General features: G+C 39.3%; 2 protein-coding genes across 3 annotated transcripts; one reads left to right on the forward strand and one right to left on the reverse strand.

The window, feature by feature from the left end:
* Positions 1 to 2,979: 2,979 nt before the first annotated feature.
* CFAP43 (cilia and flagella associated protein 43) lies at positions 2,980 to 103,352 on the reverse strand. The gene is made up of 38 exons (XM_068961695.1): positions 103,288 to 103,352; positions 101,535 to 101,788; positions 92,308 to 92,404; positions 85,977 to 86,144; positions 83,222 to 83,372; positions 77,833 to 77,992; positions 70,607 to 70,674; positions 68,830 to 68,961; positions 64,029 to 64,145; positions 61,036 to 61,116; positions 56,436 to 56,584; positions 54,774 to 54,877; positions 51,149 to 51,289; positions 48,078 to 48,250; positions 46,783 to 46,932; positions 44,833 to 44,963; positions 43,105 to 43,252; positions 41,001 to 41,093; positions 40,171 to 40,248; positions 32,112 to 32,237; positions 29,662 to 29,766; positions 27,878 to 27,994; positions 26,746 to 26,973; positions 24,734 to 24,940; positions 23,731 to 23,820; positions 23,357 to 23,437; positions 22,384 to 22,509; positions 20,138 to 20,257; positions 17,029 to 17,136; positions 15,810 to 15,896; positions 14,804 to 14,892; positions 12,755 to 12,968; positions 11,509 to 11,621; positions 10,077 to 10,236; positions 7,021 to 7,185; positions 5,169 to 5,249; positions 3,339 to 3,492; positions 2,980 to 3,146 (listed from the first exon to the last, which is right to left on the reverse strand). Exons 1-38 carry the CDS (start codon positions 103,350 to 103,352, stop codon positions 2,980 to 2,982), a joined length of 4,998 nt encoding a protein of 1,665 aa, XP_068817796.1.
* Positions 103,353 to 107,629: 4,277 nt separating this feature from the next.
* Positions 107,630 to 118,546, forward strand: LOC138070182 (glutathione S-transferase omega-1-like). Of its 2 annotated transcripts, XM_068961322.1 has the most exons (6): positions 107,630 to 107,670; positions 107,884 to 107,992; positions 112,167 to 112,389; positions 113,637 to 113,735; positions 116,815 to 116,921; positions 117,670 to 118,546. In XM_068961322.1, the coding sequence occupies exons 1-6, from the start codon at positions 107,637 to 107,639 to the stop codon at positions 117,821 to 117,823; spliced, it is 726 nt and encodes a 241-aa protein (XP_068817423.1). In that variant the 5' UTR covers positions 107,630 to 107,636; the 3' UTR covers positions 117,824 to 118,546. The 2 variants fall into 2 exon arrangements, with proteins under 2 accessions (XP_068817423.1, XP_068817424.1); XM_068961323.1 differs by lacking the exon at positions 113,637 to 113,735.
* Positions 118,547 to 135,354: the final 16,808 nt, after the last annotated feature.

Consider the following 135,354-nt stretch of genomic DNA (forward strand, 5'->3'; position numbering starts at 1 on the left):
CTGGGAAGCTATGTTGACTAGCCTCCCCTGCTTCTTACTGCTCAGTCTGAGGTTCTAAGTGGGGCTGGGGAAGTGGCTTCCCTGGTGGTGCTGGCATTTGACTGCAGCTGCCCCACTGCTGATTAGCACATCTGGAGTCACTCTCAGATGTCCACTTGGAAGAAGTACAGCATCAGTGAGACTCTGGTTTGGGAGAGCTGGGGAGGAGGTGGGGGTACAGTCAGGGGGATTTTTAAGGCCTTGGCTGAGGGCTCCAGCAGCTCAGTGGGCATTTCTACAAGCGGAGGGAGATCATGGAGTATGGATGGGGCTTATGGGAGAGGTTGGGGCCTAGGGATGCCCTTGAAGCAGTCCCCTTTTAAATAACTTGTTAATTTCACCTCCATTTAATAGGATATATATTTTTAAAGAACTAGTGAATAAGAACTATTTTTATCCATTAAGATGAAAACTAACACTTAGCATTTGCTTAGACCATATTTCTAAAAATATGTTAACTCACTTGAGTATTATAATTACCAAACACTCCAGTTTTAAAGATGAGGAAATTTTAAGATCAAGTGGTTATTTATCCCAAGGAACCCAGCAACAGAGCTCATACTCTTAAGTCCTATCCTCAAAACCCTGTTATGTTTGACTCAGTTAATTATATTACTACTTGATAAAATAGATAATATTTTAAAGGGCTATAAAAATATGAATATAACTGCTGTTAGTTCAGCAGAAGCTGAGAAGAATTAGAGAGCGTTGGGTTGCACGACCCATGTGCCTTTCCAAAGCACCTACCAACACCCTCAAACCAGAAGATGCCTCCTGTTGCAAGTGCTGCTATGCTACTAGAATTCATCCTGGGGGCAAGAGACTTTTGCTAATTTCCATTCTATCTATGCCTCAAAGATGAGGCATTTAAGCAAGGAGCATTGCAAGATCACTCAGGGTGGACATTAAGAAACAGAAACCACACAGGTTGTTTTAAGACCCAGCAATCCACAGAGCACTGTCCAGTGATATTTATGGCCTTAACTAGTAACAAATGGAGGCTCCAACAGTTAATTTAGGTGACATGGAAATGTTACTAATGGACACTACCATGCTTAATAAGCCAAACTGACTAGGACTCATTCTAGGTCTAAGAAGGGGAGTTGTCAAAATGATACTGACTCTTATTTTTCTTACTATTCCCACTAAACTGGTGATCACTGAACAGGTGATCAATTATGGTACTATCCTGGCAGTTTTTAAACAGAAGTTTTTAAAACTTCTAGAAAATTTTTTTTCTAAATATAATATTTTATAATTGCTCTCTTGGCTTTACCTACACCAGTGTACACTGTATATGGTATTGCAGATTAAACTTAACAATTAATTCACGAATTGCAGAACAATGAGACATTGATACCATTTGGAGATTGTGGTCAATGATCCTGCTGATTATCACCTTGGAATGCAGTCAGTCCATAGGCTATGGAAAGGCAAAGCAGTTTTCTGAACAGTTAATCTCATTACTTAACATCATCTACATGAATAAAGTGATAAACTATTTCATGGAAGTATAAGAATTCTTATCACCAAATTCCTTCGCTTGTGGCTGTGTTTCTCCACACCAAACAATTCTCAAACACCATGTGGATGTCCTATAATACAATTCAACTCAGTTCTGACATCTATCTGGAAATAGCATCAAATTCCACAAGTTAAGGTCTTAGTCCCATAAGACTGCCCTCCACTTTAGATGTCAACTGAAAGCCTACATTGTCAACTCTGCTTCTGACCCACTGGCAATAAATAGGTTCCCGAGACTCTCCTTTCTTGGGTTCAATTAATCTGCTAGAATGGCTCACAAAACTCAGAGAAACATTTACCAAATTACTGTATAAAAGGATCTGACTCAGGAACCTCCAGATGGAAGAAATGCATAAGGCAAGGTATGGGAAAAGACTCAGAGCTTACTTGCTCTCAGCACTCTCTCCAAACCCTGCCCTTGTGGGGTTTTATGGAGACCTCATTACATAGGCATGATTGATTAAATCACTGGTCATTGGTGATCAGTTCAACTTCCAGTTCCTTTACCTTCCCTGGAGGTGGGGGTGAGTGTGGGAGTGTGGGAAGGGTGGGTAGGTGGATTGGAGGTTGGGACACAGCGTTGGTTCGGGCGACCAGCCCCTATCCTTACGTGTAGTCCAAAAGTCACCTCATTAACAAGATACCTGTACCTCTCTCATCACTTAGGAAATTCCAAGTGTTTTAGGACCTCTGTGCCAGAAATGGGGTCGAAGACCAAATATATATTTCTTCTTATAAATCACAATATCACAAAATGAGAAGACGTGTTTTTTCTGTTTACTAAACTCTGTTGAGTGGGACACAAAGTTAAGTTCTGTTGTAATAAATATAAGATAAAGATGATTATGTCATGTTTATGTAGAATGCTTACGTAGAAAATATCTTGTAATTTACAAACGATTTAGGGCTTTTAAAAAGTAAGCCACTTTGTTCACATTGACAGCAGAGGGAATAATCTTTAACATTCTATGAATTTTTTTCCAATCATAGAGAAGTGCTTACTGAAGAAAATGGGAAATACAGAAAAATATAAAAGAAAAAAATCATAAGCATAATGTTTCTGGTAATTTTATAAAATTAGAAATGGCAGTAGTGGCTAAGAATAATTTTTTGTCTTTAAGACTGTCTATACTACTGTGAAAATATTTTTGATTAAGACAATAAAATAGATCTTGAATATATTCTAAGATAAAATCTTGTTCATTCTTGAATAAAAATAATTCATGTTATTTTAGACATTTATTCATGCAGGACAAACATTTTTATAATGATTAAGACTAAAATCAAAATTTGCTATCAAAAATATGACACTAAGAGAAGATTCTACTTAAATATTCTGATATAAGAGAAATAATTTTAACCAAATGAAATTATTTTTAAAATGATTGATTTGGTCTTACGTTTTCCACAGTATTTTTACATTTGAACAAGAGCAGGAAATGTTTTCATTCGTAATCTTTCAACTTCAGCCTGTAGTATTGAAATCTGCTCAGCTTGTTGTTTTGAAATTTTTGTTAACTTTTGTTGTCGCATCATGTTTTCATATCGTTCTTTGGCAATCTTTTCACAAGTCAGTTTAGACCCTATCCCCAAAATGAAGAAGATGGAATTAGTTGAATTATTATCTACATTTTAAAATACAGAAACAGCACTCTGAAATAGTTAGTTAAACATATGGAACAAATACTGGTAGCTTTATAACCGCTGTACAGATTTTAGGAATTCTGATTACTTTAAAACAAACTGACAGTTAATTAAAGAAAAAAAAATCTTACCCATTGCATTACAGATGTCTTTTCTCTCTGAGACAGCCACCAGCTCTTCTCTTAAGTTGCAACCTAGGGTATAATTTGCTATATCTTTTTGATTGCTGTACCTTCTCAGTTTTTTAAGCAGCTTTTTGCAGTTCTCCACATTCTTTTTGTGTGTCTGAAATTTTTGTTCCCAGGACATCCCACAAAAATAATTTTGAAAGAAAATATTTTATAAAGATATTCTTAAATTTTAAATACATTCTCATCATTAAGATATCTTACCACCATACCCCTAGTGCTTAGCATAATGGCCACACACAGTAGGTACTTAAATTATTTGTTGAAAGATAGAATGGTCTGTTAATATACATTTTAGAAGAAACTTTATATATTCTTAGAAATGAGAGATTTTAAGAACACAGCCTGGAGAGTACTTTGTTTCTATCTTATATATGTTAAACACTCAAAACTGAGTGCTCAGGCAGTTAGGGTAAAACAAAGCCTTTACAATGCCAAGGAAAGACTATCAACACTTCTACTACATAAAATCATAACCGAATGTGAAACAGGAAATTCACCTACACTCCAATAGCCCCAAAGGATGTTGAAGTGCTTCACAACCTAAATGTCCCTTAACAGATGAATGGATGAAGATGTGGTACATATATATAATGGAATATTGCTCAGTCATTAAAAAGAATGAAATAATGACATTTGCAGCAATATGAACAGATCTGGAGATTATCATACTAAGTAAGTCAGACAAAGACATATCATATGATCTTGTTTACACCTGGAATCTAAAGAAAATGATACAAATGAACTTATTTACAAAACAGAAACATACAGATTTAGAGGACAAACTTATGGTTACAGAGCTGGGGAATGATGGGAAAAAACAGAATGGAAGGTTGGGATTGAGATATACACACTCCTGTATTTAAAAATAGATAACCAACAAGTGAAGTCGCTCAGTTGTGTCCAACTCTTTGTGACCCCATGGATTGTAGCCTGCCAGGCTCCTCCGCCCATGGAATTTTCCAGGCTAGAATAATGGAGTGGGCTGCCATTTCCTTCTCCAGGGGATCTTCCCAACCCAGGGATCGAACCCAGGTCTTCTGCATTGCAGGCAGACTCTTTACTATCTGAGCCACCAGGGAAACCAAGAGGATAACCAACAAGGACCTACTGTATAGCACAAGAAACTTCACTTAGTATTCTGTAATAACCTAAATGGGAAAAGAACTTGAAAAAGAATGGATACACATATATGTATAACTGAATCACTTTGTTGTACACCTGAAACTAACACATTATTCATCAACAATACTCCAATATAAAATTAAAATATTTTTTAAAGTCCTTCTGGCTATCACAATGGTTATGGGTGCAAAGATGATATTTAGGGACCTCTAATTATATCCATCCTAAAGGAAATCACTCCTGAATGTTCACTGGAAGAACCGATGTTGAAGCTGAAACTCCAATACTTTGGCCACCTGATTCGATGAACTGACTCATTTGAAAAGACCCTAACGCTGGGAAGGTTTGAAGGCAGGAGAAGGGGACGACAGAGGAAGAGATGGTTGGATGGCATCACCGACTCAGCGGACATGAGTTTGAGTAAACTCTGGGAGTTGGTGATGGATAGTGAGGCCTGGCGTGCTGCAGTCCATGGGGTTGCAAAGAGTCGGACATGAATGAGCAACTGAACCGAATTACATCCTGAATATCATTATAAAAGACCAAGTTTTGGTAGGTTCTATTTGAATTCATGGTTTGAAAACTATTACTTTGTTCATATCATTCACAGATACTGGAAATATAATGATCAATATCTTTGATTCCTACCTTATCTAAAACAGCAATAGTCTGCTCCATTATTCCAATCTGAATGGCAATCAGAGTCTCATAGTTTGGTTCATTTAGGTACTTTGAGAGGAAAAAAGAAACCACAAAGTAAGTATATTTTTCTCTATTTCTTCCAAGAGATAATTTTATAAAGATTATCTTAGTTTTGGAAGTTCCTGTTTCTCATAAAAAATGTCTGTCCAAGTGAGGATTGATTTGACTTTGTGCCATAATATTTACTCATGTTTAGTTATTGATGCACTCACCTATATACTAATAACTACCAATGCCTACTTTATTTTCTCATTCATTCATTTATTCAACTCACCAGATATTTACTGTGTTTTATTTGACAGTGTCTCATGAGTTCCATATTAACAACATCCTACTAATAGTTAAAGATACTGAGGGAGATAACAAAGATAGATAACATGACCTAGACATCATGAAGAAGAGAATAAGTAATATGATTAGTTGCCAGAAGATACATAAGTGACATGCAAATTAAAAGGTGGTTTGAGATGGGCTATGATTTCTCTGAGCTTGGGAAATCAAAAGGCTTTATGGATTAGGTGGCATTTGAACCAGACCTTCAAAAGTAGATAGATTCGAGATGTGAAAAAAATTGAGGAAAAATATTCCAGGTAGAAGAACCAGTATTGCAAAGGCACAGAGAAAGAATCCTAGAAAAGAGAATCAGTTTGGTTTGAAAATATTGATGTGTAAAAGACTAATGGGGGAATGAATTTGAGAAAGATTGAAGGACACTCAGCACCACTTAAGAACTTGAAAATTCATTGGCCAGGTAAGAAGAGGAAGTTTAAAATGGAGCAGAGTAGGAATGTTATTAGAGCTGAAGGTGAATCTATAGATGAGATAGAGAAAAACCCAAAGTCAAGAGACTTGTTAGAAGATTGTTATAAAATACTAGAAACCATTGAAAGGGAAGAACTGAAGCAAGGTAAAGGCTAGGGGCACAAAGAATGAGGGAATAAATGGATACACTAGGCAAGGCTTGGAAGACAAGGGAAGGAGCGGAATCAGAGGACAACGACTTTAATCCCAACAATAAGCAAAATAAGAAGAGGTGCTGTTGGGAGATAACACAGAAATAATGCTGAGAAAGGTCAGGTTCAGAGAAGTGAGATTGGAATTGAATTGGAATCCAGAAAGCTTGGATGAGTCTTAGGAGTGATCATGGAAGTTAGAAAAAGAGAAATCATCAAAGGAGAGGACATGGAAAGAAACACAGAGCTGAGGACAGAATCTTAATCACTATCCTTAAGAGGTGGAAATAAAAGAGAAGTCAGGAAAAGAGGCAGAGTGGTTTGACATGTTGGAAGAAATACAGGAGAAAGGAGGGATGATTAAAACCAAAACAGCAGGCAATATTAAAAATGAAGATGGACCTCCCAGGAGAGGTCCAGTGGTTAAAACTCTGCTTCCACTGTGGGGGGCGGGGGAGTTTGTGGGGAAACGTACGTATGATCCCTGGTTGGGGAATTGAGATCTCACATGCTCCTGGCCAGAAAGAAAAGAAAAAAGAGAGAATGAAGATGGTCAATGGTCAAATACTACAGGGATGGTGATGACTGGGAAAGGGATCACTAGATTTGACAATTAGGAAATTCCTGGTGAATTGCAAGATAGAACTATACTACTGACTGGGTCACAAAGAACCAGAGGCAGCAAATGTAAACTAAAGAAGAAACAGAATCCATAGTCACATTATGAAATACTATGCACAGGATATGCTTGACATCACAGAGCATCTTATTAAATATTGGTTGAATGAGTGAATACATTAATGACTGAAATTAAAATTATATAGTGGGGCACAGGGAGAACTTACCTTTTGACGATCTTTTGAAAAAAACAGCATCTGAATATCCCAAGCCTTCTGATTTAGATCTTCCATTTCCATCTCCATCTTCTTATGTTCCCACTCAATCTGAAATATTCCTTTATGGACTTCTTTACTTTCCATCATGCTAGCAACCTTCTTTTGTCCTTGAGTCTTAAAAAAAGATCACACACACTACTGGCATTCATATAACATTCTGCATTCAGAATAGTTGAAGCCGAATGCTTTTCTTAGAAAACACTTGGAATGCAGAGATAATTCTATCTTCTTTTTAAAATGTAGCAGATATTAGAAATTACTTCATGGGCACAATCTGATCATGATATAAAGCAAGATAGATACCAAACAGAAAGGATTATAAGATAATTTGAATGGCATAGCCAGTTTACTTTTATGTCAATGATTAGGCAGGAATTCCTTCTACCATCATCAATCTGTAAGTGTTTGTACCCCTATTCTCCCCTGCTTCTTGACACTAAAGATAAAGGATTGTAGTTTAACACACTAGGCACAATAGTATCTGGTTGGTAGCTAGTGAGAAAACAAGAAAACTGAATGGGTTAAATGTGATATTTAATAATTTGGATGTTCTATACTTCATTTCAAATGGACTACGTGAAGTTCAGTAATATTTTCATGAAACTGTTCCCCCAGATTGCTAACAGTGAAACTAGTAAGATTCTAAAATAAATTTGTATGTGAGTTTCACCAGTTAATATTTTATATTTTTCCTCTCTTCTCCTTAGAGAACTTAGCTTTTTCAATATCATGCCATTAGACTATGCCAACTGCTACTCTCTTTAAAAATTATTTTTATCTTTTGATCATTGCTTGGCCTCAATTCCTCGAATTTCTCACTTTCAATGATATTTTCTCTGTTTGCTCAGCCACCCAGCTCCCATGATCATACCCTTGATCTTGTCAACATCAGCTCCCAAATCTTAAGGTCAAACATTTCTCTGCAGCAGTATCTCTCAAATGGGCAAAACATTGCCCCACCGGCGGACATTCAACTACATTGGGAGGTATTTTGGCTGACAACCGGAAGGGGAAGCATTGCTAATAGTAGGTAGAGGCCAGGGGTGCTTCTAAACTCCACATAATACATAGCACATGAGCTCTCTCTAACAAATAACCATCCAGCTCAAAAGTCAGTAGTCCTGAGGTTGAGAAACACTTCTGTCAAACTACTACAGCTCCTCTCTGCTTTCCTTTCAGTCAACTTTTTCATAAGATTTATTAATAGTCCCAGTCTCAACTTCCTCACTTCATGTTATTTCTTCAGCCATCGCCATTTGAGCTCCTGAACCAACACTCCGAGTGTTGACAACCATGCTCTTGTCAAGTAATTGATATAGTGCATGGTTCCCTCTTCTGTGGAACTGTTTATTTCATGGTTTTTAAATATATAGAAGATCAATATGGAAATAAAGGATTTGAACAAGACCTAAGAGACATACACAGAATGCCTCACTCAGTACCAGCAGAATACACGCTATTCTGTATTCTCAAATACAGACCATATGTTTGGCCATAAAATGAATCCAAATACATTTTAAAAGATGAAAATCATACAAAGTGTCTGATATGACCACAAGGGAATGAAACTAGAAATCAATAACAGAAAGAAAACTGGAATATGTGGAGATTCAATCATATATTATTAAATAATCAATGGGGCCAAAGAAGAAATCATAAGCAGTATTAGAAAATACTTTGAAATGAATGTAAGTGAAAATAGAACATACCAGAACTTATATAAATCCTTCTCAAACACTTAAGAAAAAAATTGAAAAAAAGGGGATACATCCAAACATTTTATGAGAGCAATATTTCCCTGTTATCAAATCCAGAAAAAGACACCACAATAAGAGAAAATTATAGGTCAATATCCTTGATAAATATGGATGCAAGAATCCTGGACAAAATATATTATCAAGCCAAAGTCAAGAATACATTAAAAGGATCACACACACGCACACACACACACACACACACACACACACACCTAGACATATGTTCAGACTGCTGAAAATCAAAGATAAAGAGAAAATCTCAAAGGCAGACACACTACATTAAGAGGTGCAAAGATTAAAAAGATACAGTAGGCATCTTGTCAGAAGTTCTGTAAGCCGGAATAAGACGAACAACTTTAAAGTGAAAAGACTGAGAGACAGAGACAGAGTCTGTCAATCCAGGGAACCCAGCGAAATATCTTAATAATAGAGGTGAACCAAAGACAATTTCAGACAAAGGAAAACAGATTTCATTACCAGCAAACAATTCAGTTAAGTTAAAAGAAGTTCTTCAAGCAGAAGGTATATAATACAAAACAGAAACTTCAATCCACACAAGGAAGGATCTCTTGAAATTGTGAAATTGAAGGGAAATAGAAAATCATTTCTTCTTTATTTTTAATCACTCTTAAAGACAACCGACTGCCTAAAGGAACAATAGTAATGCAATGTGGGTTACGAGCAAGTAATACGTGTAGCAACATTAGCACATAATTTCCAAATAGCCCCAAATTCCCAAATATTTGGAAATTAAACAACATACTTCTAAATAACCCATAGTAACTTCTGATAGGAAGTTACATGGGGAATTAGATAATATTTTAAATGGAAAGAAAATAAAAATACGAACTATCAAAATTTGTAGAGTGTAGCTAAAACAGTGCTTAGAAGGAAAATTTTAACATTAGATGTTTATATTAAAAAACAAGCAAGATCTGAAATTAATTATCTAAGCTTATCAAACTTATCATTAGGTGAGGAAATTGACTCTAATGAAATGATGGTATATTAGAATGAACATTTAACTCTATGGTCTTGAACTTCTTTTTACCTTAAAATTATCTGGCAAGCTTTTAAAAAATATATCCATGTCTAGAGGTGGGGCCTGGACACATGTGTAAACTTCTTCAGGGTAGGAAACACCTACCCCAACTGAATGAAAATGATTTCCCATAGAAATGGGGGAACATGAAAAATATTTGGCGCAGCAGGTGACATGTTTTTTTCTTTTTAAAAAATGCTAATTACCCGAATCACAGAATTCAAGTCTTCAATTATTATCTTGTTGATGAGGATTGCATCAGAATAATCCAGCATTAACTGGAAATTCTCCAGTTCTACCTGTCCTTGTTTAAGGAGGATTTGGATCGTCAAATTCAACTGGAATTTCACTTTGTCTTCCTGTAATCTAAATTGAAAAAGACTTCAAAATAAGTAATTGTGACATATTTACATTTCAAAGTTCACCTATCATTTGATATATACAATCAATAAAATATGCATGATATAAAAATTGAATATAAAATTCAAAATTAATTTTCCTTAAGCTGAAGGGAAACACACTGGAGATTAATGTGGAAAATATTTTTCCAATGACAAGCTTTCCTAGAGATCTCTGTGATACTTCTTTTCTTGAGGATATGGAATTACACTTGGGCTGCTTACAGAATGGTATGCACAGAAACACATTCATAAAGTTTTACTTCATGATTAAGAAAAGATTAATATGCTTTTGAACATAAGTGGAAAAAAACAGAGACACTACCAAATAACAAATCTTTAGGTAGATTTGTTCTGACTTCATGTATTGATCTCTGATATTATATTAACAATGTTTAATCTTTATGCTACTTATCAAATCTATTTTTAGGTAATCCATATTCTTGCTTATTACCTAGATCTGAAAATGATGTTTAATGATGAATTTGGAGACATCAGAGAAGTATTTATCAATGTGGCTATAATATGGCCAAAAGTGAAGCAAGGACAGAAGACAGTATCTTAGTCACTCAGGAAAATGCAACAAGCTCCCCTGAAGAAAAATATTAGCTTATCAGGCATATAGATGGAAATTTCTTGGATATCTGCTTAAATTTCCACACTGTTTGCTTCTGTGGCTTGAGCCTAAAAGTACTTACTAGCAGAAACATATTCTTTATATTTTTATGTGGAAGGAGATTAAAATAAAAGCCTTTCCCCAAACTTACATGTTTGTTAAGTAAGTCACAGGGATATAAGGTATACCATAGGGAATATAAATATAGTCAATAATATTATCAGAATTTTGTATGATGACAAATGCTAACAAGGCTTATCATGGAGATCACTGAGTAATGTATAGCAATATCAGATCACTATTGGTGCATCTGAAACTAATATAAGTAAATTACACTTCAAATTCTGAAAAGGATTCTAAAAAGGAAAAACATTGAAAAGTAAAAAAAAAGAAAAACTTGATGGTTTGCAGTAAGAACAGGGAGCACGAAGGTAAATTTCATTCTGAAATAAGGTCTTACATAACAAAATGCACTTCTCAAAGAGAAGCTATAAAGCATGAATAGGTAAAGTCAGTGCCAGCTGTAAACAAGTGAGTCAGCACTCTTCCCCCATGATAACACAACTTAATTTAGCCCTAGCTTAGATTTTGAAAACATGAACGTGAATGAAAGGTTCAAATTACAGGATGAGCTCATGGAACACTTTTTCAATTTCATGTTGCACCTTCTCATCATCCTCAGTTCTTCTCCGGAGGAAAGCCACCATTTCTATTAAGCCAGCAGCTTTCTGCTTTACCTGAAGAAATCAAACCACAAACATCTCAGAACATACGGAGCTTTAGAAATAAAAGCAAACTAATTTTAAAGAACTTGAGAAATATACATCTTTTAAGTTTGTTACAAAACCTTAAGTCCAACTTCCTAACAAATTAGCAAAAATTTAAATCCCTGCCATTATGTAATACAAGAAACTTAAAACTTACATGGCACATCCCATGAATAATTAGAAAAGTATCCCCCAAAAGTGTCAAAATTGCTTCTCACTGAAAGACAATATGCATGCAGCTAGGATTTTTCTGATATCTTATCATCTTAGACAACATTTTACAGTCATAGATACTTCAACAAAAATATGACAGCCTCACACATGTGGCACCCAATTTAGGGAATCTGGGGGAGTGGAGGCAGGGTGTGGTCAAGAAGCAACAAGAGGAAGGAGTCTTTTCCCAATTAAACACACTCTCAAATTCCTACTGTGTTTTTACATTAACAAAACATTCTAGCAAAACTATAAAGTTTGTTCTGGTTGGTTCGGGTGAAATATAATTCTAGTCTATGCAAAAGGAGATGAACACTACTCAAGACCAGAGCAGACAGAAAAAGCTGTGTCTACAACAGTGTCATCCAAGAGAAATGTCATGTGAGCCACCCAATGCCAGCTGCATACATAATTTTAAATTTTGTAGGAGCCACATTACAAAAGTGAAATGAAACAGGTGAAATTACTGCTTTATTTAACACAATATATCCAAAACATTATCATTTCAACCTGTAAAGAATATAAAAAATATTGGGACATTTTCCATTCTTTTTTTCATACTAAGTCTTCTAACTCTGCCCATATTTTCCAGTAACAGCATGTCTCAATTAGAACTGCCCACATTTATTTCACACAAAAAAATAACCATGTCTGGCTAATGGCCGTCATTTTGGACAGTGGGTCTACAAGTAGGCCTGTACTTAGCCCTCAATCAGACTAAGGTTAATATTTTATTTCTTTATCACTATTATTAATATTACTAACTGCTAGCCTAGTGGGAAACCTAAATAATTAGATTTTATTAGAAGGACTGACCACCATAAACTATATATTTGACACTAGCATACTAAGTGAAATGAAATAAAATAGAATGATAAAATGTTATATACTTTCTGTTCATTTTCCACTTTTGCTCTTCTGGCCAAGCAGAAATGTTCCCAGACAGAGGTGTCCAAGCCTTCTGGCATATTATTAATACTGTCCAAGTCATCCATGGCTTTCATTAACTGGGCAAAGGCATCCTGATTCAATTTCCCAGATCCTGGTCGTTCTCCGAAAGGCACAAGACTGGTCGTTTCTGTGTGTATTTTGTGTTTGTGAATCCTGGTATTATCAATAAAAGCCCATCAATGTTTCATATTTTCACATACAAAACAATCACTGTTAAATAATATAACCTTTAGCAGAGGTGTGACACTGCATGGCACTTCCCTGTGGTTAGTGGGTGGATTACCCCAAAGAGAAAAGCACCTGCTGGGACCTTTCGACATCTCTGGGATCCTCAGACATGACCTTAAGTGGACTACAGATGTCCCCCAACTGCAATCAGCACTGGGAGCTTTAACTGCATGAGAAAATGTCTCCATTCTGGGCATTTTAAGCAGGCAAGCAAATGCCTGAGAGAAGTACGGGTATTCCCTGGTTCTGACCCACACACCCTCTGCTAATGTCCTTGCTGCAGGTGAGTAGCCTGGAATATGTTCAGCTAAATGTGCACCTGGAGAAGTGCCTCTTTTTTTAATCTACATTATGGATTGATTTTTTTGCCTGGGCTGCAGCTGGGAAGAGAAGGGTACTGAGATTTGTACCAGCACTCACTCTCAAGGTGCCTCACAATATGCTGTGAAGTTACTATGCTAAGTCGCTTCAGTCGTGTCCGACTCTGTGCGACCCCATAGACGGCAGCCCACCAGGCTCCCCAGTCCCTGGGATTGTCCAGGCAAGAACACTGGAGTGGGGTGCCACTTCCTTCTCCAGTGCAGGAAAGTGAGAAGTGAAAGTGAAGTCGCTCAGTCATGTCCAGCTCTTCGCGATCCCATGGACTGCAGCCTACCAGGCTCCTTTGTTCATGGGATTTTCCAGGCAAGAGTACTGCAGTGGGGTGCCATTGCCTTCTCCGTGAAGTTACTATAGTTATCGTCTTTTTCTAGAAGAAAGTGAGTCTCTGAGAGAAGTGACTGACCAAGGCCACAGGTCTGATAGGTGTGGAGTCAGTATTTAAAGCTAATGCTGCTGGACAATACAGCTTGTACTTTTTCCACTACTGCCTTTCGATAGGTCTCACTTCTTTCTTCATAGGCATATATAACTCACTCCTTTAAAAACAGGGAAACCAAGATACAAGATTTGTTCTAGGCTGAATTTCTCAGGTTGCATATAATCTGTCAAAAGTGAGAGAATCAGTTTGTATCTTAGACACAGATAAGCCTACACCTTGGTGACAAACTCCCTGATTCCTACATTATGTTTGATTAAAAATTATGGAAATCTATATAGGTAAAAATTTGGAAATCTGTGAAATTAATTGTTTGGTACTCTCAAGTATCAAAATCAGATGTTTTAGAACTATTTTGATAATGGTTATTGTCAGTCATTCATACTGGCATTTTTCAAACTTTGTCTTGATCACAATCACATGAGATGCTCTGAGGAAAGGGTCTGGAAAACACGCCCTACTCTATTTCTCACATGGGATGCAAAGGCTACAGAAAGTTCTGAAATGTTCTTCAGTAAAGAAAATTATGTATCTTTTTCAACCCTGTATTTCCTTACACTTATTTTGTCCTGGAAGCCTTTTATGTGTAATTCCAATTCACACCGCAAGGGATGCATATGTGTTAGAACACATCTTGGGAAAAACAGTTTATAAATCTGTCTGCCATCTATATCTTGTCAGGAGCTACTTTCATGTATAAAACAGAACCTATAATAGCACTATGATTACCTAGACGCTTAATTTTTAAATAATGAAGTCATCAGTCTTCATTGCCTACTGTTAAGATAAAATAATCTTTAAAAAACTGAGTTAAGATCAAAATACTTGGACATTTTCATGTAAATGATGTTATACTGAATATTGTGAAATAATTGGGAGAAAAAGCTGAAATCTAATAACAATTGTTTTTTCTCAGAAACATGATAGCAAAGGAGAAACAAACCTTGGTCGGCGTTTAAAAAGTTTGTAGAGTATATCCACCTGATGACTGGGAATTTCAGAAAATTCCTTTTTAAAGCTCCGATCCAGAACCTAAAGAAAAACATATCATTCCCAGGATTGCAACTTTGTTCAGAAGGCTTTTATCTGTGACAATACTCTCTAAAATATTAATTGTATCACTTTGATTTTTTAAAAATCCATGAATACTTGGTTTATAACATAGACTTGTTAAAGGGTGACCACTCACTGTGCAAGGATTTCACAAAGATTTACCTTAAAGAAGAAGCACCTCAGTAAACTAAAAATATTATTTCATATAAGAGGTCTTAGAAATCACTTAGAACTGAAGTGAAGGGAAAGTGAAGTGTTCGTCACTCAGTAGTGTCCGACTCTTTGCAGCCGTATAGACTGTAGCCTTCCAGCCTCCTCTGTCCATGGGATTCTAAAGGCAAGAAACTGGTGTGTGTTGCCATTCCCTTCTCTAGGAAATCATCCCGACCCAGGGTTTGAACCCAGGTCTCCTGCATTGCAGGCAGATTTTTTACTGTCTGAGCCACTAGGGTTTTATTTAGAACTGAAGTTTCACAAAATAATATTTATAAAACAGACAAGGTACCTCTATTTTGTTACATTCCATTCTATTCTTCTGTTTGCTTTTCTATCCTAGTCTTTTCCATTTATAAATCTGCTGGTCATAGCCTACTTAATTGATTTCATAACCAGCTAAGGGAGATTGCAACCTGAAGTTTGAAAGGCTCTAAAGTCTAGATGAGCTCTCTCCTTTTTTGTGCGAGAGAAAGCTTAAACCAGAGAACTTTACAAAAATTTATTTTACACAGTGATTTTTAGAAATACACAATGGCATAGAATGGAGTTTACCCATAACTGAGAATTACAGTAGGAGAAAATTCTATGAGAAGATTAGATTGTATTCCTTTTAATCTTCCCCAAATCCAGGCAGCAGCAATGCTATCACACTGGGAAGTGACTGAGGCAACAGCTCTCACTTTGTCTTCCGCCAGTAAGTTGTCATAGTGTTCCTTGTACATATCCAGGTCTTCTCTAGACTTCCGGATGGCCTCTGTGGTCTGGTTCTAGAATAACATCAGGAATAGAAGGTCAGAACAGGATAAATACAAATACTGAGCATACTAAAAAGAACAAGGAATTCCCTAGTACAAGATTAATGTAAATTGAAGTATCAATTACAGATAACATTCATAGAAGAAAGTAAACCGACTGGAGGCTTTGAAAGGACAAACATCCCAATCACCTGTTTCAAAGTGTAGCCAGCTCTGTACATGAGTGTGTAAGTGACCAGGGAGCATACTACACCCTTGGCAGAGCAGTATGGGTGGTGAAATTGTACAGGCTTGGGAGTCATGTGGGCCTGGGTTCTGAGAGACTGGATATATATTAGTAAATGGAGGATGGCCAGGCCACATATAAAAATAGAACTGACTCACAGTCTGCAACCAGCCAGGAATTGAAACCACAACCTCTGCAGTGATTGGCCCCTAAACTGTCAGAACTTGGTCAATAACTTTCAGCTTTCCTAATTTTTGCCACCATTTTCAACTGAGGACCAATCAGGGAACCCCAAATCTGCTTCCCAAACCAAACACATAGGTAGCCCAGCTTCTAAGTAACTTGCCCCAGGCTTCCCCATGCCAACAACTCCTAATCAGGATACAGCTGAAGCCCTTTCTTATTTTCATTAAATGGCTTTCTCATCCCCCTGCTAGCTTTTGAGTGTCTGGCAAACACAAATGAATGTCATATGATACTTTAAATCATTCATTCATAAATGTCACTTATTAATACTATTAATAAAACCTGACATCTTTTGAAAATTATGTGACAAGCATTTTGTATTCATTGTCTCTTTCATGAAACATATCTATTAGCATTTTAAAAAATATTACAGCTTTTCATTCTATAAGCTAACCCATTACTTACATATTTAGTGAAACAGAGTGCCAAATGGTCCAGGGAGAACAATACACCCTAGAGAAGAGCTTGAAAATAGCTCTAATGGTTATGTCTTGTCCAAGGTCCCATAGCCAGTCAGTGGTTAAAAGTCCCAGACAGGGAGCCAAGGAACACACACACATTTGAGAAGGAATGTAGAAAGAAAGAAGGGGCCAGGCAGGAGTGTGGACTCTTGTCAAGTGGGAGCAGTTGGTCAGAAACTGCTGATACTCAGATATCAGACACTGTATTTACCCTCTCCTCCTGCTTCCTTGCAAGGTAGTTGTTCAGGAATGTTTCTCTGGAGCTTATTTCTTCATCCAACAGCAAAGAGAAAATAAGGTTGTTTATTTTCAATTCCTCCTGTAGAAATATTTTAAAAGGGGAAAAACGATCAATGTGCCCACCTGGGAAAGGATTTTCTATTGAGGGTCACAGTCTTGGCACTCACCAAGCAAGTTTATGACACACAAGAAAGAGAAAGTCTTTTCAAGAAAAAGGGAATATAAACTTGCAATAACGACTCAGTTGTTTTTACCTTTTTTCAACTTTCATTGCAAGATACAACATATACATAGGAAAACACATAAAACAAATGTATAGTTTAATGAGTTATTATTAAGGCAAAACACTGTTGTAATCACCACTCAGTTCAAGAACTGGAACTTAACCAGAGCCCTTCCATGTGTCCCCATCCTAATCTCAACTCCAATAATAACCACTGTCTGGACTTTTACAGTAATCACTTCCTTGTGTTTCTTTACAGTATCATTACCCAAATACACATCTTCTGGGCACTACTGTATAACTTGTCTGTTGAAAAAACTGTCACATTTTGAAAGCCTATTATTATCCACAGGTTCTCTTTCAGCCCTTTCTTTCCCTCACATTTATTTGTAGTTATCTGTAGTTTCACCTAGTCTGATTTTTGCTCATTGCTTACTTATGGTGAGTTCAACAGAATCCCTTACCCCATGTGTTTCTTGAAAATTTGCAGCTGGGTCAGGGGACAGATCAGACCTATGTCTGATCCTTTTAAGAGACCATAGGGGACATGGTGTTTTTTGATCAGGAAACAGGTAGTGTCAAATTGTCTTTCTTTCTGAGACGTTAGCAGCTATAGATCTCAGGGCTTAGGTTCATTAATCCTCTGAGAGCTGCAAAACGGTGATACGATATTTCTATCATTCCTTCTTCACTTATTAATTGAAATCCTTTCATAAAGGCATGCTTCTCCCTATCTGCTATATGGTTACCTGGTGGTGTAGTTCATACAGAAAAGCAGAGTAAATTCTTGACACTTTATTAGTTTTTAGATAATAAACTGGTTTTTATCCTTTGAAGACATTTTTATTTTTAAAACATCACAAATTCATTAACCTAATAAATTTGATTGGCTTCAATTAATTGCAATTGTTATCATTGTTGAATCTTAAATTGTCCCATTTAGGGGATCTTTTAAAGTGGACTCCTTTTGATAGTAGTCTTTAATAATTTCCTCATTGTCTTGTATGAAAATCTTCCCTGGTGGCTCAGATGGTAAAGCAACTGCCTACAATGTGAGAGATGCGGGTTCAATCCCTGGGTCTGGAAGATCTCCTGGAGAAGGAAATGGCAACCCACGCCAGTATTCTTGCCTGGAAAAACCCATGGACGGAGGAGCCTGATAGGCTATAGTCCATGGGGTCACAAAGGGTTGGACATGACTGAGTGACTTCACTTGTATGAAAGGATGCTTTAAGTATGTCTTTAAAAAAATAACAGCTTTATTAAGATGTCTTTCACAATCCATACAATTTAGTTCTTTAAAGTCTGTAGTTCAATGGTTTTTTAAAGTTATATTCTCAGTTGTGCAACAACACCACAATTTTAGAATATTTCAGCACTGTTAGCAGTCATTTCCCATTTCTCCCCACACCTTCCAGAGGTCTTCCTGCCTCCACCCCAAGGCAACCACTAATTAACTTTGTCTCTATGGATTTGCCTCTTCTGGACATTTCCTACAAATAGAATCACTCAACATGTGGCCCAGAGTGTCTGGCTTCTTTCACTTAGCATGCTTTCCAGGTTCATCCATGTTGTAGAATGTACTAGTACTTTTTATTGTTGAATAATATGCCATTACATGAATAAACAACATTTTATTTATTCATTCATAGTTGGACATTTGGGTTATTCCACTTTGGGGCCATTATGATTAACGCACTCTTATGACTAATGCTGGAGCACTCATTCTCAATTTCCCTCACCAACTACTCTATGCACACATTCCCTCCCTCCTGGGCCTGTGACCATGTTCTCTTTGTGGCCACAACTCCCGAGGAACAGCCCCTCTCCCATGGCTACAGGTCTTACTGGGTCCTGGGAATAGTGCCCTTCCCTCGCCTCTTTAGCTCTAGCCATGATACTGGCTTCACGTTACCTCTAGTCTCTGGGAGTTTTGCCACTCTTTGCTGTCTCCCTTAACCCTGCCCATACCTCAGTTAGGAGTCCCTGCATCCCCCGCTCTTATATGTAACCTTTTCAGGGTATTTTTCCTGTTGAGACCCTGACAATACAGACACCATCCAGGAGCTTCCTTAACTCCTCTCATCTTTCTTGGTCGATACCCTTTGCTTTGGTGAGATTCATCTTCCATTAACTTGCAGAGAATGGGTGCTCAAAAATTTTTGAGACCTTGCATTTCTCAAAATATCATTACTCTCTTTTTATATTCAGTTAATAGTTTGGTCTGACATAGAATCTGTTAGGAATAATTTTCCCTCAGAATTTAAAGCCTTCATTCTTCGTCTTCTTGTTTTTAAGTTATTGCATACTTCATTTACATTCTTACTGCTGAATCAAAGTAAGTCAGATTTTTCATCTGATTTTTTGGGGCATGTAGACTATTCGGTCATTCCACATATAGGATGAGCCCAACCCTTTACCAGTTGCTGGAAATATAAGGATGAACAAGAGAGACTCAGTCCCTACCCTCATGGAGCTTAGTCTTGGGAACATTAAAAAGTAACTCAATAAATTAAAATTCAGTTGTATTAAGTGATAGAAAGTAAAAGAACAGAGTATATAACAGGAAGATCTAACCTAGTTGGGACCTGACAGATGGGTAAATATAGCACAGGAAGCAAAGAGGTTGGAAGAGAGTATTATTGGCAGAGTTGGGAGCAAGAAGTGTGAACCAGGTGGCAGAGAGTGGAGCATGGCAAGTGAGGGGGAGGGTGGCACAGATGAGGCTGGAACAGGATGCAGGGCCAGCAAGTACAGGGCCTTCCTGCCAGACAGGGTGTTGCTCTTTATCCTGAGAAGAGTGAAAGGCCTTGGAGGCTCCTTAAAAGAATGTCATATAAGTGAAGCTTTTATTTACCTGGTTGACAACCATCTCTGCCTTCACTCTCCTTTCAAAGAGTCTTTTCAAATGTTCGTCAAAATTCTGTGTGCTTTCTTGAATAGAATTTTGAAGTTTCTTCATTTCTGTTTCTAAAGACTAAAAGGAAATCAGCACCAAAGTTAACATGTAGGAACATCAGATGTTCCTAGGGAGTGATTGTTTACATTTTGCCAAAAGGAAGGGGCAGGTGGAGGGCAGGCCTTGTGAAGTATTCTGGGCTTCCCCTTCAGCCACAGATGTTACTCCTGGGTCTGTTATATTGTCTCTCTACTTTTATATATGTTTGACATTTTCCATAATACAAAGGTTGTTTTTTTTTTTTTTTTTACAAACCTTCAAAGGAGTCTTTTTTCTTTTGTAAATATAAGAGATGTATACAACATGCAAGACTACAGCATGCATCTATGGAAAAATCCAGTAGAGAGGGGCAAACTTATGCTGCAGGGAAATGGAGCAGATGGCTGGAGCGACAGCATTAAACAGATGGATGGGACGGGACCCAGTGCATGGAGTGGAACATGAGGTATGGGTGGCTACAAGGCCATTTTACCTGAGAAAGGCAAGAAGGATCTATGGATTCAAGGTGGATGGGTGGGAGATGTGGTGGGAGAAGGGTAAGGAAAAGCTCTTCTAGTTGCTCCTCTTCTCTGAGTGAAACTAAGGGGAGAGTTGAGGGTCAGGTGTCGGAAGTCTGAGGACAGAGGAGAGCACACAGCATGGTCCTCTAGGATCTTGCCACTTAAAGTGTAGACCACCGACCAGCAGCAGCAGCTGAACCATGTGGTTGCTCAATAGAAAAGTAGAAGCTCAGGGGCCTTCTCTATCCTCAGAATGAAAGAATCTGAATCTGCATTTTAAAAAAGATCCACCAGGTTAAACCAGGGGGAAATTGAAACCTGGGGGGAGAGGGGATAGCATCGTTGAGCAGCTTTAAGAACCCAATAAGGACTAATGTCATCAGAGTGAAACCATGGAGCATTTTTTCTTTTCTTTTTTTTTAATGATCTCATGGTGATTTAATTTTTAAATTTTTTTCAATACTATGAGTGTGAACTATTATTTTTATTCTTTAAAAATAGCTAACATGGGGTCATTTCCTGAGTTTGGGGGCAATGCTAAGAAAACTACAGGTATTGCCTTCTTGCATCCCCACAACAGTACAGAAAGAAGGTTCCAGAATGCCCATTTTACAGATGAGGAGACTGAGGTTTTCAGAGATAATAACATTTCCATGAGCCACATTGGACTCAAACTGTCCAACTCCAAAAGCAAAACATATAGTCACTTTATTATATTTCTTCACCCACTGCATGGTGTGAATACAGAGAAAGTTGAGTGCTGGTTTAATCAAGGCTGACTTTTTACCAGGTGAGCATGGTCAAGGGGCAGGGGGTGAAGGTGTAGGCAAGAGAGTATTTTACTGTGCAAGACCATGAAGTAAATGCCACCACTTTAGGCATCTGAATTCTGTTAACTTCTTGACATCTTTACTGCACTCAAAACTACTCATTTTGGATAAAACGCAAGGGCACTGTTAGAGGATGCAGTGAATAAAAACAGGGACAAGTTAACAATAGGTTCAAAGGAGTTGTTCATAAAATACAGCCTCTATAAAGCTGACAAACTGTCCTGCCTTGAATGATGGTATGATTTTACTTTCTTCACAGAAGGATAAATATTAACTTGGTTGTATACCATCAACTTTTACATCTCTATTATAATGGTAAGCAATTCCAATGTTGGAATGTTTCTTTATGATGGAAGGAGAAAAGTAGGAGTTGGGCATTTCAGAAATCTCAAATTAGAATTCTGTTGATTGCGTCATTCTTCTTTCACGTCTTTTCCTTGAAATTGAGAGCAAATACAGCAAGAGCATGCAGCTTAAATTGATGGAGGCAAGAGACAGCAGTACCTTGAACATACTGTCATAGGTGTTCATTAAACATCTGAAGAATGAATGAAGGACCAAATGAATTGTAATGATGTTAACATGGGAAATCATTAAGAACCTTCAATTTTGCTGTGTGTCCTTATTGTTTAAAATTGTTCTAAGTCTTTAAATTTATCTGCACAAACTTCCTCAAATTCTCTTGAGAATTTAAGCTGAAACAACATCCTGAGGTTACTAAAGGCACTTGAGAAAATGCCTTTTGAAATGTCATTTAAAAAGATACGGAAACAAAACCCTTGGTAAGGTAGGCCATAGTCTCTGCTCTTCTGACCTTTCTATACTTATCTCTTTCTTCATTTAACTCCTTGACTTTTTTCTCATACTCTTTGAAGAGTTTCCTTTCCTCTTCAGACCACAAAGCATCAGGTTTTACCATGAACGGAGGTGGAGGAATCACCTGAAGAAATAAAGAAAAGCACCCAGGTTAAATATAAATGTAGCAATAGAGTAAAACTGAGTTACTGATACAGTTTTTAAAAAGAGCCCTTTAAAAGGGTATAGTTCTTCACATTGGCAAGACAACGACCTAACACTTTGACCAAAGGATATGAAAAAATGTTACAACTGTTTTTCTGTGACTTAAGCCAGGATGGATAGTTTGGGATGAACCCTGATTCTGAGCTGACAAGTTCAGACATGCAAGTTGATATCCTCATAGCTAGAACTATGTCAGAGCTCCAGGATACCTATGTCAGGTATCAAAGGGCATATTCCTCGGTGTATCTGGAGAATTACAGGTGAAGTTTTATCCCTGCTTTCTGTAGAGACCAAAACCACTGTAGTTGCTTTTTTAGTTGTTCATTTGTTGGCTTTTTTTCAGGTTGGAGGACAAGCCTGTGGTTTCAAACTTATTTGCCTGATACATGTTTATAAGCTACTGAGTGAAGTCAAAGTGTTAGTCACTCCGTCATGTCCATCTCTATGCTGCCCCATGGACTACAGCCCGCCAGGCTCCTCTGTCCATAGAATTCTCCAGGCAAGATTACTGGAGTGGGTTGCCATTCCCTTCTCCAGGGGATCTTCCTGACTTAGGAATTGAACCCAGGTATCCTGCACTGCAGGCAGATTCTTTACTGTCTGAGCCACCGGGGAAGCCCTTATGAGACACTGGGGGTGGTATATTTATTGCTGTAGAATTTCTAAAATTTAGGTTCACATAGGAAAAAATGTGAATGGTTAAGGTCATGGTTAAGTAGCTTGCTCCATCCCATTCCACATTCCATAAGGATGGCCAGGAATCTCACCATTCTCAAAATGTCTTCCTTCTTGACTTCCAGAACTCCTCCCATCATGTCCATGAGGGCTCGGCGTCTTGAGTCAGGGCCCTTGGGAAAGAGCCAGGGTCAGAGAGGGTCACTGAGACAGAGACCACTCCAGTGGCACCAGGGACAGCCCCACCCCAATATTAGACTGACTGTATTTAGGATTGGGGAGGGCGGGCAGTGGCATGCATGGAGGGGAGAAGAGGCCACTGAGACTCCAGTGACCTCTGACCACGACAAATGCTCTAATGTCTGTCTCTGCTGAAGTACAAGTACAAGACTATTCAGCCAAGTTAGGAACAAGCATACCTAAAAGGAAAAAGGGTCTTAGGCACCACCAGAGGAAAACTGCATACCCGTGTCAGAAGCAATCGCTCCATTTCACGGGTCACAAGCAAGTCTGTTTTGGCTTTTTGCCACGGTTTTATATGTCTTTGAGCTGAAATCTGAAAGAGAAAATGTAGTTTCCTGCTGTTATTCTTACAAACTTTCCTTCTACACACTGGGAGTGGGTTAGACGGAATTAGGGGGATAGAGGGAATACCCAGGTTTTGCTATCAATTTCCTATTTTGGAATGAAGATGAGATCCAAAATGAGAGAGTTAGAAAAATAGATGATTACTTTCAACAGGGACTGTTAGTGTTACTATTACCTCTAAGCAACACTTTTATCTTTTGCCCTGAAGTAATCAAGATTGTTTCATGTGAGCAAGGGTATTCTCTTTGAATCACTTCTTATAAATGAAATATGGTTATATTTGAAATGTTCTCTCTAAGTATTTAATTGTAACTGTCTCAGTGCCAAACAGATTTTAAGAAGGCTGTCCAGTGAGCCCCTTCCTCTGGAACCCATACTGTTGTAATGGCTACATAACTAATGGAGCTCCATCAGTCTCATTCCCATGGTGTGACCCAACCTCTATGGCTATAGGTGCTGGGCCCAAGTTGGCCCAAGGAGCCCCTTTCCAGGCAAATCTGGACCTATGACTAAGAGATTATAGTTTGGACCAGATGCTCCCTAGAATATAGGAGATATAACACAGAAACTACTAAAGGCTGCTGAAATGCAGACAGAAGTGAATCAAAAGATGAAGAAAGGGCACGTCTGGTCTCCTCACAAGGCTCTGGTATATGGTTCCTGCTTCTTTCTAGGCTTGGCGTCCAAATCTTCTCTGGACTCCATGGGATTCATAAAAGAAATCCTCATTATTTCTGGGGCTATGTTATCTGATTTTGTTACTTGTAACCAAGATTTCTACCTTATACAGTTGCTTCTAGCAGCAAAAACAAGAAGAATAAATAAGAGCCTGGAAAATGTCATGAGAAAGAAGGCGAGAGATGATACACAGAGAATCATACCTCACTACTTTCCACAACAAGGGTTCTCTCTGGCTTTTCACAGTCCTCAAATTCTGGTTGCCAGACTGATTCTTCCAACTCCAGATCTAAAATAATTTCTTTAATCCTTACATTTTTTTCCTTCACACGTGCAATTTCAATCTCTTTTTGTTTATATGCAGCATCAAACTCACTATTGAAAACTGTTTTTACCTTGTAAATAATATCCTGAAATATCAATGTTATAAACACATCCTGTATTATACCCTTACTGGCAACATGGGCCCACATTTTTACTTTTTCTCCAAAATCATTTTACAAATTATACACAAGTTAATCTAAAATACTGTTTGCAGTAAGTCATTTCTTGGTTCAGTAATCTATAGCGGCATCTGACCATGAGCAGGATTAAGGCAACAGCATAACTGTTACACCACAGTGTATATCCAGAAATGTACACTGTAATTCAGTGTGCAGGTATATTAACAAATGCTGAAGTGGATAATGGATACGTGGAGGCTCTTTGGACTATTTTATCTCCTTTTGTGTATGCTTTTTTTTAAATCCATCATAAGAACATTTGAAAAGCAACATTCAGTATTTGGGCTTCCCTGGTGGCTCAGATGGTAAAGAATCTGCCTTCAATGCAGGAAACCGGGGTTTGATCTCTGGGTCAGGAAGATCAACTGGAGATGGGAATAGCTACCCACTTCAGTATTCTTGCCTGGAGAATTCCATGGACAGAGGAGCCTGGTGGGCTATGGTCCATGGGGTTGCAAAGAGCCAGACACGATTGAGCAACTGACACTTTCATTCAGTATTTAAGTTGGAAAATGTCTTTTTTTTGGAATCATGTTTGGGTAGATGAGGTGAAGAGAAGATGCACTGTAGAGGTTGTTTGGAGAAGCTCCCATAGAAGCACAACCATGTACAATATTCTTCCTCTGTACAGACAGGTCATTTTTAACTAGAAAGGGAGCCCAACCTAGCTAGTTGGATCAGCCAATTACTAAGGTATCTCTGGTTTGGCAACTGCTTTGCCCCTAGCTCTACTAATGAGTAGAATGATGGGTCAAACTAAAAGTAGACTTTATTTTATCATCAGAGTTCAATCTACATATCTATTCTACTGAAGATGAAACCATTAAAGCAGGGTGGAAAATGGTCTTAACAGCTGGCACCAGAATTCCTCCTAGCCTGAAAATACTTTCTGTAGGGAAAAGGTTTTAATAAAGTGGCAGGAAGGTGGGACACTGAGGGCATAAGTCAGCAGAAGCTAAGCAACCAAAGAGATAACTAAACAGTTCTCAGAATAAATACGTAGGAATTTCAGGTATTGGAGGAGATGAAGAAGAGAAAAAGATAGGAAGAGACAGCAGAATAACATAGTAAGAAGTTAGAACTCAAACTGCAGACAGGGCTGAAAGATTTTCAAGAACAGGGATGACCAAACATTAAATATCAAACCATCTGCATTGGTGCAATCTCAAGTTACTGGGTTTTCAAAAACCTTCAGTTGGCTTGTATAGGTGGTGTGTTCTGAAGCTGACTTGTTGGGTTGAAAGCAAGGAGGACCTTAGAGCCTGAAGGACACCATACCTTATCACTGAGCCCCAGAACTTATAGAAATCTTAGAAAGGAAATTGTATTTCCCCAGGTTAAGGAGATAGATAAGCAATCACATCTTGATCTTACAAGGAGTTCCTAACTGACATCTGGGTTACCTAGAAGGTGGCATTCAAGGATTTCTTTTATCTTTGAGCTTCCCAAAGACCTTTGTAGAAAGATGGTTTGTGATGTTAGCCAGTGGAGGGTGCTCTTTACAAAACCTGGTATCAAAGAACCCACTCCACATTGATGAAAACAACTCTTGTCCATAAGCTCTGTTTAAAGAAAATGGAGCTAGCCATCTGCATGTTTCTCTGTGTACTTTAAAGACATCATTTGATTGGCATTAGATTTCAGTTTGAGCCTTTGCAGGACACTTCACAGAAAGTTTGAGGTTTTCAAAGATAAAGAAAAAATTCACCCACTTTCAGCAATATAATTTGGTTGATTTTCTCCTCTCTGGAATGAAGTTCCAATTGGCTTGACAATAAAGAGGTATGTACCCTAAAATCAGTACTCAGACTGCCAAGCATGTAATTGGGCAAGCTGGTATCTTTCATTGTCCCGTCTTCTTCCTCTTCTTCATCTTCCTCTTCATGATGCTTTTTAACCATGGGAATTGCAGACTGAACCTCTACAATTTCTTTCCGTAGCTAAATATAGAAAAAGATGAGATGAGAGTTATGCAATAAGAAGAATTCTCTAAAGAGCAAGTTAGAGACAACCTAATTATTTCAACAAGTATTTTAAAATGTTAATTGTCTTGCCAGCAACTGAATTTAAAGTGATGGATAGTTCTTGAGCCTACTGAAGAGAAAGCTTCAGAAACTGATAAAGTGTGGATAAATCATGAAACTAAAAAATGTTCTTGATAGTGTATAATATTCATATTCTTCTGTCAGGATGACAGCTGCTTATAAATATTTTGAGTCTTTCTTGGTACTTAAGCATTAAAAAATATACCTTCTCTTCACAGGAACTTATTCCCATAGGACTGTTATGCATAGGCAAGAAGAATTAAGCATGCCTTCAATTTATGTGTCAGAAAAAGAATGAATGCAAAGTTCTGGCCGAAATGAAACTATACCAACTGGACAGTATTTTTAAGTGGTTTGACAGAGATTGTTGGGAGGGAAATGCTAGGATTACTTTAGGAAAACCATAAATCCCATCAAAACAGATTCTACTTCATCCCTGGCCAACTACCTTAAAATATAATCCCCAGCGATAAGAGATGATAAAAATGAGTTATGAGTGGATGAAGAACTCATGACCAGAACAAGAACAAACTCCCAAATATAATTTTTAAAAGTATATCATCATATTTGAGTGATAGTCAAAGTTGTTAGGATATAGGTTCTAGACTTACTATTTAGATACAGGCCTACAAATATAAACAATATATACAAATATAAACAAACATACAAATATATACAAATATAAACACAAACAATACCTAGACTTATCTTAAGTAGTATTCTGACTCAAATCTGTATGAAGGAAATACTGAAACAGAAAACATCATAAATAAACACACATATATATTTAAAATTGTACTTTAAGACACTCTGTTTCAATCTTCTTTTGCTGCACAACTCTCTTCAATTCTTTCAACTCTTCATCTGTGCGTTCTCTCATTGGGAAGTTCTCAACCACATAGGGGATGTGAAAGCACTTGGGGGTAAAAAAAGCAAAATGAAAAAAATACATTGTCAGTACAAATATGTGTATCTGGGGCACTGTGGGAGATGTTTTCTCTGATTAAAACTAATTCATAGGCTACCATCATGCATGAGCAAAATGGCTGATGGAAGTTTTTTAAAAAGAACAATGCATGCCATCAGTATTGGTGTAAACTTTGTAAGAAAATACTGTACCTTTGTGAAAGATCTATTTCTAGAGCAGTGCTTCTCAACTAGAAGTGATTTTGCTTGCCCCTGTCCCCATCTTCTTCAGGCCCCCAGGGATGTTTGGCAAAGTCTGGAGACAGTTTTGACTGTCAATAATAGGCACGGTGGATACTACTGGGGCCTAGTAGACAGAGGCTAGGAATGTTGCAAAAATCCTCCAATCCATAGGACAGCACCCATAACAAAGAATTATCCAGCCCCAAATGTGCTGTTCTCAAGAAATCCTGTTTTAGAGCAATACTCAAGCTCATAGATGTAGGGTGACCAATACTTCATGACCTAAACAGATGGCATATTTGAAAGTGAAAAAGGTGCCGTTAATAGTTACTCCAGAATCACAGGCATAAATTGGGACTTTCGGTTACCCTAGACAAAGAGGGAAACTGCATTGGGAGGAATCTTAATAAAAAGGCACAAAATCAGCCCTTTAGAAAATGTGAAGCTAGATACAGGTAGAAATGTGAACATTACTAGATCTAGTTTTCAATCTGTGTGGAATGTGAGTGAGGTGGCTTTTTTGGAATAGACAGATATTGAGACTTGGATGCAGGTGGTGTCATAGAGGAAAGAGAGAAAGAGGTGTAAGACAAATCTTGAGAGATGCTGGTTTAGAAGCACATGGGCACTGAGCAGAGAGGGAAAAATAAGACCCAGAGAAAGTGACACATGGAGGTGGAATTCAGCAAAGGAAGGGGCAAGGCATGGTTTGCTTTCCTATATATGGACTTTCCTGCACTTCTTCTTTTTTTTAATTTAATTTTTTAATTTTTTAAATATAAATTTATTTATTTTAATTGGAGGTTAATTACTTTACAATATTGTATTGGTTTTGCCATACATCAACATGAATCCGCCGCAGGTATACACGTGTTCCCCATCCTGAACCCCCCTTCCTCCTCCCTCCCTGTACCCTCCCTCTGGGTCATCCCAGTGCACCAGCCCCAAGCATCCAGTATCATGCATCGAACCTGGACTGGTGATTCATTTCATATATGATATTACACATGTTTCAATGCCATTCTCCCAAATCATCCCACCCTCTCCCTCTCCCACAGAGTCCAAAAGACTATTTTATACATCTGTGTCTCTTTTGCTATCTCGCATACAGGGTTATCGTTACCATCTTTCTAAATTCCATATATATGCGTTAGTATACTGTATTGGTATTTTTCTTTCTGGCTTGCTTCACTCTGTATAATAGGCTCCAGTTTCATCCACCTCATTAGAACTGATTCAAATGTATTCTTTTTAATGGCTGAGTAATACTCCATTGTGTATATGTACTACAGCTTTCTTATCCATTCATCTGCTGATGGACATCTAGGTTGCTTCCATGTCCTGGCTGCACTTTTTCTTTTTAAAATTTTCTGCCATGAGACTTTCAATGAAAATTTTCATTGGCTAAGATGTACTTGAAGTTATGTCTGTTACCTTAAGAGCTCGGCCTTTCACAGCCATTGAATTCCAGCATTCTTCTTTGATGATTTCAGCCAAATATCTCTTGGCTAGGTTTTGCATCTCAACATCCTTTCTTATCTTAAAGAACACAGAAGGGAAAAATAATGTTGAAAATGTGGCCTCAAAGAAAATAGCTTGACTGTATAAATTCCTTAACCAGATGCACTTGGAGGGGGTATTCCCCTATTTTTGAGAACCTAAGGTTTAGTCTACAGGCTTAGGATTTCCTTCCTTGAGGACCAGGATGTCAACATGAACACCACTAAGGGCAGGCAGGTCCTACACAGGAGCCAAGGCAGGTGTACGGGCCGTTGCACAGCTGTGTTAGCTAGATAGCCATACACACTTCACAGAGCTGGCTGGCTGGTGCAAGGCGGTGAAGCAAACCCACCGTGCCAAGTATTCTTGTTTTATTAGAAAAGTTTGAAGTAGCTAAAAATGTTGGCTTAATTCTTGTCAATGTATATCCGAAGTGCCAGTTTGTGACCTCTCCCTTGGGGTCTTTACTGTACTAAATTCTTCTTTTTTTTACATCTACCATGAAATGAATGTTCTACTACTCCTGGGGATGTACTTTTTCCCATTTAGAAACATATGTTACCTCAATTAGTTTTTATCTCCTTAACTGATTCTATTACCTAATATTTAAGTGATGAAGTATTCTTATTTCAATAAAATTTACCAAGAGCTAGCCTGAAAGTGACACCCAACAATCTTTAGTTGTTAGGGTCCTCTTCAGAATCTGTTTTCAAAAATTTTTTTTTTTACTGAAGTGTAGTTGATTTACAATGTTGTACAGACCTTATTTTTTTTTTAAATTTCACTTTGTTGGAAGAATTATTAGAAAACTAGCTGAGAATAGTATCTCTCAGATTCATTCATTTACTCATTCATTTATTTCCATTTTATTCATTGTCTGAACAAATATCATGTTTAATTTGCATTTTGTTTTTGATTTTGTTCATTGAGTTAATGGCTAAAACAGTTTAAAATTACTTTTTCTTAAATAAACAGCTCTTTTGGCATATCAGTTGTCGGAATCTGATTTTCTAGGGCCCTTCAGGCTTACCCTTTACTACTTCTGAGGCTACTTGATCAACCCTTTCAGAAAAATATTAATACTGTGGGACAGTATTACTATTACACATTAATTAATATTAATAAAATGTCCAGGTGGTCATTATTGGGCTTTGGTCTCTTCCTTATTGGTGGGATCCTGGCCAGAGCTGGCTAGTAGCGTGGTTTCTTTAGGACAGGGATCCCTTGCTCTCCCCAAGGACAAATATTCTGCTCCCAGGTGGATTTATGGTGCCATCTGCTAATAGCATTCTGTCCTGGACTGTCGGGTTCTACTATCACATCCAGTGTAGGGCTGATATCTCCTCAAAAGCCCAGAGTTCAGGAAAAGTAAACAACATGAGGGAAATGAGCATGTGAAGAGCTTATCTGTGTACCAAAGTCTGAGTCAGGGGATCAAGGAAGCTCCTCGAGGGAGGCACAGGAATTTGATAAGAAACAAGGAGTGGGGCCTCTGGGGCAGAGGCATGGGTTGGAGTCGAGTGAGCACAGTGGCTGCATCAGTGATCGGGTGTCCAGAGGGGCAGGTTCTTGGGGCTGAGCGGTCAGACGTGAGCTTAAAGAAAGAAGCAATGAGACGATGAGGACGGGAGCAGGCATCTAAGCCAACTCATTTTAGGGTGGTCAAGATGAACGGCCTGGGAGAAGCTGGTGGTATCCCAGGCCTGAGCGAGGCCAGGGCCAAGGAGGATGAGCCAGAAGCACAGAGGGCAAGACCAGGACTGCTTCCTGGCTCTGCCTCAAGTTGTGTTCTCTTAACCAAGTGAATACAGTGACTTAACCAAGTGACTGAGGCTCTATGACTTAGTTTCCTTAAGTGAGGAAAACAATGACCTACCTTTTTGGGTTGCTACAACAATCAAATAACATTCGAAAAGGCCCTAGATTGGTTCCTGTCTGTTGTAAAAAGAAAAGGGGATACATTGCTAGTCTTCTCCAACCACGTTCACAATGGCTATCGTGTAGATGGTGCTCAAAGATTAGAAGAATCAGTGAGTACAGCGAGAATGATTTCAGCTCGAATTAAGAAAGGGCTTACTAAACAAAAAATGTTTGAAGTTGGTTTCAGGTGGCTGAGGAGACTTTCAAAAATGTTCAAATATCTGGCAGAAGATGGTTGGCATAATGTCATGGTGAAGAGACAACAGGTGTCTGGCTGGACTAGATGCTCCTCTTCCCCGTAACTTCTCTGACTCATTCCATTTATATGCACTAAGTTTGCTTTATTCACGTTATGGTAGAAAAGTTTTATTTTATTTGCATTATTCTGGAAAAGTTCTCCTTCCCATTTTCTTTTTACTTTCTTTATTGAATCTTTATGGTGCTTAAATAAAGGTTTTCGTTACCTTTTCCACTTCTTGCTCATTTTCATTATGCAGCCTCTCCAGTTCTTCAAGATCCAGGCCAAATTCTTGTTGCTCTAATTTTGCAATATCATCTACTGCTTCATTTTCTTCCATCATGTCAAGAACCTGAATTTTCAAGTAGGAAAGGCTGGGGATGAGTAAACAATTAAACTTTAAAGAGACGTTTCCTTGAGTCTCTTCAGACAGCAACCAATAAAACATAGATATTCTGTTTATCTAAATGTAACTGTCAAGCAAAGAATTAGGTTAGACGGTTAATTCATAAAAGCTTACTTATCTAAAAACAACAAAAATATGTAATGATATTAAGAAATTACAGATATTTAGGTATGCTAATGGTATTCTTAAGTATTTTCAGAGTTCTTATCTTGTAGATACATATACTTAAATAATTAAAGGTGAAATGATATGAAATCCAGGATAATTTTCAAAAAAAATGTCCTGGAGGATATTGTATATGTGCATGGTGAGAGGGGCATGGGAGAGGATGGTGTATATGCATGCTCAGTCACTCAGTCACGTCCAACTCTGTGCAACCCCATCACTCCTCTGTCCATGGGATTCTCCAGGGAAGAATACTGGAGTGGGCCGCCATTCCCTTCTCCAGAGGATCTTCCCGAGTCAGGGATCAAACCCAAGTCTCCTGCGTCTCCAGCACTGGCAGGCGAGCTCTTTACCACTGAGCCACCAGGGAAGCCCTAGTGGACGGGTATAGGAAACACGATTGGTGATCAGATTAGATTATTATTCCCTCTATTTATACACATATTGGAATATTTCTATAATAAAAATATCTTTAGAAGTTTATAGCTTCAAAAGATTCAGAGACAAAGGACACATCAGTTCAGTTCAGTTCAGTTCAGTCGCTCATTCGGGTCCAATTCTTTGCGACCCCATGAACTGCAGCATGCCAGGCCTCCCTGTCCATCACCAACTCCCAGAGTCCACCCATCCCTATGTCCATCAAGTCGGTGATGCCATCCAGCCATCTCATCCTCTGTCTTCCCCTTCTCCTCCTGCCCTCAATCTTTCCCAGCATCAGGGTCTTTTCTAATGAGTCAGCTCTTCTCATCAGGTGGCCAAAGTATTGGAGTTTCAGCTTCAACATCAGTCTTTCCAATGAACACCCGGGACTGATCTCCTTTAGGATGGACTGGTTGGATCTCCTTACAGTTCAAGGGATTCTCAAGAGTCTTCTCCAACACCACATTTCAAAAGCATCAATTCTTTGGCGCTCAGCTTTCTTTATAGTCCAATGCTCACATCCATACATGATCACTGGAAAAACCAATAGCCTTGACTAGACAGACCTTTGTTGGCAAAGTAATGTCTCTGCTTTTGAATATGCTGTCTAGGTTGGTAATAACTTTCCTTCCAAGGTGTAAGCGTCTTAATTTCATGGCTGCAATCACCATCTGCAGTGATTTTGGAGCCCCCCAAAATAAAGTCTGACACTGTTTCCACTGTTTCCCATCTATTTCCCACGGAATGATGGGACTGGATGCCATGATCTTAGTTTTCTGAATGTTGAGCTTTAGCCAACTTTTTCACTCTCTTTCACTTTCATCAAGAGGCTCTTTAGTTCTTCTTCGCTTTCTGCCATAAAGTTGGTGTCATCTGCACATTCGAAGTTATTGATATTTCTCCTGGCAATCTTGATTCCAGCTTGTGATTCCTCCAGCCTAGTGTTTCTCATGATGTACTCTGCATAGAAGTTAAATAAGCAGGGTGACAATATACAGCCTTGATGTACTCCTTTTCCTATTTGGAATCAGTCTGTTGTTCCATGTCCAGTTCTAACTGTTGCTTCCTGACCTACATACAGGTTTCTCAAGAGGCACGTCAGGTGGTCTTGTATGCCCATCTCTTTCAAATTTTCCAGTTTATTGTGATCCACACAGTCAAAGGCTTTGGCATAGTCAATAAAGCAGAAATAGATGTTTTTCTGGAACTCTCTTGCTTTTTCCACAATCCAGCGGATGTTGGCAATTTGATCTCTGGTTCCTCTGCCTTTTCTAAAACCAGCTTGAACATCTGGAAGTTCACGGTTCACGTATTGCTGAAGCCTGGCTTGGAGAATTTTAGGCATCACTTTACTAGCATGTGAGATGAGTGCAATTGTGTGGTAATTTGAGAATTCTTTTGCATTGCCTTTCTTTGGGATTGGAATGAAAACTGACCTTTTCCAGTCCTGTGGCCACTGCTGAGTTTTCCAAATTTGCTGGCATGTTGAGTGCAGCACTTTCACATCATCGTCTTTCAGGATTTGAAATAGCTCAACTGGAATTGCATCACCTCCACTAGCTTTGTTCATGGTGATGCTTCCTAAGGCCCACTTGACTTCACATTCCAGGATGTCTGGCTCTAGATGAGTGATTACACCATCATGATTATCTGGGTCATGAAGATCTTTTTTGTACAGTTCTTCTATGTATTCTTAACCTCTTCTTAATATCTTCTGCTTCTGTTAGGTCCATACCATTTCTGTCCTTTATTGAGACCATCTTTGCATGAAATGGTCCCTTGGTATCTCTGATTTTCTTGAAGAGATCTCTAGTCTTTCCCATTCTATTGTTTTCCTTTATTTCTTTGCATTGATCACTGAGGAAGGCTTTCTTATCTCTCCTTGCTATTCTTTGGAACTCTGCATTCAAATGGGTATATCTTTCCTTTTCTCCTTTGCTTTTCACTTCCCCTCTTTTCACAGCTATTTGTAAGGCCTCCTCAGACAGCCATTTTACTTTTTTGCATTTCTTTTTTTGGGGACACATATTACAACATATATGACAAAGTATTAATATCTTCAAGATGTAAAGAGCCATTACAAATCAACCAAAACAACAAAGACAATATAATAGAAAAAAATGACTTCAGTTTCAAAATGGACTGAGAATGGTCTTTGCAATCTTCCTTTCTTGCCCAATCCATAAAATCAAGAGAAAGAAGTGTGTAATAAATCAATAAATCCAATGCTGCAATCAAAAGAGGAAGAAAGAATCCTTCACTGAATGGAAATTGGTTCTGAAATATGAAAATCAGTTGGATCTGAATGGTGCAGCATAGCCCAAGGGTCCATGAGACAGTATTCCGGAAAAAGGTAGACTGGAATTATCTGCTGAAGTTAGATCTCCTACACATCTTCTTCCCAAGCTTGCTGCACTGTTGTGGTGAAATTATAACAGGGAATTTCAATTATAAAGATGAGCATGCAATAATCAAAAAAATAGATCTCCAAATATTTGGGGTATAACAAAACCACTGAAGAGAGACAATAAATTTAATAAGCAGAAAACTTGTTATGCAAAGAAAAAGAGTTAATCGAGCAAGAAGAGTAGAATTTCACGGTAACTAGGGATGCAAAATATTGCATCATCAAAATAATTAAGAGGTCATGGAATTGAAAAGTTTAATCTTCAAAACAAACAGAAAATTCAATAGATGGGCTGAATAGTGAAATGGACACAGTTGAAGATCGGTAAAAGTCAGCTAAGAATCCTCCCTGTGTATAACAAAGGATAAAAAGATGAAAGTGTAAAAGGAAAATCAATCAATGTGTGTGACATATCTAGAAGTACCTGTTACTAATATGACTTTAAGAAGAAGAGAATAGGAGAACTGGGGCCACAATGTTTAAAGAAACAATACGGAGAATTTTTTTAAGACACAATAAAGCATGAAAACTCAAGATTTAACAAACAACCCAGGACTAGGAACAGATTGTATGGAAACAAGAAACAAATCCTAAACATTTCCAAAGAGGAAAAAGAGTATCACAAAAATTGAAGAATAAGACCAAGAGAAGAACCCATATCAGTGACACTGAATTCAAGAATACAACGGATCAATAGTTTTGGGTCAAAGTTTTAAGTGGAAGAAAAACTTTGAATCTCTAATTTTATAGTCAACAAACCATCATTCAGGTGTGAGGTCAAAACAGAGTCATTTGTAAAAATTCAGGGACCCAGAAAGTTCACTAATACCTACCCCTCTGAAAGGATTATTAAGGATATACTGAACTCAGAGGAAATTCTTACTAAGTCTAAACAAGATTTACACATTTTTAAGAGTTAAAAAAAATACCAATTTAAACTATAATTCTAACTGATACCAGTGAGACAAAGTGGGAGAAGCATAAGGAGTTGAGAAAGTAAAAAGTAAGAACAAAGTAAGCACACTGGACTCTAATCTGGAGGGCAGGTATGATATGACATGGGCTTCCTGGATGGTGCTAGTGGTAAAGGACCTGCCTGCCAATGCAGGAGATGTAAGAGACATGGATTTAATTGGAGGATGGCATGCATGGCAATCCACTCCAGTATTCTTGGATGCAGAATCCCATGGTCCGAGGAGCCTGGCGGGCTACAGTTCATAGGGTCACAAAGAGTTGGACACGACTGCAATGATAGCATGCACACGGTATGACACACACTAAACCAGAGTTTCTCCAACTCAATGTGCCTGTGAATCACCTGGGGATCGTGTCAAAATAGCAGATTCTTATTCAGGATATCTGGGATGGGGTTGAGATTCTAGGCAATGTCAATGCCTCTGTGCTCTATACTATTGAGCAGGAAGGCACCAGGTAATGTTACCAAAAAAAAAAAAAAGTAAGTCAAGCACTTGGGCTAGAACTTGATTTTTTTTTTTTTTTGGCCACATGATGCAGCATGTGGGATCTTAGTTCCCCAACCAAGGATTGAACCCTTGTCCTTTGCATTGGAAGCGAGGAGTCTTTAACCACTAGACACCAGGGAAGTCCCATAGAATTGAAAAAAAATAGAATTATGAAAAAAATAGAAAAGTCCCAAAATGGTAAAAAAAAAAAAAAAGAAGAAGAAGAAGAAAGAAAGAAAAGAACAATAATAACAAAAAATGCACAAGCAATCCAAACAGATAGGGAAGAAGGAAAAAGAAAAAAAACTTGGAAATTAACAGAAAACCCAAAGTAAAATGGCAGGAATTAAGTTAAACATACCAATAATTATAGTAAATGTGGCTAAACTCACCCATTAAAATTCTTAGATAGGATTTAAAGAAAGTAGTCCAACTCTATACTAATTAGGGGACATAATAAAGTTGGAAATAAAGCAGTTGAAAACGATATGTAAATAAGAGCTAACAAAAGGAAACAGAGCAAAAATATTAATATAAAAATCAAAGTGTACAGTTAAAAACATCCAAAGAGGCAAATATAAATATTTCTCAAGGATAAAAGGAGCAATCTATCAAGGCAATCTGTCATGCACGTTTTTTCATCTAAGGTAAATATGATAGAAATACGGGGATAAATTGACAAACTGCTTATCACCTAGAAATCAGTTTAATAGCAAAAACATAAACTTTACTAACACCATTAGATTGATCTAATAGGAATTTAAAGAACATTTTACCCATCTTGCCCCCAAAACCCAGAAAACAAAATATTCTTTACTAACACATGAAACACTCACAAAAAGGGACTAGGTACAAGGTCACAGAGATAATCTCAACAAGCTTTATTTACTGAGCATAGTGAAATAAAGTTCAAAGTTAGCAACAGAAAGATATGCAATACAATCTATAAATAAATAAAAGACAAAACAATCTGGAAATAAAAAACAGGAAAATACATACATTCTTGTAGAAAACCCTTTGGTTGATATGTTCAAAATGGAATTAGAAATATTTACAACTAAGCAATAATGAGAAAGTTGTATATCAAAATCAATGCAATGTAGTCAAAGTGGTACACAGTGGAATATTTATGGTCAAATGCACAGTATAATGGAAAAAACTAGGAAATAAACCACACTTCCAACTAAAAAAAGTAAAAGAGGAAAAATAAAACTGAATGAAGCAAGGAGGAATGACTAAAATTCTAAATTGATCAAATCCTAAATTTATAAAAGGTGTAGGTATAAAATAAAGTATAATGTTATCTCAAAATAACAGAGTCAAATCAATAAAACCATACCTGATTCTTTGGAAATGTTAATAAAATGGAAATTCTGTTGGATAGGGTGATCAAGAAAAAAGATAAAAGTCACAAACATACAGCATTAGGAATAAAACAGGACTATAATGCAAAAATCAGAAGAGACTTAAAAAGTAGACTATTACATAATTTTATGCATTTAGACAGTTTTCTAAGAAAATATAATTTATTAAATCTATACCTGAAAAGAAATAAAAAACCTGGTAAGACTGATAACCATAGAAGAACTTGAAACAATGGGAAAGAATCAACTCTGCAACAGACATCAGACCCAGATAGTTTTACATGTATGTGGGGGAGGGGAGGAGGGGGTTGTTTATCAAATCCTTTTTAGAGAAATGGAGAATCTCCATTTTATACAAACTATTCCAGAGAATGGGAAAAAAAGTAGAAAGCTACTCAAATCACTTGATAATGCTGTTCTAACTCTAATATCATAATTGGACCAAGAAAGTATATGAAAAATAGACCAATATTATTTATGACTAGAAATACAAACATACTAATGAAACATTAGTAGCAAGTTGAATCTGGTGTACTACTTAAAATGACCAAAGTCTACCTGAGGAATACAAAGAATATAAAACATCTGATAAATTTCACAATAAAATTAACAATAAAGACTCCTATAAAACAAGGTATAGGAAGGGATTTCTTTTAATTTGTAAAAGGATATCTAACAGAAAAATAGCAGGCATTGCACTTAAAAGTTAGAAATGTTCCCATTAAGGTTAGTAGACAAGCATGTTCTGATACTATTACATTACAAGCCCTTACCATAAGATAAGAAAAATAAAGTAATATAAAAGTTGATAAGAGACACATGATTTTCAGGAGATATTGATAGTCTACTTACACAATCTAAGAGATTCAATTGACAAAGCAACAGAACTAAAAAGAGAAGTCAGAAAGGTGATCATATACAAAATTAGTAACATTCATATCCAGTAGTATCCAGTCAGAAAATGTAATAGAAAATATTCCACCCACAAAGGATCTAATAAGAAACATACACAAAGTCACTTTCAGACTATGAAACTTGACTAAAGAACTTGTTAAAAATTTGGAAATATATATATATATTTGTTGATATGTTATATATTATATAAAAGATTTACAACATTTATAACATAAATCTTTATAAAAACATATATATAAAATTTCAAAGATGGCAAAGAAATTCTTCTCCAAATCAAACTGTAAGCAGTTATTCTCAGTTAAGATGGGGAACACATGTACACCCGTGGCAGATTCATGCCAATGTATGGCAAAACCAGTACAATACTGTAAAGTAATTAGCCTCCAATTAAAATAAATAAATTTATATTAAAAAATAAAAATAAATGAAAATAAAATAAATCAGAGTTTTTTACAGAGCTTGACAAGGTGTTTTTAAAATTCAAATAAAAAAGTGTGCATAAAGAGGCCAACATTTTCCGAAAATGAAGAGCAAAAAGGGAGAATTACTTTTAAGATATAACCACACTTTATAAATCTATAGCAATCAAAATAGTTTGGAATTGGCTAAGGAAAAGATCAGTGCTCAGTTTCAGAATACAGACTATCTAGAGACAATTCCATATTCGTGGGACTCCGGGGAGGCACTGCAAATCAGCAGGGAAAGGATGGCCACATTCAATAAAATGAATTGGTAAAATGCGGTGTTTATTTTTTTAAAAAGTTAGATCTATGCCTTAGACAAAACAGAAAAATATTTGGAGTATATTTGGCTGAATTTGATTGCTATAAAATAGCAATCTCTGTGGTTCAGTCTAACAATAGTAAGGGCCACCTCTAGATTTGCCCAGTGCATGCCTCCATGCTCTTTCCCTATTCCAGTTGAGTGGGATGAAATCAAGCAAGGCAACCTTAGAAGCCATGTGCTAGAAACAGCAGAGTCTCTGTCAGCCTGGGTTTCTGAATGACTGCATGGAACAGAGTAGCCACCGGCCTGAACACCCACCCAGAACCATTATATAGGGAAAGAAAGAAACACTTCATCCCTATGCCATTCTGTTTTTGGAGTCTGTCATCACAGCTTAGCTGTGATATCACAACACTTACAGTTTTAGCGAGTGCTTTGATTCCTCTTTTTATCTCTTTCCTTTTGTTGGAAAACAATTTAACCTCATTTTTGATGGCCTGGAACGGAACAAGTACATCATTTAGGTAAGTAAGAGATCAGAGATACGTGTGTATGTATATAGATACACAGATAGCACTTCTCTAGAAAAATAGGGAAAAAATTAAAGACTAATAATATAAAGTATACATGGAATAGTAATAATACCACTGCAATACTTATGCTTAAGTCTGAACTGTTGCTATGTAAGCACTTGGAACTGAAGCAAGTTGGAACTGAAGCAACTTGGAACTGAGGTCGATGATAAGGCCAACAGTAAGAAAATAGTGAAAAATTAAACAGAGTAGCTGATAAAGGAAAACCAGTCTGCTATTTCCTTGGGTCTTGCGCGAGAGCAGACTAAATCCAGACATGGCTGCCACCTTTGCCAGCTTTCTGCACGTCCAAAGCCACAGTGTCTCTTCTGTTCCTGATCCACCCCTTTCATGTAAGTCAACCTTGCAGCATCCTCACAACTGTACTGCAACATGAGGTGTCACAGTTCATTCTTTGCTTTGGCACACCTGGACACTTTTCTTTGGTTTCACATTAGCCTAGGTACAGTGCTTAAAGCACATATAACTTAATCTAGAAAGACTGAGCTGTGTTTGGTGTGCTTGCTTATTTTCAGGAAAGTTACACTTATACAATGTAATGCTCTGCCAAGCAGTATCTCTACTTTCTAGCTTTCCAATGGGTTTTCATAGGAAATGGATCTACCTGACACACCTACAAAGCATTATTTCAAACCTCTTTTATGTTTTATGAATACCTCTTGGCTTTTCTGTTGTATCCATGGAATTTCTTCTATCTTATTAACTTTGACTAATTCCTCTTGTGATGAGTCAGTGCTTAACTGCATATTCTCAGTTACCTTAGAAGAAGACAGATATTTCTTAAATTAAAAATTCATCAAGTTCTCCTCCTACCCTACTTCATTTCATTGCTTGAATCTCTCTGCACTTGTTGCATTAAAAAAAAATGTTAATAAGCACTTTGCCTACTCAAGATGTAATGCTTAATTTTATTCCTTCCAATCTGTTCTTATATCAGCCATGCTTCTTACTGAGAAAGCAACAGTGATCACCAAATCACTTTTGGCCTTCTTCCTCTTCCTGTAGACCAGATGCTATGGCCCGTTAAGGCCTGCCCCACCATTTGTGCTTAGGATCTTAATATTTTCTTCCTTTTCGAGGCCTCTGCATCACCCTTCTGTATCATCCATTTCTGCCTTCTACTGAGTCTTTCCCAACAGTATCTAAACATGCTCTGGAACCTCCTGTCCCAGGAAAGCTACTCTTCACTGACCACCAGATTCCCTTTTAGTTGCCACACGATTTTTGTGCTCCCTTTTGTGGCAAAAAGTCTTGAGAGAGTTTGGGATGTCACAGTCTGTTGGTTCTCCTCACTGGCCGCTCCTCACTGGTTCTTCTCAATCTCCTTTGCCTCCTCTTCTCCTGGTCTCTAGAAGTCGCTCTGTCTTAGTCCCCCTTGTATTTCTCACCATCCACTCTTCCATGATGATCTTACCTAGTTACCCTCGACTCTCAGATGAACATCTCGCATCCTGGACTCTCCCAAGAACATCTATACAGTGGCCTACTTGGCATCTCACTTGGCTATGTTCTCATGTGAACAGTGTGCTAACAGTGTCCTCATGCTCAGTCTGGGGAACTTCTTCTTTCTCCCTACAGTGGCTCCCCCACCATAGTCTCTCGCTTCTCCGTGCGTGGTACCCTCAAGCAAAAGATCTAGGCTTCATCCTTGAGTCCTTTCTTTCCCTTTCCCTCTAGGCCCAACTCATCGGAAGTTCTGTTACCTCTAGCTGTGCAACCTGCCTGGAATCTACCCCTTCTCCACAACACTCTTCCCCCTCTGCTGCTGTTACCTGAGCCTTCTAACTCCTTGCTCTGTCTGCTTCCACTCTTAGGCCTATCTGCTGCCTATCAAAGCAGGCAGAATCATATTCCACACAGCAGAAGCCATCATTTAAAAAAGTGTAAATAAGACCCTGTAAATCCTTTTGCTCAGAACACTTTAATAGGTTCTCACTACATGTAAAATTATGTCCAAATGCTACCTGGTTTACAAAGCCCTTCTTGGCCTGTTCTATTTCCCATCTCAAGGACCTCAGCTCCTATCACTCTCCCTTGCTCACTTCAACTGCACAGGTCTTTTTTATTTTTAGGTCTTCAAATGTACTAAGCTCTTTCTCCCTCTGCCCTGAGTACTTGCCCTCCCCCACCCATCTGTACATTTTTTTAAGTCAAGTCACAGACCTTCTCCTTGGAGGGGCTATTCCAGCCAGTACTATCACACCAACCCCTTTTTATTCAGTAAATAGATCTTGTTACTATCTAGTTTTTCTTATGTATTTGATTATTCATTTATCTTTCTCTGCTCACCCCCAAACCCTAACTGGAATGTAGGTTCCATGAAAGCAGAAATTTCCCCAACTGTTTATGGCTATATCACCATAGCTTAGCACTCTGTAGGCCCTCAATAAACATTTATTAAATGACTGAGTGAATAAATGTCCTCTGGGTAGACACATTCTAAATAATGCCCATGATGCAAAAAAAAAAAAAAAAAAAAGTACAGAGAGACTAGTTTGAACAAGCACCAGAATTGTAACAGATTTCTTAAATAAGGTCTGAAATGTAATATTTGTGATTTTGCTTTGAGAAAATGTAGAATATTTTTCTCTTAAATGTAGTGCATGCTGTTTTTGAAAATCATGGGATATCTGGATAAAGAGGAATGTTACTAAAATATCTGCTAAAAGAAAACTATAACCTGAAAACATACCAATTTAGGAAGGAAGGAAAGGAAGGAGGGAGGGAGGAAGGAGAAAGAAAATTATATTGAAACTCAACTGCATGTTCAGATTCTGATTCCAAATCCAAGGATTCTCTTCTTGTTATACTTAAATAATCATTCTCTTCATCCATGATGGTCTTTAGGTAAGTTGTAAGTTGCTGGCTATATTCAAGAATATCATTGGCTAAGATTCCTCCAAACTGCCTATATTAATAAAAAGGAAAACACATAGGCTACAACATGACAATTTGAAAAAGACACATTTAGCAGTGTTCCTTACAGGTACCTATCCATTTCTACACAGAGAAATATGCGGTCAATTCTCCACAGTGTCCTGAAGCTATTAGGACTCTGTTTCTTAGAGGACAGCACTCTCATGGGCTGCAGGACACAACAAGCTTCTTGACCTCCCTGGGGTCAGCTCTCCCCAGGCTGACCCCATCCCTTACCCTACAGGTCCTCTCTGCTCACCCAGCCTGGCCACTGCTCTGGCTGAACCTTCGGAATATGCTAGGTGCTGTGCGGCTTCACGCTGTATATAATCACCTTCCCCTGTTCAGGCCTCATAGTCCCTGCCCCACAGTGAAGCATTATTACTTCCACTCAGTACACCAGAGCATCTCAAACTTCAGGCATATCAGCATGGCCTGGAGGGCTTGTTAAAACAGATTCCAGGGCCCCACCCATAAAGATTCTGACTCAAAAAGTTCGATGAGGCCCAAGAATATGCATTTCTAACAAGCTCACAGGTGCTGCAGATCCCACCTTGAATAACATTGTTGTAGATGATTTAGAGGGGTTGTCAGGTGCCTAAGTAAGTTTTATTACTGTCTTGCTTACAGGAAGCACTATGAAATAGTATTTTTGTGGAAACAAATTGCACATTGCTAAGTGGTATCCACTGGCAGACCAAATAAGGTGACATTTCAAGTCCAGGGCATTACCTGCATGATCTCTATGCCCTGGCCATTATCTGTATGCTTGGCGATTATTTGTTTATTTAGAATTTTAGTTTTAGTCTACGCAAAGTCTAAATTAATTTAACATTGTCTGATTAAGAAAGCAAAGTCTAATTAGGAAAGTAAATCTGTATGCATGTACAGAAACGCACATACCTATGTCAGGTTTTTTAGGGATAAATAGGACTTTTAAAAATGATCTACTGTTCAGAGTTGTCCTCATTCCTTGTGTTCTTCCAACAGATGTTATGATAGGGAGGACAGAACTCGTCATAGGTCTTAACTGTGTCTTTTTATCTTTTGTATTTTGATGCTTTGACATCTGGGGTCTTGTCCCTTCCAGGACCACCAAGTCATAGAGATAGTAAACAACCTACCTGGAGCTCACCTTTCAAATGCAGACCCATAAGCCCACAGCCCCAAGCAAATCCTCTATTGGTCTTTCAAACTTGGGGCCATTATTTTCCTTTCCTAGTAATCCCTGGGTCAAGTATTGGACAACTAGCAGCAGCTCCTATGGCCCAGAACCCACTGAAGTTATCCAAACTAGCCAGTCCTAAGCCTGGCTGCTCCTCACCATGGAAACCAAAATGAAGACTCTTGCCCATGTTTTCCCTGCTCCCTCTGTCTCCTAGCCCTCCCTGGTGCCTCCCTATATGGCCCTCGCATAGCATGGCATCTTCCCCTCTCTTGGGATCGTTAGTACAACAGTTATTTCAATGGCAGTTGTCTCCAGTTACGTTGGCCCTGCCATTACCTAAATAATACCATCTACATTTTAAAGCACCATATTATGTGAGGTTGCTTACTGGAACCTGTACTTACCTCCATCGTAGGTTAACCAGTGTGTTGTCATCTCTTCCATTCACCAGAATGCTTTGTCCATCCATTGAAATTCTCACTGATTGAATCCCGTGCCCCTGGTGAGAATGACTCCGACACCGAGTAAATGTTTCCTTAATAGTTTTAGGAAAAAAGTGCAGAAATTACAAGGGCAACTTTACCACAGGGTTTTTTTCTAAGGGGGTTACATGCACTTTTGCTTATGGATGAACCTTTTCCTATTTGTTAACAGCATTTTAGTTGGTATGAAGTAGCCTCTTAGTACTACATAGAACTGAAAATTACTAATACAAAATACATTCAACAGTATTGATTTGTTCCCCTTTCTAGGTAATATGGAAAAAGAGGAATTATTGTCACCGATAGGGAAATCAGATATGGAAAGGAGAGCAGACTTGCTGAGAATGGACAGTGCAGGCAAATTCAGATGTCTTCAAGGGTTAAGCAAATCCCCTTGCTGTGCAGAGGCTGAGTGTCATGAGAGGAGGCGACGGGCACTGAGTGAAGAATGATGGAGGAGGCCAATTAAATCAGTTTAATTAGAACCCATACACATCATTAGCTGGTACACAGTGCAATGGTTTAAATTATTTGACCAAAAATGGATTTCTTTGTCACACTAGTTATCAACCATGATAGTTAAAAAAATTTTTTTTAAATTTTGAATAGGAAATACATTCAAATGTTTCAAAATTTTAAAAAAACTATAAAAGAGTATGCAGTGAAATCTCCTTCCTTCCCCTTCCCCAATACTTCCCAAAGGCAATCAATATAATTATACCTTAAATATCCTTTCAGAGGATTTTAATGTATATAAATAAATTTTTATACAAACAATTTTTAATATGAAGTATAACATGTGTATTACACACTTTCCTTTCTTACTTATTATAATAATATGTCTTGGGGTTCTTTCCATATTGTTGCACAAAGATTTCCTTATGCTGTATTACAGCATAATATTCCATACTTTATTTATGCACTGTTTCTGCATGATTATTTATTTATCCAGTCCTCTGTTAATGGATATTAGGTTGCTTTTACAAGCAGTACTGCCATGAATAACCTCCCATACGAGGCACGTTGCACAGAATCATCCAGAAAAACTCTGACATCTTGCCATTGTGCCACTATCAGTTGTAGCATACATTTACAAATCATTTGAGTAAGAGAAAATGTACCAGTTTTCAAACTGTTCATTTAAAAATGATTCGTAAGACATTTAAGGTCTTTCCCTATATAATATGAAAGAATTAAATTGTACTGATAACCAGTACAACTTGAGCTCAAAACCTAGAAAAGGATCTTTCACTTGGGGAGAAGAAACTATTTTCATTTAAACAGAGATCTGAGAACAATGGAAATCAGAAGTGGTGGTAGGACGGGTGGTCCTGAAGTCTGCAGGGGTGGGGTAGGGCCACACCCTGTGTATTCTTACAGCGTCACAGGAAGACGCAGCCTGGGGGTGGGGGAGGGTGGCAGCAAGCAGGCCAGAGAGGCTCTCTAGGCCGGGGAGCTAGCAGATTTGCACAGCAATGCACTGTTTCCAAAGAAGTTTTGCATATACCCTCTCCTTGGCTCTCACCAGAATCTCACAGGGTGAGAATAAGCAAGGCCTTCCTAATATCGCAGAGGAGCAGTTCAGTGAATTTTCTCGCCACACAGTAAGTGGTGATGGAGATGGACTGGAGCTCACCTACTGCCCCAGGTTCCTTCTTTGCAGATCTCAGTCTAGTGGCCTGCGTTTCCTCCCTTAGAGACTCAAACCTTGGCACATAAATACAGCTAACATTGAAGTCAATAACACCATCAGTGGTAAATAAGTTATGACTCAATTTACTTAACAGTTCCAATTCCTTTCCTAAGAGCTTTTGTTCCTTATATGAGATCAAGATGCAAATCCCATGAATGGAGGAAAAAAAAGGAGTTTACCAAAGTATGAATATCTCGGATATACAGAATTCCACATTTAGCTATTGTTATGAGCCACAATCCATGTGGAGACAGAGAGAGCATTCCAGGTCCATATAGTTTGCTTTGTATTTTTTGGTATGGCTTAAGAATGTGAACACCACTATGTTCCTGCCGATCAAAGAAAATGACCATATTATAGAAAAGATCAGGGGAGTGGCACCTTGCAGTTATGCATATATAGTCAGATGCAAATCCATAAACATTGTCATTGGAAATAAACTGATATATGATAAAGTGGACATCTGTATTTGCACCACATTTTAAAATCTTTGATTGCAAATAAATGTTCGTTTCAGCCAACTAAGAAAAGTCCCCTCTGTATATCAGCTACCATTAAAAATCCTAGCCTACAATTGACTATCTTGATTTTTTACTAATCCTTTCCAAATACTCCTATCCTCAAGTCAACATAAATGAGTCAATTTCCACCACCGCCATCACCGCTCCCCCCTCCCCGCCACACACACACATTTCTCACGTATTCCCACCTTCAAACTTCTGCATGTGTTGTGACTTTTACCTGGAATGCTCTTCCCCATCCCATGCCCACCTATCTGGCTTCCCTCCCTACTTCAGGAACCCCACCTCCCTGCCAAGATTATACGCAATATTTCTCATGTCTAAATCTGAACTATTCTTCAAAGTCCGGTTCAACTATGACTTCTACCAGGAAGCTTTTCTTAAATCCTCCTTACTACAAACCATTCCTTCCTTCTTTGAATGTCTTTGTTTCAGACCTTGCTGATATTGGCTACTCTGAGAGAGAAGGCTTTTGATTGCAGGATTTAGAAAAAGAAGGGTGATATAATCTGGTCAGTGTGTATAGCAGGAAATGATGCAATATGGAAGAAGTCTGAAGAGTATGATGAAAGGATACTAGAAGCATAGAGGCATTTTGTTTGCAACTTTCTTTAAGACTCAAGTATAAAGTTCCACTGAAAATCAACGCTGTAGATCCTGAGCCCTGTAGAATAGACTTTCTAGTGATAGATTTTAAAAAAATAGTCTTGAAAGTCACTAAACTAATATTGTGTCATCTGCATGTTTATCTGACAAGTATTAGGTTGCTCAAAAATATTTTATGATGAATTAACAAATCATGCTAATATATTTAATTCAAAGAAGTTATTTTACTATAATAAAGACATTTTTTAACTGGACTAGATTGTTAAAGCGTGGATCATGTCTAATGAATACAATGTACCAATCTTGAGTGCTGAGAAAAATGACAGAATGCTTAAGTTTCGGCATACTTTTTCAGGAAGAAGATAGCTGCAGATGTATGGCACTTGGTTACAGAAGCCATATACTCGGTTACTATGCAAGTTCAAGACCGCAGAGGACAGAGTGTGCTCTGTCTCATACACAAACTTATGAATGAATTCATCTCTCAGCCTCCCTCGTTCATCAGCAAAGCTTGCAGAAACTGTAATATTTGGGGAAGAAGATAGATAATTTGTACCATTAATTGATTTAATTTTTTTAACTGTTATGACAACTATGAAAAGCCAAATAAAAAATTAAATGCTCAGTTAATGTATAGACTATTATGGGGTAAAAATGATTGGAAAACAACTTGGCTCCATTAGGAATACTTGAGCATTAAATGACTAACAGTAAGTAAATTATATTTTATAAGACTTTTGTTAATTTTATCAGTTAAGTAGAGACATGATGAAACTCATGATGATCTAAACAGTCTTAATTAAGACATAAAAGTACCTTGAGGTTTTTTACTTTCTTATACTCTATAATTAAATATTTGCAAAATAGCTACCCAGATATACTTGTTATTTAAAAGAAAGTGCCTATTTTATCAGACCTTTTTATCCAGAAAGCTTTCTTTATGATTTTATCAATGAAAGTAACTACATAATAACATATATGAATTTGACTCTGTATATTTAAAGCTACAAAAAAGAGTGGAGAAGGAAATAGCAAGCCACTCTAGTATTTTTGTCTGGGAAATCGCATGGACAGAGGAGCCTGGTGGACTCAGTCCATGGGGTCACAAGAGTTGGACACAACAACAACAAAAAGAGACATCACAAACTGACAAATCAACTCACAAAAGTGACAGTTGATCCTTTTTTTCCTCTGATAATAAGATTTGTATGAATGACAGGATCAAGTGACAAATAGATTCAAGGGATTAGATCTGATAGACAGAGTGCCTGAAGAATTATGAATGGAGGTTTGTAACATTGTATCGGAGGCAGTGATCAAGACCATCCCCAAGAAAAAGAAATGCAAAAAGGCAAAATGGTTGTCTCAGGAGGCCTTACAATTAGTTGTGAAAAGAGGAGAAGTGAAAGGCAAAGGAGAAAAGGAAAGATATACCCATTTGAACTCAGAGTTCCAAAAAATAGCAAAGAGAGATAAGAAAGCCTTCCTCAGTGAGCAATGCAAAGAAACAGAGGAAAACAACAGAATAGGAAAGACTAGAGATCTTTTCAAGAAAATTAGAGATACCAGGGGAACAATCATGCAAAGATGGGCATAGTAAAGGACAGAAATGGTATGGACCTAACAGAAGAGAAGATATTAAGAAGAGGTGGCAAGAATACACAGAACTATACAAAAAAGATCTTCATGGCCCAGATAATCACGATGGTGTGATCACTCACCTAGAGCCAGACATCCTGGAATGTGAAGTCAAGTGGGCCTTAGGAAGCATCACTATGAACAAAGCTAGTGGAGGTGATGGAATTCCAGTTGAGCTATTTCAAATCCTGAAAGACGATGCTGTGAAAGTGCTGCACTCAACATGCCAGCAAATTTGGAAAACTCAGCAGTGGCCACAGGACTGGAAAAGGTCAGTTTTCATTCCAATCCCAAAGAAAGGCAATGCTAAAGAATGTTCAAACTACCACACAATTATACTCATCTCACACACTAGTAAAGTAATGCTCAAAATTCTCCAAGCCAGGCCTCAACAGTACGTGAACTGTGAATTTCCAGATGTTCAAGCTGGATTTAGAAAAGGCAGAGGAACCAGAGAACAAATTGTCAACATCCACTGGCTCATCAAAAAAGCAAGAGAGTTCCAGAAAAACATCTACTTTTGCCTTACTGACTATGCCAAAGCCTTTGACGGTATCAATCACCACAAACTGTGGAAAATTCTTCAAGAGATGGGAATACCAGACCACCTTACCTGCCTCCTGAGAAATTTGAATGCAGGTCAAGAAGCAACAGTTAGAACTGGACATGGAACAACAGACTGGTTCCAAATTGGGAAAGGAATATGTCAAGGCTGTACATTGTCACCTTGCTTATTTAACTTATATACAGAGTACATCATGAGAAATGCTGGACTGGATGAAGCACAAGCTGGAATCAAGATTGCCAGGAGAAATATCAATAACCTCATAAATGCAGATGATACCACACTTATGGCAGAAGGGGAAGAACTAAAGAGCCTCTTAATGAAAGTGTAAGAGGAGAGTGAAAAAGTTGGCTTAAAACTCAACATGCAGAAGACTAAGATCATGGCATCCGGTCCCATTACTTTATGGGAAATAGATGGGGAAACAGTGGAAACAGTGACAGACTTTATTTTGGGGGGCTCTGAAATCACTGCAGATGGAGACTCCTTGGAAGAAAAGCTATGACCAACCTAGACAGCATATTAAAAAGCAGAGACATTACTTTGCCAAGGTCCATCTAGTCAAAGCTATGGTTTTTCCAGTAGTCTTGTATGAATGTGAGAGTTGGACTATAAAGAAAGCTGAGCTCCGAAGAACTGATGCTTTTGAACTTCGGTGTTGGAGAAGACTCCTGAGAGTCCCTTGGACTGCAAGGAGATCCAATCAGTCTGTCCTAAAGGAAATCAATCTTAAGTGTTCATTGGAAGGACTGATGCTGAAGCTGAAACTCCAATACTTTGGCCACCTGATGCTAAGAACTGACTCCTTGGAAAAGACCCCAATGGTGGGAAAGATTGAAGGCAGGAGGAGAAGGGGACAACAGAGGATGAGATAGTTGGATAGTATCACCGACTCAATGAACATGAGTTTGAGCAATCTCTGGGAGTTGGTGATGGACAGGGAAACCTGGCATGCTACAGTCCATGGGATCACAAAAAGTCGGACATGACTGAGTGACTGAACTGAACTGAGAGGAAAGTCCACATTTCACATTATTTAGCAGTCACATCAGCTTTACTTTGTAAGACACAGAAAAGGTTTTGGCCATTTTACCTCTTCACGTTAGAATAAAAAAAAAATGCTATCACTGGAAAAGAAAAATAAAAAGAAAAGAAAGCTATAGCAACTATTCAAGTGGGTGCCCAGGACAGAATTGCTTGCTCACTTTTCTTTACCTTCTGGTAGTATTTTAGGCAGAGAAAATATTTCCAGCCTGCCTCTTCTTGTTTCTGGAAGTGAGGAAAGCACCATCACTTCTACTATGTCTGTTTCCAAAGGGGACACAGTGGATATTTGTAAAATGCCATTGCCCATCTCTGAAAGCAAATGGAAATCAACACAAGTCATTATTGATATGCTTATAGAAGCTTTCATATTTCCAGGTAAGATATCACATTATAGACCTGTCTTAACTAAATCTTTTGATCCAAATTTACTTATCGGATATTTAAGTGATCTTTGAACATAAGTGGTAGAAACATTTTTTGATAAACAGATGGGGGATTCTCCCCATGAGACATCTCAGTGGGCAGATTCAATGCAGCTGGGTGGGACTCAGCCAGAGGGGCCTCCAGAGTCTGCTGGCTCTACCCTACCCAGCAGCGCCCACAAGCTCTGGCCTCTTGAATGTCCACTCCAGCCATTTGCCCATTCCCAGTACTGAATAAACATTTTTGCCACAGTCAAGGTATCGCAGGTGTGGTAGGAATACACTTGCTGTTATGAGTTTGTCCTACAGTAAGCCAGCGAATCCCACTTCTGCAAGGGGCCTTGCCTGCAGCCCACCTTGGAATCTCTCCAGCTCCACTACTGCCGCTCCACACAGCTGCTCTGTGTGTGTCCACCGTCCTGGGCCCCATCTCAGCCCCTCCCCTCAGGTGTCTACAGGGTATCCTTTCCTCTCACTGAACAAGGAAGACAGAGAACATCTGACATAAACTTGACTTCACCTTCCTCATCCTGAATCTCACATTTTCTGTTCTTAGCTTCCCTCTTCATTTCTTGACATTTTTAGGAATAAAATGCAACCCTTTCCATCTGTGATTTTGAGCCTACGCCTCCAACATATTATTACACCATGTGCTATTAATTACCTCTTTTCATTTCCTTGGGTCTTTTACGTCTTCTCCTACTGAGGCCTCAAGACTCCCCTATCTTCAGATTAGAATGTTCCTTCAGCCCTATTTCCCCACCAGTTACAAATTCTCTTTTTTCCACTGCAAACATCTGAGAGCAGAAATTGCTGGTTACCAACTTCCTTTTCTGACTGCTGTTCCCACCTGAAACTCTGTCTCTCTGTCCCAAAGAAGTAGCTCTCCCTGGCCTCACACAGTGACTGCCTCATCCTCACCCTCGTGCCACTGACACTTCGGCCACAGTCCACCATTCATACAGCCTTCCTTCTTCAAGCTCTTCCTGGTGCGGGTGACTCCCAGTCCTCTCGCCCATTTTCAGTTTTCTTCACTGCCTTGTCTTCTCTGCCTACAACTTCAGAGTAAGTAGCTTTTCCCATCCTATACTCTGAATGACAAGATATGTTGAAAAATGGAACATTTAGGCAGGACTGGTACCCATTCTGAGGTCAGCCATCAGTCCTATCACACTCCATGCCATCTAATTTACATATATAAGTTACCTGTTTGACCTCATTACACAGTTGGGTTTGCTTCAACTCTGTCTTAAACCGTCTCATGAGCTTCCGTGATTTCAAGATCAGAATTCCATCGTTAAACTTTGAACTACGAATCTTCATTTCTGAATTAATGGTAAATATCTCCAAATGAAGATCATATTGGCTTCAACTCTACAGAGCTTGTCGGCTCACCCTATCCCTCGGCCTCCATAACTTTCTTTTCCCTTGAGTTTTTACTTCAGCTGATGACAGCACACACTTCCACCATCTGGGTTAGAAGCTTCAGAGTCGTTGCTGATCCCCTCCCTTCACATACAATCAATTATCAAGCTCTACCAATCCCATCATTCGTAGCTGTCCACTCCTTCCCCTTTCCATGACTGCTGCGTGGTCTTGTACACTGTGGATAAGAGCACAAGCTCTAAAGCCAGACTTCCTGAGCTTGCGTCCTGGCTACCTGCGTGGCTTTGGACAAATACTTCACCTCATCGTGCCTCAACTGCCTTATCTTTAAACTGGGCATAACAGTGGTCTCTCCCTCACAAAAGTTGCCTATAAGAATTAAATGAATTCACACACGCCAAGTACTTAGAATACTGGATATTACATGATAAGGACTTCTTTAATAAATGTTGGCTTTTGTTATGACTAACAGCATTTCTTGTGTGAGTTACTATAATGTTTTTCTGAATTTTTTTATTCTGTTCTCTTGCCTTTCTTCTCCAGCCTTCACACTGATGCCAGAGTTGTCCTCTAAAAACCAAATCAAATCACACTAGTCCCATCTTGAAAACGTCTGATGATGTGTCATTAACTACAGAACAAAGTCCAGACTCCTTGGGATGATGTTCAAGACCCTCCACTTTGTTTCAAACCTTGTCATCATGGTCATAATCTGGTAAACTCATATACTTGTTATGCCAGACTTCTTACCATTCCAAGCACCATTGCTCAAACTTCTGTCCTGAGCTAGAATGTCGACAAGCCCCATCCTCCACTACTTTAAATCCTTGGAAAATTCTCCTGCTCTGTATTCTCTGTGCCTGCTCTTCACCTCCACTCCTTTCTTCACATCTGAGAATTAATTACTTCTTTTCCTGAGCCTACACAGCATGCTGCTATTCCTCCTCCACTAAATTTCTTCCTTGACATTTTCATGCTTCCACAGGGCCTAGGTTCCACATTTTACACTTAATAAACTCAATTTTTAAAAATCAGTACATAGATTTGAAAATTTACATTCACATTTGGTATATAAAGCCAGACAGAAAAGTGTTGGTTATTATTATTTATCACCAAAGTGCTATCGCGCTTGTCAGTTCTGTGGTTTACATGGGCATTTGGACACACATTACTGAAAAAGCTGAATGTCATTTTTTAAAAAATTTTATTCATTTATTTATTTTTGGCCACACCACATGGTTTGTGGGATCTTAGTTCCTCAACCAGGGATTGAACCTGAGCCCTCGGTTGTGAAAGCACGGAGTAAAGATGCCTGTGACAAAACTTTCTTTAGATATCTTAATTAAATAGAGATCAAATGCTATTTAAAAAGTTATTTCAGGACTTCCCTGGTGGTTCAGTGGCCAAGACTCCACACTCCCAACGCAGGGGGCCTGGTTCAATCTCTGGTTGGGGAGCTGGATTCCACATGCTGCAGCTACAGATCCTGCATGCCACAGCTAAAGATTCTGGCAGCACAGCCAAATACAAAAACAAATAGTTTTTTAAAAAGTATTTCAGGGATAAACCAACTCAACTTCCGTTCGCAGTAACATTAGAAACATTTAGCCATTTCATTAATTCATCAACTGATTCAAGAAGAGTTATTTAATATCAACTGTATACCAAGTAGATGTACCAAAACCTCTAAATATGATACGGGAATTCTCCATAGTAACTTTGAATAGCTATTTAAATGTTTCTGTTTTAGAAAACATGCTACAAGTAATTTCTTCACCATGGCCCCAGTTTCACAACTTTAAATTCTTTAGAATAAATTGACCAGTATCTTAAGTTAATAAGCATCCTATGGCAACTTTCCTGGCGATCCGGTGGTTAAGACTCCGTGTTCCCAGGGTAGGGGGCCTGGGTTTGATCCCTGGTCAAGGAACTAAGATCCCACATGCTGCCCAGATTGGGGAAAAAAAAAAATTCAGTGTAAGTACCTATGAATCCAAAAATCTCAAATAAACTTGAGGGTTTGGCATTGATAACAAAGATGTGTCCTTCTGATGTTCCAACTAATACATACATTCCTCTCTGGTCATACCTAGAAAAAAAGAAATCTGATTATCATATTCTACTTGTTTCACTAATAAGATGGTAAACAAGTTTATTGAAAGACATCATGGATATACATCCCAAACAAATTATTCTTATGGTTTATGATTTTTAATATTATCAGATCTTATAAAAGGTAAGTGATTATACATAAATGTAATCACTACATTTTAGGCTAATATTGTTTCTAAATAGTAATTTATAAGTATATGGTCAAGAAGATTCACTAAAAACAGTCAACTATGTCATCATAAGTGAACAAAATATGACAGTAAAGCTTTCTGATATTTCAGGTGTACATACGCAATTCTCAAATTAGAGATGAGTGGAGCATTCCAATGCCCCTCAGTAAAGTCCTGGCAGAAAGAAGAAGAATGTAGCAAAATGTTTCTATACTTTGATCAAATTAGAAAAAGTGGGAAATGCAAATTAGGATAAGAGACAAACATCTGAGAAAGGAGAGGTGCCAAAAAAAAAAATGATACAGAGGAGTGGAATGTAAACGGAGAGAGATCCTTCCCTACAGAGGCAGCAGAGCTCGTAGGAACAGCACAGATGGTGGAAACCCGGCTCCTTCCAGAGCTAGCTGACTAATCTTGGCCGATGCTTCTTTCTGAACCTAAATTATCTCACTTGTGAAACAGGGACAAGCATAATACTTTTCTGAATGTTTGACAAGCGTCACATTCAGTAAACTACAATGTGTAACAGCACATCAAGCTGTGAAGCAGGGTAAAAATGTCATTTCTTGTTAATATTTAGTATTATGATAAATTAATCAAAGATATAATAATAACAATATAATAAGTTTAAACTCAGTGTCTCTATGCTGTCTTCTAAAAAGTACTGTTTCAAAAACTTTGAAATCATCTAAATGTCTATCAATATACTGTCTTAAAAATTATGAATATATTTCATGTGATGGAATACTATGTAGCTGTAAAAAAGAATGAAGGTCTTCATGTGTGGATAGAAGACTTTCTCTAAGATATACCATTAAGTGAAAAAAATTGTGGTACAGAACATTATATATGGTTTGCTACCCTATAAGGGCAAAAGCAAGGACTCTGGAGCCCAATTGCCTGGGTTCAAATCTCAACATTTGCCATTCACAACATGTGTGATATTGATTGTTATTTAAATTATTTGTGTATCATCTGCCTTATCTTTAAAAGGAAGACAATAAGGATACCTATCTCACGAGGTTAATACAACAGAAGTTCCTGGTACACTCTAAGTGCTTGATACACATTCATGCAATTAAAAGGAAGTACTTATTTTTCTGCTTGTTTGTGAATAAAATATGTTCAGTAAAAAGACACAAGAAACTAGTAACAAGCTGTCTCCAAGGAGGAGAACTGGGTACTTGGGGATAACAGTGGGAAAGTGTATTGAACTATATACATCTCTATTTCTTGAATGTAGAACTGAGCCAATGTACTAATTTTCAAAACAACCCATGTAAAACCTAAAAAAAGTTAAAACTTCAGTGGAATTCTCAACAGACAGGCCTGACAAATTTGCTGCCAGAAACAGGCAGTACTTACAGGAGGTGCTGCACGGGTGATTCGGAGAGAAAGGACTTATGAACCTCATGAGGGGATTCGACATCTCGGACGTCGAGGAAGTAGACATGGCCAGTCTCGGTCCCCACGGCCGCAGACAGGGAGGATGGAGAGCAAGCCAGAACTGTTGCCTGTTTAAGACAGATGCAAAAAGAAATAGACTCACAGATATGGAAAACCAAAGGAGAGAGAGGGGGGCAGGGTGAAATAGGGGCATGGGATTAGCAGACATCAACTACTAGATATAAAACACATCAGCAAAAGGGTACGCTGTATAGCTCAGGGAGTTATACCCACTAATCTTATAAGGAGCTGAACTGAGTACACTCCACAAAAATACTGAATCACTATGCTGTTCACCTGAAAAATTAACGCAATACTGTAAACCAATTGACTTCAATAAAAAATAAAATAAACCCCAGGTTCACTGCACCAGAAAATGAAGCCTGCTTTCCTACACTTAAGAGTTCCACAGTTTATTTGAAAAACCCGCAGAACGAGAAGAGTGGCAAGTGTCGTGTGGTATTACAAATTATACACTCAACATTCTTCAGCTAATCAATCACATAAGAAGTCATAGGAATCTATATATCACACTCTTTTATCCTAAAATTGGAATGATAAAAATATGAGAAAGTTGCTTGAACTTTAAACCATGGCTTCATTTTTATCCTTAATTGATTAGAAAATGATTATACCTGATAATAATGAAAAATAAAATAGGAAATTTAAAACATATTCCTAGCATCTTTTGGACATCTTTATTGAATGTTAGTGATTTTTTAAAATCAGCGTTCATCTGCTGGATAATAGTAGATCCTGGGATGCTGGTATAACTGAGGAAGACTTCAAAAAATAACTGTATCATGGAGCACGTGGCCTGTCACCAAAGAAACGCATCACAGATTCCTGCTTATCCAACAGTCATTTACAGAAGATGATATCTAAGAGAACAAATTTGTGGTCATGATAGTTAAGGAATCGGATTCATTTCTCTATAGTTTTCACTGACAAAGCCCACTGGAGTGCCCCAGAAGAGTCAGATGAAAACTAGGTGATAAGGTCGAAGCTCTTCATTTGTGCTTCAGTCTAATTTCACCTGCTCACAGGGTACATATGCAGCAGTCTTGTACTCAGCACTTCAGACCAGAGTTAGTGTGAGACCACTGCAGCACCTCAACTCTGTGGCCGTGTGGAGACGTGCTACCAGTAACACCTCAGTTCAAGACTTAGGATGGCAGCAGGGGTGGCTGTGCAGAGATGCTGCACCCAGAATTTGGATCTCGAGGGGAGCAGCACGGCTGGACTGGCCCCATGACAACTCTGCCCTCTCCCAAGGAGAACTCTATAGAGCGGCCTCAGCCACTCCCTGTGACAAAAGCATGCGCTCTAGAAGGAGAGCTCCCACCTCTCCACCCTCTGATCAAAAAATAAGATTTTCCTTTGCTGTTGAACCGAACTCAGTATTGCTCTATTGGCACAAGAAACACCAGAGAGGGGGAGCCCCTGTAGGTAACATAATTACATTCTAGAGGTTGTTTTGAATAAAATAACAGAATGTTAGAAATGGAAAAGATCTTGAGGTCATCCTTTTGCAGGTTAGAAAGCAAGGGCAAAGGAAAACATAGCAATTTGCCCCCAGGATCCCAAAGCTGATAACAAAGCTCAGAGGAAAACTCAGGGGTCCTGCCTCATCCAGTTTCTCCATTGAGCAGGTTTTTATTTTTTAAAGTGAATTTTCTGAGGCTTAACCAGGTTGAGTATATTGGTATCTCAGTATGAACTGGGAACAAAATGGTGAGGGTTTGGGTGTTTTTTTAGCTGAAAACCTTTATGGGAGCTCTTAGTGTGTGTGTGTATCTGTGTTTCTTCAACACAATCAGTTGAAATTACCCTCCGTTCCAGGGCAATAGTTGACTAGGCTAAAAATATATAGCAATATTTGGAGAGATCTTAGTTACCCTGGCAGGTAACATCAAATGAAAGTATTAGTGTTTGGGCATCCTGCCATCATGATGCTAAAAGCAAGGTTCTCTGAGGACCACTACCTAAAATGTTCATGGAGAATACAGTCCTGGGCATAGGCAGGGCAGTCTAGCCTCTGTACTGCTGGATCAACCCACTTGTCAGTTCTCCATAGGGTGGCAGTAATCTTCAGTAAGGAAAAATCACTGATTCTCCCCAACAAAGGCTGATCTACATGAATGTACCATGCTTGGTTCTGAGCTCAATGAAGGGATGTCTGCTTAACTGTGACAGTTGCCCAAATCTCTCCCTTCTGGTCAGGGGAAAGGAAGATATCTGAAGCAGAAAGAGGGTCTTTTGATGGTAACTATATCCCTCCCTGGACTTCCTCTGCTCATTTGGTACAGAATCCACCTGCAATGCAGGAGACCCTGGTTTGATTCCTGTGTCGGGAAGATCCGCTGGAGAAGGGATAGTCTACGCAGTCCAGTATTCTTGGGCTTCCCCTGTGGTTCAGTTGGTAAAGAATCTGCCTGCAATGTAGGAGACCTGGGTTTGATCCCTGGGTTGGGAAGATCCCCCGGAGAAGGGAAAGGCTACCCACTCCAGTATTTTGGACTGGAGAATTCCAAGGACTGTATAGCCCAAGGTATTGTATTGGTATATGGCAAAGAACAAACTTTTCCTTGGTGGCAATTATTTCTGAAACCCTAGTGATTTATATCTCACTCATGCTGCAAATTCATTGTGGATTGACAGGATCTCTTTTCCCCCAGGGTCTTTCAGGGAACAAAGCTGACAGAGGCTCCACCGATTAACAGGGGCTCGCAAAGAGTCGGACTCGACTGAGTGACTTTCCTATCCCTCCTTAGCCAGGAAGTGCAAGGTAAGTTCTGATTATACAAACCCTTAGGTTTGTATGTATCTCATCTGTAAAAAGAGGTGTGATCAGGTGAACTTTAAGATTTTTCTAGTTCTAGTAATTCTAACAGAAATGAATACATGTAAACCTTTGCCACACTGATTATGGAGTCTACACATATTCTTTTAGGTAAGAATTTTTATCTTTACTTTTTAGGATGAGTTTACCTATCTCATTGAATTATATATCTTTTGCATCTTGTATCCTCTTATATGAAATATGATGCTTCATCTTGCATTATTAATTGAGATTTTAATTTACAATAGAGAAGGATTGTAACTTTTCTCATCGAGAATTATGAAATATAGAAAAAAATGATAATTTAAGAAAAAATAGCCTTACCATTGTTTTGATCTTTTTATACTTTTAAAATATTATTTTATGTGCACCATGACCATGGTGGAAAGAATGGTATCACCTTATGGTAGGTTATGCTTAGGTTTAAGTGAGCAACTGTAGTTTGCCACCCAGCCTACATGCACCTTCCTTCTGGAAAATTTCTTGAATATCCTTTAAGAAACCATCTCTCTTCTATTTTCAGTTGAGTGGAATAGATCTAAGTCTCATTTCCAAGGCTGATTTTAAGCCAACTAGCATTGCTCATGCCCCTGTCCACAGTGATTAGTTCACGGGTGTTGTTAGGATATTAGGATATATTTATTAAGCCTTCTGAAAAGGAGAAACTTCTTTTCTCCTCCTCCTCCCATTGTAGGCGGTTTTCTTCCCTGATGATCTGATGTGAAGTTGGTATTTGTGCCATTTGGGAATCACACGAAGTCTTAGATGAAATTAAGACGTAGTACACAGACAGCAAGAAAGACAAGATCCTTGGTAATACCATTTGAGTTGCTGGATAAAGCCACAGCTGAGCCCAGAGAAGCTCTATTCTTTATAGTTAATTAAGTCAATAGCCCACACTTTTTCATGTTTGGCTCAAGTTGGTTAGAGTGGCACCTTTCTTTCATTTCTAACTGATCCCCTTGAGGTTAGATGGGGCCATTCACCTAGTCACAGCCAAGGAATGTTTCGTTTTTTATTAAAAACACTTAATCGCTAGTTCAAGACTCTCCAGAACTCTTCCCATCCCATGGTGTGCGTGCATGGTCAGTGGCTCATTCGCTCAGTTGTGTCTGACTTTTCGTGACCCTGTGGACTGTAGCCTGCCAGGCTCCTCTATGCATGGAATTTTTCAGGCAAGAATACTGGAGTGGGTTGCCACTTCCTCCTCCAGGGGATCTTCCCAACCCAGAGATCGAAACTTCCTGCATCTTCTGCGTTGTCAGGCAGATTCTTTACCACTGAGCCACGTGGGAAGCCCATCCCATGGTACTGAGGAGCTATTAATTGGTGGAGCCTCTGTTGGCTTTGTTCCCTGAAAGACCATGGGGGAAAAGAGATCCTGTCAACCCACAATGAATTTGCAGCATGCGTGAGATATAAATCACTAGGTTTTCAGAAATAATTGCCACCAAGGAAAAGTTTGTTCTTTCCTATATACCAATACAATACCTTATGTTCTACACTCTGGGGTGTGGAACATACTTTATACACAAGAATTATTCTAAACATATAAGGTAAAATACATTAACATCTCTGTAACAAGTATTTCCACAGACTGTTGACATGTGAACACAAGAAGGTAGGTTGGATTAGAATTCAATATTTTTTAAAAATCCATTTATAAGGCACACTTACTTGGATATTCAGATAAATCCTGCTAACACAAGCACCATCCTCTATACCCCAAACACAAACTTCCCCTGACTGTGTGAGTGTCTGTAAAAGAAAGAAAAATAAAACTCAAATGGAAAATAAGACTGCTACGGGACCATGTTCTAAATTTCTTTCTAGTATGTCAATCACTGATGATTGAAAATAAAATTTCATTTTATTTATGTGGATTAAAATTACTTTAAAATCTCAATGTTAATACTTCTGAACAAATATTAATTATTACCTTTCAGTTCAGTTCAGTTCAGTTGCTCAGTCATGTCTGACTCTGCAACCCCATGAACTGCAGCACTCCAGGTCTCCCTGTCTATTACCAACTCCCAGAATTTACTCAAACTCATGTCCATTGAGTCGGTGATGCCATCCAACCAGCTCATCCTCTGTCATCCCCTTCTCCTCCCACCTTCAATCTTTCCTAGCATGAGGATCTTTTCAAATGAGTCAGTTCTTCGCATAAGGTGGCCAAAGTGTTGGAGCTTCAGCTTCAGTATCAGACATTCCAATGAATATTCAGGAGTGATTTCCTTCAGGAGTGACTGACTGGATCTCCTTGCAGTCCAAGGAGATCTTCTCAAGAGTCTTCTCCAACACCACAGTTCAAAAGCATCAATTCTTTGGCGCTCAACTTTCTTTATAGTCCAACTCTCACATCCGTAATGACTACTGGAAAAACCATAGCTTTAACTACACGGACCTTTGTTGTAATGTCTCTGCTTTTTAATATGTAAAGTAATATGTAAATATGTATTTAACATGTATTGAATGCATATTAAATAATATTTAATATTTATTAAATGCATATTTAATATGTAAAGTAATGTCTCTGCTTTTTAATATGCTGTCTAGGTTGGTCATAACTTTTCTTCCAAGAAGCAAGTGTCTTTTAATTTCATGGCTGCAGTCACCATCTGCAGTGATTTTGGAGCCCAAGAAAATAAAGTCTGTCACTGTTTCCATTGTTTCCCCATCTACTTGCCATGAAGTGATGGGACCGGATGCCATGATCTTAGTTTTCTGAATGTTGAGTTTTAAGCCAACTTTTTCATTCTCTTCTTCCACTTTCATCAAGAGACTCTTTAGTTCTTCTTATGTTCTTAATATGTGTTGGTATAAATTTTTTTGGTATTTATCCTTCTAGTGTGCTCTCAGCTTCCCAGATCTGTAGTTAGGGGTCTGACATGAATTTTGAAAAATTCTCAGCCATTATTACGTCACACATTTCCTCTGCTCGTTCCTTCCTTTCTTCTCCTTCTGGTGTTCCTATTATGTGTATACTCTACCTTTTAAAATTGTCCCGTGTTCTTGGATATTCTGTTCTTCTTGATTCTTATTTTCTTTCTGAATTTCAGTGTTGAAGGTTCTTCTGACATTTCTTCAAGCTTATTGATTCTCTCTTCTGCAATATCCAGTCTATTGATGAGCCCACCAAAGGCATTCTTCATTTCCGTTACAGTGTTTTATATTTCTAATATTTATTTTCATTCTTCATGTTTCCATATCTCTACTTATATTTTCCAATCATTCTTTCATGTTGCCCACTGTTTTCATAAGACCCCTTAGTATATTAATCATAGTTGTTTTAAATTTTTGGCCTGATAGATTACAATATCTTTGTAATTATTTTCAGATACAACAATATCTGAGTCTGGTTCTGATGGTTTCTCTGTATCTTCTAACTGTTACTGTCTTTTAGTATGCCATATAATTTTTGTTAAAAGTTGGACATAATGTACTGGGTAAAAGGATATGAATTAAGTAGGCTGTAATATGGGGTTTTATGTTTATCTGGCTAGGAGTTAGGCTGTGTTTATTGTCTGCTGCAGCTGAACATGTCAGAAACTAAAACTGCCTCTAGTGTCCTTGTTTTTGGTCTGAGATGTGCAGATTCTGCCATTGTAATTCCCCTGGGTACTGGCTCCAGGCCTGGTTTCTACTTCTGGGTATCTGCTCCAGTAAGCTATGATTCTTTGCATCTGCCTGTCTGTCTCTATAATTTTGGGGGCAGTGGTTTCCCCTATGACCCCAATTCTCTGATGGGTCTGAGAGGAATGGTTGATTTTAAGTTTATTCAGCTTTTCTTTCCCCCTGATGTAAGGTTCTTTACATGCTAGACTGGAAACCCAGAATTCATCTTGTTCATTTTCCTTCTTTCACAGGATCAAGACTGAAAGCATTTTAAAGTAACTGCAACCTGATACAGTTTAAATTCTGTTTCTTGAATAGGAGGGAGTGAGTACATGATGTTGTGGATCAAGTATCTAATTCTAAACGTGAAAATCTTGTATTAAATTTTTAAATTTAATTCTTATCAGAGAATATCTGAAAGAAAAAAGCATATAATCAGAATCTGACAACTGGAAGAACTCTTAAGTGTTACCTATTCCATAGTTTATGTATCTTTTTATTAATATTTGCTAGAACTCCCAAAATCTTAATGGATTTGTTGATGAATCATATGGAAAGTGAATTATATTTCTTGAGATCAACTAAAGGTAAGCAGTTAATCATCAGAAAAAATTTTTCTTTCCTAAATGTAGAGGGTGGTTTTTTTTTTAAAGTAGATTGAATATATGTTTTATGCATGGCAACTATTTCATTTTCATTTTCAGATGGGGCTGGATCACTCTGAAAAAGGGTAAACACTAACAGTTTAATGAGTGTTGACAACTCACTAGCAATGAATGTGTTTAAAGATATGGCTTGGAAAGCTTGGATGGTGAATACAAACAGGATGGCTGTTAAGAGTTTAATTGCTTTGGTCATGTTCAGAGACTTAATGTCATGAAGTCACAATGTGATGATGTCATTTTAACTGGGGAGTAGATCTAACGATGGAACTGGCTGGCATTCCTACTGAATCTTCGAGTACACTCTGCTTCCTATTTGCAACAGGTTGCATGTGAATTTCCAAATCTCATCCTTAAATCCTATTGTGGAACAAAGACAATATTCCTTACCATGCAGTATTCATTTCCAGGTGTGATAAAGTCTGTCGCCTGAAATTTCCCATCACAAGCCTCTAGGACTTTTTCAAAGGTTGGCTCCTCACCAAAAGTATAAATAAAAATAGACCCCTGTAAATATACCAAAAGAGAAAAAAATAATGCAATTGTGTGTTCTGTTGAACAAATAGTTATTAAATGTTCACTGTAAGTAATAAGACACTGTGTGGGAAAATGTGATGGGAAAGTAGAGATAAACTCAGTAAGGCCCTGACTTGAGGAGCTTAAAATCTAAACACTTGTTTTACTGATTCTTGCATTCACTCATCAATTAAAATATTCAATAAATAAGACTTCTTTCCTCCATTTCCAGGCATTTGTTTTTTAGATTATAAAACATAATGAAGCACTTTTTCCTGACTTCAAAAATTATGTTTATTTATGCAGAAACTTTGAAGAATGTGGGAAACCAAAAAAGTTGTTGCTGCTGCTGCTGCTGCTAAGTTGCTTCAGTTGTGTCTGACTCTGTGTGACCCCATGGACAGCAGCCCACCAGGCTCCTCCATCTCTGGGATTCTCCAGGCAAGAATACTCGAGTGGGTTGCCATTTCCTTCTCCAAGGCATGAAAGTGAAAAGTGAAAGTGAAGTCGCTCCATTGTGTCCAACCCTTAGCGACCCCATAGATTGCAGCCCACCAGGCTCCTCTGTCCATGGGATTTTCCAGGCAAGAGTACTGGAGTGGCTTGCCATTGCCTTCTCCAAAAAAGTTGTTAAGATGAACTAAATTCTATCACATACTAGACCGTGATGGGTACTAATGAAACTTTAAAATAAAATTTTGTGAAACTTGTAGAGGTATGTCTGAAGCTGTTACTTTAAAACTTGTTTATCATTCTCAGGTTCCAAATTCACCTCTCCAAAAAAAAAAAAATCTATCCTGTACCTTATGCATCTCTGCCAAGTAACTATACTACGGTATGGTTACTAGCAATAAGAAGTCTGTTTTAAACTGATCACAAGTTCTTCACGTTTACTTGAGTTAAACATGAATGTTTTTATTCTTGTTTATGTAAAAAAATACAACTCTGTAAAGTCTAAACTTTGGTAGGTATTTACTGATTTTATCTTTCATTTATTCCTTCAACAAATATGGAGTGGACACACTGTGCCAGACACAGCTCTGGATGCGGGGGCTACATCAGAGGACAGAACAGACAAAAATTCCCTGCCTTCATGGAGCTTACATTCTACTGGGGGATTCAGTCAATAAATAAGATATCTAAATAATATATATTATAAGTTAAAGAGCAATAATTATAGAAAGAAAAAAAAATAAAGCAGGGAAAGAGCATATGACATGGCAAAATAAGAGGGTAGAATTCAAACCTGTGTGTCCAAGAAACACTTTACTGAGAAGGTGAGTTTAGGGAAAAGACCTGAAGGACATGAAGAAGGTATTCAAGTGGACTCTGTGGGGAATGCATTCCAGACAGAAGGAACAGCCAATGCACTCTGAGGGAGGAGCAAGCCTGGTGAGTACAAAAAGCTTACATGATGGCCAGCATGACTGAAGCAGGGTGAACAGGAAGACCAGTGGGAGATAAGGCCAGGGTGGGGAGTGGAGTCCACATCATGAAGAACCTTGTAAAGCATAGTGAAGATTTTGGCTTTTACTCAGAATAACATAGGCAATCACTCGAGGGCTCTGAGTAGCAGAGATGCTTTTCTCACCTTGGCTACTGTGTTAAATACACACATTTATTCTATTAAGTACTGAGAAAAGTATATTAAAATCTGTTGAGATTATGACTTTGCTTTTCCTTGTCATTTTGTCATGTTTTCCTTTATATATTTTGAAGTTATTTTATTTGGTACATATATATCTTAAAAGTTTATAGACTTCTAGTGAATTTAACCTTTTACTATTCTAAAATATTAATAAACTCATTTATCCTTAGGAATGATTTTTGCCCAAAAGTCTATTTTGTCTAATATTAATATATCTCCCAAGAGTTTCTTTTGGTTAGTGTCTGCATGATATATCTTTTCCTATCTTTTTATTTACTTTCAATCTTTAATTTGCTTTCAATGTTACTATATTTTTAAAAATTTACTTTCAATCTTATGCTTTAGATATGTCACTTGAAAACAGTGCATAGTTAGGTTTGGCTTTTTTTAATCAAATATGCTAATATTTGCCTTTTAACTAGATCAACTATTCTGTTTTGCTTTAATTGTAATTACTAGTATATTTGAGATTAAACATTACACTTTAATTTATGCTTCCTGTTTTCTTCTCAGTTGTTTGTATATCTTTATTTCTCTTTTCTTTTCTTCTTTTGGGTGGCTTTCTTGAATGCTTCCACTTTGCCCCTCTATTATGTGGAAATTTCATCTGATGTTTCAGTTCTTTTATGGTTACCTTACAGGTCAGAACACGTATACTTAATTTATAAACATCAGAAGAACTTAAAACCTTTCCTCTCTCAGCGGGTGAAAGAACCTACCTGCCAGTGCGGGAGACTCAGTTTTGATCCCCGAGTCTGGATGATCCCCTGGAGAAGGAGATGGCAACCTGCTCTAGTATTCTTGTCTGAAAAATCCCATGGACAGAGGAGACTGGCGGGCTGCAGCCAAAGGGTTGCAAAGAGTCAGACACAGCTGAGTGGCTGAGCACACAGCACACGCCTTTCCCTCCAGCTTCACATTATTGTTGTTGTTTTATACAGTCAGTCTTCACTTACATTTCTCCACACATTTACTACTGTTCTTCATTCTTTTTGCATCACAGTCTTTCCTTCTGGGATCATTTTCCTTCTGCCTGAAGAACATTCTTTAGAATTTTCTCTAGTGATGACGTACTAACAAATGCTCATTTCTAAAAATGTCATTTTTCATCCCTATACTGGAAAGTATTTTCCCTGGGTATAAAATTCAGTGATAGCAACCTTATTTCACTAAATCAGGGGTCAGCAAACTTTTTCTATAAAGGGACAACCAATAAACATTTTAGGCTTTGCAGGCCGTGTAGTCTCTCACAACTACTTAATACTATCATTGCAGTGTCAAAGCAGCAGTAGACGATACATAAACAAGTGGGTCTGATTGTGTTCCAGTAAAATTTTATTTACAGAAACAAGCAGGAGGCTGGTTTTGACCCAAGGGTCCACAGTTTGCTGACCCCTGAACTACATGGAAGATATCATTCTATTCTTTCTTTCTTATGTTATTGCCGAAGAAGTCAGCTGTTAGCCTAATTGAAAGTCCCTTGAAATAATCTGGTTTTCTCTCTGACTACTTTTAAGATTTTCTCTTTGTCTTTAGTTTGCAACAATTTCACACTGGTAAGTCTGGGTGTGTATATCTTTTTATGTATCCTGCTTGGGATTCACTGCACCTCCTGAAGCTGTAAATTCATATCTTTAATCAGTTCTGGAAAATATCTCCTTAAATATTGCTTCTGTCTGACTCTCCTCTTTGGAATTCCAATCAAGCACATGTTAGATCTTTTCACTATATCACTCATTTCTCTCACCCTCCCTTCTATATTTCATATACTTTCATCTCTTGGGTACGTTCTGAATAACATCTTCCAATCTATCTTCATCTGTTCTCTCTTTGGCTGTGTCCAGTCTTCTGTCAGACATATTCATTTCATTTTTACTTTGTAAGTATATTTTTCTTTTGTATGATTTCTATTTGTGTCTTTCTCCCTTCTCTTAGGTTACATTTTTTATTGTTTTCTGTCCTCCATAGATACTTCAAGTTTTTCATTTATTAAAACATCATTAACACAGTTGTTTTAACTTCTGGTAATCACAGAAACTTAAGTCTTTCCATATTTTAGTTTCAATTTCTTTTAGGCAAAAAATCATTCAATTTTACTTGTAATTTATCTAAAATCATTGCCCAACAATATAAACTGCTATTCCTGACTTAGGAGTCTTCCTAACAGTATAATTCATGTGGGCATTTGATTTTATCCTGCATTTATTTCCCTCCCTTCTTCTCTTACAGAACCTATACTCTCCTTAGCGAACCACCCATTACCACAATCTCAGTTTATGTTTGAGTAGATGACAAAGGATGAGATCGTTGGATGGCATCACCAACTCAATGGACATGAGAATGAGTAAACTCTGGGAGTTGGTGATGAACAGGGAGGCCTGGTATGCTGCAGTCCATGGGGCACAAAGAGTCGGACACGACTGAGCGACTGAACTGAACTAAACTGAGATGACCCTACCTAGGCTCCAAGGTTAGACGTGTGACCTAAGCCTGGTCAATGAGAGCTTAGAATCCCTCTGGACATAGTAATGGACTCAGGGGTAGAAAGGTGACCCAAGTTAGTATAATAAGTCCAGGTTACAGGACATTTTTTTCCCAACTGGTATCTTTCTACTAAGGTCACCAAGACATTTTTTCCCCAACTGGTATCTTTCTACTAAGGTCACCAAGAGGAAAAAATATAAAACTGAAGTTTCAGGACGTTCTTTTGACACTATCTTCATAGAAAGGGAGGAAGTAGAGAGGAAACAGAGCTAAGATATGGCAGAAAAACAAGGCTAATAGCAACACGGGAGCGCCCAGATTTATATCAATTCCTTGCTTGCTTTCAGTTATATATACACAAAAAGAAGAAACAACACTCAAGTGTTTCCTGGACTTTTAAACTGGCTGATTTTTCATTCACAAGCTAAAGAGTCCTGACTAGTAATGGATCATTATACAGCACATTCTGCCCTTCATTCCTGTCATGCAATGATGATAATAATAATATCTGAAAACTTATCAAGAAATCACCATCTAGCATACCTTGTCTGTCTGAATCAGCAACATGCTGTAACTAGGAGAAAACATCAAATGTTCCACCGGCCTTTCAACCTCAAGAAAATCCTCTACTTTGTAATTTGTATCTTTAATAAGTAAAGAATACACAAAGCCATCCTAGAAACCAAAAACAATGAGATAAGTGAAAATTAGTCTCAGTCCATGCATAGTATACTTTCCTCATCAAATCAGCTAAGATTTATTGATTAGTATCTACTGTTCATTTTTGGAAACATCATCTATGTTTACATTATCTAGAATGTTCTGTCTTCATACCTTTATTTAGCCAATTTTTAACCATGTTTCCTGGTCAGTTTTTAATTTTATCTTTTTTTCTGACTCATTTTCATTTACCTAAAATTTTACTAATCTCCCCTTTCTTTGAACTTCTTTAGTATTTATCACCTTACCACATTCTTCTTGATAAAGGACGTGGGGTAGATGAGGCAGGGTTTACTGTGTGGCTGGTATTCAGCAGTCTCCTTACTTCAAAGGACCTTAGCCTTAATGTATGTTCTTTAATCATTATTGTGTGCATTTCTTAAATCTCTAAATGACTCAAAGGCAGGGAGTGTGCTGTTTATTTCCTTTGTATTCTCCTTTCAAGTTTTTCACACAGTGCTAGAAACAGGGCAAGTATCCAGTGAAAATGGGTTGGTTAAATGTTGATCAGTAAGTTGTAAACAGTTTTAGGTTAATTTAACTACTTTCAAGAACTAAAGTTATTTTTACAGTAATGAAAAGATTTTGGGCAAACTCAGGCATCATTTCTAGGTTAGACCCCCTAATGACTAAGAGGTATTTGTGAGATGGCTTGGTTCAGACTTGGGACCTGGGGAAAAACGTGCAAGGTGCTTTCTCCAAGATCATCATCACTCTCCATCCCTCACCAGAACAGATGCTCCAAGCTTTCCTTTAAACTAGATTAAAAAAAAAAAAAAACAAAAACAAAAATCCCACCAAGGGTGACTTGAAAAGGACAAATGCAGACTAAATGTAGAAGGAGGTAGTCCATTGCAAGGTTGGGGAGTGGAGATTATGAACTAAATGTAGGTTTATGAACTCCAGACTGCTTCCTGTTGGTGGAGCTTTCATTCTGACAGCATTTTGCAGCTGCCCTTAGGTTCCTAGAAGTGTGATTTGTGGCAAAAGAAGAGACGAAGCTAACAGTGGTTTGGGACAGCTACCAGTAGACCAGAGATTTTACTGTAGGTCAAACCTTGATTACAACCACATGGAAAAGTAACATGGTCTGGCCCGTTTTCTTACTTAATGAAGCTGTGTGCCCTAAAAAATGAGAAAGAACTTTGGAGTTTACCATGCTTGGGTTCAATTTCCAGCTTCTCCACTTACTGGTTGGTGAACTCTGGAAGACTTGACTCCTTTGAGTGTGTGCGTGTACGTATGTTTTGGGGTGGTAGATTTTTAAATTTTATTTATTTGCAATAAGACAGACATATGATAGTTCACTATTATGTTTTCTATAATTTTGTATATATATATAATTTGTAATAAAAGGTTTTACAATAGCATCCCCTGAAAAAACAATTTTAATTAATAAACTGACAGAACTTGATATCACATATTATGGTTCATCATAGTAAATGCCAGTAAATAGAAATTTTGTATATTTTATTTTTCCATTTGACATGTTTTTAACCATTTTAAATTGAAGTATAGTTAATTTATAACATTGTGTTAGTTTCATGGGTTTATATATTTTTCTTGAAAGCAATTAATTTTGAAGAAAAAAATACATTACAATTCCAGAAGCAAGCACGCCTCCCTTCTGATATGCCATGGTGACTGGACTGAGGAGATTTCTTTCAACTTTGGGAAAGAAAAACAAAGTGAAACAGGTGACAGATAATTACAAGTGCCATATAGAGTGATTAGTCTCACTTGCTTTCCTAGGGCTATTCATTTCTTTGTAATTCCTTTTTCTACAGATCAACTTCCTATCAGAATACATGCTATGATGCCTCTCAATAAAGAATAAAAGCTACTTTGCAATGGTTATTGATGATAATGATAAATTAATAATTAATGATAAATCACACAAAAAAGACAAAAATGATATTATTATTAAACTGTATACTTAAGATTTGCATATTTTATGGTGTGTAAATTTGTACCTCAATAAATAAAACATGGTGGATTTTTAAAAGTAAAAATAAAAAAAGATTTATAAGATCTTTGTTATTAATAAAATATTGTCCTGGGGGAATGTCATAAAAAGCACACTAGCTTTTATGTAGATAAACTGCAAGAACTACAAGATCAAAGGCTCAGAGACACCTGCCAGACTTTTATTTATCGCATACTACCTGCTCAGCATTTTGCCAGATGCTAAGACACATAGTGCCCTCTCCTCCAAAGACTGTTCACCTCCCAGTAGCTTCTTCTCTTTAATCCACCTGCCACCAGAATCCATTGCTATGAACCTGGCCTAGTCTAGATGCCTGCTGCTTATAGCTACTCCTTTCCTAAACTATGGATAATTTATGTCTGCAAGCACAGTTCCAGTTGGGGGTACATCTCCACTCAGCAGTTGATGTCATTCTACTGTCAGATAGATTAGGTATAAACACCTTAGTCAGATTCAAGGTCAGATGTGGTATCACTTAGATGTCCCTTTATCACCACAATTTCTGCATAACACTTGATGCTCCAGACAAACTGGACAACTTCTTGTTTCTCAACCTTCCCCATGTTTTCTCGTTTACATGGATACCATTGTCCAAAATTTCACCTACCCTCATCTCTGCCTGTGAACCTATCCTTTAAGGGCTATTTCAAATGCCACCTACAACAGGACTTAATTTGGCATTTTTCCCTCATCTGAATTCCCATAGAGCTTTATGACGCTTTCCTCACATCTTGATTTTTCTGGCTGCAATTATCTGTCAACTTGTCTTATTCTCTTTAATAAAATATAAATACCTTGAGGCTATTGATTATGAGATTATATATTTGCCACCTATATCAACTCAAAGGCAGCAGTGTCCTCCACATTGTAGAAGACAGAAAACATTTATTTGGAAGTATTTTAATATATGCATCATGAAAATGATAAGAAACAGTATATAGGATGGAATTAGTGAGCAATAAAAGACTACGTACAGGGACTTCCCTGGAAGCCCAGTAGTTAAGACTCTCAACTTTCACTGCAAGGGGTGCAGGTTTGATCTTTGATTGGGGAACTAACATCCCATATACTGTGCAGTATGGCTAAAAAAAAGACTATATACAACTAAGTCCTAAACTGTATAAAATATCATAAAATAGGAATTTGGAAATGAGAAATACTGTTTATAATTCACTTTACAAACACAAAGAGGTGCCAATTTACCCTCTAGCAATCTCTGGGATTAAACTATAGAGCCAAAGTTGAAGTCACTGTTCCTAACTTCAGAGTTGATGACTAGTGGGAAAGACAGTCTTATTTAACTTATATGCAGAGTATATCATGCAAAATGCTGTGCTGGATGAAGCACAAGCTGGAATCAAGATTGCTGGGAGAAGTATCAGTAACCTCAGATATGCAGATGATACCACCCTTATGGCAGAAAGTGAAGAAGAACTAAAAAGCCTCTTGATGAAAGTGAAAGAGACTGAAAAAGCTGGCTTAAAAATCAATATTCAGAAAACTAAGATCATGGCATCCAGTCCCATCACTTCATGGCAAAGAGATGGGGAAACAATGGAAACAGTGACACACTTTATTTTGAGGGGCTCCAAAATCACTGCAGATGGTGACTGGCAGCCATGAAATTAAAAGATGCTTGCTCCTTGGAAGAAAAGCTATGACCAAACTAGACAGTATATTAAAAGGCAGAGACATTACTTTGCCAACAAAAGTCCATCTAGTCAAAGCTATGGTTTTCCCAATAGTCATGTATGGATGTGAGAGTTGGACTATAAAGAAAGTTGAGCGCCAAAGAACTGATGATTTTGAACTGTGGTGTTGGAGAAGACTCTTGAGAGTCCCTTGGACTGCAAGGAGATCCAACCAGTTCATCCTAAAGGAGATCAGTCCTGAATATTCATTGGAAGGACTGATGCTGAAGCTGAAACTCAAATACTTTGGCAACCTGATGCAAAGGGCTGACTCATTTGAAAAGACCCTGATGCTGGGAAAGATTGAAGGCAGGAGGAGAAGGGGATGACAGAGGATGATATGTTTGGATGGCATCACCAACTTGATGGACATGAGGAGTTTGAGCAAGCTCTGGGAGTTGGTGATGGACAAGGAGGCCTGGCGTGCTGCAGTCCATGGGGTCGTAAAGAGTCAGACACAAATGAGCAAATCAACTGACTGACTGGGAAGGACAGTCAGGCACAGGAGGCATTATATTTTGATAACAGCAGAGGATGAGGCTCTAACAAAGATGTGAGTCTGATGGAACCCCAGATGGGGCACCTGAGTTTGCCTGTAAGTTGGAGTGAGGACACAGAGGCTCCACAATGGATAATTTCACTAGGTAGAGAGGAAGACATGGCATCCTAGACAAAGGTAACTCCCAATGCCTGCAGGCAGAATTTAGAGAGAGTACAGGAATGATGAGAACTTCTATGAGGCTCAAGTGGGAGAGCTGAAACTGGAATGACAGGCCAGAAGAGAGACTTATTCTATAGAGAGCTGAGGGATGGCATTGTGAACATGAGACCAGAGGGTGGCCCAGGCCCGGAGAGTCCAGGTGAGAGTAATGGGAAGAGTGAGGTGGGGGGAGTGTGGCAGGCTGGGGTAGGAAAGCTGAGCCTAATGGCTTTACTTTCACAGTGGAGGGTGAGTCAGGAAACAGGAGAGGGAGTATATGAAGACGTGTAGATGGGGAAGACTTGCTGTAGGATGTGGCGTGTGAGCTGCAAACTGGAGGATTCAGAGTGAAAGGTGACAAGGGAATGAGCTGGCTGTGAAATGTCTGTGAAATGATGGGAAGAAATGACTGGCTAGATCAGAAAACTCATAGTGAGGAGTAGTCAGAAATAATATTAATGGTACAGGTAAGAAAAGATCAGAGAGGGCTTGAAATTAAGCCATAGTCATCCTGGAGTTGTTCCATGCCCAGTTCTAACTGTTGCTTCCTGGCCTGCATACAGATTTCTCAAGAGGCAGGTCAGGTGGTCTGTTATTTCCATCTCTTTCAGAATTTTCCACAGTTTATTGTGATCCACACAGTCAAAGGCTTTGGCATGGTCAGTAAAGCAGAAATAGATGTTTTTCTGGAACTCTCTTGCTTTTTCCATGATCCAGCGGATGTTGGCAATTTGATCTCTGGTTCCTCTGCCTTTTCTAAAACCAGCTTGAACATCAGGAAGTTCATGGTTCACGTATTTGCCGGGAGCCAGTGTGAGGAATTCCACCTGTGACAAGGTCATGTGGCAAGAGCTCTGATGGCAAGGCTAATCAGACCTCAGGTTTTCCCCCTGGAATTTCCCGAGCATCCACCCCCCCAGAAATAAGAATCTGCCAGCTTTTGTGCTCTGCTTCTCCACTTTTCTAATATTCTCTGGAAAAAGTCCACTCAGGGTTTTAGTCTTCTGCATTTGAAAGGGGTGTTTCAGTTAACCCCCCTCTGCTCTCTAGCTTGCCTAACAGGTTCCCTGTACCTCTTACAGCTTGTGAATTGCTTACAGCCCCTCAACCGCGAGAGGCACAAAGCTTGAAAGCATCTGAAAGATACAGAGCCTTTTCTAAAGAGTTAAAAATTATATTGGTAGAGGGTTTTCACTGTTGACTCAATGACTGCTGCCAGGCCTCCATATTCTTTATCTTTTAGGCACCTGGAAGGATGTTACTCAATGTAAGCAGGATGTAGAAAAAGATACATAGTAGTTTTGATGTTAGCAACACTAGACTTTTGAGTTAATTGCTTCTCTTTTGCTGTAAATCACTGTACTCCCTCTACTTGTTACAAGTTGCTATCTTTGCTGTGTAAGAATGTAACTTTACTTAGTGCTTTCTGAGAGTGGCACCAGACCTTGGGAAGATCAACACAAATAAGTCTTCTGGTTGACAAATCCTTATCAGAAAAAAGGCTGTAAAATGTTAATTGGCCCTTTTGGCTGGAAGATGATGTAAATTACCTAAGACTTGTGTATACAATTAGGTATACAGAGAGAAAAGCCTGGTTTTGATAAGAGTTTAGACTGTTAATGCTGCACAGCTTTGTGTTACCCATTGATCTCCATGTTTTATCTAAAGTACAAAAGGCCTTCTGAACAATAGAGGACGGAGCCAGCCGCTGGACTGGTTTCCCCCGTGTCTCTCTCTTTCCTCTCCTCTTCACTCTAATTTCAGGCTGAATTCCCATCTGGGGCGCGGAGGCTCGCCAAGTCTACTTACTTGCCCTGGCTGTTAAGACCCGTGCGAAAGGGAGCCTAAGGCAAGGCACCCTTAGATATTCAAGCGAGTGCCGGTGGCCCAACGTAGATGGTGCAAATTCCTTGTCTGGAATTTTATTGGCCTTCCACGTAATCCAAGTTATTCAGCCCTCTTCCTCCACTTAATTCTCCTACTACACTATTTCTTCCTAATCTAATCTTATATTAATAAATAAGTTTTCCTCGCCAACTCCATCTACCCTTCGAATTCCCTGGATCCACCGGGGCTGGACCCCGGCACGTATTGCTGAAGCCTGGCTTGGAGAATTTTGAGCATTACTTTACTACCGTGTGAGATGAGTGCAATTGTGCAGTAGTTTGAGCATTATTTGGCATTGCCTTTCTTTGGGATTGGAATGAAAACTGACCTTTTCCAGTCCTGTGGCCACTGCTGAGTTTTCCAAATTTGTTGGCATATTGAGGCCATATGCAGGCCAGGAAGCCACAGTTAGAACTGGACATGGAACAACAGACTGGTTCCAAATAGGAAAAAGAGTACATCAAGGCTGTATATTGTTACCCTGCTTATTTAACTTATACGCAGAGTACATCATGAGAAACACTGGGCTGGAAGAAACACAAGCTGGAATCAAGATTGCCGGGAGAAATATCAATAACCTCAGATATGCAGATGATACCACCCTTATGGCAGAAAGTGAAGAGGAACTAAAAAGCCTCTTGATGAAAGTGAAAGAGGAGAGTAAAAAAGTTGGCTTAAAGCTCAACATTCAGAGAACAAAGATCATGGCATCCGGTCCCATCACTTCATGGGAAATAGATGGGGAAACAGTGGAAAGAGTGTCCGACTTTATTTTGGGGGGCTCCAAAATCACTGCAGATGGTGATTGCAGCCATGAAATTAAAAGACTCTTAACTCCTTGGAAGAAAGGTTATGACCAACCTAGATAGCATATTCAAAAGCAGAGACATTACTTTCCTGACTAAGGTCCATCTAGTCAAGGCTATGGTTTTTCCAGTGGTCATGTATGGATGTGAGAGTTGGACTGTGAAGAAGGCTGAGCACCGAAGAATTGATGCTTTTGAACTGTGGTGTTGGAGAAGACTCTTGAGAGTCCCTTGGACTGCAAGGAGATCCAACCAGTCCATTCTGAAGGAGATCAACCCTGTGATTTCTTTGGAAGGAATGATGCTAAAGCTGAAACTCCAGTACTTTGGCCACCTCATGCGAAAAGGTGACTCATTGGAAAAGACTTCGATGTTGGGAGGGATTGGGGGCAGGAGGAGAAGGGAACGACAGAGGATGAGATGGCTGAATGGCATCACTGACTTGATGGACGCGAGTTTGAGTGAACTCCGGGAGTTGGTGATGGACAGGGAGGCCTGGCGTGCTGCAATTCATGGGGTCGCAAAGAGTCAGACATGACTGAGTGACTGAACTGAACTGAACTGAACTGATCCTTGAGTTAAACATGGAAAATGGTCAAGAGGGGCAGTGTTGATGTATGGCAAAACAAATACAATATTGTAAAGTAATTAGCCTCCAATTAAATAAATTTAAATAAAAAATAATAAAAATTAGAAAAAAAAGAAAGAAGGGCAGTTTGGCAGGGATGGGATGCCTCGTTTGGGTCAACTATGGATTAAGCTCAATAAATCAGCTCTACGGTTGCTGCAGAAATCAAGGTGTGAAAGAATAAGAAGCATTAGAGTGGAAAGTGCATTGGTCAGGTTGGAGATCTTGCCCTGGTGAGACTCCCTTCTCAAAGTGTCTACATGTAGCTTCACACAAGGTGATACTGGCTTCTCTGACCCAGGCCAACTCTGATGGGACCAAGAGTGGACACTTGATCTAAGGAGAACAGATCAGATTCTCTCAGAAATGCTAGTGAGGCAATGGAAAGTAATTTTCAAGATGGCGGTTGGTCCTAAAGGAAAGTCTCGTGGAGAAAGAGTTACTGTGGAAGGCAGGGAAGGGCATATTAGCTGATTAAACAGGCAGATTATGAAGAGGGCTTCCCAGGTGGCGCTAGTGGTAAAGAATCTGCCTGCGAATGCAGGAGACGCAAGAGATGCAGGTCTGATCCTTGGGTGGGGAAGACACCCTGAAGTAAGAAATGGCAGCCCACTCCAGTATCCGGGCCTGGAAAATTTCATGGGCTGAGGAGCCTGGTGGACTACAGTCCACGGGGTCACAAAGTGTCGGACAGAACCGAGCAACTGAGCACCTATGTATGCAGAAGGATACAGCATAGTATGAACTTGGACTCTGAGGTCTTATTGTCTGGGTTCAGGTGTCAGCTCTATAGTTTACTAGTTATGTGAATTTGGGCATGTTTCTTAAGTTCTTAATGCCTCCATTTCTTCATCTATATCATGAAGATAAAAATGTATTTCCTTATGAACTTGTTTTAAGGATTATGTGAAATATGTATATAGAGGGTAGAAAGTCTAGAGCATAAAACACTTAATAGCTAAAAGAAACATCCAGAGGACTTGGTAACTAACTAGAGGATAAAGAAGAAGGAGGAATCAAAGATGTCTCTAGAAAGAGAAAAATACGGAACAACACATCCATTGTCAAGTGCAAAACCATCACCAATGGCTACACTTCTGGGAAGATGAAGCAAAGCAGTTTCTTACCCCTTGGTGGTCCGTCTTCTATCTTATTAAGCACAGTTACCTTCAAGTTTTCTCCATTAACCATTAAAAGGTGACCCTCTTCACAGCCAACGTACAGGTCACTTGTTGGAGTCCAGCAGTGCATAGTCGGGTGAAGCAAAGAATACAGATCATCTTTAGGCTTCAAGGAAAGATTTAAAACCTTGTGTTAAGACAACAGTCATGGCTTAAGAGCCAGAGAAATACTCAACAAAAACAATTTCCAAGATGAAAACAAATTAATATGTCTACATGCATTTATTGGTCCTGCCCTTCGCCCAGAGCTAAATGAACTTCTTCCTGCTCCATTTCTCTCTCTGGATTTTAATTCCCTAGGAAAAATATTAGGGGTTTTTGCCAACATATTGAGAGTTCTAGTGTCATAGGTTTTTTGCAAAAGTCTTGAGTAATAATTTGTACGCTGTTTCTTGGTGGACTTTTTGATATCTTGGATCTAAGAAAGCCATTGTTTAGCGAAAATCACATTTGAGGAAGATTTGGGTCAACCTTTTCTTTTCTGGTTCATGGCAGGGGGCATGAATGTGATTTTTCTATGGAGTGGTTGGCCTCAACCCTCTGCTTAGTTCTCTGTAATGGAGAATGAGAAGAGGACCCCCGGTCTGGTTCTCAATGCCTCTCTAGTTCATGAAACATCCTACCTGACTTTGATTCCATGGAAAACTCAGAGAGAAATGCACAAAATCTATGGAATGTACCTAGAAGAAAAACTGGCTTTGGGAACTAAAACTAAGGGTCTGTGGCAAAATTTTCCTGTAAAGGACTAGGTAAAAAATAAGCTTTGTGGACCACATAGGTCTCTGTTATATCCCTTTCTCTTTTTTTTTTAACACTTAAAAAATATGTAAAAGAACAGTCTTAGCTTGCTTGAAGTCACATAAAGGCAGGTGATAGTTTGCTGATCTCTGCCTTAGATGATAATATCTCAGTATTATGTCCCCTATAGCTTTAAACACTCTGTCCACCAGGAGAGAGGCCATTCCCCCTTTCTGTCCACACAGAGGAGGCCTACTTGTAAGTCCTGGACCACCTGGCTATCTTCCCAGAGGTAAAATATTCTGGACACGTGCCCTCACCTCTGCCCCCCAGAGCACTGATTAAGATTCTGAATTCAGGGTCCTATAAAGTAAAATAGCATGGCATTCTTTCCTTTCTATTTAAACAAGTCAAACATACTACACTTTACTTTTATTTATCTATTTACATATTTGTTTATAACAAAACATTTAGTACTATCTTGGGTTTTTTTTTTTAATGCTATACTATATTTAGAATTGCATTAGCTACAACATAACGTCTTTGTTTTTTTTAGGCATCCTTATAGCCAGAAGAACAGAAAACATTTTTAATAAGCTAATGGCCAAATTAATAGAATTGTTATATTCTTTGAGAGATCCATATTTATTTCATTCATTTATTCATTCATCTACCAAATATTTACATATCATGCACTGTTCTAAGCACAGGGATGCAGCAATGAACAAAACAAACAAACAAACAAACAAAATCTACCCTCATGGGACTTAATCCTGGTGAGGGAAAACAGAGCAAAAAGAAATTAAGGAAAAAGAATTATATATACATACATAAATAAAATACGTGTTGAAAGTGCTGTGAGAGAAAAATAAAGCTGGGGAAGTTGGAATAGGTCTCGTGGTGGGGGAATATGGTAAACCCATGTAAATAGCCATTTTTTCCATTCAAAACTTGATCATGCAGGCCACCATTGTAATAAATACTCAATTATTTAAATAGCATATATTGCTCTTTAATTTAGGAACGGTAAAGCAGGTGTAGCCCTGCCAAAGTAATTATTCTACTGGATTCCCAACTGATACAAATTTTTGCATATTAGTATTTCTACAAACATTTACTGGGTGTTGATTATATACCATGTATTGTACCAGAGAGATCACTTGTATTACTAAGATTATCCCTTTTCTCAATAGGACAATCACCTATTGAGCGAGAAGTAGTATCAACATCAGAATCAGAAAACATGGTAGTTTATAGCAGAAGAGTATTTAAATATTACAAGAGAACCTACAGGAAAGCAATTTGTTCTTCCTGATGGAGCGAAGGAAATGGACAGAGAGAGAATTGTCATTTGAGATGGATCATGAAATATGAAAGCATAAGTGATTCATATATAGAAGCACTTCTCATTATAAGTTTTTTAAAGGCTAGGTCATCTTGTCATCTTTAATGTATGGTTGGTCTATTTCATGCCCTCATAGCCTTGAATCCTTAGAAAATAAAACTTGAGTCACAATTTAGCCACCCAGTGGGCATAAAAAAGGGACAAAATCACTCAAAAGAATTAAACTGTTGCTGATCAATGACGTTTTTGTGGTATCTGAGATTTGACTCAGAGGGAAAAGAGTTACTGACTACCATTATTTAACCTTCATAATTTAAAAGTTCCCTGGTTGTCTTGATGACATTTGACTATAAATCACAAAAAGAAAGACTCTTTCCTAGTATGGCAATGAACTTGAAAATTTTTTAAAAACCACACATATCTGGTTCTCATAATTTTAGTGAACATATATGCCTCAGAGGGTGAGGATTAAAACTTGGAATTTTCTTGCCTTAGTATATTAAACTAGTACTGTGTGCAGTTTTATTTAAGATAAACCTGGGCTTGTCTTCCTATTATTTTTTTCATCAATAAATATGTTCTGTGCCATTTAAAAATAAATGTGATATTACATGGTGTAAGCAGAAATAATAATTTTCAATTATGGAAATTGAAAATTTTAAAAGAAAAGGTGCCAACAAGTGTTTAAAAGTATTTGTTGGTAACACCATATCCTTGGTTAGTCCTCTGGAATCAAACATTTTGATCACTTGAAGACCAAACATAAAATACTCGAGCCCAACTTAATATTGCTTTAGAAAATGTAAGCATCTGAATATGTGTCAGAATACTTGAGCTTTAAGAGGAATTTCTATTTAGCAATTTTTTTCAAGGTCGCTGGAAAAAGAAAACTGGACACTTCAGATTAAATTCACCGTCTTGGATACAATTTCTGCCCAGATAACATCTGCCTTTGATTTCCCCCATGCTACTACTGGATACTATTTCTAATGCCCCAAATAAGTTGTATAATGTGATCCTTGCCCATTTAAAGACCTATTATGTGCTTTTCTACTGTTAGCTACAAGAGAGATAAGGGGACTATTTAATATTTGTAATTTTATAAAAATCCACATTTGTCAATTTTTAAGACCTTTAAATAGGTCAAATCCTTACTAATTTCTTTGCCATTGGTACTGGGCCACAAGAAACTTCATTCAAAGGAAGAGAATCAAGACATTTGAGATCGAAGTTTAGTTACACTTTCACGTGTATAGACATTACTCAATATGTTAGCAATGTTTTTCACCTTATTTATCCATAAGATGAAAGAATTAAATAGTGTCAAAATTGACTTCTAATTTAAATGTAAAATAAATGGCTTTAGTAACAGTCCCTGTATAATTTAGAGATGTCAAACTTAAATATTAAATTTCTGTTTTCAGGAAAAAATTGCAATGTACTGAGTTACAAAAGTCCTAGGAAAGCAATATGTCTGTTTATTATGAGCATTTTTTAAAAATGGTAACTCCATATTTAAGTATTTAAAGAAGGCATTTCTGTACTGTTAAAAGTATAGGCATTTCCTGTACTATTAAAGAATTAGCTATTTTCTATAATTTGAAAAAGTGAATAATCGTCATCTTTTAGAGGAAATACTAAGAGCATACAATCTTTTCTCTTACTTGACATTTTTTAAATGATAAGAACAATTGCCTGAGTTTTAAATGCTTTATGTAGGATCCATGAAGTTGGTACACAGGGTGAATGATGCGGTTGAAATAGTTGAAAATGTGGCTTCTTTGGTATCAAAAACTAAACATAGAAACGTATTTTCCAGTTGTAAATCTTGAAGGCTGAGGTGTTTGTTTTTACTCTGCTGCCCCACTGTGGCTGAGTGTGGTTGCATTTCCAAGGTAAAGACTTATACTATTAACAGGAATTAGTTATCTTCTGTAATCAGGAAAAGTGAATAACTGTCATCCTTTAGAAGAAATACTATAAGCATACAAATTTTGCTTGCCAGAGACTTTTTCATAAACCAATTATCACATGGAACTATTTGAAATATCTGTAGCCTAACGCTCTGCAGTGGTCAGAAGCATTTGGGAACCTCTACTTCCGTTCTCCTTGGCTTGGAGCTTTCACACAACGCAGGTTCCAGAGGCGCAGCAGAATCCAGCTCCTTACTTTCACCCCAAAGACCCTGCAGGTGTCACTCTCTGCCCCCGGCCTCCTTCTTGACCATCACTGTGCCTTACTCCCCAGCTCCCTATTCACTGTGCTCCAGCCACAGGATTCTCTTCTCAGCTCAAGAATACTGAATTCTCTTCTCTCCCAGGGCCTTCGCGCATGCAGTGCCCTCTGCCTGAACACTCTTCACCCTGCTTATAGCAGGAGGAATGCCCCCTCGTCCTTCAGAGTCATCCCTCCAGAGGCCTGCCTTGAGCAGCATGTTGATCTCTCCCTCCCCTCCACCCCCATCTCCCATTTATCCTTTTATAACATTTGCCACATTTTGCAACGATTTACTGTATCTCTTTACTTTTGGTACTGACGTCGTTGTCTCTCTCCCTAATAGAATGGATGCTCTGAGAGGTAGGCCTATGCCTGGTTGGTCACCACATAACCCTGTTGTCTAAAACTGTGCCTGTTTTACACAAGGAGCTTGATAAGTATCTGTTGAATGAAAAAAAATGAGTAACTGTTGGCAAACTCCCTTACGAAACTTTCTTCCACTGTTTTCCAGGGCCTCATTCTCTCCTGGATTTTCTCCTATTTCTGTGACTGCGCCTCCTCAGACTCTGCTTCTTCCTCCTGTCTTTTGCAGACATTTTCGTCTCTGGCTGTCTTCCCTGACACCCTCTCTCTCCTTTCCCTCACCCCCTACCCATTCCCCCACCCCATGCTCCATGCTCCCACTATCCTCTCTGCAGTAATGACTCCGACTTATTTCATCTCCAGCACTGCCTTCTCTCCGACGCTAGGTCCACGTTGCCCGTGTCCACCTGGCATCTCCACCTGGATGCCACCCAGCACTCCAAAGTCAGTATGTCCAACTCTGAAATCACAGCTGGGCCTCCTGCTTCAGTTAGCAAGGGCCATCATCTTCCTAGTCACTCAAACTCAAACTCAGAGCTCCGGAGCCTTCATCTCTCATGGTCTCCAGGGTTAGTCTGTAATAAAAACCAGGAAGATCCTCTCTCTCTTGCCTGTCTCATGGGATGGTCATGAAAGCCAACAGGCACACAAGGAGAGGGGCCAGGTCATTACCCTGAAAGTTTCTGCCTCTTCACCCACGAGTCCGGCAATGGCTGACACAGGGAGCACAGGTCCATAGATAGGGTCCTTGGGCAACGACTGGGGAAAAATGACATCTGTCTCATTAAAAAATGATCCATCTTCCAAAGGCAGTTTTACTGACCTGTAGGGGCAAAAAAGAGGTCAGAATAATCAGATTAACAGAAATGAGTCACTGATGGAACTGCTTCATATAAGTGGTAAGCAAAGTGGGAGGTGTCACAACTCATTAAAAAAAAACAACTAACAGAAACCAGATAAAAGAGTAGATTTAAAACTATTTATCGTAAAAGGACAGATAATACACAGTCATGAATCAAGTACACAGGGATTTTTCAAACATTTTAAAAGTTAGTGTCCAAAGCAGCAATTGGAAACTTCAACGCTGCCAGGGGTTAGGCTGGTGCTGTGTGACCGGGTGGGACTGCGGCAGATGGGAAAGTATTTTCCCTCCTGTGAAAGAGTGGAAAAAATATATATAGGGTCTTTACCTAGTTTCCGGGCACAGAGTTCCTGAAACTCTTATAAGTTCCTAAGTGCGTTAGGAGCTTCTTTTGTTCTATTGAGGCGATTCTGGGTGGGCTCCTGAAAGGCTCCTGAATGGGTACTGCTCACCAGAAAGACCAAGCCATGACTAGAGGCTTGGAAGTTTCAGCTTCTACTCCCATCTTCCAGAGAGAGCAGAGGAGCTAGAAATGGAGCAAACTGATCATGTAATGGTAGGGAGTCGGGAGAGCTTGCAGGTTGGTGAACACGTACACTGGGAGGGTGATGCGGTCTAACCAACTCCCAGAAATGGGACAGAAATTCCTTCATTCAAGACCCTCCAAGACCTCACCCCATGTGTCGCCACCTGGCTGCTCGTCTGCAGCCTTCATCATATCCTTCAATAAACTAGTAAACGTCAGTAAGTGCTGTCCTGAGTTCTGGGAGTTGTTCTTGCAGATTAATGTAACCCCAGGGGAGGGTCATTGAAATCTCTAATCTGTAGCTGGTTAGTCGGAAGTACAGGTAACAACCTAGTCTGCAGCTAGCATCTGAAGTGGAAGGGGGAGGGCAGTCTTGTAGGACCGAACCCTTAGCCTGTGGAATCTGGTTCTATCTCTAGGTAGAGTGTCAGAACTGAGTTGAATCATAAACACCCAGCTGGTATCATGGAGAATTGTTTGGTGTCGGGGTTGGGGGGGTGTGGGTGGGGGCGGGTGGGAACTTCCTCCACAAATGTCAGAAATGAAGTGTTCATTGTGATAGTAAACGAGACTCATGAAGAAGAAAAACACAGTAGGGAAGAACTAGGCTTTTTCTGACAAAGAAACAGAAAATCTAAGAATTTTTTCTCTGTACACACCTCCTAAAGCTGGCAGGTGCCACTCAGTTCTAACCAAGAGGGTTTGCTGGATTGTGAGAATTTTGATTTCAAAATTTCAAGAGAATATCAGAATCTAGAATTGATGAGAAATTTCTCAAATTTTAAATATTGGTAACTAACTCAAATAAAAACACATGGAGCAAAATTAACATATACGTAGATTAAACTCAGCTACCTTTACAACCTCTGGTATCAGGAATTTATTTTCAGATTTACCATATATTTACTTTTAAACTATAACATGGTTATAAAGATGAGTTTAGAGAACTCATGGCTTTACATGTTAAGTTCAAAACGTCCTTGGTTCTGTTTTATGAATGATGAATAATTTTGAAAAATCATCACGCAAAAATAGTATTTACCACTCAAATGTAAGGCTTAACTAAGTATTTTCAAATCCTGCTTGTTTTCTGATCCAGAACAATCTACTTACTTTATATTTTCTTATAGAAAAATCACAACATTCAGAACTGGAGAAGAATATTCAAGGGAAACAAAACAAAATGTGGTAAATCACTTGTCTGCCCTGGCAAAGATCTGATAGAGACATTATCCACTTTATGAAAAGGTACAGTGTTGTCAACTCTGCCCTGAGGCTGATTTGGCTATTCAATGGATTCTCTTGAAAATGAAATTGAGACATAAAGGAGGAGAAAGAAGTGCCTCTCTTAGAGTTCTCCAGTTTGAAAACTTTATTAACTAGCTTCACATTTCTCTTTAAAAGGCAGGTTTTCAAAATCTGCAACTTCAAGAATGTGCATGTCCAATGTCCCCTTAGTCTTTGACTTTGGGGAGTGTGCAGAGAATGGTAGGCTCAGGACCACCTTAAGTCTTTGGACTCTTTTCAGCAAAGGTACCGTGATCATCAACTATCACCAGGACATTGGTCTTTTAACTTCTCTTTGACCCAGTCCTATTGAAATAGGCAATTCCATGACTTCACTACATGCGATGACCCTTTTGTTCATAGACAATGTGGCTGAAAATATAATCTATACATTTCCCATATCTAAAATGTTCTTATTTTTGAGACTTCAATTGGGTATCAAAATAATAGGAACAAAAAACACAATCTTTTAGAAATACATGTATATTTAATACAATAGGCATATTTTGAAATGGTGAGAGTAAATACAATTTTGGAAAATTAAACCATGTGTAATAAGGTTGATATTTAAACTCAATGGGAAATCAAGTTAAAGAGAATCCCTTCAAAATGCAACCAACCACTCCAAAGTATGGGAAAAGATGTTTTAACATGTGTGTATAAAGCCATTTAATTCACCAAATCGACCCAATTCCGTTACATGAATGCAAACAAAACTCCCCATTTTGCTAGGTTGTAATGAAGTCTCTTACTTTGCTTTGAGATAATGTTCCTGGTTACTTCTTTCGATGGTCCACACAGTTACTGCACTTGGACTTGACAAGCACAGCTGGTGCCAATTCATGGGGTTAAAAGTCATCTGGCTCACATCTACACCGGGTTGTGACTTCCTGCACAAAATGACGCCTGATTCCCAGTTCCTGAGACAAAATTGTGTTTGGTGAAAAATACTTCATTTGAATTTCATGTCTTGAGAACATATATCTAATTATTGGGTTGGCCATAAAGTTCATTCAGGCTTTTCCATAAGAGAGAATGAAAACCTGAATGAATTTTTGGCTATTCCCAAAACTTGAAAACAACTTACATAACTTGAGAATTTATTATATAATTTATTAATCTCTTATCTTAATATCAAAGTTAAAATAATCATGCTTATAATTATAGTGTACCCTCCTAGGGAAGCAAGACAATTATTTTAAAATATTACTCTGCAATGTGCTAATAAGGCTGTTTCATGCTCCTTATCAAATTTGGATTTGACCCATTTATATCTAGAAAGTGGAAAGTACCATCACATGTGCTGAAAAGTGTAGGTGCCTAAATCGCTTAGTACTACAGATAAGTACTCCTTATAAGTTGAGATGCCCTGTATGCACTGATACCAGCTGATCATTTACGGAGTTTTAAAAATCACAGTAGGCTTCCCAGGTGGCTCAGCACTAAAGAATCCACTTGCCAATGCAGGAGACGTGGGTTCAGTCCCTGGGTGGGGAAGATCCCCTGGAGAAGGAAATGGCAACCTACTCCAGTATTCTTGCCTGGGAAATCCCATGGACGGAGCAGCCTGGCGGGCTACAGTCCACGGGGTCTCAAAGAGTGAGACATGACTTAGGTACTAAACCACTACCACCTGTCCCAGGAAGAGCCCATAGGGTTATGCTCGGTTACATTGTTTGGGTTTTGCTCCTTTAACAACTAACAAAAATCATATTACTAGTAGTTTGCTGCTACTGCTACTGTTAAGTCGCTTCAGTCGTGTCCGACTCTGTGCGACCCCGTGGACTGCAGCCTACCAGGCTCCTGCATCCATGGGATTTTCCAGGCAAGAGTACTGGAGTGGGGTGCCATGCCTTCTCCTGTTTAAACTAGTAGTTTAAAACAGATTAATTCATTTACCCACTTGAGAGAATATCTTGAATGCCTATCATGAGCAAGGTCCTTTGCTAGATAAAATAAACAGAAGAAAAATTCACGTGAGCTGTCTCCTCATAAGGAGCCAGAACTCCACTCAGGGTTGTGAATTGCAAACTAGAACTAAATTGTGTGGAGTTCACCCTGTTTCTTGGCTCCCTCCTGCTTCCACCTCCTTCCATCCCCATCACACAGGTCCCATCCATCACATTAACTAATCTCTTGCTGGTATCACTGATTCCCTGGATTGTTTTTACTTTCTGCCTCAGATGCCTGGGAAAACACATCAACCCTGGATGGATATGGCTGAAAACCTGAGCTGCTGAAACAAAAGAACAAATATCACAGGACTATGTTTGTCGGTGATATTATAAATCCATGTTTACCACCAACGAGGACCCTCATATCCTCCTTTGTTTCTCTGGTTGGTTCTCTTTCCTACTCTCTAAAAGTGCTGATTTTTAATATTCTCCATTTTCCTGAAGGCTCTAACTCCTCCAGCTCCTTCTTACTCTCAGTAAATGGCCTTGACTTCAATGAAGAAAACAGAGGTTATCAGCTGAAAATTCCTCCAAATTTCTGAGATCGAGTGTGACAACCTGCCAAGTTCTGTATCATTCTTTCCTTATCCTCTTCTGTTACAATGGAAGACATATCCTCCCTTCTGCTTAAGGCCAGTTTTACCACCTGTGCTTTGGACCCTATAGGTCTTGACTTCTTAAGAACATTAGTTTACCCATTATTCCTTCTCTTTTGCACCTTTGGGCTCTCCCTCTGTCCTGACTCCTCTCTGTCAACCCTGAAGTGCTCACCTGTACCATCTTTTAAAAAATCCCTCCCCTAATCTCACACTTTCATGTCTCTCTTCCCTTGGAGCCAACCTTCCTGAGTGAGTTGTTTAAACTCACTGTGTCCTCTTCCTCACTCCTATTCTCCCCTCATCCCAGGATATCTGCACCGCATCGCCACCATTCCACTGACACAGATATCTGTCTCTCATCTGTCTGTCTCCAAGACCCACTGACATCCACCTTCATCCCAAACCTGGCAGGCTCTTTTCAGTCCTTGTCTAACTTAACTTCTGCAGGACTGGACTCAGCTCACCACAACTACCTTCTGGGATGACTCTTGGACTCTCTGTCAACAAAGCTCTTATGTGAAACCGCTGTCAGCCGCATGCTGTTTCTGGGCCCTGGATCACCTGTTCTGCCTAGCTGACTTGGTGGCTGTCTAACTGCATAGGTTTCAACTAACTTCATGGGCCCACTTTGCTTGCACCTCATCTCATGCCTGCTCTACACACCCAGAGCCTCAGGTTGCACTAAGTCTGAAAGTGGGGCGGAGTTAATACCCTGTGCAGGGGACTTTTGATTGATGGGGTAACAGGAGTGGTGGGCAAGTTCCCATATCTTCCTCTCCCCTTCGCAGCCCTTTGTGTCATAGCCCAGGGACTGTCCATGTTCACAGTATTCCACACGGCCTCTCAAAAGACCACCTGTGGGACAGAGCAGCTAAGTGGTGCCCAGTGAATTCATGTGTGCTCACATTGGCTCTCTTCCTTCCCTCCCTCCCCCTTTCTAGCTTGCCTCCTTCCTGGAACTGTACTCTCTCCTAAAGAAGGGGCATGTGAGTTTCTGCCTCAGGCTCTGCTTTCTTCAGAATCCAAGCTCAGGTGCGTTTTGGAGCCTCCATGCCTCTGTCCGTCCTCGCTTCATGACTGCTCCTTCTGAATGTCCTATGAGGCCCTTTTCCCCTTTCAGCCCCTTTTATTGGCGTTCCTCTAGGTTCTGTTAAAGGTTCTCTTGTAGGGGCTCTATCCACTTTGAGCACTCTGACTACTAATCTAACAACTCCCAAATGTTAACCTCCAGCACTCTCTCCTGAGCTCTGGTCCTAGCTATCTAGGACAGAGGCAAACTGCGTCTCTCAAAGTCTATTCTCTGTTTCTCCTTCCTAGTAACAGAATCCCCTAGTTTCTAAGCAGGTACATGGTCATCCACAGTGAGGACCATATTTCCCAGCAGGCTTTGTAGCTCCATGTGGCTTGTGACCAAGGTGGCCAGTGGGCTCTAAGTGGTAGTGATGCGTGCAGTTCCCACGCTTTGTGTCCAACAAAGGTTTGTTCTCTCCCCATTATGCTTTTCCCTTCCATGCGGCTCCCAGAAATACATGGCTGGTGCCCCACTTTAGACTAGAGATGAGGGCAACACCCTAGGAGTGCGAGAGCAACAGAATAGGGGAGACAGATCCCAGACACCGGTAAGCCACCAGATCAGCCACAGGCTGCTCATACCCAAACTGCTACACGGGAGAAAAAAACCTCCTGTCTTGTTTACATTATCTCTTTAGGGTGATTTGGGTTTCTGTAGCAGCAACTGAACCTTAATCCTAACTGATATATCAACTGCCAACTAAACATCACCATTTCTTTATCTCAGGCACCCTCAACTCAGCTTGTCCCAACTCATCTTCCCCAGTCGCCTCTTCCAACCTCCCTCCACCCAAGCCTTCTATATCTTTCTGAAAAGCACCATCATATCCCCAAGTTTACCAAGTCACAACTCTGGGTAAAACCCTCAACTGTCCCTCTCGCTCAGCACCATGCCCAACATTCAGTCAGTCACCAAGCCCAATGGTGCTGCCTCCTAAACACCTCCCAAATATCTCCATTTTCCTGCATCCCTATGCTCACTATTCTAGTCCATGCCACGACTATCTCTCATCTGGACCACCAAAGCCTCCTAATTGATGGTCCCTCCTTGATGTGACCAGAAGATCTTTATATGCAGACTGATCATGTTATTTTCACATCCCTGGTAAAAGTCCTTAATAGACTCCCATTGCCTCTATGATAAAGGATGTGCCAACTTGCATGACTTATACAGAGGATGAGTATCCTTTTGCATTAATTATTAATAACATACCCCTTTCATTCTCACAAGTGTCCAGATTTGGATGATAAACTCCACAGTCTCATATTTACAAGGCTGACCACACACTGGCCTCACACTGTCCCTTTGGGCTTGCCTCTCATGGCTGGTCTCTTGTTTATGGCATTACGACCTCTTAATGAAATCTTCAAATTTGCCATATTTTCTGACCTCATGGCCTTTGTGCATGCCTTTTCTCTGCTTAGAATCTTCTTCCTTCTCTTCACAAATCTCATTCCTACTCATCTTTTAAGCATTGTTATGGATGTATTTGTGTCTCCTACAATTCATAGGTTAAAGTCCTTACCCTCAGTATCTCAGAGTGTGACCTTATTTGGAAGGAGGGTCTTTCCTAAATGAAATGAAGTCATTTAGTGTGGCCCAACTCCAATATGATTAGTAGCCTTATAAAAGGGGAAATTAAGAGGCAGACATACAAACAAGGAGAACACCATGTGAACACGAGGACAGTTATTCACAGTCAGGAACAGATTCTCCATCATAGCTCAGCAGGAATCAATCCTGCTGACACCTTGATCTCAGATTTCTGCCCTCCAGAACTGAGACAGTAAATTTTTGTGGTTAAACCACTCAGTTTGTGGTACTTTGTTAATGGCAGCCCTAGCAAACTAAAACGATCATTAAGAGGTGAGTGAGTAAACAGATTGTGCTATATACCATGGAATACAAAGGAATGAGCTATTGAAACACACAGCAGCGTGGGAGAATTTAAAAATAACTGTGCAGCATGGAAGAAGTCAGATTAAAAAAAATAGCATATAATGTATATGCAATTCTATAAAATGCAAGCTAACTCAGAGTGAGAGGAAACACACCACTGGTTCCCCAGGGGTGAAGGCAGGGAAGCAATGGTATACAGGTATGCGTGCCCAATCGCTCAGTCATGGCAGACTCTGTGAGGCCCCATGGGCTATGGCAGACTCTGTGAGGCCCCATGGGCTATGGCAGACTCTGTGAGGCCCCATGGGCTGTAGCCCATCAGGCTTCTCTGTCCACGGGGTTTCCCAGGCAATGATATTGGAGTGGGTTGCTGTTTCCTTCTCCAGGGGATCTCCCCAACACAGGGATCAACCCTGAGTCTCCGGAGTCCCCCGCATTGCCAGGTGGATGCTTTACCCTGGGAAGCCACATGTATGTGTGGCACACCTGGATCCGAAGGAGCACCGGAAAACTTTTGGAGATTATGGATATATTCATCATCCTGGTTTCATGAATAAGTCAGAAGTCATCAAGTTGTATATATATAGCTTATTATACATCAATCATATCTCAGTAAAGTTTTATTTTTTTTTAAGTAACTCTACATAAACGAAATGTTGTTCTCTGAATCTAGATTATTACATTCTTCCATGAGAAATGCTGGTGTGCGTGTGTGTGTGAGCACTCAGTGATGTCTAACTCTTTGCAACCCTATGGACCAACACCCACCAGGCTCCTCTGTCCATGGAACTTTCCAGGCAAGAATACTGGAGTGGGTTGCCATTTACTTCTCCAGGGGATCTTCCCTACCCAGGGACTGAATCCAAATTTCTTGCATCTCCTGCATTGGCAGGTGGCTTCTTTAACAGTTGAGTCACCACAGAAGCCCCGAGAAAAGCTGGTATGTAAGGGGTATTCTCAATCATCTTTGGAACATTCCATATTTCACCTTAATAAGACAGATTTACCCCAGAAGGAGTCTATATTATGGATAGAACGGTGAGTGCATCTTGAAGGTGGCCACATGAAGTGACCCAGCAAAGACCAGACATGTGTCTTATTAACAAGTATTTTCTTTACAGCTGGAAAATGGGGTATGATGTTCTACTCTCTGAACATATAATTGTTCTAATGTCCCTAAAAATAATTACTTCAAACTGAGCTCTAATATAGAGACATCTTAATTTCAACATTATTGGAAAGTATAAAATAATTCAAAGGTATCATATGATTTAAGAAAGGATAAAACTTTATGTAATTATCCATGAATTCTTTACCTGACAAAGGAATATTATAACACATTAATAAGAAGAGAACGACAATAATTAATCTGTTAGCTTTTGCCCTGCCAATTTGCTGCCTGAAAGTGGTGATTATATTAAGCTAATGCTTAGGACTGTTATCTATTCCACTTTTCCTTGTTCCAGATTTTTCATGTAGATGTCCTTTGATACAATCTAGAAGGACAAGATTAAAATGGGACCCAAAGAAAAGAATTCTGCAGGAGGCTGCAACTTACCAGAGGGCCAGTTCAAATTCTGGAAGGGAGGAGTAACTAGCCAGGTAGGTGCCACAGTAACTGAAGGAAAGTAAAGTGTAGTCTAGGAGAACGTTGCCTGTAATATAAAAACCCATCATAAGGATTTAATCATGTTCAGATTAACCATAGTCTTATCGTTTAATTTCCCTTATTTAATAATTTTTACATAATTCAAAAGCTTTGGCCCCTAGAATAAGAGATGTCTTGACTGACATCTAACACTATTAATAGAAAGTTATGAGCAAAGTTAAGATCCATTTTAAAAAGATTTTAGAGTGAATTAAGCCATGAGGTCTCTGTCTCATGACTCCAGTGCAAAATTGAGTACACTACACCATGTACGTCCCCATGTGACTTGAAATGGCCCAAGAATAAATACACAAAACATGGTAATTAGAAAAGTTATTCATTCAAACAACTTGAAAAACCTTGAAGAGCTGCCATAATTCTAGCTTGCTTCCATATCTCTGCCCCGTAGGTCATATCTGGCCCTTAGCTTAGTATCTTTCGGTCTTTAGAACAGCTAAAAAAGTTCTTTTCTCATTTGTACCTGCAGCTGCAAGAAATGAAACATGACTTTAAAAGTCTTAGCAACATGTTTAAAATGTGCATAGTGAGGATGCTAATACAGGGAAGTATCTGCTTCTGCCTTCCTTATATGTGAGGCTCTGGTTTCCCCTCCTTTAGCTGCTGCTCCTCAGTGTGGTTCCATAGATGCAAGCTTTGCCTTCTATGTTTGTCTTCTTTACATTCCTGTCTTTGTATCACTTTTTACCTCTACCTTCAACAACAATAACAAAAATGTTATCAATTTAACACTCTGCCTAGCAAGTATAAGCTTTTAAATAATTGTGACCTTGATAAGCAGAAAAACTTCATCTCAGTTTAAGAAACTCTTATAAATGAATGTTGAAAAATAAATAAAATGAATATTGAGACAGAAGACTTTATGCTTTTGGACATTGCTAGTCTTGTGGTTTGGACAAGTTCTTTTTCCACTGCTCTATCAGAATATCTGTCTTTTTTCCTTATCAGTTCATAAATGGTCTGAAAATACTTGGTCATATTTGTTCAAATATTTTCCTCACTTTGTTGTTTGCTTTTTAATTTTTATGGTATTTTAGGTGTTCCCAAGCTTTAAATTTGTATGTAATCAAAAATATGTCTATTCTAAGTTGCACCCTTTATGTGAAAAGTTCTCTTCCATCCTCAAATTATTTCAATTTTCCACCACATATTTTCTACTTTTTGACGGGTTTGTTGTTTATAATGAGCTCTTATTTTTGTTTGATATAAGTTTTGGTGTACAGTATAACAATGAGTACATAACTTGATACTTTCGTTCTAATAAGTTTTCTTAACACCATCATTGAATAATCCAGATCATCTATTGTGTCTGTGTGTACATGTCTGGAAGCATCTTCATCATATACTTAGCTTTATAGATCCTAGACCCTGTCCCCAGCCTTCAACTCTTCCACTGATGGAATGATCCCTATACCAATACCACAGTCTACCTGTCTATAGCACCATTATGCTAAGAGGGCCCTTGGCCTTGGCATCAACCTCTTTCAAATTATTCTCATTCTCTACTTTTTGTTCTGGAAGAACATTTATTTAAGTACTCCTGGCTCTCTAAAACATGATAAACCTATGATTTACATTCTGTGAAGAATATGAGAAATATAGTTATAATAACTATAATTTTCATGCAGAAATATGCTTCTTTGTGTTTAAATATTTTATATCAGTGACTTTTATGTTTTTCTTCATTGAGGTCAGTCATATTTCTTCTTTGAAGCATTCCTAAGCATTTAAATCTTCCAATTGCATGGATATTTATTTTGAAATCAGCATATTACTGGCATTATTTTATTAGTCTTAGCACACTATTATCTACTAATTCCTTTTCCATAGGTGTAATTTTTCTGTTTCATATTATGTTGCATTGGCTGGAAACTCCAAGTTGGTTTTAATATTAGTGGTAACAACAGGTATCCTCAGTGACTTAGTCCTAACTTAATTGTAAATGCTTTTAGAGTTTCATTATTTAATGTGAATGCTGGCTATTGGTTTGAATTAACTTTCATTGCTTGAACAGGGCAACAGCCAAATAATAAAGCTTGGGGAAATTTTAAAGAAGAAGGGTAGTTACATTCATGTACTGCCATACTTTGGAGATTATGGGTTTGGCTTCAGACCAGTGCAATAAAGCAAATCTTGCATAAAGAAAGTCACAAGATATTTTTGGTTTCCCAGTACATATAAAAGTTATATTTAAACTATACTGTAGTCTAGTAAGTGTGCAATAGAATTATGTTTTTAAAATGTACCTTTCTTAATTTTAAAATATTTTATTACCAAAAGATGGGGTTTCCTTGATAGTTCAGCTGGTAAAGAATATACCTGCAATTCAGGAGATTCTGGTTCAATTCCTGGGTTGGGAAGATCTGCTGGAGAAGGTATAGGTTACCCACTCCAGTATTCTTGGACTTCCCTGGTGACTCAGACTGTAAAGAATCTGCCTGCAATGTGGGAGACCTGGGTTCAATCCCTGGGTTGGGACGATCCCCTGGAGAAGAGATTACCAAAAGATGCTAAGCATCATTTGAGCCTTTAGTAAATAACAATCTTTTTGCTGGTGGAGGGACTTGCCTAGATGTTAATGGCTGCTGACTGATTGGGGAAGTGATTGCTGAAGGCTGGGTGGCTGTGGTAATTACAGTAAGACAACAATGCAGTTTGCCACGTCAAAGTCTCCTCCTTTCATGAATGATATCTCTGTAGCAGGCAGTGCTGTTTGATAGCATTTTACCCAGTGTAGAACTCCTTTCAAAACTGAAGTCAGTCTTCTCAAACTCTACCATCACTTTATCAACCAAGTTTATGTAACATTCTAGGCCCTTTCTTGTCATTTCCACAACCTCATAGCATTGTCACCAGAAATAGATTCCAACTCAATAAACCACTTTCTTAGCTCATCCGTGAAAAGAAACGCCTCCTCTGTTTAAGTTTTACAATGAGAGTGCAGCAATTCAGTCACATCTTCAGGCTCCACTTCTCATTCTAGTTCTCTTGCTATTTCCACCACATCTGCAATGACTTCCTCCACTAAAGTCTTTTTTTTTTTTTTTTTGAGTCTTGAACTGCTCAGTCACCCATCAGGGTTGGAATCCACTCCTTTCAAATACCTATTAGTATTGATATTTTGACCTCTTTCAACGAATTACAAATGTTCTTAATTGCATCTAGAACAGTGAATATTTTTTAGAGGTTTTCAATCTATTAATACTTTGCCCAGACCTACTAAAGGAGTCACTCCCTACGGCATCTACAGTCTTACAAAATATATTTCTTGAACAATAAGACTTGACTGGAGAAGTTACTCCTTGATCCACAGGCTGCAGAAGGGATGTTGTGTTATCAGGCATGAAAACAACATTAATCTCATTGTACATCTTCATCAGAACCCTTAGGTGACCAGCTGCACTGTCAATGAGCAGTAATATTTTGAAAGGAATTTCTTTTCTGAGCAGTAGTCTCAATAGTGAAATATTAAATTATTAAACATTAAATATTTTACTGAATATTAAAATATTTAGTAAAACATGCTGTAAATAGATATGCTCTCATCCAGGATGTGTAGAGTAGAGATAACGGGATTTGTAGAGTACACACAGAGTAGATTTACCATAACTTTTAAGAGCTCTAGATTTTCAAAATGGTAAGTGAGCATTGGCGTCAACGTCAAGTCACAAGCTGCATTTATCTCCAGCAAGAGTCAGCCTGCCTTTGAAGCTTTGAAACCAGGTACTGATATCTTCCTCTATTTCTTTGCATGGATCACTGAGGAAGGCTTTCTTATCTCTCCTTGCTATTCTTTGGAACTCTGCATTCAAATGGGTGTATCTTTCCTTTTCTCCTTTGCTTTTCGCTTCCCTTCTCTTCACAGCTATTTGTAAGGCCTCCTCAGACAGCCATTTAGCTTTTTTGCATTTCTTTTTCCTGGGGATGGTCTTGATTCCTGTCTCCTGTACAATGTCATGAACCTCCATCCATAGTTCATTAGGCACTGTGTCTATCAGATCTAGCCCCTTAAATCTATTTCTCACTTCCACTGTATAGTCATAAGGGATTTGATTTAGGACATACCTGAATGGTCCAACGGTTTTCTCCACTTTCTTCAATTTCAGTCTGAATTTGGCAATAAGGAGGTCATGATCTGCGCCACAGTCAGCTCCTGGTCTTGTTTTTGCTGACTGTATAGAGCTTCTCCATCTTTGGCTGCAAAGAATATAATCAATCTGATTTCGGTGGTGACCATCTGGTGATGTCCATGTGTAGAGTCTTCCCTTGTGTTGATGGAAGAGGGTGTTATGACCAGTGCATTCTCTTGGCAGAACTCTATTAGCCTTTGTCCTGCTTCGTTCTGTACTCCAAGGCCAAATTTGCCTATTACTCCAGGTGTTTCTTGACTTCCTACTTTTGCATTCCAGTCCCCTATAATGAAAAGGACATCTTTTTTGGGTGTTAGTTCTACAAGGTCTTATAGGTCTTCATAGAATTGTTCAACTTCAGCTTCTTCAGCATTACTAGTTGGGGCATAGACTTGGATTACCCTGGTATTGAATGGTTTGCCTTGGAAATGAACAGAGATCATTCTGTCATTTTTGAGACTGCATCCAAGTACTGCATTTTGGACTGTTTTGTTGACTATGATGGCTACTCCATTTCTTCTAAGGGATTCCTGCCCACAATAGTAGATTTAATGGTCATCTGAGTTAAATTCACCCATTCCAGTCCATCTTAGTTCACTAATTCCTAGAATGTCAATGTTCACTCTTGCCATCTCTTGTTTGACCACTTCCAATTTTCCTTGATTCATGGACCTAACATTCCAAGTTCCTATGCAATATTGCTCTTTACAGCATTGAACCTTGCTTCTATCACCAGTCCCATCCACAACTGGGTATTGTTTTTGCTTTGGCTCCATCTCTTCATTCTTTCTGGAGTTATTTCTCCACTGATCTCCAATAGCATGTTGGGCACCTACCAACCTGGGGAGTTCATCTTTCAGTGTCCTATCATTTTTCCTTTTCATACTGTTCATGGGATTCTCAAGGCAAGAATACTGAAGTGGTTTGCCATTCCCTTCTCCAGTGGACCACATTCTGTCAGGTCAGAAATGGTAGGGATCTAACAGAAGCAGAAGATATTAAGAAGAGGTGGCAAGGATACACAGAAGAACTGTACAAAAAAGTTCTTCACGACCCAGATAATCACGATGGTGTGATCACTCACCTAGAGCCAGACATCCTGGAATGTGAAGTCAAGTGGACCTTAGGGAGCATCACTACAAACAAAGCTAGCGGAGGTGATGGAATTCCAGTTGAGCTATTTCAAATCCTGAAAGATGATACTGTGAAAGTGCTGCACTCAATATGCCAGCAAATTTGGAAAACTCAGCAGTGGCCAGGACTTTTCCAGGACTGGAAAAGGTCAGTTTTATTCCAATCTCAAAGAAAGCCAATGCCAAAAAATGCTCAAACTACCACACAATTGCACTCATCGCCTGGTGGGCTACCACCTATGGGGTCGCACAGAGTCAGACATGACTGAAGCAACTTAGCAGCAGCAGCAGCACTCGATAGTAAAGTAATGCTTAAATTTCTCCAAGCCAGGCTTCAGCAATACGTGAACTGTGAACTTCCAGATGTTCAAGCTGGTTTTAGAAAAGGTAGAGGAACCAGAGATCAAATTGCCAACATCCGCTGGATCATGGAAAAAGCAAAAGAGTTCCAGAAAAATATCTATTTCTCCTTTATTGACTAGGCCAAAGCCTTTGACCGTGTGGACCACAGTAAACTGTGGAAAATTCTGAAGGAGATGGGAATACCAGACCCACCTGACCTGCCTCTTGAGAAACCTGTATGCAGGCCAGGAAGCAACAGTTAGAACTGGACATGGAACAACAGACTGGTTCCAAATAGAAAAAGGAATACGTCAACACTGTATATTGTCACCCTGCTTATTTAACCTATATGCAGAGTACATCATGAGAAACGCTGGGCTGGAGGAAGCACAAGCTGGAATCAAGATTGCCGGGAGAAATATCAATAACCTCAGATATGCAGATGGCACCACGCTTATGGCAGAAAGTGAAGAAGAACTAAAGAGCCTCTTGATGAAAGTGAAAGAGGAGAGTAAAAAAAGTTGGCTTAAAGCTCAACATTCAGAAAACAAAGATCATGGCATCCGGTCCCTTCACTTCATGGCAAACAGATGGGGAAACAGTGGAAACAGTGTCAGACTTTATTTTGGGGGGCTCCAAAATCACTTCAGATGGTGATTGCAGCCATGAAATTAAAAGGCGCTTACTCCTTGGAAGGAAAGTTATGACCAACCTAGATAGTATATTCAAAAGCAGAGAGATTACTTTGTCAACAAAGGTCCATGTCAAGGCTATAGTTTTTACAGTCGTCATGTATGGATGTGAGAGTTGGACTATAAAGAAAGCGAAGTGCCGAAGGATTGATGCTTTTGAACTGTGGTGTTGGAGAAGACTCTTGAGAGTCCCTTGGACTGCAAAGAGATCCAACCAGTCCATCCTAAAGGAGATCATTTGGTGTTCATTGGTAGGACTGATGTTGAAGCTGAAACTCCAATACTTTGGACACATGATGCGAAGGGCTGACTCATTTGAAAAGATCCTGATGCTGGGAAAGATTGAGGGCAGGAGGAGAAGGGGATGACAGAGGATGAGATGGTTGGATGGCATCACTGACTCGATGGACGTGAGTCTGAGTGAACTCCGGGAGTTGGTGATGGACAGGGAGGCCTGGTGTGCTGCGGTTCATGGGGTCGCAAAGAGTCGGATACGACTGAGCAACTGAACTGAATTGACCTCTTCTCTCTATTAAAGTCCTAGAAGACATCTTCTTCCAGTACAAAGCTGATTTATCTAAATACAGTTAAAATCTGTTCCATAGTCTAGCCACCTTTATTAATTATCTTAGCAAGATCTTTTGAATGACTTCCTACAGCTTCTACATCAGCACTTGTTGCTTCACCTTACACTTTTATATTATGGAGATAACTTCTTTCTTTAAACCTCATGAACTGATAGCTTTGAATTTTTCTTCTGCAGCTTCCTCAGCTCTCTCAGTCTTCATAGAACTGAAGAGTTAGGGCCTGGCTTTTGAATAGGTTTTGGCTTAAGGGAATTTAAGGCTATTTGCTCATCAGTTCAGTTCAGTTCAGTTCAGTTGCTCAGTTGTGTCCAACTCTTTGCGACCCCATGAATCGCAGCACGCCAGGCCTCCCTGTCCATCACCATCTCCTGGAGTTCACTCAGACTCATGTCCATCGAGTCGGTGATGCCATCCAGCCATCTCATACAGATCATTAAAACTTTCTCCATATCATCAATGATGCTATTTTGCTTTCTTATATCTGTGTTCACTTTGAATTTCCTTTAAGAACTTTTCCTTTGCATTCACAACTTAGTTGACTATTTGGTGCAAGAGGCCTCGCTTTTGACTGCTCTTGGCTTTTGACATGTCTTCTTCACTGAGGTTAATTATTTCTAGCTTTTGATTTAAAGGGAGAGGTGTGTGACTCCTCCTTTCATTTGAACACTTAGAGGCCATTGTAGGGTTATTGTGCTGTATGCTCAGTTGTTTCATCTGTGTTCGACTCTTTGAGAGACTATGGACTGTAGCCTGCCAGACTCCTGTCCATGGGATTCTCCAGGCAAGAAAACTGGAGTGGGTTGCCATTTCCTCCTCCAGGGGATCTTCCCTACCCAGGGATCGACCCACATCTCCAGTGCCTCCTGCGTTGCAAACAGATTCTTTACCACTGAGCTACCAGGGAAGTTATTAATGGCTTAATTTCAATATTGTAGGGTTATTAATGGGCTTAATTTCAATATTGCTGTGTCTCAAGAAATAGAGAGGCCTGAGGAGGGAGAGAGAGAGACAGGGGAATGGTTGCTAGTGGAACAGTCAGCACATAACAAAGGATTTAGAGATTAAGTCTGTCATCTTATATGGGTGTAGTTTGTGGCACCCCAAAACAAATACAATAGTAACTGTATTCTATTGAATAGGTCACTGATCATTACAACAAATGTTATAATAATGAGATAGCTTGAAAAATTGTAACAACTACTAAAATGTGACACAGAGACACGAAGTGAGCAAATACTTGTCGTAAAAATGGTGCCAGTAGACTGGCTCAATGCAGGGCTGCAATGAACCTTCAATCTTTAAAAAATACAGTATCTATAAAGCACAATAAAGCAAAGCATAATAGAACAAGATATGCCTGAGGATAGTTCCCAATGTGCAGTAGGCCAGTCTGTGACAGTTGTGTCTATGAATGAGTTAATAATAACTCAAATGGCAGGAAACATTGATTGACATTGTATATATGACATATGGAGAAGGAAGCGGCAATCCACTCCACTATTCTTGCCTGGGAAATTCCATGGACAGAGGAGCCTAGTGTACTGTCCATGGGGTTGCAAGAGTCAGACATGACTAAAAAACGTGTGAGATATATATATATATATACACATATATATACATATATTTTCACAGACATTATATATTATGCAATTATATGTTATATATAATTTCATTTGTTAACAGAAGATACCATTATCTTCATTTCATGCATAAGGAAATTGAGGCTCAGAGACTTATCCTTTAGAAGTTATATGATATCCATTCAGTTAGATTTTCAATAAATCATAAGGAAAGAAAATATTGTTCTGAAAAAGGTTTACAAACAGCATTTACTGCTATAATGGAGTATTCTAATCCAGCACCTTTCAAGTTTAATGTACATATGAATCACCTAGGGAATCTGGTTAAAGTGTAGATTACAGTTCAGTAGGTATTGGATGAGAGCAGAGTTTCTGCATTTACAAGCATCCTAGGTGATGCAATGTTGATGGTAAGGAGAACACATATTGAGTAGCAAGGCTCTATCCTACTTAATTAAATTCTCAGTGATCCCCCTGTTTCCTTCCTTATAAATGTGTATTCCTAAAAAACAAAACGAAAACCACCAAAACTGAAAAAACAATCTTTCCAAAAAAAGGAAAGAAAGAAAAAAACTTTCATGTATAAGAGCTAGATCTGGTCACCTCTTAAGACAAAATATTTCAGTCATGTCAGAGGAAGGGTCTTGTAAGATACCTTTTAATTTGGTCCTTCTGGTTAATCCAGGAAAGTTGTATATGTATATGAGTGGTCTTAGCCGTCGATCAGAAAAAGCCACAACTTCATAAGGAATGTTAGTTGCCACGACGCCCACAATTCCATTCATACACTGGAGTACAGTTCTTTTCTTGGTTTCAATATTGATAAATATTACGAAATTCCCAGAAGGGTAGCAAATGGTGCTGTCGTTGACAAAATGAACATTCTGCTTGGGGAATCCTTGCACCCATCTTTGGGAAAAAATAGGTCACATCAATAGAATAGAATACATTTCAAATACTTTTTCTTTCTGTTTTAAACAAAGCAAACAATAGATCATGAACAGTTTTGAAACTCATCTATTCTCTTTTCACCCCCTTTCTTCCCCAAACCATCTCTCAGATGAAAGAACACACAAGGTTGCTGTGAGACCAGTTCCAGCTCAGGCACTAAAGAAACTTTAGTGTAGACCTAAAGTTTCACAGGTCTTGAGAATCTTCTTCAGAGAGTTTTCTAGTGAAGCACAACCTCTGTTCACACCTCAAAGAAAATCTTCCTTCTGAGAAAATCCCAGAAGGATTTCTGAGGTCTTGTATGCATGGAAAAGAAAAAGTAAAAACAAGAGAGAGCAAAAAGAGCTTGATCCTAATAGAAAACAGGTGCATCCTCGGCCTTACCTTTAAAACTAGTTTTGATTTAAAAAATAAATGTTTAAAAAAGCTTTAAATAAGATAGCCTGGATCCACCTGAAACTATCACAAGGTTGTTGATCAGCTATATTCCAATATAAAATGAAAAGTTAAAATAAAAAAAGAGAGAGAGCCTGCTTAGTGGTTCGGAGCCAAATAGGAAAATTGCTTCTTTACTAAGATGGGGTGTGTGCAGCTATGTTTTAGATCTAAAACTAGAGATAAATGCACAAATTAAAAGAAGTAGACATTAATGAAAAGGTTAGAACACAAAAGTAATATATTTTTAAGTAAGGAGTGTGTGGTGAATGTTAAGCTAGAGGAAGAAGACAAAGACGAGAGTCTGAAATGAGGGGAGAGTCTACCTCTATTTAAATGTTAAAGATAGGCTTAAGGATGATGGAGAGGACCAGAGAAGGACACTGGTTCAGACAGAAGCTTCAAGGGAATAGGGAGTACAGCCAGGACCGGTGAAGGATGCTGTGTGGAACACAGTGCAATTAACACTCCAGAATGTGGAAGAAAAGCAATGCCAACTTACACCTGCGCAGCGTTTTATGTTTTTCAAAGGCCACTACAGGTGCAAACAAATCCAGAGTCGGTGGATAGGAGAGAGAAGGAAGGGACTGATGGTCCTAAGTACGGAGAAAATCACCAAAGACCATTAGGATGGAAAGAGGGCTGTCACTGGGATGGGTGTGGGCGGTGGGGAACATACATGAAAGGAAAAGGCTATTGAAGGTAATAGTTAGAAAGAGGAGGCAGAAATTAAGAGTGTAGGAGAGCAGTACTGGGTAAGACAGCGGCGGGGTAGGGGGTGGGAGGTGAGTTGTGGGGGGCAAGGAGGAGTAAAAAGAGATGGAACTGTTGTCATTGAGTAAGGAAATGAGGGGAGCGAAGTCACAGAGAAAGAAGTCTGCAGGAAGGCGTTGGTGGCTGAAGAAGAGGTCGAATTTGTGGGACGGCACGTCTACAGGACAAGAGGAAGCAAAGGGTAGGGAGAGGTTGTAGTTCTGAGGGAAGAATTTCCGCGAGAGGAGTCAGTCGCAGGGACGCCGCACCTCACGGACAGGGACGCGTCAAGGGCGACGTTGTGGACTTCATCTCGCTCCCGGCCTTGTGCCATGGCCCAGATATTTCTCAGCCGGCCGGGGGCAGCCAACACCTGACCCAGGCCAGGGTCTGCAACGGTTACCCTAAGGTCCCTGGCTGCTGGGCGGGCAGAGCCACCACTGTTTACACCGTATCCGGGATACGGTAACTCCTGCGCCCATTGGTTCTGCCCTTTCGGCTGCTCTCTCTTGAGCCAAGCGGATTGGTGGGAGTGCTGAGCTGTCTCAACCAATGGGAGAGCGGAGGGCGAAACAAGGGGCTGGCCCCAGGGTGGGTGCTGGAGTGATCCAGCCTCGGACAAGTAATTACACAAATAATAAATAGCAATAACAAGCTTTAATATTGAGTGCTGACCATGCCAGACATTGTTCCAAGGGCGGTTCAGATTATTTCATTTAATATTCAAATCCTCTATCAGACTCATTTTGTAGAAAAGGAAAGCAGAGTAAGAGAAGAAATTGCCCAAGACTACAAAACTGAGAGGGACTTAAAGCCAAATCGAGTCTAAATCTAGAGCTTCAAACCTTTGATTACTAATTACATACTCTGACATACCCTCCACTATTCCGAGGAGGCATACAGCTTCTGGAAGTAACGGATCAAAAAAGATTCGCAGTTTGTCCTTGCTTCCTCCCTTCCCCTTCCCTCTCTTGCCCTCCCCCCCGCCCCCCTTTACTTCTCCACTCCTTCCCTCCCTTCTGGTCCTTCTTTCCTTCTTTACGTCTCTCCTTCTCATCTTGCCACCTTCTCTCTTCATTTCATTCGAAAATATTAATATTTACTGAGTATTACTGTGCATTGTGCTAGTCGCTTGGAACAAAATAGTGGGCAAACCAGATACAGTTCCTTTCTTTGTGGAACTTAGAAGAACTTCCTTCTTAGTGGGGCCCAACGAGTGAGGAATAGACATCCATTTCATTACATAAAGGTAGAATGGTAGACTGAATTAAGAAGAAAAGAAAAACGATATTATGAGGGCTTATGGTGTAATTCTCTCCTGGTTGCATGGGCAGTGTCAGAGCTGATTGCTGTGTTCATGTGCTGTTTTCACTGAGATTTAAAGGATAAAGAGTGATTGCTGAGGGGAGGGGATGGGGAAGGAATAGAGGGCAGTTTTTTTTTAAGTATCAAGGCAGGACAACAGATGGTAAGAACTGGGAAGAGCAGTGTTATTGAAATAGAGGAAGGTCAGTAGAAAACACTGAAGGCTGGAGAAGGAGCAAGGGCCAGGTAAAGGCCAAGTTGTGAATGCTGGTCTTTATCCTAAGAGCCAGGGAAAGACATTAAACGGTTTTAAATAGAGGAATGACAAGATAAGATTTATGTTTATAGAAGATCATTCTGCCTGGAGGATTATCATTTGGGTAGAAGAGTGGGGAGAATAGAAATAGGAAGATCTGTTAGGAATTGATTTCATGATTCTAACAAGGGAAGCAAAGCAGGGTTGTCAAGCTGAGCACTACTGGCATCTGGGACTGGATATGGGGGTAAGTCTCATTTGCAGGATGTTTAGCAGCATCCCTGTTAATAGCACCTCCATTGTTGCGACAATCAAAAATGTCTAGGGACTTCCCTGGTGACTCAATGGTAAAGAATCCGCCTGCCAGTGCAAGAGAAATGGGTTTGATCCCTTATCAGGGAAGATCCCATATGCTTCAGAGCAACTAAGCCAGGGAGCAGCAACTACTGAGCCCATGTGTGGCAATTACTGAAGCCTTGGCACCTTGGAGTATGAGCTCTGCAACAGAAGCCACCGCAACGGGAAGCATGCGTACTGAAACCAGAGAGCAGCCCCGACTTGTTGCAACTAGAGAAAAGCCTGCGCAGCAACAAAGATCCAGCACAGCCAAGAATAAGTAAGTAAGATAAATTTTGAAAATGTCTGTGGATATTGTCAAATGTTCCGTTGCGGGGTGGGGGCAAAATAACCCCCAAGTTGAAACCATTGATGAGGTAATGCGTTAAAAATATTTTAAAGGTAAAAACCTATATCAGGACTTTCCTGGTGGTCCAGTGAAGAAGACTTTGTTCCTAGTGCAGGGGGCCTGGTCAGGGAACTAAACCCCACATGCTGCATTTAAGAGCTTGTAAGCCACAACTAAAGATCCCACATGCCACAGTGAAGATCAAAGAGCCTGCATGTTTCAACTGAGACCTAGAACAGCCAAATAAATAAATAAATATTAACAACAACAACAACTATGGGCTTTGGTGATGGATTGATAAAGAGGGGTAAGAGAGAAGGAAGAATCCAGGATGTTCCTGGGAGTCTGATTATCACAATCAGAGATGGTGATGGACTTTGCTGACATGGGGTGAGGAAGGAGTGGAGCTATGTGTTTCTGCCCTGAAGAATTTCTTTGCTGAAATGTGAGTGCCAAACACAGGTGGTGCTTGGCGTTAAGGGTCTGCACTGATTGGCTGACAAAATCCCACATTGCTGAGTCACAGAGAGAAGTGGCTTGGACAACAGTCAAACTTTCTTCTCAAGTATTGCTTAAGCTCTGGATAGTTTCTGTTGCCACCCCCTCACTAGGTGACTTATTTGTGTTCCATCAAGCCCTCCCTGCACCCCCACCCCACCCCCAGAAAACACACTATTCCTTTAACTACAACTTGAGCATTTTAAAGCCATCACTAGAAAAGAAGGTGAGGAGGCAAATCTTGCTGCTGCTCCCAGAGTAAATGGCAGGTAGATGACAGAAGGTGGGAAAGAACTGTGAACTCTAGGAAAGAGATACTGATCTGGGCTGGAATCAGCCATGACCTGAGATGCCGAACCTGCCCTGTGCTAGAGCAAAGGAGAAACTGAATAAAATCAAATTGAAAAAGCAGTGGAAAAGCATTTCTCTCTGCAATCTGGGTTTTAGATGAAAATGGAGGTCTCTAACTGGGTTTCTGGGGAATATCTCTGGCTGGTATTCAGGTGGAGATGCCGTGACCTCTGCACCGTGCAGATCACAGGAAGCGGAATGCTCTTTCTTTCTTAGTCTGGAAGGTGAAAGACAGACTATCCCAGAAATTGACTCGGAGGGACAATTGAGGAAAATGGGTAAGTTCTCACTGTGAATGATTTTTAATATTAGAAATAAAATCTAAGACCCATACATTTAAAAAATCTAGTCAGTGATGCAAGGAGCAGCCCCGAGGCTTCCAAAGATGATAAGCAGTGTGTTTCACCTTTTTAGGAAGCGCGCAATCCTCCTAAACCCACTTTACCTCTCTCAACTTTCTTTCCTTGCAAATATCCATCCCAGCATCACTAGACCAGTCCTGGACAGATTAAGCCTAATCCTCAACTTGAAGTTTTATCCCTTTGTAGATTTCAGCTTGTCTTAAAGGCCAAAAGAGCAGTGGTCTATTCGAGTTTATTGAGCTCTAAAACCCAAAATCTGTCCAGAACCATCCACAGGAAAACAAAACAACAACAAAGGACATTTATTTTCCACGAAGAATTCATTTCACTCCCAGCTTCTCAGCTTTTCTTGGGTGTAGCCAAGCTCTGTGATATCTGAAAGATGATTTTTCTCATCTCATCTCGCTAAAATGTTCACCCATAAAAAATAAAATAAAATGTTCACCTATGAAGCAGGTTTTCTAGGATCTTTAAACATGGAAAAAGATTATACGCATATTGGAAATTACTCCATTTATTAAGTAAATGTATCAATGACCTTCTGTGTACTAGACAAGTATTTGCTTTCTGTGAAAGGCAATGTGTACAAGAAAATTGAGAGCAACATGTGAGCATCATTTCTCTGGATAGAAAGATGTAAATAATAAAAGTTTTTACAGTAAAGGTAAGCAGTTGCAACAGAGTATATACTTATTTTCCTGTAATTGATCCGTTTTATAGTAGTCATAATAAACCTCAATTTATTGAGCTCCTACTATGTATTAAGAACTTAGTAAAAATCGAATCCTTCCAACAACCATACTGCAGAAGAAACAGGCTCAGAGAGGGTGAGTTTAAGACTCCAGTTTTCACATGTACTGCAAAGGCGCCTGCAGTGGGAATATTGGCTGTGATCTCCCTCCAGGCACCCAGGCTGCGGTAGCTGGGCCTTCCTTCTTGAAGAGGGTGGGGAATCCGCCTGCGCGCTGGGTCGGGTCGCCCAAGGGCTTCTGCGCTCAGGTTTCCTTTCAGCGCCCGGGCAGCGCGGGTCCCTGTGCACACAGTCTAGGCCGGGCTGGCGTCTGCCTCAGCCTGGCGCTTCTGAGAAAAATAGGGGAGGGGCGACAGACTTCCTGGTTGAACTTTAAACTCCATTGGGAGCTCGGCCTGTGCAGCGCTGCAATGTCCGGCGGAACGGTCAGGAGCCTGGGGAAGGGTGAGGCTGCCCTTCGCGATCTGCAGCGGGGATCTGGGCGACCCTCGGCCGCGGGTCGGGGTGCGGCTGAACCTCCTGGGAAGGCACCCGCCCGGGGAAAGAAGCCGGGGCCGCAGCGCGCGGGACCTCTCCACCGGGGGGTCCGGTGGACACCTGGAGGCTGGGGGTCCCTGCCACTCTCTGGGCTGTAACTGCGTCCGCTTCTCCCCGCAGGAAGCGCGCCCCCGGGGCCCGTCCCCGAGGGCCTGATCCGTGTCTACAGCATGAGGTTCTGTCCTTACGCCAAGAGGACGCTCCTGGTCCTGAGGGCCAAGGGAATCCGGTGAGGACTAAGGAGGGGGCTGCTCCCCGATTTGGCCATGAACCAGCTGCTGAGGAAGGCCTCAGTGGGAAACTCTGGCAGGACCCATTTACTGCAAAATAAACTATTTTAAGCCTTTCCGAGATAGAGCAACTTAGGGACCCTATCCCCAAGGTAGGGGCGGGGCGGGGGGGCCGATGCCACAGACTCCACCAGTCTGGGACATTCCCTTTAGATTAGCCATTTTATGGATCAGAAACGCTAGACCTCCAGAAAAGCTAGAGCTCCAGTAAAGCTCGTGGTATGCAGGGATCACAGCAAGTGTGCTCACAAGCAGCAGCTCTTTGAGCTCTGGCAGATCCTGAGTGCTGCTGTATTGCCCTATATCCCAGTCCAGAGTCCTGGCCTTGACACTCCTCTGGGCAGAGTGCTGAGTTAATTGTACTGTGCATATTTCTATAGTTTGGGTTATTGGTTGAAGCAAATAAAGTGTCTGTGCCTAAAAATTCACGCTTTGGGGAAGCCACACAGCAAGGTTATTGACATAAGCGCTTTCCACAAGAAATATACAAGTCACTGGTTTTTCTCTGACACTGAAGAGCCACTGGAACCTTCTCCCTAACAGTGACCTTTGGAATCTGTTGAACAAACATTAGATGCATGTGGTGTGGAAGTTTTAAGAGATAGTTCCGATTCCAAAGAAATTTTCTATCTATGTGCTTAGAATGTATAAACTTCTTTTATGCACGGTGATGACCCAGAGAGATGTTATGGGGAGGGAGGTTGGAGGGGGGTTCAAGTTTGGGAACGCATGTACACCCGTGGTGGATTCATGTCAATGTATGGGAAAACCAATACTGTATTGTAAAGTAAAATAAAGTAAAAATAAAAATTAAAAAAATAATAAAATAAAATTAAAAACAAAAATAAATAAAAATAATGGTCCCCTAAAAAAAAAACAAACAAACTTCTTTTAGTCTTCTAGGGGGAGAATTAAGCAGGCAATTCCTTTTCCCTAAAAAAGGTAAGATATATTCCAAAGGGTAAAAAAAAAAAATTATTTATCAATTAGTCATCACTTCAGTAAGATTTCCACCATATTCTGGGTGAAACTGATTCTGAACACATAGCAAAATATTCAACATTTAGTAACATTTATCAAAACACTGTCTTATCTAAATATTGTAATATTTACTGTATTAGTCAGAATCTCTTATTGCAATTAACAGATATCCAATTCAGTTGGATTGGAAAAAGACATATCTTGTGCTCATACAGTTGAAGAATCTAGAGTGTAACTCCAAAACTAGAGTGTAACTCCCACTCCACAACTAGAGAAAGCCTTTGCACAGCAACAAAGACTCAATGCAACCAAAAATTAAATTAATTTTTTTTTAAAGAAAAATCCTCTGGACTTCTAGGTTGAAAACAACCCTATTTTACTAGCACAGTTTTCAAAGGGAAATGGGATTGATTTACCATAAAAATGTGTGTATGGGGGTGAAAGGTGGTAACAGCTGCCGGGCAGTGCAAACAACAGAGGTCTACTATGTTCATGGATTAGTTTACCTCCCAGGGGACTTTGATTAGAGAGGTAGCTGACTTTACTATGGGGCTTCTCAGGTGGCGCTAGTGGTAAAGAAACAGCCTGCCAATGTAGGAGACTTAACAGATGCAGATTCGATCCCTTGGTCAGGAAGATCCTCTGGAGGAGGGCATGACAACCCACTCCATATTCTTGCCTGGAGAATCTCTATGGACAGAGAAGCCTGGTGGGCTGTACAGTCCTTAGGCTCGCAAAGAGTCAGACATGACTGAAGCGACTTAGCATGCATGCACACTGACCATATTGCATTATCAGTTCAGTTCAGTTGCTCAGTTGTGTCCAACTTTGCGACCCCATGGACTGCAGCATGCCAGGCTTCCCTATCCATCACCAACTCCCAGAGCCTACTCAAACTCATGTCTGTTGCATCAGTGATGCCATCCAACCATCTCATCCACTGTCGTCCCCTTCTCCTCCTGCCTTCAATCTTTCCCAGCATCAGGGTCTTTTCAAATGAGTCAGTTCTTCGCATCAGGTGGCCAAAGTACTTGAGTTTCAGCTTCAGCATCAGTCCTTCCAGTGAATATTCAGGACTGATTTCCTTTAGGACTGACCGGTTGGATCATTATAGAATCTACTAAAGCCTGGTTTTCTCTAAAAGGCACATCTTCCAACTTGTTGCAGCAGGTATGTTGCCCTGTTGGTTCATCATGCCAGATTACCAAAATGCATGTGTGTTCTGAGAACCTTCTTTATTACAAAAGCCCAGAATTTACCTTTTGTTTTCATAGTATGAAATTTCAGAAATCTTGATAATTCCTTGGCAGAGAGCCTCATTATTCTTGCAGTGGCTTGTATATGAGTGTACAGTAATCTGTCAGCAGACAAACCCTTTAATACATACACACAAATGCCTCTATTCATTCTGGCTGTTCCTTTCTTTCTATGGGAGAGAGGGTAGGATTGTGTATTTAATCCTCAAGCTAAATGATTTTGTAGCTACTCAGGTGGATGGGATAAAGGAACAAAAGATGTTGGGATGTATTTTTTCTGAGTAACTAATCGGTTCTATTGAACACTTATCCAGCTTTGACAATGATATGGACCTGAGACCTGACTTTAACAATTATATGAAACTTCCCTTCCTCTTAGTAAGTAAGTAAAGTCACTCAGTCATGTCCGACTCTTTGTGACCCCATAGACTGCAGCCCACCAGGCTCCTCAGTCCATGGGATTCTCCAGGCAAGAATACTGGAGTGGGTTGCCATTTCCTTCTCCAGGGGATCTTAAATCTTTCAGGCAGGACAGAAATCGGATCTAAAAACAATCAATATAGTTCGGACTTCACCTGTTTCTTCTTTATGGGTTTATTTAGTGTAATTTACTCATGTGCCATTTTAAAAAATTATCAATGCATGGAAATTTAATCTGAAAGCTTATTTTGTGGATGAATTTTTTAGATTCCTTAATATTCTTGTAAAAATTGATGACCTTTCTATTCAGATTAGCAAAAGAAACTGAATTTTATTAATACCATGTTGATTCTCATGTAGTGAGACCTGAACAAACTCAATTAGTTGGCTCAGATATTTTTACAATTAAGATACATCTTAGTCCCAAATGGAATATCTAATTGACAATCTTGAAGAATTTCCACTTATTTATTCAACCAATGTGTGTTGAGTACCTATCCAAAAATGTTTATATATCTTCATACCATTTGAATCTATTTAAAACTTTGCTCATTTACATGTTTGTTTATGACTATGACCAAGACACACAAGCAGATCACTGCTTTCATGGAGTTTACATTCTAAGGAGGTGACATAACAAATATGTAATTAAGTTAGCAAAGTAACTTCAGATGCATATCTTAAGTTCAATGAAGAAAGTAATTCAAGAGATATAAAAAAGGCCAGTGTGGTCAGATCATAATGACCAAAGCAAAAGTCATAGGAAACAGATGTGACAGGTAACCTCGGGCCAGATCACGTGGCATAAAAAGGGGTTCAGAGTTTATCCGCATTGCAGTGAGGAGCAATTGTAAATAAGCAGGAGGATGGCCTCATCCAACTTACCTTTGTATATGGAGAGTGGGGACTTCCCAGGTGGCTCAGTGGTAAAGAATCCACCTGCCAATGTAGGAGATACTGGTTCAGTATCTGTGTCTGGAAGATCCCCTGGAGAAGGAAAAGGTAACCCACTCCAGTATTCTTACCTGGGAAATCTCACGGACACTGGAGCCTGGTGGGCTACAGTCCAAGGCCATGGGGTTGCAAAGATTCTGACACGACTTAGCAGCTGAGTACACGTGCGTGAGTAGAGTGGCTGACTGTAGGGAGGCCACAGTGGAAGCAGAGGGGCCAGTGGGACTACCGTAGAGGTCCAGGTGGCAGGTGATGTCTTGGACGAGGTGGCAGTGTTAAAGCTGAAAAACAGATGAAGCCAGGCTGTGATTTGAAGGTCTAGCTGACAGGTCTTGCTGATCCATGCGATTTGAGGAAGAGGGGGTAGGGGGAAGGAATCAAGGCCACGCTGACTTCAAATTTTGGGGTCTGATCAGCTAAGTGGGTAATGGGACTGATGACATTTTATTCGGGAATACAAGAAAAATGTTACTGTCTTCACTGTCTTTTATGTGTTTTTCAGGCATGAAGTCATCAACATCAACCTGAAAAATAAGCCTGAGTGGTTTTTCAAGAAGAATCCCTTAGGCCTAGTGCCGGTTCTGGAAACCAGTCTGGGTCAGTTGATCTATGAATCCACCATCACTTGTGAGTACCTGGATGAAGCATATCCAGAGAAGAAGCTGTTGCCAGGCGACCCCTATGAGAAGGCTTCCCAAAAGATGGTCTTTGAGTCCTTTTCTAAGGTGCGTGTTTAAGAAATTTCAGCTCCTATTTAAAATGTCTTTGTTTTTAAAGCTGAATCAGTGCTGTCACTCTTGGTTCAGTGATTTGGGAGGGAAAGACAAACAGGATTATGCTCTTGCCGGCTCTGACATGTCCTATGCGCCCTTTCATGATCTGAATCCTATTTACTTTCCTAACGCTTTATATTCTTGTCATGCTGAAATTTTTCCCAGACTTGCTACCTTCTTCTGTAGTCTTTCTGGAAGACTCTTCCCCCTTCTCACTTTGCCTGGTTGTCTCAGGTTCTCTTTTGTGCAGTCTGCACTCCTGTATGAGTGGAACCACAGAGGCTAAGGGCTGACTATACTGTGCCGATTTATATAAGGGGTTTGAGCATTTAGATTTTCCTATCTGAGGGCGGGGTGTCCTGGAACCCAACCCCCACCTCCACCCCCACCTTGCCACCCCCAGCGAACACTAAGGAACCACTGTACCTGTCCGGAGACTGCTGTCTTCCAGAAGCTTGTTAGTGCCCAGCTCTGTTCCCACACGTGCTAACTTTCCTCCGTGGGGACTGCTGCCTTCTTGTATGTAAGTTGTATGCCTGTGTGTTGTACCAGGGCTGTGAGCTTCTGAGGATGAGAGCCGTGTTTCCTAGGCTCACTGCGTAGGCTTGTCACCAGCCCTGCCACTTCTTAGCTGTGTGACTCTAAGCAAGTTACTTATTATTTACTTCTGTACCTCAGCTCATGTATAAAATGAGTATAATAAGGGTTCCTGTGCCACTGAAAAAAAATCAGTTAATATAGAACACCTGAAGTCCGATACATGGTAAATACTCAGTGTTAGCTCTTGTTCTTCTAGCCACAGTGTTTATCTGTGAGCATCTGCTGTGTGTTGGCAACAGCTGCTTATGGGCTGAGTAATGGCATTTCTGTAGAAGTACTTTCTGTGTTTGAATTAGCATTAGTATTAATTCAAACAATTAGATTAGTTCAAACAATTAATCAGTGTCCTTTTAAGATATGTTTGACTTCAACTCAACAAGAAGCCTTCTCCTAATCACTCCTTATACAATCTTGACTCTTACAGCATCTTAGGCCACAAAACTGTTTTTAAGATCAGTACCCGACCTCTCTGAGTACAGAAACTAAAGTTTCTAGAACACCTTGATTCTGGGACTATAAGGGTTCTGTGGGGCTTTTATATGAAGGGGCTGATATAGTTAGCTTCACACTGATAAACTAAGAAATTTTTCTCTGTCTAGGTACCATCTTTGATGGTAAGCTTTCTTAGAAAGCAAAATAAGGAAGATTGCTCTGGCCTAAAAGAAGAACTGCATAAAGAATTCAGCAAGCTGGAGGAGGTAATCAACCCCTTCTTGATTTTATGGGAGTAATACATGGTATCTATTTTTTTCTTCTATTCTTTTTTTTCATATTCCCATCTCCAAAATCACTTTAAGGTAATTAGTGATAACACCAAAAAGGAAATTTTAGTTTACAACAGATAGCTATAAGCTGTTGTGTTTAGGATATAAATGAAAACACCTAAAAATGTTTTGTCATGGACTTGCTTTTAGAACATTTTATTGCATTGACATTAAAATATCAAGGAAAAATGTCACCCGCATTTCCAAATTTTTCTATGCTTGTTCTATCTATATTTTTAAACATTAACCTAACCGTAATCAGAGCATAAATCATTTGTGTTCTTTTTTCTACTTAATATTATATAATAAACATTTCCCACCACAAAGAGATGCCATGAATTAGACACTTGGGGAAGCCCAGATATGGTTTACCTGCTTTGCAGGAGAGCTGCCATTTGGACTTTTACACAAGAATTCCTCTTCCATTCACACTGAGCATTAGGTTTTTACTGAGGGAAGACACAGTTCCTGTTTCATATGGAAATACAGGCTTTTATCAGTAAGTATGAATTTTGCTGCAGATTATTTCAGAAACCTTTTTTTTTTTTTCCATTAGGAAAGTTCTATTACTCTCTCTCTCTCTCTAGTCACTAAGTTGTGTCCAACTCTTGCTACCCAATGGACTGTAGCCTGCCGGGCTCCTCTGTCCATGGGATTCTCCAGGCAAGACTACTCTAGTGGGTTGCCATTTCCTTCTTCAGGGGATCTTCCCAACCCAGGGATCAAACCCGGGTCTCCTGCACTGCAGGCAGATTCTTTACCAACTTAGCCTCGAAGTTTGCTGTTTTTTTTTAAAGCTGTGAATGAGTGTTCCATTTTATTGAATGCTTTGTCTGTTTCTATTACATTTTTCAAATGTTCATAAAAAATGTTTCCCTTTAAACTGAAGAGTATAGTATAACTAACAGATTTTTCTGGTGTTGAACCATGCTAGCATTACTGGGATAAAACCTAATTGTTTTACATGGTTTTCATATATATTCTAAAATTAGTTAATATTTAAAGAACATTTGTATATTTGTTTATATAGTAGATTACTTTGTTATAATAGTATCTTTATTTGGTTTTTTATATCAAGGATATTCTCACCTCATAAAATGAGTTGTTACTTTCTCTGGATGTCTAAGCTCTGAAACCATTTGATATGTTTTGGCTATTTCTGTAAAATATTTGAGTCTGGTGTCTTTTATGTGGGTAGAGTTCAATTTTTAATGGTAATTAATTTGCAGGGGTGTTGTATTTTTTCTTAAATCAATTTTGGTAATTTCTATTTTTACTGAAAATTGTCCATTTCATCTAAGTTTTTGTATATATGGACATGAAGATGATCATGTTTCCTGATTTCAAAAAAATCTATGTACAACTGTAGTTGGCCCTGAACAATGTGGAGGCTGAGGGTGCTGACCTTTTGAGCAGTAGAAAATCCATACACTTCCTGCTAAATTTGGGGTTAGTTGGGAGGCATATAAGTTTCTTCCCATCTGTGCTTATAGACTCCCAGTTAAAGACTCATGCTTTGAAATGAGTATGATCATTTCCATGGTTCAGGCTGCTGAGAGGTTATTTCCTTCTGACTAAAACTATAGTACTTACTTTATTATGCACAATATAATTACCAGTCACTACAGTTTTAAGGACAGCTCCAAACAATATTGATTCATTGTACCATTCTGAGTACCTAATAATTCAAGGTACTCTGCTGAACAGTATGGAAGGTAGAAAGTGATAGACAGTTCATACTATGCAGATGGTTAATTTGGTGGTAGACCAAAAACATATTCAGGTAGATATAAAGAACCTGTTTACAATGCAGAATATTATAAGGGCCCTGAAAAAACCTATGGATATCTTATAAATGGCAAAAAGATTTGGTGTTAATTAGCTAGATAATAATCTCAGTTCTTCTCTTTGTAAAACCGTAATACCAATTCACCTTCTTAAATTTCAGGCATACACTTTGGTGCTTGGTTTTCAAAGAATTGTACTTGGCATCTGTTTAATAATTAATCTAGTTATTTCCAATATATTTAAGTAAACTTTTCTACTGAAGTATTACATGCAGAGATTTACCCAAAGCATAAGAGTACAGCTTGATGAATTTATAAAGTAAACACAACCATGAAACTGGCACCCGTATCAAGAAAGAGAGTATTAGTTTTGAATGCTTTTTGTACTTCATACAAATGGAATCATAATATTCACTCTTTGGGGTCTGACTTCTTTCATATAATATCAAGTTTCTGAAGTCCATCTATAGTGTGTGTAGTTAGTTCATTCCTATACTTTGCATAGTGTTCCAGTGTATGACTACTGCTCAGTTTATTCATTTTAGTCTTGATGGACTGTAAACATTTCCGCTTTGGGGTTATAAAATAGTGCTGTGATGAACATTCTTACACCTATGTTTTAGTGACTATATGTTCACATTTTCAAAAAGTAGAATTACTGGGTTATAGAATATGCATGCACTCAGCTTTAGTAGACAATGTTAAAAAAAATGGCTAAACCAATTTATACTCCTGTCAGCGGTGGGTCCACAGAGTTACTAACTTCATCTTGTTCCTTTTAGCCTTTCTGATGAATGTAAAGTGGTATAACATTTTCATTTTAATTTGCATTTCCTGAATGACTCATGTAGCTGAGCACTTTTTCAAATGATTATTGACCATTTGGAACTTCTCATTTGTGAAATTCAAGTCTTGCCCAATGTTCTGATGAATTGTTTGCCTCTTTCTTATTGATTGCCAGGAGTTCTTTCTATATTCTGAATACCAGTCCTTTGTTGGGTATGTGTATTGCAAAGATCTTGTATTCTGTGGCTTGTTTTACTTTATTCCCCTTTCCAGTAAAATAGACTGTTTTGCATTATCCCAAACCAAGAGATTCTAAAGCTTAAGCTAATCAGACAAACCCCAGCTTGACTATGTCAGGGCGAAAGTTGCTACTGTCACTTACTTGACTTGCCTTACCAGATGAAGAAATAAGAAGTATTCTTATGCTGTTTAATGTTCAGGTTCTGACTAATAAGAAGACAACCTTCTTTGGTGGCAATTCTCTTTCTATGATTGATTACCTCATCTGGCCCTGGTTTGAATGGCTAGAAGCCTTGGAGTTAAATGAGTAAGACATTTGAATTTTTTTGCATAATTTAAGATAATGATAACTGGAATTGTATATACTAACCTTTTAATGGGCAAAATTAATGTATCTCATCAAGTAGATTAATGGGAGCAACCAACAGAAGGATACTTTGACTTTCCAGGGCATGTCCTATACCTACACTCATGATTTTCTCCCATCTCTGGGGGTGGGCAAGGGTGGGGAGTTCTGTGACAGGTAGTAAAATGTTTGAAAAATGATTTACTCCTTCCCTCTTGGTTAAAAATCCATAAGGATATACATTTTCATAAGGATGTCAGGCAGGATTGTGTGACCAATGCCATCTCCCATTTACCAGCAAGAGTCCCACACTGTTATCCAAACTCCATGTTTTGCAGTTTAGCAGCCACCTTAGCTTAGTCCTACTTCCTAGAGCTTACAGTTACTATTAGTCACAATCTGATCAGAGAGTAATAAATATGTAATGTTCTCAATTTAAAAAAATATCAGTCTCAGTTTGGACAAGTTCTTAGGTTAACTGAGCAATTCACTTCACTCTAGTTTTAGATTCCTCTTCCACTAAACAAGGACCTCTACAATATCTTTCAAATCTCATATTTTATGATTATGCCTATCTTAAAGAAATATTTCTAAAGGACTACTTGAAAAGATTAGAGGAAAACAATATGAAACTGGTGAGTTACAGGAGCATTTGCAATGCCTTCCTACTTGGCCTTGTTCATCCCTTCATTCTTTCCATCTCCCGCAGGTATGTAGACCATACTCCAAATCTAAAGCTCTGGATGGCATCCATGAAGAATGATCCCATAGTATCATCTCTCCCCACCGATGTGAAGACCCTTCGAGGTTTCTTCAACCTCTACTTGCAGAACAGCCCTGAGGCCTGTGACTATGGTCTCTGATGGAGACAAGAGTCAGCAACGAAGACACAGCTGATGCTTTGCTTCACTAATATGAATAATACCATGCTTTTATTTTACTAAGTGTTCTCATGTCTTATTGGATCACCTTCTCTGATTTGACATCAAATTTGGCTATACTGTGGGCTTTCCTTAAGACCCTCCTGCAGAAATATAAACATATTTCCTGTCTCAGAATGCTCAAATGACTAATGGCTATCACAGTCCATGCTGATAGACTGGATGATAAACTACTTATTCTTATAGCTGATCATGAGCTGGCCTCAGACTGTCCCTGTGCTTGCCTCTCATAGCTGATCTCTTGTTCACATCATTATGATTGCTTAATTAGATCTTCAAAGTTTTCTGACCTTATGGCTTCTGCATATGCCTTTCCCCTGCTTGGAATCCTCTCCCTTTTGCTCATCACAAAGCTCATCCTTTAAGTATTGCTATGAATTGAATTTTGTCCCTCAAATTTTGTAGGTTGATGTCCCCACTCTCAGTATCTCAGAATGCGACTGTATTTGGAAGCAGGGTCTTTCCTAAATGAAATGAAGTAATTTAATGTGGCCCTACTCCAGTATGATTAGTATCCTTATAAAAGGGGAAATTAAGAGACTGATACACACAGGAGAACACCATGTGAACACGAGGACAGTTATTCACAATCTGGAATACATTCTCCGTCGTAGCTCAGCAGGAATCAATCCTACTGACACTTGATCTCATACTTCTGGCCTCCAGAACTGAGACAATAAATTTCTGTGTTTAAGCCACTCAGTTTGTGGTACTTTGTTAATGGCAACCCTAGCAAACTAATACAACCATCAAGAGGTGAGTGGGTAAATAAACTGTGATATATCCATACCATGGAATAGAAAGGAATCAACAACTAAAACACAGCAGCATGGGAAAATTTAAAAATAATTGTGCTGCATGGAAGAAGCCAGACCCCCCAAAAAGAGTATATAATGTATGTGTAATTATTGAAAACGCAAACTAACCCAGAATGTGAATAAGCACATCAGTGATTCCCTGGGTGTGAGGGGCAGGGCTTCAGTGGTGTACGGGTATGTGTGGTGAGAGCCAATAAGGAAGGACCTGAAGGAGCACAGGAAAACTTTTGGAGATGATGGATATACTCATTATCCCGATTATAGTGATGCTTTTATGGGTAAGTCAAAAGTTATCAAGTTGTTTATATACATATAAAGTTGTGTGTGTGTGTATATATATATATATATACACACACACACAGTGAATTATACATCAATTATATCTCAGTAAAGGGCTGGAATAAGCACAAGCTGGAATCAAGATTGCCGGGAGAAATATCAATAACCTCAGATATTCAGATGATACCACCCTTATGGCAGAAAGTGAAGAGGAACTAAAGAGCCTCTTGATGAAAGTGAAACAGGAGCGTGAAAAAGCTGGCTTAAAGCTCAACATTCAGAAAACAAAGATCATGGCAACCAGTCCCATCACTTCAAATAGATGGGAAATAGATGGGGAAACAGTGGAAACTGTCAGACTTTATTTTGGGGGGCTCCAAAATCACTGCAGATGATGATTGCAGCCATGAAATTAAAAGATGCTTACTCCTTGGAAGGAAAGTTATGACCAACGAGATAGCATATTAAAAAGCAGAGACATTACTTTGCCAACAAAGATCCATCTAGTCAAGGCTATGGTTTTTCCAGTGGTCATGTATGGATGTGAGAGTTGGACTGTGAAGAAAGCTGAGCGCCGAAGAATTGATGCTTTTGAACTGTGGTGTTGGAGAAGACTTTTGAGAGTCCTTTGGACTGCAAGGAGATCCAACCTGTCCATTCTAAAGGAGATCAGTCCTGAGTGTTCTTTGGAAGGACTGATGCTGAAGCTGAAACTTCAATACTTTGGCCACCTCATGCGAAGAGTTGACTCATTGGAAAAGACCCTGATGTTGGGAGGGATTGGGGGCAGGAGGAGAAGGGGATGACAGACAATGAGATGGCTGGATGGCATCACCGACTCGATGGACATGAGTCTGAGTGAACTCCGGGAGTTGGTGATGGACAGGGAGGCCTGGCGTGCTGCGATTCATGGGGTCACAAAGAGTCAGACACGACTAAGCAACTGAACTGAACTGAACTGAAAGTTGTTGTGGGGTTTTTTTTTATTTTTATTTTTGGCCGATTGCGGGATCATAGTTCCCCAACAGGGATCAAACCTGTATCCACTGCAGTGGGAACATGGAGTCTTAACAACTAGACCACCAGTAAACAGTAAAATTTCTCTGCACAAACAGTAAAGAAATTCTGCATAAACTAAATGTTATTCTCTGAATCAAGATTGTTACATATTTCCATGAAAAATGCTGGTATGTAAGTATTCACAATCATTCTTGGATTGAGAATATTAAGTATTTCCCCTCAATAAGACAAATTCCCCCCAAAGGAGTTTATATTATTGGATACAACAGTGAATGCATCTTTGAAGGTGACCACATGAAGTGATCCAGCAAAGACCAGACATGTGTCTTATTCACAAGTATTTCCTATACAGCTGGGAAATGCGGTATAATGTTCCAGTCTCTGCACATTTAATTGTTCTAATGTCCCTAAAAACAGTTACTTCAAACTGAGCTCTAATATGATGACCATCTTAATTTCAGCATTAGTGGAAATAATGAAAATAATTCATAGGTACCCTTTGAAGAAAAGATGAAACTTTATGTACTTATTCATGTATTCTTTACTTGACAAAGGAAATATTATAACACATTAATAAGAAGAGAAAGACGGTAATTAATCTCTGTTAGCTTTTGCCCTGCCAATTTGCTACCTGAAAGTACTGATTATATTGAGCCTTATGATTAGGACTTTTATTCCTTCCATTTTTCCTTGTTCCAATTTCTCACGCAGACGTGCTTTGATAAAATCCAGAAGGATAAATTAAAGTGTGACCCAATGAAAGGAATTCTGCAGGAGGCTGCAACTTACCAGAGGGCAAATTCTGGGAGGGAGGAGTAACTAGGCAGGTAGGTGCCACAGTAACTGAAGGAAAGTATAGTCCAGGAGAACATTGCCTATAATATAAAATACAGTGCAAGGATTTAATCATTATGTTCAGGTTAACTATAGCCTTATAGTTTAATTTCCCTTATTTAATAATTTTCACATAATTCAAATGTATTTGCCTCATGCAATGTCTAGGCTGGTTTCTAACACTATTTACAGAAAGCTATGAGCAAAGTTAAGATCTGTGTTTAAAAGATTTTTGAGTGAACTAAGGCCATGAGGTCACTGTCTCATGACTTCGGTGATGAATTAAGCACACTGCAGTATGTATGTCCCTGTGTGCCTTGAAATGGCCCAAGAACCATAACATATTCCATAAATATATGAAACACGGTAATTAGAGAAGTTATTCAAACAACTTGAAATACACTGGGCAGTTGCAATAATTCTAGCTTAATTGCATGTCTCTGTCCCTTAGGCCATATCTGGCCCTTAGCTTAATATCTTCCAGTCCTTAGAACAACTATAAAAAGTTATTTTCTCATTTGTACCTACAGTTGAACAAATGAAACTTGACTTTAAAGTCTTAGCAGCAATGTGTTTAAAATCTACATAGTGAGGATGCTAATACAGGGAAGGGTCTGCTTCTGCTTCCTTGTGTGTGAGGCTTTAGTTTCCCCTTTTAGCTGCTGTTCTTCACTGTGGTTCTCCTATGTCTTCTCCTATGTCTGTCTTCTTTACATTCAATTCTCTATTGCTCATTCTGCATATTTTTGCCCTGTTCTCTGCATTTTCACACTTTTCACTTTAACTGAACTTACTATTCCACTAACGTTTATCATTTATTGGGTTTATTTAGCATAGTCTGATCAATAAAAACAGCTTGTATTTTCTGAGCATCCAATGCAAAAATAAATATAATTTCTTGTTGGACAGAGGCTTTAATGGAATAATTTTCTATCCTTGCTAGAGAGACACTTCCTCCCATCATTGAAGATTATTAATTGTATACTTTCTTTACATTTATTTTAAATTTATAAAACACAAGACTTTTGAAGAAAACACACACACACACACACACACACACTAGACATCCAGAAAAGAAAAACAAATGCTCCTTAATTATACTACAAAATCTGATAAATTTGTTTTTGGTGTTTTCTTGTGTTTTTACTTATAAAAATACATTTTTTTGTTAAATATAGCTTTGCTCTTTATAGCTATAATAATCATGGATTAAATAAATAGCCTACATAATAATTCATTTTAGAAATGGAACTTGGACCATATATCCCATGACTTCTATTGAATTTTTTCTTTTTGCTTGTTTACCTTGAGCATTTTATCATTAATAATTTTTCAAAAATGTGAATTTTAACGTTCGCATAGTACCTCTTTATGGGATCTTTAACTTATTTAACCATATACAGATTACTGGAAATTTAGGTTGCTTCCAATCTTCTGCTATTGTGACAGTGCTTTTAATTCATTTGCACACAAATGAGTGGCCATATTTCTGATTATTTCCTTTAAACTGAATAGTTCTTGAAGTGGATACAGAGTAGATATTTACTTCTCAGGAAGCTTGTCTGAATTCATATTCCCACCATTAGGAAAAGAGTGTTCCCAGTTTCACTGCACTCTGTGCTAGCAAATATGAGCTTTAAAAGAATTGTGACTTTGATAAGTAGAAAAACCTCACCTTTGTTTAAATGACACTTTATAAGATGAATATTCAAAGGAAACATTTTTTATGTTTTTGGTCATTAGTAGTTTTGTGGTTTGGGTGAGTTCCTTATCCATTGTTCTAATGAGATATCTTTTTTCTTATTTCATAAATGGTCTGAAAATATTTTGCCATATTTGTCCCAAATACTTTCTTCAGTTTATTATTTGCCTTTTAACTTTTCATGGTATTTTCAATATTCATAGGCTTAAAATTTGTATATAATGAAATATGTCAATCTTTCTATTTTCACTTTTTTCCTTTGTGCCAAAAGTCCTTCCTCATCCTTAAATTATTTCCATTTTCTACCACAGTTTCATCTATTTTTCAATAGGTTTGTTGTTTCTTTTCTCTCTTACTTTTGTTTGATTTATGTTTCAACATACAGTATAACATAAGGACTTAACCTGATACTTTTGTTCTAATATTTTTCTTAACACTATTGTTTAATAATAATTCATATCATCTACTGTGCATGGGTATTATTCTGGGAGTGTCTTCATCATATACTTAGCTTCATGTATTCCAGAGCCTGTTCTCACTCTTCAAGTCTTTCACTGATTAAGTGACTCCTGAACCAGTCCCACATGCTATATGATGACAGCACCATAATGCTAAGGAGGGCCTTCTGCCTTGTCATATTCTCTTTCATTTCTCTTTCTTCTGCCTTGTCATATTCTCTTTCAAATTATCCCCATTCTCTACCTTCTGTTTTTCTAGATGAACCTTGAAATCATTCATTTAAGTACTCCTGGTCTCTAAAACATGTGATAAAACTATGAATTTCTTTCTGTAAAGAATATCAGAACTACATGTATGATAACCAGACTTTCCATGCAAGAGTATGTCTCTATATGTTTAAATATTATGTCAGTGATTTTTGTAATTTTCTTCATTAGGGTCACTCCTAAGTATTTAAATCTTCTAACTGTAAGGATATTTAGTTTGAAACCAGCATCTTACTGAGCATTCTTTTATCAGTGCTAGGAGATTATTGCATTATCCATTATCTCTCTTCCCCTAGCTATAAGTTTTATTATGTTCATATTTTGTTGCATTGACTAGAACTTCCAAGTTGATATTAAATAACAGTAGTAACATTGTATATCCTTGCTGATTTAATCCTAATTTTATTATGGATTCCTTTAGAGTTTAATGATTCAACATGAATGTTGGCTACTAGTTTGAATTAACTATTAATTCCTTTGATAAGACTATACCAAGTAACCAAACTGGGAGTATTTTAAAGATGAAGAGTAGATACAGTCCATATAGGAGCATATCTCAGAGATATTACAGGTTTGGCTCCAGACCACAGGAATAAAGTAAATATTGCTATAAAGTAAATCACAAATTTTTTGGTTTCCCAATACATATAAAATTATGTCTACACTGTAATATAGTCTATTAAATGTGTAATAATGTTTAAAGAAATCATTTATACAATCTAATTTAAAAAATACTTTATCTCTAAAAATAATAACCATCAGCTGAGCCTTTAGAATCATAAGCTTTTTGCCGATGGAGGGTCTTGCCACCTTGTTCATGGCTGTTGACTGGGGTTGGTGATTGCTAAAGATTGGGGTGGCTGTGGCAATTTATTAAAATAGGACCACAATGAAGTTTGCTTGATTTACTCACCCATTCATGAATGATTTTTCTGTAGCATGCAATTCTGTTTGTCAGCAGCTAGCAACAATAAAACCTCTTTCAAAACTGGAGTCAATCCTTTTAAACCCTGTCACTGCCTTGTCAACTAAGCTTATTTATCTAATGTTCTAAACCTTTTGTTACCATTTCAACAATCGTCATAGCATTCTTGCCAGGAGTAGTTTCCTTCTCAAGAAGGCGCTTCCTGTGCTCAGCAATAAAAAAACAACTCTGCATCCATTCAAGTTGTATCGTGAGATTGCAGCAATTCAGTCACATCTTCAGGCTAAACTTCTAGTTTCAGTTCTCTTGCTATTGCCACTACGTGTACTGTAACTTTCTCCACTAAATCTCGAACCTCTCAAAGTCATCCATCAAGGTTAGTATCAACTTCTTCTAAACCTCTGTTAATACTGATATTCTGACCTCTTCCAGTGAGTCATGAATGTGCTTAATGGCATCTAAAGCCGTGAACCCTTTCCAGAGATTTCCAATCTACTTTACCCTGATCTAGTAGAAGAGTCACTGGTTATGGCAGCTATTGTCTCACAACAAACACGTCCTAAATTATAAGACTTTAAATTTGAAATTACTCTTTGATTCGTCGGCTGCAGAAAGGATGTTGTGTTAGGACATGAAAACAGCACCAATCCCATTGTACATCTCCATCAGAGCTCTTGGGTGACCAGGTGCATTGTCAATGAGTAGCATTTTGAAAGAAATCTTCTTTTCTGAGCAGTAGGTTTCAATAGTGAGCTTAAAATACTCAGTAAACTCTGCTGTCAACAGATGTGTTGTCATCCAGGCTACGTCATTCCATTATAGAGCACAGGTGGAGGAGATTTATTATAATTATAAAGGCCCCTGAACTTTCAGAATATTAAATAAGCACTGGCTTCAACTTCAAGTCACGAGCTGCATTAGCCTCTAACAAGAGAATCAGTCTGTCCTTTGAAGCTTTGAAGCCAGGAATTGACTTTTCCTATCCAGCTAGCAAAGTCCTAGATGATGTCTTCTTCATCTTTTTCATATAAGGCTATTTTGTTTACACTGAAAATCTTTTCAGTGTAGCCACCTAGTTAGATCTTATGGATAACTTGCTGCAGCTTCTACATCAGCACTTCTTGCTTCACCTTGTACTTTTATGTTATGGAAATAGCATCTTTCTTTGAACCTCTTGAGCCAACCTCTGGTAGCTTCAAACTTCTCTTTTGCAACTTCCTCACCTCTCTCAGCCTTCACAGAATTAAAGACAGTTAGGGACTTGCTCTGGATCAGGTTTTGGCTTAAGGGAATGTTAAGGCTGGTCTGATCTTCTATCCAGAAGAAATATAAAGTTTCTCCCTATCAGCAATGTAGGCTTCCCTGGTGGTTCAGATTGTAAAGAGTCTGCCTGCAAAGCGGGAGACCCTGGTTTGATCCTTGGGTCAGGAAGTTCCGCTGAAGGAGGAAATGGCAACCCACTCAAGTATTCTTGCCTGGAGAATCCCATGGATGGAGCAGCCTGGCAGACTCCTGGGGTCACAAAGAGTTGGACACGACTGAGCGACTTCACTTACTTACTTGTATCAGCAATGAGACCTTTTCACTTTCATATCATTTGTGTGTTCACTGGAGTAACGCTTTGAATTTCTTTCAAGAATTTTTCTTTTGCATTCATTCCTGCCTAACTATTTGGTATAAGAGACCTAGCTTCCAGTCCGTTTCAGCTTTTGACATGCCTTCCTCACTAAGCTTAATTACTTCTAGCTTTCGATTTAAAGTGAGAGATATGCAACTCTTCCTTTCACCTGAACACTTAGAGGCCACTGTCAGGTTATTAATGGGCCTAATTTCAATATTGTTGGGTCCCAAGGAATAGGGAGACATGAAGAAAGAGAGACAGGATAATGGCTGTTTGATGGAACAGTCAGAACATACAAAAAAATTAGAGATTAAGTTTCCCCTCTTATATAAGTATAGTTCATTGCCTCCCAAAATGAATACAATGGTAACATCAAATATCACTCATCACCATAACAAATATAATAATAAAAAGTTTGAAATATTATAAGAATTACCAAATGGGACAGAGTCACGAATTGAACAAACGGTGCCAATAGATTTGCTCAGTGCAGGGTTGTCACACACACACACACAAAAATGCCATATTTGCAAACAATAAGACAAGGTATGCCTGTAGACATACCTTGTATTGCTGCAGGGAGGAAGCCAATTCTGACTCCATGTTGGAAACTGTCTCTTTGACTTGCTTTTTCATTGCTATTATTATTATAATCATACTTAATGGCGTGCCTGGAGGACCCTGCTCCTCTGCTAGACTGTAAACTGAAGTGCCTTTGTTCAGCACATGGAGAGAAACTTTGTCCCTACCCACCGGTGAAAGGAGAGATTAACACACCTCTTCAAAAGGCAGGCCATTCCCTTGGAGATGTTTTGCAAGACTGAACACCCTTTCAACTTTACTTCCCCACCGCATCACACTCTCTATTCTGCCTTTTGACTTGAGTTCCTCATTGCTTCTTTCTTTCTGATCTATAAAAAAACCTGGCATCCAGACCCTGATAAGATGGTTATTGTGAGGCTATAGCCTGCCATCTTCTCTGTCAGCTGGCTTTCTGATTAAAGTCTCTTCCTTCCCTCAGCACAACTGAGTGACTGAACAACAAAACACTGATTGACGTAGTACATAAGTGACATATAATACATGTCATTTATATGTTAACATATATGTTAATAATACATAACATAGTAGGTTATATGTTATATATATAATTTCAATTTTTTCAGCACAGTCTTGACAGTAGATTTATCTTTATCATAGAAAAGGAAATTGAGGCTCAGAGACTTATCTTTAGAAGTTATACACATCTCTTCAGCCAGATTTTCAATAAATCATCAGGAAAGAAAAAACTGTTCTAAAAAAGGTTTTTAGACAGCAGTTAGTGCTCTAGTAGTGTTCTAGTCCAGTGCTTCTCAAGTTTAACGTGCATATGAATTAACTGGGGAAATACTGTTAAAATACAGATTCTGATTCATAGGTCTGTGATGGGTGCAGAGTTTCGGCCATCCTAGGTGAGGCAATGTTGACTGTAAGCAGACCACACTTTGAGTAGCAAGGCTCTAGCCTACTTAATTAAATCCTATGTGATCAGCCTGATTTGGTCCTTAAAAATGCTTATTACAACAACAACAACAACAACAAAAACCCCAACCAGTCAAAAAAAACCCCAAAACCCTACATTTATAAGAACTAGATATGGTCACATCTTTAATAGCATCCTTTGATCATGGTAAAGGAAGAGTCTTGCAAGATATCTTTTAATTTGATCTTTCTGGTCATTTCAGAGGAAGTTGTATATGTAGATGACGGAACAGAGCTGCTGGTCAGAAAAAGCCACAACTTCATAAGGAACACTAGTTGCCAGGATGCCCACAATTCCATTCATACACTGGAGTACAGTCTTTTTCTTGATTCCAATATTAATAAGTACTATGAAATTCCCACAAGGGTGGCAAATGGTGCTGTTCTTGACAAAATGAACATTCTTCTTGGGGAATACTTGCACCTACCTAGGAAAAGATACAATCACCATCAATAAAATACATTTTAAATACTTTTTCTTTTTTTTTTTTTTTAATAATGCAAGTGTCAGGCGAGTGTACGCTCCTCGGTTCTGTCTTGTGTGAACAAAGATTTGGAGTGACAGACATTAAAGCCCTCGGTGAGTCACAGCCCTCAGGTCTTGGACAGACCGTGTTATAGCTCTTAGACATATCAGTGTTACAGCTCTGTTTTATTTAGAAGTTAGCAGGAGAATCCATCCTCCAAGCGTGGAAAGTCACTGGAAAGTGAAGTCGCTCAGTCGTGTCTGACTCTTTGCGACTCCGTGGACTGTAGCCCACCAGGCTCCTCCGTCCATGGGATTCTCTGGGCAAGAATATTGGAGTGGGTTGCCATTTCCTTCTCCAGGGGATCTTCCCAACCCAGGAATCGAACCTGGATCTCCTGCATTGCAGGCAGATGCTTTAACCTCTGTCAACTGGAAAGGGCATACAAAAATAAACAGCGCACCCACGCGGGGGGCAGAGACAGAGAAAGTGCTTTGGCTCCTCCTTTGATGTGTTTTTTCCGCCCCCTGGGCCTGCCCTATGCAAACTGGGCTTAGCCAGGGGTGCTGTTTGTTCTATCTGAGGTCTTCACTCAGGTCCTCGGACCTTCCTTTGTCCTGTTTTCGTGGGCTTTTCCCTTCCTCATCTTTTAGCCACGGCCATTTTGGACTCCTTTTCTCTATTCTAACTACCTAACACAAACAATAGATCATTAACATCTTTGAAACTCATCTATTCCCTTTTCACCCCATTTCTGCCCAAAACAATCTCTCAGATAAAAACGCACGAGGTTGCTGTGTGTTCTGAACTGGACAGTTCCAGTCCAGGCACTACAGAAATTTAAATGCAGACTGAAAATTCTCTAGGTCTCAAAAGCCTTCTTCAGAGAGCTTTTCCAGTGAAGCACAACCTCTGTTCAAACCTAAGAAAATTTGGGAAGGATTTCTGAAGTCCTGTATACGTGGAAAAGAAAATGTGAAAACGACAGAGAAAAGAGCTTGATTCTCAAAGAAAACAGGGTGCATTCTGGGCCTTACCTTTAAAATTAGTTTTAATTTTAAAAATCAACTTTAAAAATCAACTTCGAATAGGACAGCCTGCTTTATGGTTGTAAGCCCAGTAGGAAATTCTGCTTCTTTACAAAAAAGGAGCGTGTGCAGCCATATTTTAGATGTAAAACTTAGAGATAAATGCAGAAAGTAAAAGGAATAATCATAGGACATGAATGAAAAAGGTGAGAACACAAAAGGAATATATTTTAAAGTAAGAAGTGCATGGTGAGTGTAAGCTAGAGAAAGGAGAGGAGAGTCTGAGAGGAGAGTCTACCTCTATTTAAATGTTAAAGATAAGCTTAAAGATGGTGGAGATGACAAGAGAAGGACACTGGTTTGGAGATAAAGGGAATAGTCCATTCAGGACCCGTGGTGGACGCTGTTTGGAACACAGTGCAAGTAACACTCTAGAATGTGGAAGGAAAGCAATGCCAACTTACACCTGTGCAGCGTTTTATGTTTTTCACATGCCACTGTGGGCAAACAAATCCAGAGTCAGTTGGATAGGAGACAGATGGAAGGGACTGATGGCCCTAAGTATGGGGAAAATCACCAAAGGCGGGAAAGAGCTGTTATTAACGTGGCCACTGAATAACTGGACGCGCTGCGGATGGGAGTGGGGAGGGGCGGGATAAAAGTTACAGAGAAAGGAAGTGTGCAGGAAGGCACTGGGGGTTGACCGGGAAGAGGTGGAATTTGAAAGTGAGCAGGTCTAAGAAGCGGAGGGAAGGGAGAGGATGTAGTCTGAGGGAAGAATTTTCTCAAGACCAAAGTGTGAGCGGCGAGGCCGGGGACACCGCACTTCAGAGACGTGACGCTGTAGGCCTCGCCTCTCTCCCGGCCTTGCCCCAAGGGCCCTGTGTCTCTTAACCCGGCCGGGGTCCGTGAAAGTCTAACTGTTACTCGGAGGCCCGAGACTGCCCCCAGCTTGCAGACGGGAAGCCTCCACTGTTTAGGTTCCCATGACCCCTGCGCCCATTGGTTCTTCCCTTTCGGCTGCTCCTCCTCGAACCAAGCCGATTGGTGGCAGCGCTGAGCTGTCTCAACCAACGGGAGAGCGGCGAGTGAAGCAGGGGGGCGGGCCTCCAGTGGGTACTGGAGTGGCCCAGCCTAGGGCAAATAGTTACAATATTAGTAAATAACGACAGTCCGGTGCAGGTATAATTTCAATCACTATTCAAATCCCCAATTAGCCCCATTTTACAGAAAAAGAAAGGGAGGATAAGAGAATTTCCCCAAGATTACAAAGCTGAGTAATTTACGAATTATAAAGCTAATTTAAAAGACTTTAAAGCCAAGTCTGAAATGCAAAACCTTCAATTACTGTATTACACTCTGTGGTGTACCCTCGGCTATTTCAAGGACAGAGAGCTTCTGGAAGTAACTGATAAGACAGGTTAGCAATTTGCTTTACTTCTGACCTTCCCTCTCAGACTGTTACTTGCCCTCTCTTCCCTTCTTTCTTCCCTCTCCTCCAATCCTCCCCTCTTCCCTTCTTTAGGGCTCTCCTTCCTGTCTTGCCAAATTCTTACCTTCATTTCGTCAGAAATGTTTATTGAGTTTCTCCTGTGCATTCTGCTAGTCAGTTGGAACTGTAGAGGGAAGTACTCAATAAACCAATCTATTCTAGGAATAGAAAAGAGGTTTTTTAAAAGCCATACTGAGGATGAAAGGCTGGGAGACAGATTCATGAAGCACTTGAATTGTGTTCCACCAGACAACCAACCCTGCTCACACCTTGAGCTGGGACTTCTAGCCTCCAGAATTATGAGAATAAATTTCTGGTGTTTAAGTCACTCAGTTTGGGGTATTTTGATAATGGCAGCCCTAGCAAACTAAGACAGGCATGGAATCACAATCAAACTCAGGCAGGAAGGCTCCAAGATGGATGTGTTTATTAATTACCACACTCTGCTGCTCCAATAATAGAGCTAATAAAAAATAAAAACACACCCTGCCTCTCCCTTCCCAAATAAATGGAACAGTTCAGTTCATTTCAGTTGCTTAGTTGGGTCTGACTCTTTGTGACCCCATGGACTGGAGCACGCCAGGCCTCCCTGTCCATCACCAACTCCCGAAGTTTGGTCAAACTCGGTCCATCAAGTTGGTGATGCCATCCAACCATCTCATCCTCTGTCGTCCCCTTCTCCTCCTGCCTTCAATCTTTCCCACCATCAGGGTCTTTTCCAGTGAGTCTGTTCTTCGCATCAGGTGGCCAAAGTAACAGAGTTTCAACTTCAGCATCAGTCCTTCCAGTGAATATTCAGGATTGATTTCTTCTAGGATTGACTATTTGGATCTCCTTGAGTTCAAGGGACTCTCAAGAGTCTTCTCTAATACCACAGTTCAAAAGCATCAATTCTTCGGCGCTCAGCTTTATTTTTTAACAATAATAAATAAATGGCACAGTAGTCAAATAAAACAATGACTACTCTTTTCCAAAGAGAGTAGGAAATAGCAGTCCACTCCAGTATTCTTGCCTGAAAAATTCCATGAACAGAGGAGCTTGGCAGGCTACAGTCCATGGGGTCGCAAAGAGTCAGACATGACTGAGCGATTGAGCACTCTTTTCCAGTATCTGTATTATGTGCTCTCGAAGCCCCTCTTTCCTAATTAAGAGGGGGCTGAATGAGTGGATGACCTGGCCAGACAATTTTCATAGACCTATAGACTAAATCCACTAACCTACTTGACTCTGAGCATGTACCCCTTCTAGGGCTTCAAAATCCTCATAGTTAATAGATTTTTGAAAACAGCAACATCCTTGAGATATTAGTAATATCCAAATTTGTGCTGTTTCCTTTGGGTTAAAATTAAAAGGATGGTTCCTAAGTGTGACAGTAGGGACAGCAACCCTCCCAGTAGTCATATTAAGTTAGTCCAGACAGAGGAAGGGAAAAGGCTCTCCAGGTGGTTGTGCGACTGGCCCTGGGCTATGGAAAGGAACCTTGGGAGAGCATGTTCTGGAATCTCGAGCAAGCACTGGAGACCGGCCCAAAGGCCCTGAAGTATTGGAAGCCTTGGGGTAGGAGGTTCAGTTCAGTCGCTCAGTCGTGTCCAACTCTTTGCAACCCCATGAATCGCAGCATGCCAGGCCTCCCTGTTCATCACCATCTCCCGGAGTTCACTCAGACTCACGTCCATTGAGTCTGTGATGCCATCCAGCCATCTCATCCTCGGTCGTCCCCTTCTCCTCCTGCCCCCAATCCCTCCTAGCATCAGAGTCTTCTCCAATGAGTCAACTCTTCTCATGAGGTGGCCAAAGTACTGGAGTTTCAGCTTTAGCATCATTCCTTCCAAAGAAATCATAGGGTTGATCTTCAGAATGGAGTGGTTGGATCTCCTTGCAGTCCAAGGGACTCTCAAGAGTCTTCTCCAACACCACAGTTCAAAAGCATCCATTCTTTGGCGCTCAGCCTTCTTCACAGTCCAACTCTCACATTCATACATGACCACAGGAAAAACCATAGCCTTGACTAGACTGACTTAATCGGCAAAGTAATGTCTCTGCTTTTGAATATGCTGTCTAGGTTGGTCACAACTTTTCTTCCAAGGAGTAAGCGTCTTTTAATTTCATGGCTGCAGTCACCATCTGCATTGATTCTGGAGCCCCCCCAAAATAAAATCTGACACTGTTTCCACTGTTTCCCCATCTATTTCCCATGAAGTGATGGGACCGGATGCCATGATCTTCGTTTTCTGAATGTTGAGCTTTAGCCAACTTTTTTGCTCTCCTCTTTCACTTTCATCAAAAGGCTTTTTAGCTCCTCTTCGCTTTCTGCCATAAGGGTGGTGTCATCTGCATATCTGAGGTTATTGATATTTCTCCCGGCAATCTTGATTCCAGCTTGTGTTTCTTCCAGTCCAGCGTTTCTCATGATGTACTCTGCGTAGAAGTTAAATAAGCAGGGTGACAATATACAGCCTTGACGTACTCCTTTTCCTATTTGGAACCAGTCTGTTGTTCCATGTCCAGTTCTAACTGTTGATTCCTGGCCTGCATACAGATTTCTCAAGAGGCAGGTCAGGTGGTCTGGTATTCCCATCTCCTTCAGAATTTTCCACAGTTTATTGTGATCCACACAGTCAAAGGCTTTCACATAGTCAATAAAGCAGAAATAGATGTTTTTCTGGAACTCTCTTGCTTTTTCCATGATCCAGCAGATGTTGGCAATTTGATCTCTGGTTCCTCTGCCTTTTCTAAAACCAGCTTGAACATCTGGAAGCTCATGGTTCACGTATTGCTGAAGCCTGGCTTGGAGAATTTTGAGCATTACTTTACTAGCATGTGAGATGAGTGCAATTGTGTGGCAGGTTGAGCATTCTTTGGCATTGCCTTTCTTTGGGATTGGAATGAAAACTGACTTTTTCCAGTCCTGTGGCCACTGCTGAGTTTTCCAAATTTGCTGGCATATTGAGTGCAGCACTTTCACAGCATCATCTTTCAGGATTTGAAACAGCTCAATTGGAATTGCATCACCTCCACTAGCTTTGTTCGTAGTGATGCTTTCTAAGGCCCACTTGACTTCACATTCCAAGATGTCTGGGTCTAGATTAGTGATCACATCATCATGACTATCTGGGTCGTGAAGATCTTTTTTGTACAGTTCTTCTGTGTATTCTTGCCACCTCTTCTTAATATCTTCTGCTTCTGTTAGGTCCATACCATTTCTGTCCTTTCTCGAGCCCATCTTTGCATGAAATGTTCCCTTGGTATCTCTAATTTTCTTGAAGAGATCTCTAGTCTTTCCCAATATGTTGTTTTCCTCTATTTCTTTGCATTGATTGCTGAAGAAGGCTTTCTTATCTCTTCTTGCTATTCTTTGGAACTCTGCATTTAGATGCCTATATCTTTCCTTTTCTCCTTTGCTTTTTGCCTCTCTTCTTTTCACAGCTATTTGTAAGGCCTCCCCAGACAGCCATTTTGCTTTTTTGCATTTCTTTTCCATGGGGATGGTCTTGATCCTTGTCTTTTGCACAATGTCACAAACCTCTGTCCATAGTTCATCAGGCACTCTATCTATCAGATCTAGGCCCTTAAGTCTATTTCTCACTTCCACTGTATAATCATAAGGGATTTGATTTAGGTCATACCTGAATGGTCTAGCGGTTTTCCCTACTTTCTTCAATTTAAATCTGAATTTGGTAATAAGGAGTTCATGATCTGAGCCACAGTCAGCTCCTGGTCTTGTTTTTGTTGACTGTATTAGAGCTTCTCCATCTTTGGCTACAAAGAATATAATCAATATGATTTTGGTATTGACCATCAGGTGATGTCCATGTGTAGAGTCTTCTCCTGTGTTGTTGGAAGAGAGTGTTTGCTATTAGTCTTTGCCCTGCTTCATTCCGCATTCCAAGGCCAAATTTGCCTGTCACTCCAGGTGTTTCTTGACTTCCTACTTTTGCATTCCAGTCCCCTATAATGAAAAGGACATGTTTTTTGGGTGTTAGTTCTTAAAGGTCTTGTAGGTCTTCATAAAACCGTTCAACTTCAGCTTCTTCAGCATTACTGGTTGACAGAACGTGGTCCACTGGAGAAGGGAATGGCAAGCCACTTCAGTATTCTTGCCTTGAAAACCCCATGAACAGTATGAAAAGGCAATATGATAGGATAACAAAAGAGGAACTCCCAGGTCATTAGGTGCCCAATATGCTACTGGAGATTAGAGGAGAAATAACTACAGAAAGAACGAAGGGATGGAGCCAAAGCAAAAACAATACCCGGTTGTGGATGTGACTGGAGATAGAAGCAAGATCCGATGCTGTAAAGAGCAATATTGCATAGGAACCTGGAATGTCAGGTCCATGAATCAAGGCAAATTGGAAGTGGTCAAACAAGAGATGGCAAGGGTGAACGTCGACATTCTAGGAATCAGCGAACTAAAATGGACTGGAATGGGTGAATTTAACTCAGATGACCATTATATCTGCTACTGCGGGCAGGAATCCCCTAGAAGAAATGGAGTAGCCATCATGGTCAACAAAAGAGTCCAAAATGCAGTACTTGGATGCAATCTCAAAAATGACAGAATGATCTCTGTTCCTCTCCAAGGGGTAGGAAGAGCTGCAATTAAGTCGGAGCCACGTGACTGCGGCCAGGGCTCGCCATCTGGGGCCGCCTGGCTGGGAGGTCAGGGTCTGGGTGGACCGTGGATCCACTCGCCTGTAAAGTGAAGCCACCATCCTTCCGCGTCAGGGAAGGGCTCTGACGATTTTGAGAGTCATTTGTGCACCTCGATATGTCAGCACCTCTTGGCCAGCACGATGAACTCTGGCACAGTCGCCACCTGAGGTGTTCTAATTAAGACTTGAAAGTGAAAGTGAAGTCACTCAGTCGTGTCCAACTCTGTGATCCCATGGGCTGTAGCCCCCTCCTCCATCCATGGGATTTTCCAGGCAAGAGTACTGGAGTGGGTTGCCATTTCCTTCTCCAGGGAATCTCCCTGACCCAGGGATCGAACCCAGGTTTCCCACACTGTAGGCAGATGG

The sequence above is a fragment of the Capricornis sumatraensis genome, chromosome 23, assembly GCF_032405125.1.
Source record: "Capricornis sumatraensis isolate serow.1 chromosome 23, serow.2, whole genome shotgun sequence".
NCBI classification, from domain to species: domain Eukaryota; kingdom Metazoa; phylum Chordata; class Mammalia; order Artiodactyla; family Bovidae; genus Capricornis; species Capricornis sumatraensis.

Excerpts from the sequence above, each read along its gene's own strand:
- LOC138070182 (XM_068961322.1), top strand. The coding sequence starts at position 107,637 with ATGTCCGGCGGAACGGTCAGGAGCCTGGGGAAGG. Across the intron at positions 107,993-112,166 it reads CTGAGGGCCAAGGGAATCCG|GCATGAAGTCATCAACATCA; the intron begins GTGAGGACTAAG and ends TGTGTTTTTCAG. Across the intron at positions 116,922-117,669 it reads GAAGCCTTGGAGTTAAATGA|GTATGTAGACCATACTCCAA; the intron begins GTAAGACATTTG and ends CATCTCCCGCAG.
- CFAP43 (XM_068961695.1), bottom strand. The coding sequence starts at position 103,352 with ATGGCACAAGGCCGGGAGCGAGATGAAGTCCACAACGTCGCCCTTGAC. Across the intron at positions 77,993-83,221 it reads AAGAGGCAGAAACTTTCAGG|CCTAAAGATGATCTGTATTC; the intron begins GTAATGACCTGG and ends CTTTCCTTGAAG. Across the intron at positions 3,493-5,168 it reads CTATTGCTGTTTTAGATAAG|ACACACAAAAAGAATGTGGA; the intron begins GTAGGAATCAAA and ends CAAAAATTTCAG.